The 137874-nt window shown below is 53.2% G+C and overlaps 6 protein-coding genes across 7 annotated transcripts in view; 2 read left to right on the forward strand and 4 right to left on the reverse strand.

The window, feature by feature from the left end:
* The first annotated feature begins 38749 nt into the window (after window positions 1-38749).
* On the forward strand, window positions 38750-45510 carry LOC128945966 (endothelin receptor type B-like). The gene is made up of 7 exons (XM_054289898.1): window positions 38750-39229; window positions 40213-40325; window positions 40775-40979; window positions 41770-41919; window positions 42528-42661; window positions 43815-43923; window positions 44535-45510. Exons 1-7 carry the CDS (start codon window positions 38750-38752, stop codon window positions 44682-44684), a joined length of 1341 nt encoding a protein of 446 aa, XP_054145873.1. The 3' UTR covers window positions 44685-45510.
* A 330-nt stretch (window positions 45511-45840) lies between these two features.
* Window positions 45841-49223, reverse strand: LOC128945686 (DNA-directed RNA polymerases I and III subunit RPAC2-like). The gene is made up of 5 exons (XM_054289491.1): window positions 49168-49223; window positions 48363-48460; window positions 47353-47429; window positions 46920-47002; window positions 45841-46076 (listed from the first exon to the last, which is right to left on the reverse strand). The coding sequence occupies exons 1-5, from the start codon at window positions 49201-49203 to the stop codon at window positions 46029-46031; spliced, it is 342 nt and encodes a 113-aa protein (XP_054145466.1). The 5' UTR covers window positions 49204-49223; the 3' UTR covers window positions 45841-46028.
* Window positions 49224-49256: 33 nt separating this feature from the next.
* On the forward strand, window positions 49257-64654 carry VAMP7 (vesicle associated membrane protein 7). 2 transcript variants are annotated; one of them, XM_054289490.1, is made up of 8 exons: window positions 49257-49302; window positions 53972-54130; window positions 56055-56112; window positions 57153-57290; window positions 60174-60264; window positions 60541-60608; window positions 62000-62092; window positions 62915-64654. In XM_054289490.1, exons 2-8 carry the CDS (start codon window positions 53985-53987, stop codon window positions 62981-62983), a joined length of 663 nt encoding a protein of 220 aa, XP_054145465.1. In that variant the 5' UTR covers window positions 49257-49302; window positions 53972-53984; the 3' UTR covers window positions 62984-64654. The 2 variants fall into 2 exon arrangements, with proteins under 2 accessions (XP_054145465.1, XP_054145463.1); XM_054289488.1 differs by having other exon boundaries at window positions 49258-49302; window positions 53975-54130.
* A 1283-nt stretch (window positions 64655-65937) lies between these two features.
* LOC128945674 (SLAIN motif-containing protein-like) lies at window positions 65938-88006 on the reverse strand. Its single transcript, XM_054289474.1, has 9 exons — window positions 87882-88006; window positions 84192-84880; window positions 75358-75491; window positions 72489-72638; window positions 70122-70262; window positions 69196-69513; window positions 68315-68452; window positions 67539-67836; window positions 65938-66948 (listed from the first exon to the last, which is right to left on the reverse strand). The coding sequence occupies exons 2-9, from the start codon at window positions 84857-84859 to the stop codon at window positions 66882-66884; spliced, it is 1914 nt and encodes a 637-aa protein (XP_054145449.1). The 5' UTR covers window positions 84860-84880; window positions 87882-88006; the 3' UTR covers window positions 65938-66881.
* A 3712-nt stretch (window positions 88007-91718) lies between these two features.
* Window positions 91719-119231, reverse strand: ZNF185 (zinc finger protein 185 with LIM domain). Its single transcript, XM_054289900.1, is given in 29 exon segments — window positions 91719-91817; window positions 92370-92472; window positions 93643-93723; window positions 94846-94914; window positions 96207-96284; window positions 97250-97345; window positions 97592-97699; window positions 98501-98650; window positions 99432-99512; window positions 100869-100976; window positions 101377-101460; window positions 101859-101942; window positions 103027-103107; window positions 103443-103487; window positions 103687-103770; window positions 104258-104326; window positions 105112-105192; window positions 106314-106397; window positions 107502-107540; window positions 108329-108412; window positions 109811-109891; window positions 110345-110413; window positions 110582-110656; window positions 110843-110881; window positions 111781-111840; window positions 113032-113167; window positions 113424-113498; window positions 116504-116626; window positions 119222-119231. Coding segments are annotated over 29 exon segments (2376 nt in total).
* A 9339-nt stretch (window positions 119232-128570) lies between these two features.
* The window catches only part of NSDHL (NAD(P) dependent steroid dehydrogenase-like), a 9922-nt gene continuing 618 nt past the window's right edge, over window positions 128571-137874 (reverse strand). The window contains exons 2-8 of the mRNA XM_054289478.1: window positions 137800-137850; window positions 134914-135075; window positions 133710-133856; window positions 132573-132701; window positions 130558-130700; window positions 129975-130077; window positions 128571-128986 (exon numbers count right to left, since the gene is read on the reverse strand). Of these exons, the coding sequence (XP_054145453.1) occupies window positions 128651-128986; window positions 129975-130077; window positions 130558-130700; window positions 132573-132701; window positions 133710-133856; window positions 134914-135075; window positions 137800-137820 (1041 nt within the window). The 5' untranslated portion in view covers window positions 137821-137850 and the 3' untranslated portion in view covers window positions 128571-128650. The remainder of the gene's footprint in view (window positions 128987-129974; window positions 130078-130557; window positions 130701-132572; window positions 132702-133709; window positions 133857-134913; window positions 135076-137799; window positions 137851-137874) is intronic.

The raw sequence follows: 137874 nt of genomic DNA on the forward strand, positions 1-137874 counted from the left end.
AGCTGAGGCTTTGGAGAGCGTGAGGGAGAGGCTCCAGCTCTTTCCAGGGAAGGCAGCCCCAGGAACAGATTGTTGGTGTCTCACAAGAGCATCTTCCAGGACTGTTTTGGCACAACCCAGCTGCTGCTGTGGGCACTGCTGACCCCACGTGTCCCCAAAGCCCATTTTGGTGGCCATGGCTTCCCACGCACATGGCCAAGCCCTGGAGACCTGCTTTCACTCAGCTCAGCCCAAGCACAGAGCTCTGAGGTGACTCCTCAGATCCCCCTCTGCCTCCAGCTCCCCCAGAGCTGCGCAGAGAGGTCCCCTGGCCAAGTAAAATGTGTAAAAATCAAGCAAATGAGTAAAAACACCATAAAAACCAACTTTTAAGATGTATTGTTTCATTTACAGGTGACTCGAGGAGAAACATTAAAGGAGGAAATGAATAAAGCACCTGGCTGAGTCCCGGTGAGCAGTGACCCTCTGAGGGGTCCTGGAGGCACCTGGGGGTCCTGCAGGGCTCTGGGAGACTCCACCACCCTGGCAGGACCAGTCCATACAACAGTGGCCAACCCAGAGCACCCCTCCCCCAGAGGTGTCCCTGCAGCCAGGGAGGGGGCAGGAGGGCTGAGTTTGGGTTGTGGAATGGTCCCACGGAAAGCGGAGAGGGAAAAGCCCCTTCAGACAGCGAGTGAGTGTTTAACGAGTTCTGGGGAAGACCCCACTTCTCCTAAAGCTGCTTTGAGAGAGCCAAACTCTTCTCTGCTGTGAATTTTCATTTCCTGACATGCTGTATCCCCTTCCACTGCAGCATCTCCCTTCAGTGCCAGCAGGAGGTGGGTAAAGGTGATCCAAGATTAAAAAAAGCCTCACAAGGAAGTGTGATGTGATGCTAGAAAAATATGCCTGAAGGAATATTTCCCCTCTCTTGCACCAGCAGAGTTTGAAAGGAAGCTCCTCTCCTTTTCTCTGCTGTGGGGTGCCTGGGGAGAGTACCAGGAGGCAGAGGGGGACAGCAGATGGTGACACCACGAGCAGGGACAGGACTGAGGAGGGGAAGGAGCTTCCTCTGAGGCTCTGGGTCTACCCAGACATTTGACCTGAGAGAGAGCAGAAAGAGCCCCAGGGGTGGCTGCCACCCCTCAGGTGCCATCTCCAGATGAGTCCCCTGCCCACAGAGCAGCTTGTCAAAGTGACCTGTGAAGCTTGGGACAGCAACACTGATGGGGAGGAGGGTGGATGGATGGATGGATGATGGATGGATGGATGGATGGATGGATGGATGGATGTATGGATGGATGGATGGATGATGGAGGGAGGGATGGATGGATGGATGGATGATGGAGGGATGGATGCATGGATGGATGGATGGATGATGGAGGGATGGATGGATGGATGGATGGATGGAGAAAGAGCTGAGCTGTGTCTCCACCCAGGAGTGTGTGGGTGGTGAGAAGGAAGACGAGCTACAGCTCCTTGGTGGTTCACCTAAGAAGAACAATGTCTTCTGTGCAAATGGGGTCTAAGAAGAAGTCCAAAGGCCATTGTGGTGTGGGAGGGCTTGGGGTCCATCCAAGGGTCCATGCAGAAGCCAACTGGAACTTCCTCCTGCCTGGGAGAAATGCAGCTCTGTGTCCTCAGCTTGCTTGGCCCCAGGGTCTGTCACCTTTTCCATGAGTTGGCCTTGTCCAAATCCTCAAGTCAGGCAAGTTTTACCCCAAATCATGGATTTTTTTTTTACTGACAGGAAGCGAAACTGGTTCTGGATATCAGCAGAAAAGCATTTTATGTGTGGAGTTTGGACCGTGCCGTAAACCTGCTCTGAAGGTCTCATGGGCTGTGCTCTGTAGGGTGACAGCACCGAGGACACCAAGTGCTGCCAGCTCTGATCTCACTGCAGGCTGACCCCACTGCCCAGCATTCCCACTGTCCCACTCTTGGACATGGTGAGGAAGCCCAGGAGGCAGGAGAGGGGCTGGTGAGCCCATGGAAACCACGGAAATGCAAGCACATCCTGCCCTGGAGCAGCTGTGTAAGCTCCTTTTGGGAAGGATTTTCCTAATGCAGGGGATTAGGCCAGGAGCCCTCCTCCACGGCACTGCTTTGCTCGGGATGTTGGACAAGCAAATCAATCAGCCTCAATCCAGCCCTGAGGAGGGGAGAAATGTTCCTTGCCTTTATCAAGGAGACTGGGAAACTGAGGCACAGAGGGATTTAAGTGGCTTTAAAGGAGAAAAAGAGGAAATCAAGAAGGTAATCCCAGAACAAGGCAGGCACAGGGAGAGGGAGGGAATGCGAAGCTATTGGCTCCCAAGGTGTTCCTCTGGTGGTGGAGTGTCCCTGGTTCTGTCACTGCTGCAGAGCACTCAGTGTGGGATGAGAGAGGGTCCAGCCTCTGCATCCCCTCAGGAATGGGCTGAACCAGAGGGCTCCTGGCCAAGGACACACGGCCAGGAATGACAGACAGACAGATGGACAGAGCTGAGCTCCAGGCAGGGATGGGGAGCGGGGGGAGAAGACAAGGTTTTGTTGAGACAGTGGCTGCACCCTCAGGACTGAGAGCTCATCCATATTTCAAACACCAGTTAGACAAACAAAACAAGAACCAGAGAGCCAAGCAAGGAGCCCGTTTGTCATATCAAAAGGGGTTTCAGTGGTACCTTCCTTGCCCTCCTGTCCCCTTGAAGTTTGTAGCTGGGGGGGAGAAGGGACAGCTCCCTCTCCAGCCGAACGGCTCCGTGCCACAGCCGAGCCGGGCTGTGTGTAATTAACCCCGGAGCCAATCCCCCAGTGGGGGCTGCCAGGCAGATCAAAGAACTCACACATCTTTGTCTGCAGCCAAGGGGAGCTGGGAGGAAAGCAGAGCAGGGGTGGGAGAGAGCCAGGGAGCCGCGTGTGTGCTCCTAATTGATAAAAAGGGAAGAGCATCTTCCTCTGAGAGATCTCCAGGCCCATCAAAATGCAGCAGGAGGAGAAGAAGGGGAAAGAAAAAGGCTTTGCTTTCCCTTGCAGGAACCAAAATCCAGCTGCTTCCAGCAGGAGAGGTGGTCAGTGCCCCGGGCAGGCTGGGGGGAGAGGGCACCTCTGGTGTGGGGGCACATGCCCAGGGTCAGGGGCTCTCCAGGGTTTGCCATGGGAGCCCTGGGCAAGGTGAGGCATTCCAGGAGCATCCAGAGGCCTGAGGGAGCCCTGTGCCTCACCTCGTCCTGCAGCACCAGGAGAAAGAAGGGTGAAACCAGCACATCCCACACCTGCCCTGACCCAGCACATCCCACACCTGACCCAGCACATCCCACACCTGCCCTGACCCAGCACATCCCACATCTTTAACCAGCACATCCCACACCTGCCCCAGCACGAGCCCTGGTCCATCTGTTTGCCACCAGCCTGTGCTTTTTGCAGAGTGGCCCAGCCAGGTGAGCAGAGCATGGATGAGCACCTGGCTGGAGCTCATACTGCTGGTGGGGACAGGAGGAGTCACCAGGTGTGACAGATGTGCCAGGAGATGATGGAAGGAAAGCATCATGGGGGCCAGGGGGTTTCACTGGTGGCTAAATGGAGTTGAGGTGAGAAATGGGCAAACTCCACAGACAGTCAAAGGGAAGGAAGGGCTGAGGACATCCTGGGTCTGACAGTGACCTCAACCTCTTGTTGTGAGCATGGCACAGGTGCCTCAGCTGCTTCTCAGGATGGCCAGGTGGCTTCACCTGCTGGGACAGGTCAGGATCCTGGTGTCACCAAGCATCTTCCCAATTGATTCCAACACTGAGGCTGCAGGACAGAGCCCTTCCCTGAGGCCTCCCACAGCTCCACCCACCCAAAACTGAGGTATCTGAGCCCAAGCACCCCTTTGTCCCATGGAGAGGGACAGCAATTCTGCCCAGAGCTGATTTACTCACCCTGGACTGAAGTGTGAGACAGATGGGAAAAACACCTGCCAGAAGGGTTGTTCTTCCAGGAAGTGCAACAAAAGCCTGGATTTCCCAGGAACTGGGAGATACCCCAGGCTTTTCTGCCCCACAGACCATAGGGCTGCCCCTGAGCAGACCCACAGTTAGAGTTTGGCTGAAGCACAATTTCAATGAATTGCACATTCCCTGATCCACAGTGGGGTTGGTCCTGTTCTGACAAAATGCCAAAGGCTCCGTCCACAGCAGGGTGTGGGGGTGGAAATGCAGGAATCTCCTGATGCGCCCTCCTCATGTTCTGCAGCCACCCCAGGGCAGAGCACATCCTTATCCCGATCACCCCAATCACCCCTCACATCCTCACCCCGATCTCCCCTCACATCCTTATTTACATTTGGTTTTTGCTGCCTCACTGGAGAGATGTCTTGGTTCGGAAAGCCAGGAGTCTGCTAAGGAAGGCAGGAGCCTCCCCTGAAATGGAGAATGTAAACCCTCCCCATCCCTCCGAATTGCTATAAATTTTAAATTAAGGGACTCTCAGGCAAAAATATGGGAGCAGGAAATAACAGTTCTTTAATAGGGAAGGGAAAAAAATGAAAGGATAAAATAAACAATGCAGTACACTGGAACAACACTGACAGAGTTAGAACCCAACCTGACACCCTGTGGGTCAGGGTGTTGGCGGCAGTCCCATTGGAATTGTGGCTCAGCCCTCCTGCAGTGTCAGGGGTGGTTCTGCTGGAGCAGGATCCTGTAGAGAAGGATGGATTCTTCCTCTGAAGATCCAGGGGAAGGAGAGGCAGCTGCTGTTCCTCTGGGGAATCCAGTGGAGAAGCCGTGCTGGTGTCTCAAAACCTCTGGATTATATCTGGGTAGGAATGCTTGGCTCCTCCCTCTGGGCTCACATCTCCCAATGGGATGCTGTAGTTCTTATCAGCCATGCAGTGACATTCAATAGCTGTTATCAGCAATGTCCCCTCCCAAGGGAGGTGTGAATGTGGTCACTCAAAGAGAGAGATAAGGCAAACTGCCCACTTGACAAAGGTAATCTGCCATACAGATGGTAATAGAATAGATCTTGCCTTGCAATCTGGAACAGGAGCCCAGCAACCTGATTTGGTTAATTTTTAAGTTGATATTTTTAAAAATGCACAAAACAAAAGAGAAGGAGCAAAAATGTCAATTATTGACCAGAATTCAAATTGGGGTGAGCACCATCCCAGCATCAACTGGTTTCAGGAAAGGAAGAGTTTATGGTTTGGTTGGTGGTGGTTTCCAGGGCAGGAGTCTCATTGCAGGAACCTCTTGGTTTGCTTTTAATCCAAGAACACACAAATAGAAAGGCAAACGTGCTGGGGACTAGGTGATGGAACATTTGGATTGTGGGTGAGAGTGAGAAGGGAGAAAATGGGAATTGTTTGTAGATATTCAGCTCTAGAAACAACCAAAGGGACTTCAAAGGGATGGGGTGGCCTGATAAAAGAGCAGATTAAAAATGGGCAAAGGGTCAATGGGAATTCCCACTGCCAGGCAATCCAGCAATTTCCAGCCAATAGTGAGGAATGGGATGCCAACACAGCTCAGCCCTGTGCTCTGGAAGTCATGCAGCCCCTGCCACTTGGGTCAGGAAAGAAATGGAAAAGAAAGAGTTGAAACCCAAACAGAAGCCCACAATGGCTGGTTTGGAAGGGACCTTAAAGCTCATCCCATCCCACCCCTGCCATGGCAGGGACACCTTCCACCATCCCAGGCTGCTCCAAGCCCAAACATCCAACCTGGTCTTGGACACTGCCAGAGATCCAGGGGAATGGCACTCAGTGGCTTGGGGGCATCCAGGAGCTCACGTCAGCTGGTTGTGATTTGACAAGTTCAAACTCCTGGACTGGTCAGAAAGAAAAGGCATTTACTGGGTCAGAGCCTGGGCTTGGGGATAGTGCAGCTTTTCCAGTGAGATCCCTGTCCCTGCCAAGGGCAAACCAGGAAACAGCATCCAGTCCTTGGTTAAAATAAGTAATTTATCCATTGTAGTTTCTGGACATAAATCTCTGGGGTAACAAAACCAAAAAGAGCTTAGTTGGGGTTTTTGTAACTCCCCAAGCCCTGACAAGGAAGAACCAGATTCCCAAGAGGAAAGGCAGAGCAGTTGGATATTTCACCTGGTTTCACATGGTCCTGCTGGTTTTCCCTCTCCTGTGTTGGGATCCTAGCCCCTCCTCAGTCACACTGCAGGAAAATCAGCCTCTCCCAACTCCGACATCCCCCAGGCAGGATTTGCAGGGAATCCATTTAAAATTATATTAATGAAACAACTTTGACTTAATTAAAGCCAATTATTGACAAACCCATATCCTCACCCACTGACCAGTGTCAAATGATTGGATTTCCTCCTTCACCACCTGATCTGAGCACAGATTGCTGATATTCCCTGGATTTCTGGAAATCACTGTGCTGCTCATGGCAGGCAGCCAGGCTTGTGGAGAGCCAGAGGCTCCATGGGTCTGTCAGGATGGAATTTCTGTCTGTGAGGGTGGGCAGGCCCTGGCACAGGTGCTCACAGCAGCTGGGGCTGCCCCTGGATCTTGGCAGTGCCCAAGGCCAGGCTGGACAGGGATTGGAGCAGCCTGGGATGGTGGGAGGTGTCCCTGCCCAACCATCCTGGAATTCCACGATCTGTGATTCCACCAATAAGATCAAAACTTGCTCCTCTTCCTTCTCCCAAGACGTTGTGTGTCGCTCCCTCAGGAGAAACCATGAGAGCAAACTGTGACACCAACACTGAGCTGGCAGAACTCCTGGAGGGAAAAGGAGAATGCCCCCGGTCCAGTGGCACAGCAGGGCTGTCACTCGAGCAGAGGAGGAGGAAGCTTGGTGTCACAGCCTGGTGTCACGGCCCGGTGTCACGGCCTGGTGTCACATCCTGGTGTCTCAGCCTGGTGTCATGGCATGGTGTCTCAGCCCTGTGTCACAGCCCTGTGTCACAGCCCGGTGTCTCAGCCCCGTGTCACAGCCCAGTGTCACAGCCTGGTGTCACGGCCTGGTGTCACAGCCCGGTGTCTCAGCCCCGTGTCACAGCCCTGTGTCACAGCCCAGTGTCCCAGCCCGGTGTCTCAGCCCAGTGTCACAGCCCAGTGTCACAGCCCTGTGTCACAGCCCTGTGTCACAGCCCGGTGTCTCAGCCCTGTGTCACAGCCTGGTGTCACGGCCTGGTGTCACAGCCCGGTGTCTCAGCCCCGTGTCACAGCCCAGTGTCACAGCCTGGTGTCACGGCCTGGTGTCACAGCCCAGTGTCACAGCCCTGTGTCACAGCCCAGTGTCCCAGCCCGGTGTCTCAGCCCAGTGTCACGGCTTGGCATCACAGCCTGGTGTCCCAGCCCGGTGTCACAGCTCAGTGTCAAGGCCCAGTGTCACAGCAGCAAGGGCGGGTGTGGCCCCTCCTGTGGGGAGGAATGTCATTATCAGAATCAATATCTCGGGCTCTGAGGAGGGGCAGTGATCTGAGCAGGGAGCTGGGCTCCCCTCACAGCTGGGAGTGCTTGGGGCAGTCCCTCACTGATCCTTGGCTGCCAGGCCCGGCACTCGGAGCTGGCCTTGGTGTAACAGCTCCTCTGCTGCCCCCAAATATTCCCTGGTGTCATGGCCAGGGAGGTTAAACTGGGCCTTTCTGTCAGGCTTTGCCTGGGGCTTCTCCCCATGAAGGTCTCCAAGAAGCCTGATTCAAGGAGTGCTGATAAAATCTGGGCACGAGGATTCCAAACCAAGACTCACCTGCTCCCTCTGGGGCTGCAGCTCACCCCAGGCAGGAGGGGAACCCCACGAGCAGAATTTTGGGTTTTTTTCCACAGCCACTGAACAGTCTTCAAGGGAATCGATGGCATTATAAACAGGGAATCTGAACAAAAGGTCTCAGGATGCAATCAAAAGGAAGGATGAGGAATTTGGGTGAGGTAATGGTTGAGGAGTTCTGATGCTGTTTAGACCCAGCTCACCTGCCCTGACACCAAATATTTCTGTGGCTTTGAGGCAGATGGGTGAAACTCTCTTATATTATTTATTCCATCAGATTTCTCCTGCACATCTCCAAAGAACATCTCAAATTTTCCAGGAACAGCTGTGTCACAGCATGGAAGAACTCCAAACTAAAATCCCAAACCCAGATCCATCCCCAGGCCAGGGCCTGCTGCTCAAGCCTGGTTTTGCTATGGAGCAGCCCCAATAAACCTGAGCTCTAAGAAAAGGTCTCTCAATCTGAGTTCAGAAAGAGAAGAGAGAACCTCAAAAAAGCTCTTGACTTTAAATAATTAATAGAATCAGTCAATAGTGTAAGGAACTCTTCATCCTGAAGCCTGAACCACAGTGCCAGGGTGTGCAGGGTCTGGTACCCAGCTGGGCACCAGCCCTGAGCTGAGCTGGGCACAGAGGTGGGGAAGGGGGGACATCCCAAAGAACAGATCTTTAGCTGGCTGTGGTTTAGGTTTGATCCAGCTTCACAAGAAAGGAGGAACTTCCTGAGGTCATCAGCATCATTCACCAGGATTTCACTGAGTTAGGAAGTTCTCCCTCTACAGAAGTTGTGGACAAATCCCACGTCAACCAGCATTTCAGGCTTTATGCTGAGCCCTCTTTAGGAATTGATGACTGAGCTCTGCCTAAAGAATCCATGTGGGGTGGGGGGACAATCTGAAGGGAGAAACCGACAAAGCCCCCAATTTCCATGGAGAAGTGCAGAACAGAGCTGGGAGTAAATTCCAGCCAACTCTTTGAGCAGACTCTCCCTTCTCCAGAGGAGCTGGTCACTTCCCCTACAGCTGTGCTCAGAAATCTGCTCTTATCAATAGCTGAATATGCTCAGGGCAGCATTTAAATGCCTCACACCGGTGTCCCTGTCCCCTGTACCATGTCACCAGGTCACCTCCTGCACATGTTAATGACCCCCAGGGTGAGGGGCTGCTTTCTGCTGCCTCACCCACACTCCTCTTTATTCAGTCCCTGTGCATGCCCCAGGTTTGTGCCCTTGTCACTTATTTTATTCTGAATCCAAACACTGCCACACAATGCACTTGACCTTTGTCCTGCAGGGAAGGCTCCTGGGAGGAAGGAAGAATTCACTCTTTATTCCTTTCTAATCTGAGTTGTTCCTCCACCATCCTGGACAAATCCCCGCTTACACAATGGAAATCCAGGCGTCTGCTCTGCCCAGACTGGGGCTCTGCAAAGGGCTCCTCCTGCTGCCTTTGCCCACCTCAGCTTCAGGAGCTGCCTCTGCCCTGAGTGACCCCGGTCCCAGCGGGGCAGCAGCTCCAGGAGGGGTGGCTGGGATGGGCTCTGTGCCCCTGCCAGGCTGGGTGGGCACAACAGGAACACACCAGGGCAGGGAGAATCCCAGAGCCATGCAATGGTTTGGGTTGGAAGGACCTCAAAGTGCCACCCCGGCCCTGGCAGGGACACCTCCCACTGTCCCAGGCTGCTCCAGCCCCAGTGTCCAGCCTGGCCTTGGGCACTGCCAGGGATCCAGGGGCGGCCACAGATGCTCTGGGCACCCTGCCCACCCTGCCAGGGAACAGTTCCCAATTCCCAATATCCCATCCAGCCCTGCCCTCTGGCAGTGGGAGCCATTCCCTGCATCCTGTCCCTCCATTCCTTGTACAAAGTCTCTCTCCATTTTTCTTGGAGCCCTTTAAACCCCTGGAAGGCCATGATGAGGTCACCCCAAAGCTTCTTGTTTCCAAGAAGTCAAGCACTGAGCTTCTTCTGAGGATGCTTATGGTGAGCTCCTCCATCTGCTGGGACCCACCTGTCTCCTCACCAGAAGGGTGGAAATGTCCCAAACACCACACCTGGGCCAAACATTCCACCTGCACCGAACCAGCTGATGGAGAGCCTCACATTCCCTGACTCCTTAACTCCCATCCTCTACGTGGGACACCTATGGGAGGCTCATCCAGAGCCAAAACACTTAACTGCTGAAAGCCCAGGCCCCTTTTCCCAGAGAAGCCAGGAACAGCCTTCTTCAGCTCCAAGCATTTATTCATCCCCTTTTCTTTTTTTCCTTCCTGTTGTGTTAACAGAGCATCTAATGTGACTAAATAGGACAACCTGCTCTCCCATCCCCATGAAAAATAAATTATGTGCTTTCCCTCGGCTCCCTCCCCCCTCCTGCTGGTGCCTTTCCCACCAGGCCACTCTGGGACCTGGTGTCCCTTGGGCAGAGCTCATGGAGGGGCCAGGAACCTCCCCAGCCGTGGTGGGAGCCATCAGCTGGAGCCAGGGCAGGGGTGGAGGCAGAGTTTGGGGGAGCAGAGGAGGGTGGGGAGGAGGAGGAAGGGGTGTGTGTGCATGTGGGGGTGGAATCTGTGTGCAGAAAGCAGCCAAGTGGCAGCTTACCCTGTGAAATATTAATCATCCCTGCTTCTGCAATTTCGGCAATGCGTTCAGGCCCACCACTGCTGAATATTTCATTAACACCACTCACTTCCCACTGCACTTCTCCCACTTTTCTCCCTCCCATGGACCCCTCTCCCATTGCTGCCCCCAGGCCTTGCCACCAGCAGCAGCCATGGCCAGGAGCTCCGTGCTCCATCCCCATCCTGGACATGCCAGAGGTGAGCCCAGCCCTGCTCCAGCCACCGTTCCCCGTGGTGGGGAGGGAGCAGAGGCCGTTCTGAGGCAGGAAGATCATCAGCTCCACTGGGAGCAGAATGTAAGTGTGCATCAACAAGTCCCCTGCTGAATAATCCATGAGGCAGGGCAGGGCAGAAATGCTGACTCTGGGCTGGGAGCTTTTTAAACCACGGAGTCTCTGGTTCCTCATCCCTGGCTTGCTCAGTGGGAGCACTTTGGGAGTGCAGGCAAACGTGCCAGGGTGGGCTTTGTTGGGGCTGAGCAATCTCCACCTCAGGTTCCCAATTGCAGCTTTTCCTGCCTGCTTCCAGCCAGGATGGCAGGAGCCACGAGGAGAGGGGAGGAACAGCCAGGGCTGGAGGAAGACCATGGAGGATCTGCCAGGAGACCAAAGCATGGCGTGGTGTTGGCGCTGTGATCCACACCTGGGCTCCTGTTAACACCCACAGTGAATCTCCACCTCTCCCATCCCAAACCCTCCTTTCCCATCCCTTCTCTCCTTCTGTTCCTCCCTTCCTCTCCCCTCCACTCCCAGCCTTGCTCTTTCTCCTGTCCATACAAGCTTACACCAAACCAATGTTTGAGGAAGATGAGGAGGCTCAGGCTGACCCATGGATGCTGAACAGCAGATCCAGGGTAAAGGTTTGTGGGATCCCAGGGGATTGTGAGGAGCTGGAGGAAACAATGGGATCAGATCAGCCCTGGATGCTCTGGGGTCAGATGCTCTCTCCTCATGGTGCTCCTCCCTCCCTGGGGGAGATTTCTTGTGCTGATGGGGAGACCTGAGGAGCTGTGGACTCTCTCTGCAAGAGGAGATGGACGTGGTGGGAAAGAATCCTACAGGGAAGATGGAGAATTTACAGGAGCATGGAGTGACAGGACAGGGGAGAGTGGCTGCAAGAGGGCAGGGTTGGATGGGAGCTCTGGGCTGTGAGTTCTGACACCATCTCTGCTTCTCAACAACCTGCGCAAAGACACACAGGGTCCTCTTCCGACACACAAAGTGAAAAATCCCAGCCAGGCTTCAGTGCTGTTATCTGAGAATGAAAAACTGGGGTTTTGATCAGTAACAGAGGGAGTGCCTCCAGCCAAGGGCCCGTTTGGGTTTGCTCTGCAAATCTCACTGGAGGACCAAGACGTTCCTTTTGTGCAACACATGAAATAAAATGTGTGCTGGAGAAGCCACTTGAAAATATTGAATGAGATAACTTTGTCTGATTAATGTAGTGTGCTTCCTTCCCCCTTTTTATTAAAAATTCACAAGGCTTCCCAGCCCTTCTCTCAATTAAGCAACTTGTTTGTCAGGATTATTTGTTACGCATTTTCATAAACATTTGATGAATTATATGCAAACATCTCACTAATGTATTAACAAGGCTGAGGTTTTAATTACACAACACTCAAGGAAAGTGGGCTTAAGGCTCCTCCAGTGGAGTTAATTGTGTTTTCTGCTGTCTCTGGGCATTGCAGGGGGAATTTTCCTCTGGGGGAAATCCCATTACAATGGCAACACCCCTGCCCAGCTCCCAGCTGGAGCCCCGTGGAATTCAACCACTTCCACAGCTTCCCTTCCCTCTGATAAAAGTCTGTGGCTTCACCCAGACTCTGGTAATGAGGAGCTGGGAGTTGATAAAATGGGTTTTCCATCAGTCCTTGGCCATTGTTTGTCACATGGAGATGAGATTTTGAAGGGACTTCTGACAAAACAGAAGTGCTGTGCTTGATCCCCCTCCTGGCATTTCCAGCTTACGAGGGCGTGGAATGTTTCATGGAATGGGTTGGATTGGGAAAGCCTACCCAAGTCTTTAGAATATTGCACTTCCCAAAAATAAGTTAGAAATCCCTGAAAGTCCACCTTGTTATTAATTAAATATTAGCTGTGGTCGAATATTTGTAATGGAATTATTTGTTCAATACGATTTCTTTCTATTTTGTTCAGAGCTATACATATACACTACTTGTGACTTCTGATGACGTCTTGACATATTCTGACATGACAGAATGGACAACTGTGCTCTTTTTTTAACTTTATTTTCAAGCCTCTGATTTTATTTTCTGTTCTTTTCATTCCCAAATTGGGAGATTTGCAGTGTTTGATACCCTTATTTCAGTCAAGCAATAATTTAAGATGTTTCTTCTAAAATCAGCTTCTCCTCTAATTAGTCCTGAGATCTTTTCTTTTTTTCCTTTTTCAGAAATATTAAAACATCAAACTCTTTCATTAGGCCAGTGAATGGCATGGCCTTTGATTAATAAAATAGACTGAATTGCTAATTAGCCATTCATCATTGGGCCATTTACTTTGTGACACAGGAGCAATAATGGGTCTTGCAGGACTCGTGAATGTCACTTGTCCCTCTCTCAGATTTATCTTAGTGCACAGGTGCTCAGTTCAATGGCAACAGGAGGAGCAGGAACCAAATGGCTCTCTGGACGAAATTAAAAAGAAATTTATTGTTTCAAGACTTGAATCCCATGGACAAGGAAGTCATAGAGTTGTGGAATAATGGAATGGTTTGGCTTGGAAGTGATGCTAAAGCTGATCCAGTGCCACCCCTGCCATGGCAGGGACACCTCCCACTGTCCCAGGTGCTCCAGCCCCAGTGTCCAGCCTGGCCTTGGGCACTGCCAGGGATGCAGGGGCAGCCACAGCTGCTCTGGGCACCTGTGCCAGACCTGCCCACCCTCCCAGCCAGGAATTCCATCCCAAATCCCATCTAACCCCCCTTTAATTCCTAACTACCACCTTCTCTAAACCTGGCCTCCGACTCCCCTTGAATGAACCCAAAATGCTGCTTCAAAATGCCTGAATTTCCCTGGGAAGGGATATTGAGTTCTGACCATGCTGGTGGTGACAGCACCAGTTCCACCAGCCCAGGGATGGCTCTGGAAGTGCCCACCCCATTCCATGAGATGGGAGAGGCAGGGCTGGTCCCTCCATCTCCCACAGCCCTGCCCAGGGTGGCAGCTCCAGCCTGGAGTGAGCTGTGCCTCCCTCCCCGCTGCCCAGCCTGCCTGGGGTGGCCGGTGAATACAAATCAAGGCAGCACTGTTAATATTCTCATTACATTGAAATCCAGCGGCCTTTTTTAATATTCAGAATCAAAGGCACCTCACCACCAGTAGTTTCTTTTATAATTTTTTTTTTAAATGGAGCCCTGCATCTCATTCCACACTTCCTCCTCCTCTAATATATATATATAAGTATTTTCTTTTTAAAATTATTTTAAGCCAGGCTAAATCACCAGGGAAGGGCCATGTCTATAAACAGATGCCACTCACAGAGGGGCTGGGAGGCCTTCCCATCATTAGATGATGCTGAACTTTGAACCTGTGATTTGGAGGCTGCTTTTTCCGGAGAGGAGGAGGAGGAGGAGGAGGAGGCAGCCGGGATGAGGCCGGGGCGGAGGGAGCTTGATGGGGCCTCTCTGGTGAATTGCTGCTCTGCCCAGCCCAGGAACGCTCAGCACTTCAAATCCTCTCCAGTCACTTTGAAGCTCCTCTCTCTTAATCTCTCTCTCTCTCTCTTTCTCTCCCTCTCTCCGCCTTTTTCCCCCCTCACACCGATGAATCATTCATGCCTTTTTTTTTTCTTCCCCCCCCCACCTCAGAGGTTCCTTTAGGGGAAAAAAAAAAGGGAAAAGAAGAAAAAAAAAAGGAGGAAAAAAAACTTCTCCACACAAAGCCCTGCCTGTGTTTATGTTCTTATGGCTTATTATCACCAATGTAGAACAAATTACTGACATGATGCTGCCGAGGCTCCGCGGCCCTCGGAGGGAGGCTCCTGATGGAGCTTCCAGCCTTGTTTTAAATGGAAATGCTCTGTGGGGCTCTGCATTCCATGGAAATGTGCCAGGAAGAGTTTGCAGGAGCAGGGAAGGAGCCTGGACAGGCGCTGGAGCTGCCAGAGGAACGGCAGGGTCTGCACACGTGGTGGAGCAGCCGGTGATGGTGGGACCATGGGAAGGTGGGGAATGGGGTTTGTGATGGGATCACAGAACATTTCAGGTTGGAAAAGCCCTGTTCAGCTGTTCTCCCAGTGCTGGTGATGGTGGGACCATGGGTGGGTGGGAAATGGGGTTCTTGATGGGATCACAGAACATTTCAGGTTGGAAAAACCCTCTGAGACCATCCAGTCCAACTGTTCTCCCAATGCTGGTGATGGTGGGACCACAGGCAGGTGGGAAATGGGTTTTTTGATGGGATCACAGAACATTTCAGGTTGGAAAAGCTCTCTGAGACCATCCAGTCCAACTGTTCTCACAGTGCTGGTGATGGTGGGACCACGGGCGGGTGGGAAATGGGGTTTTGATGGGATCACAGAACATTTCAGGTTGGAAAAGCCCTCCAGGACCATTGAGTCCAACCGTTCTCCCAGCTCTGCCAAAGCCACCAGTAACCCCTGTCCCCAAGTGCCACATCCACAGGTCTGGTATTGCCCCAGGGATGGGGAATCCACACTGCCCAGGGCTGGTCATGAACACCTTTCCATGCTTCCCACAGCTCTTTCCATGAAAATCTTTTCCCTAAGACCCCAAATCCACTCTAAACCTCCCCTGGCACAACTTGAGGCCATTTTCTCTGGTCCTAACGGAAGGGTTTGACAGTCTCTGGGAAAGCTCTTGAGTGCCTCCAATGACCCTGAAAATGAAATATTTGGGCTTTTGGAAGACATTTCTGCTCCCAAAGCAGCCCAGGAATTGGTCAATCCCACGTTTGTGGTTGCAGCCACATTCACTCCTGCTCTCTCAGAGTGAGGATGGCTGGCCCTGCTGTCCCTGCTCTGGGCCACCCCAGGTGCTGCTGTCCCCACCCTCCAGGAAGGAATTCCTTCCCCAGTTTTGTAGGGGTGGCTCCACACGCCCAGCTGTGGGGAAGGGCAGAGCCTGCTGCTGTATCCACGTCCAGGTCTGGAATTAGGGGCTGCACTGCACTTGCAAGGAAATTCCATGGGGGTGCCCAGCTTTTCCCAGCTCCTGGGAGGCCTGGGGAGATTGATGTGGGGTTAATGCCATTGGAAGGGGGATGAAATGATGGGGGGTTGTGCAACACACTCATTTCCCCCCCGACACCTGGACCTGGCAGCAATTAAGTCCTGATGCACTTAAGCATCCAGCAAACTTCAGGAATTCAGGCTCTGGAGCTCGGGAAGGTTCGTGGATATTTGCTTAATGATGTCTCAGAAGGGGAGAAAGAGCTTTTGCTGTCACCATGTGCCTCCCAGTCACTCGGGGGATCCCAAAGGTGCAATCCCATTTCCAGACTCCAGCCCCGTCTGGGGTTTAAGTGGTTTATCCATCCTGACACAGGGAATCCCTGGATGGGCTGGACCTGTATCCACACCTCTTGGTCACATTTCTAGCCCACGTCCTGGGAGATGCCAGGAGCAGCCATGCACTTACCCAGGCAGGAATCTTCCCGCAAATCCAAAGGCTGGAACTCGGGTTGTGATCCCAGCTTGTCCAGCCCAAGCAGGAGCTCCTGCATTCCCTCTTTCTGCTCACACCACAAAGCAAAATCCTTCTCCCAGAGAGCAGAGCCAGCCCTGAGGTTTTATTAGATGAGATATGACCTATTTAATATGTAAAAAATAAACAGCTTTGCTATTAATAATAAATATTTAGGGCTCATTCCAGCTGTTCTTGTGCAGCTCTGTGATAGAGTGTTTACCATGGATTTGGGTCCTCAGGAAAATGTTTTTACTGATACAATGCTCTGTAAACCCCCTGGGTCTCTATTATTATTAATAATATTGTTAATATCATTGTTATTATTATTGTTGCTGTTGTTACTGTCATTATTTTTACATATCACCTAATTATTTCCCCAGTAAATTCAGGGCAATAAGGGTTATCAGGAAGCACATGAAGGGCACCCACTTCCCCTTCCAGGTGTGCTGGGTGATTTCTCCCCATCCCTGGATGATTTTAACCCCAAACTCCAAGTACAAGCTCCAAGTTCACCACCCAGAGAAGCCAAAATGGGATGGATGGGGGTGACTTGCCTGGCAGCAGGCTTAATTAAACCTGCTTTAATTAGGCTCTGCCTTCCCACTCCCAAAGATGCTGGCTGGGAGTTGTCATGGGATGTGAGGATCACCAGAAAAGGACACACATTTGGAGCAGAGATCCAGAATTCCCACTGCTGGAGCCATAAAAACATGGAAGCATTTTCTCTAAACACTTTTCTTTCACTCTTCTTTTCATGGCTGTGATCCACAGTGGGAATGGGAGACCTGCAGGTCCCTCAGGGACATCCAGCAGGGATGCAGCAGAAAAGGAAAGGAAAGAGGAAGGGAAAGAGGAAAGGGAAAGGGAAAGGGAAAGGGAAAGGGAAAGGGAAGGGAAGGAAAGGAAAGGAAAGGAAAGGAAAGGAAAGGAAAGGAAAGGAAAGGAAAGGAAAGGAAAGGAAAGGAAAGGAAAGGAAAGGAAAGGAAAGGAAAGGAAAGGAAGCAGGCTGCAGGGAGAGCAGGATGGAGGGAGTGAGGCAGGAATGGCCAGACACTCCAAGGGCACCAGCCACAGACAGAGCCACGTGGGGGCAGGGACCACAAAATGCTGTTTGTGCTCACCCCAAAATCAGTAGGAGAGAGTTTTCCCAAGAGATTGCAAGGAAAGGTGTATTTGGGTACAGTGCTGCCAACATCAGGGAATTATCACCCCTCCCAGCCCTTTGCTCTCCCAGTCTCTAGCCCAGAAGTGAATTTTGTGACAATGGGACTAAGAAAAACTAATTTTCTTAGACTTCCCTCTCTGCAAGAGAGCCAGCACACACCTCCACCTCTTTTTTGGGAGAAAAGGTGATGCTGTGGGAGGGTGGCACTGTGGGAATCTCACCTTGGGAGGGAAAACTGGGCTGGAGGGGAAAACACACAAGGGTTAAACACCAGACTTTAGGGGAGGCTCCTAAGACTTCCCTGCTTTCTGCAAAGAGCTGGGAAATACATGAAGGGCTTGTGGAAAAGCATCAGATCTTCCCAGGCTATTGATTCCTGACCTTCATTGCACAGCCCTCTCCTGGCTCATTAGCCCAGAGCAGGCTGAGCTGAGCTGGTTCTGTGATCTTCACTGACCAGGCTAAAGGAAAATTCCCCTTCCCAGCCCTAAACCCGAGCCTAAAGGGCCACCTGCCCCCTCCTGGAAGCATCAGGAGCTCATTAGGGCCCGGCAAGGGCAGCAGCATCCGTGGGTTCCCCAGACTGGGAGCAGCTTCCCCCAAGCCCCTGCAGCCAGGCACGAGTTTGGGTCGAGGTTAAAGATGGGTTTGGAGCTCAAACTCCAAGTTCAGGTGGAGAGGGGCTCTGTGAGGCTGCTCTGCTTTCCAGGAGCCACAGGCTAGGGTCAAACCCCAAAACACCCAGGGGCACTGGTGAGCCCAGGCTCTGGCAGCAGCTGGGAGAGGAGCAGGAGCCACAACCCTGCAGTGTACAGGTGCATTTAATTTCAGGTAGAACCAGACCAGACTGGTGGATTTTTTGGCAATTTGGTCAAAAAAAGAGAGAAGCAATTAGGCTGAAAGGACCTTTGGTGTATGAAAGGCGAACAACATTGCTTTAGATAAGTTTGAGCTGCCCATCCCAGCTTGAACTTCCAGGTAAACAACAGAACCCACCTGCCCTTTTCCCAGAAGTTTGTTTCCACCCTGCATGTCTCAGCTTCCCCACCCACCTCACAGAGTTTGCCCTGGGTTTTCTTTTGCTCTGAGACCTTCACAAACACCTTGAGGCTTTCACTGTGAGTTTTCAGATGGTGCCTTTGGGGCTCCAGCTCTGTCCTGCCCAGCTAGGGAACATCACCGTGGGCTCCAGCCTTCCTCACACCCTCTGCCAGGCTGGGAAAGTGCCCTGATTGCCTGGAGTGTGCCAGAGGCAGGGAGTGGGGAAGAGGAGCAGTCAGTGTGGCCAAGGCAGCCACGTCCCACCAGGACATGGAGGGCACAGGGTCCCCTGTCCCACCTGGGTCAGATCTTTTGCCCCATTGGCCAGCTGTGCCATCCCTGGGGCATCCATCAATCCCTGGATCACGTTCTGACCCTGCATGGAACAAGAGGAAGATTTTCCTCAATCCTTTTAAAGCTGCACCCGTGCGGCCGATGCAGGCGAACCGAAACACTTCTGGATCAGGAGAAACTCTGGTCCTCTCCCTCCATCCAGAGCTCTCTCCTTCCCTTCCCCACAGCTTTCAATTATTTAATTTCCCCTCCCCCTGGCAGCATCTGAAAGCCAAGTGCCTTAAATACAAATCACCCGCAATCATTACGAGCAGGACCTTTCAGCCCCGCTCAGAGCAGCGGCCCGGAGTAATGAGCTCTGCTGAGAGTTTGCTGCATTTCACATCCTGCAGATGGAGAGGATGGCACTGGGGAAGGGGGAGGGAGGTCGGAAGGAGGCCAGATCCAGCTGGGGAGGGGAAATATTCACCACTCCCATTCTCCTCCCTCTGCAGGGGGAAGTTCAGGTCCTCGGGATGCTCGGGCTCCTGAGCTGGGGTCAGGGCACAAACAGGGAGGTTGCAGCTGGAAATGGAAGCTCTGAGGTGCTCAGACATCCTTCTGGTGGGGTCCCACCCTGGACCTTGCCCCAGCAGACCCTGAGCAATCCCTCATTCCCAGGAGCTGTCCTTCCTTCCTTCACTCAGCTCCGTCCCTTGAAGGGACTGTCACGGACCCCAGGGTGCCTCTCCCACATCTCCATCCTCAGTCCCTCTGGTGTAGGCACCAGCTCTCCACATCCATCCTGCCTTCCCACCCTGGAATGCTCTTTGCAGGTGGGTGTCCCTCCCTGCAGGACACCAGGGGTGTCGCCCTGGGGGTCACCCACAATTAGGATGATCCAGACTCAGATCCTGGAGGCATCCAATGACTCCTGGAGTGCCTGGAAAGAGCAGCACAGGAAAACCAGCAGAGACCTCCCTGGCATGAAAGCTGCCCTCAGCTCCCAGGGCACCAGCAGGACCAGGGCAAGGCCTTCACTGCCCCTTCTCCTTGAGCAGCCACGTCCAGGCAGCTGCTGAGCTCTGCCCAGAGTCCACCCTGGTCCCTGGGATCAGCACCCAGAGCTTTCCTCCTGCTCCAGCAGCACCATGGAGCTCCCACACAGGGACCAACACACCCTCAGGCCAGATCCCATCCCTGGGACAGACAGACAGACCCAGCCAGAGCTGCCCTGCCCTCCCTCCTGCCTGGGAAAAGGTGTGGAAGGAGGGGATGGAGCAGGGAGGGAATGAGAGCAAAGCCTCGCACCGCAGACTTCAAAGTCCTCGTCAGCAGGAGCCTTCGGAACAGTTTAAGTACAAAATGAATTGTTTTAATATTTAATCAGCCTATAATAGGCCCGGGGATCCCAGTGGAGATGGTTTGCAGCTGAAAGGATGTCCAGAGTGAGGACCCCCCCTCCAGAAGGGACAGTGGTCCTGCAGGTGCCCTGAGACACAGGGAGGGACAATCCCCTCCCTGCTGCTGCCCTGGGCGTCACACAACACCTGGGACCCACTCACCTGCCCAGTGTGAGGGCTTGGAGAGCCACAGCCATCAATCCTCACCCTGCAGGAGGATGATTTCATCCTCTGACAAGCTCAGAATAAATTCCAGCCTGCTCCCACCCACTCTGTAACACTCATCCCAAAGAGTCAGCGCCCCTCAGCCCCTGCTCTCCCCCTTCTGTGGGAGTTTGGGGGCAACCAGCCACGGGAAGGGCACAGCCCCAAGTGCTGGCACTGCCCAGGCTGGGGAGAAGCCCTTGGGAATTGGGGTTTTTGGATATGCAGGGAACAAACCAGCTTTGGCTCAGCTCAGCTTTTCCCCTCCAGCATCCCTGCTTGGCTCCACAGGTCAGGAGCTGGGGGCTGTGGAGGTCCCAGAGCTCCAAAACCACTTTCAGACCCCAAAGCCACTTTCCCATGATCCTGGGGCACATCCCAGCCCCAGTCCCACTCCCACCTCGGGGACAGAGTGATGATTTTAAACTAAAAGAGGGCCAGATTTTATTAAATATGAGGAAAAAATATTCTTACTATGAGGGTGGGCAGGCCTTGGCACAGAGCAGCTGTGTCTGCCCCTGGATCCCTGGCAGTGCCCAAGGCCAGGCTGGACAGGGCTTGGAGCAGCCTGGGACAGTGGGAGGTGTCCCTGCCATGGCACTGGATGATCTCTAATGTCATTCCCAACCAAACCATTCCACAGTTTCTGCTGCCAAGCCCAGCTCAGCAGGAGCATGTGGGGAGGAGGGAAGGAGCTGCCCTGGGGTGGTTGATGGCTTTGGGGCCTTTTCCCTTGGCACTGGGGCAGCTTATCCCCCTCCAGTGGGAACGGGGATCCCTGTGGCATTGCCAGGCTCTGCGGGCAGGGGAATCAGGGAGCAGCCAAGGGAGCAGCTCCGGAGGCACCAGAGATGCTCCAGAGGCACCAGAGATGCCCCTGTGGCTCCAGGGGGGGTTTGCCCCAGGACAGACCTGTGCCTGTCCCATTCTGCTGTGAAAGGGAGAGTTAGGATGGATCCTTTTTGATGGATTGCTCAGATGAAAATAAACGCAAACATGGCAATATTATATCTGAGAACTGCGTATTGATAAAAAAGGGAAAGCGTTCCTGCTAAAGGGGGATGGGAAAAAAGAGCAGAGAGGGGAAAATGAGACACAGAGAAAGAAACAGCAGGCAGGGACAGGCTCCCAGAAGAGGCCTGTCTGTGTGTCTGTCTGTCTGTCTGTCTGTCAGATGGACGGTATGTCCGTGTGGGTCCGTGCTGGGCTGGGCACCATTTCCACACAGCACCAGCCTGCTGTTCCTTCCATCAGGAAAATCACAAACCAGAGGTTTATGTCCAAAAAAGGACACAGAGGAGTCCTGCAACTTTATTGGGCAGAGGGAGAGAGTCCATTGGGGCACACACCTGTGGGGTTTTCTCTCTCTGAGTTTGGAAGGGCTCAGCCTCCTTTTATCCCGAACTCCTGGCCATTTGTTGTCCTCTTCCTTCCCCCACTGGGAGGTACCAGGAAGGTGCAGCCTTTCCAGCTGCTTACCCCATATTCACCCCTTGAACCCGCTGTTTCACCCCAAAGTTCAGAAGATCAGACTTGTGCAGACCCTTGACTCTGTCAGGAGCCAGACTGCGTGGGCTCTGCACCAAACCTGCTGCCCAAAGCTTCTAGAGACATCCAGACCCATTCCAAAGGTTAATACCCATTCAGTTGTCTGTTACACACAAGCTCACATCTTCCCTCAGGTGCAGGCAGGGACACGGGACCACAGGGAGGAGAACCCAAGGGGTGGAGGGGCTGAGCAGCCCCCACAGGTGATCCCTGCTCGTGCCCAGAGATAAAACAGCTCCCACTGTGTGTCCGTGGGCTGTGTTTGAGTGCCGAGGCTGCTCCCACACCCATGCCCATGGCAGCAGAGCTCCTGTGCAGGAGCCCACAAAGCTCCCCAGACACCAACATTTCATAAAATGGGATATTGGAGGTGTTTTCATAATGAAATCCCCTAAAAAAATCCTCTAAAAAAGTGCTTCGTGGGCACTTCTGGCCAGATTTTATTGGCAGATGTTTTCAGAGGGCTTTTCTTGGAGGGTTTTTTTGGGGGGATATTTTTGGTTGGCTTTTTTTGGCAGATGTTTTTGGCGAGCTTTTATTGGCAGGTGTTTTTGGCGGGCTTTTTTTTATGGTGCTCATTTCTTGGCACACATTTTTGGTGGACATTTTTGGCAGGAATTTTAGGTAGGCTTTTTGCTGCACGTTTTTGGTGGGCTTTTTTTTGGTGCACATTTTTGGCAGACTTTTTTGGCAGGAATTTTCAGCAGGCTTTTCGGCACACTTTTAAAGCAGACTTTTTTGATGGGAATTTTTGGTGGGCTTTTTTAGCAGACTGTTTTGGCAGGAATTTTTGGCACACTTTTTAAGCACATTTTTTTGGTGGGAATTTTTGGTGGTTTTTTTTGGCAGATATCCAGGAATTTGCATCACCAACCTGTGGCAGGTGCTGCTCACAGCCCAGTCTTGTAGGATTTCTCTGCCCTGGTTGGCTGCCAGGCAAAGCCTTCCTTGGGACAGCCCCTATAAGAACATAACATATATTGAGTCATAAATAAAAAGAAGATTGGTCCCTCTCAGTGCTCCAAACTGCAGCAGGATAAACCAAGCCCTGCATTTCACAGCCTTTGCCAAAAGGGCAAACCTTTAAACCCCCCAAAAGCCCTTCCCCAGGGTGAGGTGTCCCCCTGTGCTGCTTTTGGGGGAAATCCCCAGAGTTTCCCCACTGTGGGGCAGCCTGGCCCGGCCCAGCCTGACAGGAGGATGTTCTGAGAAGGATCCTGGGGAAAAATAAATCAGCTTAAAACCATTATCCATCAGGGCTGTGCTTCCATTAGAGAGCCGTCTGCCCAGAAGCTGCCGGAGCCTCCAGGCTCGGGTTACTGCAGCGGAGCTCTCAGGACCCCGCTGGATGCAATAAATAACCCGGTGGGTGCTGTGGGGTGGGACTGGGACCATTAAATGTGCCCAGTTATTTTCACAGGGATTCCTCGAGGAAGAAGGAGGGGAAGAAAAGGAAAGGTCTGAGCTCTCCTCTGCTGGCAGGAGCGGAGTGGAGCAAAGGCTTCATCCCCTTCCTTCCAGCACCATCTTCTGGCCAACAGCAGCCCCATGGCCAGAGGCTGCAGCCCTGGGACCCCAGAATGTTTTAGGGTTGGGAAAAGAACTTCAAAATCAGCAAGTCCAACCATTCCCCCAGTGTCACAGACATCTTTTATGAAAAATCCTTTCCTTAGGATTTTTCCTCCTGAGAAGCTGGGAGGCCTCAGGAACAAAATGTAAACATTGATTATCTGCTGCTGTGGAATGCAACAGGTGCATCTGTGATTGGTCTCATGTGGTTGTTTCTGATTAATGGCCAATCACAGTCAGCTGGCTCAGACTCTGTCCCAGACACAAGCCTTTGTTATCATTCTTTTTTTGCTATTCTTAGCCAGCCTTCTGATGAAATCCTTTCTTCTATTCTTTTAGTATAGTTTTAATATAATATATATCATAAAATAATAAATCAGCCTTCTGAAACATGGAGTCAGATCCTCATCTCTTCCCTCATCCTCACACCCCTGTGAACACCGTCACACCCCAGCAGTGCCAGAGCCATGTCCCCGAGTGTCACATCCCCACGGCTTTGGAAGCACTCCAGGGGATCCCTCAGTTTATCCATGGCAAGGGCAGGGCTGGGATTGACTGTTCCCTTTGGAGCTGCTGGCAGCCCCTGCTCTGGGTTTGGGGCAGGACCTGCAGCGTTTCTGTCTCTGCAGCCCTGGCCGTGCCTGGTCCTGCTTTGGAGAGTCCAGGGAATTGTCTTTGGAGAAATGAAGGAGGGGATGAGATCCATCCCACCTGGGACAGGCTGGGGGCACTGGGAATGAGCTGCAGGTGGGATTGGGTGGCTCACCTTAGCAGGAGTACAGGGAAAGGAAGGAATTCCTCCCTGAGAGGCTGGGGAGACCCTGGCACTGCCCAGAGCAGCTGTGGCTGCCCCTGGATCCCTGGAAGTGTCCAAGACTGGGTTGGACAAGGCTTGGAGCAGCCTGGGATGATGCAATGGGATGGGCTTTAAGGTCCCTTGCAATCTAAACCATTCTAAAAATCCTCAATGCCTAAAGAAAGGGAATAAATGGACACAAGTTATGAACAAACCCTGTAGATGTGTGATGGTTTGGCAGTTTGGGACCCACATCTCCAAAAGGCCCCCCTAGATGGTTGTCAGGACACCCCACAGCCCCACTGTCCCCCCAGCCTGCTGCCACCACCCCAAGAATCAGACCCAGGATTCATTTTCTCCTTGCCCAGCAGCACCAACCCCAAAGTTTGCAAGGAGGGGGAGAGGGGGAGGAGAGCAGGAGGGGCTGAGCTGCTGCCCCAGCTCCCCAGGGAGCTGCAGCAGGGTCAGGCTGTGCCAATGGCCCCGGTGTCCCACGGGCTGGGGCTGTGACAGCCCGGACACTGCTCATGGCCTGGGGGGTGAATTCCACACGGGCCCTGCTTCTGCACAGTTCAGTGACACATCAAAGCCCAGATAAGCCTTGCAGACCATTGCACTTTCCATTGCTTGGGGTGATTTATCTCCCTCCAGCTCTGGCCTCTGCATTTCTGGCCCATCATATGGCTGGGGCCCATGGAAACGCTTCTGCTCCTGCTCCTTTTCCCTGCTCCTGCTCCTTTTCCCTGCTCCTGATCCTTTCCTCTGCCCCTGCTCCTTTCCTCTGCCCCTGCTCCTTTTCCCTGCTCCTGCTCCTTTTCTCTGCTCCTGCTCCTTTCCTTGCTCCTGCTCCTTTTCTCTGCTCCTGCTCCTTTTCCCTGCTCCTGCTCCTTTTCTCTGCTCCTGCTCCTTTTCCCTGCTCCTGCTCCTTTTCTCTGTTGCCCATCCTTGGCCCCAGGTCTTCCATGGGTGCCCAGCTGCTCCCAGAAGTGCAGCAGGATGTTCAGCATTCCCACTGGACACTGTGGCCATGGCATCTGTGCTCCTTATCCACGCTTGGCACTCATGGACTTGCTCCAGGCAGTGACACCAAGAAATTAAACTGCAATTCCTGTAATAAATTCCAGACCTGCACCAGCTGTGCTCATGTTGGTGGTTCAGCTCTCACAGGTGACAGAACTGTCCCATCTCAGAGGCAGGGCCAGGTCCCACCAAGCACTGGCAGCTCCCACCAGCTCTGTTGGAAGGGTGGGTCATGGAATCATGGAATGGTTTGGGTTGGAAGGGACCTTAAAGCCAACCCAGTGCCACCCCCTGCCATGGCAGGGACACCTCCCACCATCCCAGGCTGCTCCAGCCCTGTCCAACCTGGCCTTGGGCACTGCCAGGGATCCAGGGGCAGCCCCAGCTGCTCTGGGCACCTGTGCCAGGGCCTGCCCACCCTGCCAAGGAACAATTCCTTTCCAATACCTAGTTCTCAGTCAGCTTAAGGCATTCCCCCTTGTCCTATCCCTCCATGCCCTCAGGGGAAATCCCTGTCCAGCCTCCTGCAGGTGAAATCACAGGGGCAGTCCTTGATTTCACCTGCACCAATATTTGAGGTAACAGGAAAAACAGGAGCTGATCCAGCAAAGAGAACACATAACACCTTTCCCTATTAACTGGGACAGATTCCTGTTCCATGCAGGACCATCCCAAGCACCTGGAGTGGTATTGCAGATGCTGGCCCTGCTGGAGCAGGGAGGTTGGATCACAGAGGATCCACTGTGGTCCCTTCCAACCTGCCCCATTCTGTGACCCTGCTGTAGCTGCCAGGAGGGTGCAGTCTGTCCAGGCCTGTGCTCCTAAACCCCCTTCCAGAGCCTCACACAGCCCTGCAGCATCCTTGCCATGACCAGCTGGAGTCTTCCTGGCCCACTGGGTGCCTGGTGCCACCTCTCTCCCTGGGAGCCACCCTGCTGCCAGCGATCCCATTGGGATGATGGGCAGAGAGACCCCCAAAATCCAACCCCACGGATCCCAGCACTGCCCCTCTCTGTGTCCCAGGAGTGAGCTGGAATCCCGGCAGGATTTGAGCCTGGCATGGCTGGAGGTGTCTCCTGTAGCCCTGGGGGTGCTGGCAGAGGGGTTCCTGGGCAGGGAGCTCTTTCTCAGCCTCTCTGCGCTCAGGGCAGGAGGTTAATTAGGTAGCAGGGTAATGAGAAGCCATTAAATCTGCCTGCACCGTGCTGGCAGCGGAACAAGGGCAGCCCAGCAAGGTTAAAGCTGGGATTCTCCTTTTCCCTTTGCCTTCAATTAACCTTTCCATGGTTTTGCAACACTCCAGGCCCCAGAGACGGGCTCTGGGTGTTCTGGTAATTAGCAGAACACAGAAACAAACTTTTCTTTGAAGTCGCCAGCAGGAGCCTCTTGGCTTCCAGCTTAAAATAAACAGGAGGGCCCAGCTTTGCCTTCAAACATCCACTGTCCCATCCTGTCCGGGTGAGGGGACTGGGGTTCATTTGGAGTTGTTATTCCAATTTTGCTGTCTCCTCCTCAAGTGGGAAGCACTGGGGCTCATCTCAGCCCCCAGCAGTGAAACATCTCCTTCACTTCCCTGCTCTCAGGTGGGGCTCCTTCCTCCTTTTGAACTTCCAGATGGGTGGTGAGGCTCTCAGGACATCCCAGCTCCCTGAAGGAGGTCCTGCCTTCCTTCCTGGGTGTCCCAGGAGTGTTTTCAGGGCGCTTTCATTGGTGGAGAGACCCCTCAGGAGCCTCCCAGGCCTGGTGGAGGCATCCCGTGGTGGGGATGGAGCTGAGTGACCCTCGGGGTTCTCCCAACCCAAACCATTCTGTGATGTGGTCAGCAGGTGACAGAGGGCACCAGCTCCTGCCCACATGCTGCTTTCCCTTCCTGACTCCCAGAGGAGATCTGGGGATGACAAATGAGGAGTTTCCACAAGGAATCCTTGTCCTCATCCACCCATGGCAGGAGAGCTCCTGTGCAGGAGCCCACAAAGCTCCCCAGGAACCAACATTTCATAAAATGGGATATTGGAGGTGTTTTCATAATGAAATCCTCTAAAAAACCACTCATTTCCATTCCCTCTCTGCCTCTCCAGCTTAATTCACAGATCAGGGAGGGGCTCCCCAAAGCCCTGTCCTTAACTGCAGGGTGCAGTCACATGTGGTGCTTGTGACCAGCGGCCCTGTGGGGACGTGCAGCCCTCACAGAGGGCCCAGTGTCCCCTCACAGAGCCCCATTGAGGCTCCTCACATGGCCCAGTCAGGCCTGGCACGCGTGACTCTGCTGTCCCCAGGCCATCCTTGGTGTACAAGGCAGCTCCTCTTCCCCATGGTGTTTTCTGCCCTCCCTCAGTGTCACTCCAGCCCCACTCAGCAGGATGGAAACCCCTCTGAGCCCCTCTGTCCCCCGTGGCTCCAGGCCCAGCCCCACACTGTCCCCAGCACAGCACAGCCCCTCCTGCAGAGCATCCTGGAATATCCTGAGCTGGGAGGGACCCCAAGGGTTGTGGGTCCAGCCCCAGCCCTGCCCAGACCCCACAAAATCCCAGCCTGGCCATCCCTGGAGCGCTGTCCAAAGGCTCCTGGAGCTCTGGCAGCCTCGGGGCTGTGCCCATTCCCTGGGCAGTGCCAGCACCCTCTGGGGGCAGACCCTTTCCTGATCTCCCACCTATCCCTCCCTGGCACAGCTCCAGCCATTCCCTAATTCCCGCTCCTGCTCATGGGGAACAGAGACTGGAGCTGCCCCTCAGGAGGAGGCTCCAGACCCCAATGAGGTCTGACATCCTCAAGTCACCTCAGCCACAGCTCCTGGGCTGCCCCTCCATCCTTCACCACCTCTTGGGCCTCCTTGGAATGCTCCCCAACACATTTCTGAAGGGAGATTTGCCCGCTCTGGTTGGAATGCCCCTCCCCATCAGGAGGCAGGATGGAAGATTGGAGGTTCATGGCAATAAATCCTGGACTGGAGCTGCTGAGGGCAGGAAGATCTCCCTGGGGCACTGAGATGGGATGATTCCTGTGCAGGGATGGGTTTTTAGCTGATGATTCCTCGCTAAAGCCAGCTCTGCACACGTGCACTACATGCTCTTCCCACCTCTCGTTCCAGGATCCCCTTGAAGCTGCAGGGAATTACAGATGGGACACTTCTTGTCTTCCTCAAACGTTTTTGGGGGACACTGATCTCAACAGGCAGTGCCTGACCCAGAGGCAACTGTGGTGGGGCTGCCAAACTTCAGGGCTGTCACCTTCAGCAGGAGACATCCCCTGGCAGGATTCCAACACTCCTAAAGCAACTCCCACCCTTCCTATTATTGTCTCTCTGGGGTTGCTCCAATGGGCAGAGCTCTAAAACTCGGCTGGTTCATTCTGAGCCTCCCCCAGGTCCCTGCTGGAGGTGCCACTGCAAAACTCATCAAAAAGGCTGAGATCCTCAATAGGCAGTGGGAATTCCCAGGGATTCTCCCTTTCCTTGGATGGCATCCATGTTCTTCTCTTCCTGCATGGAATCCATGTTCTTCTCTTCCCATAGGGAATCCATGTTCTTCTCTTCCCATAGGGAATCCATGTTTTTCCCTTCCCACAGGGAATCCATGTTTTTCTCTTCCTGCATGGAATCCTTGTTTTTCCCTTCCTGCAGGGTCCAGGCTCAGGGGTGAGTCTGAACTCAGCAGTGCCCAGTTGTGATTTTGCCACCACCTCTATTAAATTCTGGTTTTTCCTGGCTCATCCCTTAGCTGGCCACCAGTGTGTGGAAGTGATCTGGCAAATCCCAGAGCGAGGGGAGCCCGGAATTCCTGGCTGTTCCACCCTCCTTCCCCAGGGATAACCAAAGCCCAGACCATGGAAGGACGGGGCCTCTCCCAGATGCCAGGGAGGGGATCCCCACTGGTGTTTTCCTCTCCTTTCTCTCATTCCCAAGGCGTTTTCCCACTGCCAAAGAGGCATTTTCCCCTTCCCCATTGCCAGCTTTCTCTGGTGAGCACTGAGGGGGTTCCATGGGCTGAATATGGGGAATCTCAGCAGTCCTGCCCTCCCCAGAACTTTGGAGCTTCTAAATTCCACCCTGTTTATCCAGCCCGTTTCCTGCTGCCTTTCCTCATTCCTGTTTCCTGGAAAGGTCAACAGCACTTGAAGGCGTCGGTGGCTCTTGGAGGAGAGGCCATTAATCTCTCTCTAATTATCTGCAATCGTTTCAGGAGCAATAACCCATTTGTCCAAGCTTTTCTCAGAAGCTTGTTAAGCAGGAGGAGGGGATGGAAGGTGGGAGACACTGGGAAATAATCCAGGGAATGTCCACTGAGCTTCTGGCTCGTTGTGGCTGTGGGAGCTCCGGTGCTGCCAAAGCCACTGAGGATCTGCCCCAGCCCTTCAGCCACTGGAAAGGTCTGGAGATCTCCCCAGATCTTCGTGGCTTTCACATGAAGGGTCCAGATCCACTCCAGTACTGACAGGGCTTGGATTTACTTCAATTGGAATTGTTTAGGAAGTTTGGCCCTGAATTCAAAATATTCACAGCTCTGGAGCTGAACTACTCAAATGAAGTAGATTTACCAAAATGAATGAAGATAATAAATAGCACTCAGAAATTAAAAAGCCCAAATCCACTCCCATTTTCTATCAATTGATAACAATATTTCTTACATACATAGGTGTGTGTAAGCAAAGGATTAATTAAAGGTTAGAACAATTACTCAGGGCAGGGGAGTTTGCTCAGGTTTAAAGCCCACAGCATTTAGGATTCAGTCAAAGATCTTCTAAAGAGAAATTAATGTAATAATTACATCCCACTCTGCTGCAGGAGCCAGTAGCCCATCTTTAATCAAGCCCATTAGCAAATGGCATCAGTGCTTCCAACAGAGGGAGGTTTGTGGGAGACATCCCCAAAACACCTCAGGGAAATGTGACACACAAAACCCGGGCAGAAATCCCATTTCTGTGTCCATGGGCCTCACTCCCATGTCCAGCCTGGCCCCAGATCAGCTGTGAAACCACCTATGGGTCCTGAGGAGCCCCAGTTCCACACCCAGGAGAGCAGGGACCTTCTTGGGAGCCATGGCAGAGCTTGGGGTGAGGAGGGACAATTCCACCAGCACTTTGGGGGGATCCCCTGCAGTCACCAACCACCTTGAGAGCAGCAATCCCGACCCTGTGAACACCTGGGAGGTGCCTCCCCTCTGCCTCTGGAGAGCCCTCAGGAGTTGTGGGGCTCCTGGAGAAACCGGGAGGGAGCAGCCAGGGGGGATCGGGCTCTGCTCCCAGGGAACAGGGACAGGATGGGAGGGAATGGCCTCAGGCTGGGCCAGGGGGTGTGGGAGTGTCGGGGGTAGGACAGACAGAGACGAGAGATCTCTGCAGCCAGGTCGTGGAATTTGTGGTTTATTGCAAAGGGCCTGGGTGCAGGGACCTGCTGGGAGCTGCCAAACACAGCTCAGAGCAGCCTGAGAGAACAGAGGGGGAGAGAGGATGAGGGGGTGAGAGAGTAAAAGGGGTAAGACCATAAAAGCATAAGAGAGTAAAAGGGGTACCGGGGTGAAGTTCCCATTACAATACAATAAATCTTCTTCTGTGTTGAATATTCTGATTCTCACTACCCAGTCTAGTACAAGATACAAATCCCATAGCATTTACATACAGCCTATAAGAATCATTACATTACCGTACTGTGTTACATGTTAAACCTTAAAAACTCCTTTTTGGGCCCCTTCTGCCAAGCTGGCAGGGTCTGCTCTGACCCTTGGCCCTGTCTGCAGGCAGAGGGTGTTGTTCCATCAAAAGGGGATCACCTTCAGCTGGCCACACCATTGTTTTCCAGTTGTTCAGTAACTGAGGTATCTCAAAGCTTGCTTTCACTTCAATCTTGCTTATAGTTTCTATATTCTCAAAATCTTTTGCCAGACAATCATATTTATAAGGCTTTCCTGTGTCATCTTCCCCAACAGGGGAGGCTCAGATTGGAAACTGGGGAAAGATTCTTCACAGGAAGGGTTGCCCAGGCCTGGCACAGCTGCCCAGGGCAGTGGTGGAATTCCCATCCCTGGAAGTGGGTTAAAACCACATGGATGTGGCACTAGGGGACAAGGCTTAGTGGTGGCTGATGGTTGGACTTGGTGGCCAAAAGGTCTTTTCCATTTCAACAGCTCCGTGATTCTGTGATGTTAATCCCTCTTCCCACCAGGCCAGGACCAACATCCTCCCACCGCTGGTTTCCACATCTTTGGGACACAGAGCTGTCCCAGAGCTGTTCCCATCTTTGGGACACAGAGCTGTCCCCAGAGCTGTTCCCATCTTTGGGACACAGAGCTGTCCCAAACCCCTGTGACTTCCTTAGGGCTCCTGTGCCCCGAGGGACAGACACAGCTCAGCCTGTGATCCTTGTCACCAGGGCCAGCTGCACATCCCCGGTGTGCCCGATGTCCCAGCAGGGCCACCCCCAAGCGGGGACACGGGGACAGGAGATGCCACAGCAGCAGCAGCAGCGGCTGTCCCGTGTCGTGTCCCCCTCTGTCCCGTGTCCCCCCGCTGTCCCGTGTCCCTCCCGTGTCCCACCCCGCTGTCCTGTGTCCCCCCGGCTGTCCCGTGTCCCCCCCCACTGTCCCGTGTCCCTCTCGCTGTCCCGTGTCCCTCCGTCTGTCCCGTGTCCCTCCGTCTGTCCCGTGTCCCTCTGTCTGTCCCGGCCGGGCTGCAAACGCCCCGATCCCTCCAACAGCTCCAAGAACTCGACTCCTCTCGGCCCCGGCTGATAAGAAAGTTATGAGCAAAAAAAAAAACTTCAATAGCGGGGTCAGCGCGGGCTCGTGGGAACAGCGGGGATGTGGCGGCGCTTGCCGAGGCATCCCCTCCCTGTCCCGGGAAGGGAAAATCCCGTGGGATGAACGATCCCGTCCTGCACCCACAGAGACACCCACCCATCCCGCTGCACACACTGCAATAATCCCGGTTTTCCAGCTCTTTGAACATTCCCGGGTTGGGGGATCCAGCCCGGAGTTGCTGGATGTTCCGGTGTTAAATCCAGGGGGAATTTCCTGGAGTTCCCCCTGGGCTGGTAGGGCAGGATGGGCAGCAGGAACAGGGGATAAATGGAGGTTTGCTTCCCAAGCCACTGGGACATTTCTCCTGGCTCTGAGGCTTCAGGCTCAGCTTTCCATAAAATGGGAAAAGGAAGGAGCAGAGGGCAGGGCAGGAATTGGCACCACCGCTTGTTCTTCTCACTCTTCACTGCTGCGTTCCTCCAGGGGTTAAAACCGGGGAATATCAGCCTGGAATGGGGAAGGAGAAGGGGAAATTCAGAGAGCAGAACTTGATGTGAGTGAAAATATTTGCAGCAGAAAAGCACTGCTGGAAAGATGCCAGAGCTGTTCTCCAGCTCTCCTCTGGCATAAGAGCAGGGCAAAGGGAATGCTGGCAGCAGGACTTGAGGAGTTTGACCAGAAATGCAGGCACAATCTTCTGTTTATTTATTTTAATGATGCCAGTGGAGGTGTTGGGCTGGGAGGCAGATCCTGAGCTTTCCACTTCAGCATTCCCAGTGCCCCAGCACTAAATCCCAGCCTTCCCAGAGGATGCCTGAGCAGAAATACACTCAGCATCTCAGTCAGATGACACCAGGACTCCCAAAAGCAGAATTTGCCAGCTGACAGCCCTGGAAAAACGTTTTCCTGAAGGATTTGTCCCTGCAGGTCCCCAGCAGTCGCTTCTCTGTGATGTTTTACCTGCCTGAATTCCCCAGGGAAAGTCTCTGAGCTCTCCTGCTCAGCTCCCAGAGGACAGGCTCTGTTTGTGGTGCCTCCAGGGATGTTCCCTCCTGTCAGGCATCCCTGATTTCCCACAGCATCTGGGATAACACAGACCCACACTGGGCATGGGGCTCCTCCAGCTGGACTGAAATGGGGTCTGGGCTGGGCTGTGGAGAGCAATCAGTGCCCTAATTAGTGCCATAATTAGAGCAGTTAGTGGGGTGTCTGGGAGCACCTCCATCCCCTCCTATGCACATCCCAGGGCACATCCCTGGGCACACAGCTGCATTCCCCTGCCACGAGGGGAGCGCCCAGATGTTGGGAGGGGAAAGGAGAACCTCCCAAATGATTCTCCAGATGTTTCTCTGCTCCATGGCCTCACCTGTAAATCAGATTCCTCTCAATCTCCTCACCCCAAAGCAGAGCCCAGCTGAGCCTCTGTGGGCAGCTCCCACCTGTCCCCTGCAGGTCAAGCCCTGTGATTCCAGCTGGGAGCAGCAGCCATCCCCCTCACCAACCCCTGCCTGGCAAAGCTGCTCCCGTGGCTTGGACAAAGCCATTGGCACATTCCCAGAGCTGGCACAGCCATGAGGGATGTGGCCTCAGGGATCCCTGCAGGCTGTGCTGCTTTCCTGCTGGGACACACAGCACGGCATGTGGCCTGGCTTTGGGGTTTCACTCTCACCATTTTGGGGTTTCACTCTCACCATTGATGGGACTCAGCAGCAGCCCCGGACCCCAGGCTGTGTCAGGGCCCCCTGGCTGGGCAAGGCTGGGCTTTCCTGGGGTCTCCAGGGCTTGGAGCCATCCTTTGTCCCCAGCAGAACAGAGGGGGCCATTCATGGCCTGTCCCGTGCAGGAACGTGACTGGCCCAGAATAGGCAGGGAGGGGGGCCCTGCACGCCCCAAACTGCTCTGCTTGGGGAAGAGAGCCCAGGAAAAGCTGCAGCTCCTCACAGAGGCCAAAGGGTTAAAGGGTGGTTAAATCCATGGATTGTGCCCCGGGCAGAGGAGCCTTTGAGGGGCTCTCCCTGCTCTGCCTGGGATGGAGAGGGCACAGGGGACAGGGACAGGGACAGGGCACCTCCTGCTGCCCTTAAGAGCCTCCAGCTGGCAATGGACTTGTTTGCTTCTAGACCAAAAGTCCAGCCCCAGAGTGCCAGGGATGCACTAAGGTGCAGGAATGACCCACTGAGCTCCAGAGTCAGCTCTGGGACACAAAAGGTGGAAACATCTCTGGGTGTTACTGGACAAAATGGGACAGAGCTGAGTGCTCCAGGCAAGGCCAGGGGTGGGCCCAGCCCAGCAAACCTGGCTTTTCCTACTGTCCTGCCCACTAAACCTGGCTTTGTTTCTATGTCCTTCCCACTAAACCTGGCTCTACCTCCATGTCCTTCCCACTTAAACCTGGCTTTATTTCCATGTCCTTCCTACTAAACCTGGCTTTTCCTGCTGTCCTTCCCACTAAACCTGGCTTTACCTCCATATTCTTCCCACTAAACCTGGCTTTATTTCCATGTCCTTCCCACTAAACCTGGCTCTACCTCTGTGCCCTTCCCACTAAACCTGGCTTTATTTCCATGTCCTTCCCACTAAACCTGGCTTTTCCTGCATACACAGATGATTTCTGCCCTATTTACAAACCCTGACACTGACAAGAGCCAGTGTCTCATCAGGAACTTTGCACAAACCCTGAGCCGAGGATCATGGAGCAGGCAGTGGCAGCCCCGTGCAGCTTTATTTGTTTGTTATTGTCACTCCTCCCCAGAGCTGTCCCGTGTTTCTCCCGCCTTTCCCTCCTCCATCCCCATCCCCATCAGCCATTGGCGCAGGGGCTGAGCTGGGGGAGCCCTGGGATGTTCTATAAAACCACCCACGGCAGCAAGGAGCACTTTCCACAGCTCCAGCCCCTCTCAAAAGCCAAGCCCAGCATCCAGAGCAGTGCAGCTCCCCCAGGACATGCCCAGCCGGGGGAAGGAGCCCTGAGGAGCAGCTCCCACACTCCAGGGGCAGCGGGAAGGTAATGACTCCAAGGAAAGCTTTGCTCTCCTGTGCATTAACCTGCAGACAAAATGATTCCTTGTGTCTGGGGGGATTTTTGCAGCCTCCCTCTGGGGAAGGTGCTGGCGGCACCACGGTGGCTGGACAAGGTGCAGGATGTGGCAGGAGAGGAGGAATCAGCACACCTGGGTGGGAGCTCCTCCAGCTGCCGGGCTGGGCTCGGGGCAGGGAGCCCCGGGGGTGGGATGTGCTGCTGTCACCTCTCCTCCATCCACAGAGGTTGTGCTGCAATATTTACCCGCAGAAAAGCTGTGCTTGGTGTCTGCAGAGATGAGCCTGGAGAGGTGGAACTGCTCTGAAGGGAGGGAGAGGAGGAGGAGGAGGATGGAAGGGGAGGCTGCTGGGTGTGGGGATGGAGGTGCTGGGCTCTCCTGGGCTCCCAGGGAAGAGGGATTCCAATCCCCTTCCAATGGCACCTTCCAAGCAGAATCAGGCTCTGGAGGGTTGAGGTGACAGTTTTCGGTCTGAGTTTCTCTCTGGGAGTCTCCCCCTGATTCCCTGAATCCATGTCAGCATTCCAGTGGCTTCAGCTGCCATCTGGGCTCAGCACAGTTAAAATTCCCACTGGGATGGGTGAAAGCAGTTCTGGATCTGGGGTTTAACCGTGCTGGTGTTGGTTTCCCATCTGAACAAGGTTCTTGATGTTCCTGTGCCTCAGTTTCCCTCAGCTGAGGAAGGGCTGTGCTTCCAAGCACTCCAAGATGGGAAGAGCAAGGAGTAAATGGGCAGCTGGACAGGAGCAAACATTTTTTTTTTTGCCTGAATTTTGGGTTTAATAAGATTTGATTGAGTTTAGGGCGAGCTGGGGAGGAAGTGTTTTCCTCTGCAGTGCTTTGCGGTTGCGTCCTGGAGGGGCTGGGCAGGAGCTGTGTCCTGTGATCCTCCCTCACATGAGCTCCTCTCCAAGCCCCAGGGGGTTTGTGCTTCTGCATTTTTCTTTACCAGAGCTCAGAGGCCGGGCTGGGCTCATGAAACAGCTGAGGGGGGCTGTGGGCACATTCCCTGTCCCAGGGGTGCTCTGGCACTTTCTGCCAGTGCCGCCTCTGTCCCCCATCCAGAGCTGTCCCTGGGAGCCCTCAGGGAGCTCGGGCAGGAATTCTGAGCGGGGTCTGCCTCTCCTGAGAGCTGCAATCCCGTGGGCACGGTGGGGAGCAGAGCTGGGCACTCCCCCAGTGGGCAGCGGTGCCAGGCTTGGCTGGGGGAGCTCAGTGAGGCTGAAATCCCTGGAACAGCTCAGAGCAGGGATTGTGCCCAGGTTTGTGATCCTTTGGGGTGTTTATCCATCTCTCCCTTGCTTCCTTCGCCCTTCCCAGCCCAGCCCAGGCATTCCCACAAATCCTGAGCCCCTGGGGAGGCACAGCTGTGCCCACAGGAGCTGTGGGCAGTCCTGGGGCTCCTGCCTGGCCTGGCCACCTCCTCCAGGGTGGGAGCTGTGCTGGGGCCGGGATTGCCCTGGCCATGGGCAGGGAGAGAGAGCCCTGCTGCAGCTGGAGTGCCTTGGCTGTCACTGCCAGCTGTACAGAACTGGGATATGGAGCAGTTACAGAGCTGGGAGCAGCTCCCGGGGTGCAGCGGGTTTGGGATCAGACCCCAGCTCTGCCTGGAGGAGTCAGAGCAGAGCTTGAGCCCCTGCTCTGAGCCCAGTCAGGCTCCCTGGTCCCTGATCCCTGCCTCATTGTTCCCTGGAGCAGGGAAATCCCAGGGACTCTCACAAAGGCTGCAGCCCCCAGCCCAGCCACAGCCATTTCTTCTTCCTCCAGAGCTGGGGAGTTTCACAGTTTGACAAAAGTGTTCCTTATTCACTCCAACCAGGAGTCCCAGATAAATCCCTGTTACAGGAACAGGCTGGAGTTTGCTCCTTCTCTGGGCTCATTTCCCAGCCCGGCTCTCCCAGAGCCCCCTCCTCAATCCCACCCCTGGGATGGAGCCACCCCCAGCTCCCCCCTGTGTTTATGGGGCAGCCCCTGGGCTCCTCCTGCCTGCTCAGAGCTGAGCAGAGCAAAACCACCCTGGGGACATTCCAGCCATGGAGACCTTTCCCTGTGCCAGCAGCCAGGGCTGGAGGGAGCCCAGGGAGAGTCACAGCCCCGGGCAGGGCAGCAGGGGCTGGGCAGGAAGGGCAGGGAGGGGCTGGGCAGCTCCTCATTGATGGGGTTCAGGTGATGGGGTGGGGAAGGGCAGGGAGGGGCTGTGCTGCTGCACATCCGTGGGTCAGGGCTCAGCAGTCAGGGTGGCACTGCTGCAAAAGCCCTGCAGCGTTTCCCCAGCAGGGCTGTGCTGAGCCCTCCCTCTGCAGGGGCAGCCCTGGGACCACCTGGGCAGGGGGATGGTGGTGAGGCTTCAGTTTCCCCCTGGAACGAGCTGGAAAGTTCTGCTGGGTCTCTGGAGCCTGAGGTGGGGCTGCAGAGCTGCCCAGGTGGGCAGGGATTGACAGAGGTGCCCCAAAACTGCAGCCTCAACCTGTCAGGAGCTAAATGGCCCAAAATGAAACCCTACAGCTCCCTGAGAGGGCAGTCGGGCTCTGCTCCAGGGAACAGGGACAGGAGGAGAGGGAACAGCCCTAGGATGGGCCAGGGCAGGTCGGAGTGGGCACCAGGAGGAATTTCCCCATGGGAAGGGTGCTCAGGCCTTGGCAGGGGCTGCCCAGGGAGGTTTGGAATGCCCATCCCTGGAGGTGCCCAAGGAACACCTGGACTCAGCTCTGGGCTGGTGAGGAGGTGGGGATTGGGCACAGCTTGGACTCGATGATCCTGGGGGGCTTTTCCAGTGTCAGTGATTTCTGGGATTCTAATGAGGAGTGGGATGGGCACAGGAGGGATTGGGACTGCCCAGGAGCAGCACTGCAGGAGGTGCAGCCCCTGCTGACACAGTCCCTGAGCACAGACAGGTGTCCCAGCCCCTGCAGGGCCATGTCACAGGCACAAGGGACAGTTTGTTCTCCTTCCACTTTGTTCTACTGCACTGTTTAAATTTAGCAGCACAAACCCCACCCTCAGGGTCAGCAGCTCTGACCTGGTGGGATCCGATCTGGCATCGTTTGCTTGCTAGGATGATGGAGCTCTCCAGCAACTCATAAATAGAATTGAATCATAAAATAGAATATCCCAGCTTGGAAGGGACCCCCAGGGATCACCCAGCCCAGCCCCTCTTCCTGCATGGACCCCCCAAAATCCCACCCTGGGCATCCCTGGAGCACTGTCCAAACCCTCCTGGAGCTCTGGCAGCCTCGGGGCTGTGCCCATTCTCTGGGCAGCCTGGGCAGTGCCAGCACCCTCTGGGGGAAGAACCTTTCCCTGAAATCCAACCTAACCCTCCCTGGCACATCTCCAGCTGTTCCCTGGGTCTGTCCCTGCTCACAGAGAGCAGAGATCAGGGCTGCCTCTTGTGAGGAGCTTTGAGACTCCAGTGAGGTCTGACCTCCTCCTCTGCAGGCTGGACAACTTTCCTCTCTCCAATATCTCATCTCTCCATCCATTCTCTGCTAAGCAATTTCTCTCCCTGCTCCCTTTCTCCCCTGGCAGATCCCACAGGATCCCCAGGACACCCCACAAGCACCATTGGCACTCCTGCAGTCCCCAGCCTGGCTGTGCCCCCCTCAGCAGGACCCATCCCCTTCCCTGCTGCCCTGGCCATTGTCCTGAGCTGCCTCTCCTTGTTCTTCACAAGAACAAGTGCATGAGGAACGGCCCCAACGTGCTCATGGCCCCTGGGCGACCTGCTCTACATCCCCTGCAAAGCACTGGAGAGGAAACACTTCCTCCCCAGCTCACCTTAAACTGAATCAAATCTGTTGTTAAACCCAAATCTGTTGTTAAACACAAATCTGTTGTTAAACACAAATCTGTTGTAAAACCAGTGAGGTCCGACCTCAGCCTCCTCCTCTGCAGGCTGGACAACTCTCCTCTCTCTCTCCATCCTCTGCTAAGCAATTTCTCTCCCTGCTCCCTTTGTCCCCTGGCAGATCCCAGGAGACCCCCAGGACACCCCTCAAGCACCATGAGCACTCCTGCAGCCCCCAGCCTGGCTGTGCCCCCCTCAGCAGGACCCATCCCCTTCCCTGCCCTGGCCATTGTGCTGAGCTGCCTGCTCTCGGGGGCGCACAGCCAGACCCCCGGCCCCCTCCAGGAGAGCGCGGTGCCCCTGGGGGAGCTGGGCCAGGAGCAGCCCCAGGGCCTGGTGCATGTTGGGCTGCCAGGGGCCGTGCCCAACGCGTCGGGCGCCGCCGGGAGCCGTCCGTCGGAGGCGCCGCTGCTGCCCGTGTGCGCCCGGCGCGCCGACATCCGCCACGCCTTCAAGTACATCAACACCATCGTGTCCTGCACCATCTTCGTGGTGGGCATCATCGGCAACTCCACGCTGCTGCGCATCATCTACAAGAACAAGTGCATGAGGAACGGCCCCAACGTGCTCATCGCCAGCCTGGCCCTGGGGGATCTGCTCTACATCCTCATCGCGCTGCCCATCAACGTCTACAAGGTCAGCTCTGCCTGGCACGGCGAGCACGGGGCTGCTCTGCATCCCTGGGGGCTGGGAGGGGCTCCTGAACGGGCTGTGCCTGCCCCTGGATCCCTGGAAGTGTCCAAGGCCAGCCTGGATGGGGCTGGGAGCAGCCTGGGGTGGTGGAGGTGTCCCTGCCCATGCCAAGGGTGGGATGGGGATGGGGATTGGGATGGGATGGAGATTGGGATGGGGATGGGGATGGGATGGGATGGGATGGGGATTGGGATGAGATGGGATGGGGATGGGGATGGGATGGGGATGGGGATTGGGATGCGATGGGATGGGATGGGATGGGATGGGATGGGATGGGATGGGCTTTGAGGTGCCTCAGAAACCCTTCTGGGGTTCCATGGTTTGTGTTGCTGCTGAGGCCCAAGGAGAGCTGGAATGGGTTCTGGGGTAGGCTCAGGAAGGGCTCCAGGGACAAGGGGGACAGAAGGGTTGTGAACTCAGCCTCAGTCTCCTCTGGAATAAGTGGCCTGGATTTCTCCAGCTGTCAGGGCACATCGTCCCCACCTCTGCTTGTCCCAGCTGAGCGTGGGGCCACAGAGCCCATCCTGTGTGCTCGGGGGTCAGAGTCTGCAAAAGGCTCAGGACACACGGCTCTGGAGCTGGCCAGGCTGGATTCTGGCTGTGTCAGAGTTTGACTTTGATTCTCACTTTGAAAACAATCCAAAGCAGCCTGGTGTGGAGTTTAGGACTCAGATCCTTTCAAAACCCCCCAGGCTCTGGAGCCAGGAACTGGTGTTTGGACCATCCTTCATCTCTGTGTCCAGTCAGGGAAATGAAAGTTTCCCCGTGCCAGTAAACCGTGGGAAAGTGCCCCCATTCCCAGTGGTAGGAAGCTCTGGGAGCTCTCCCTGCTCTCTGTGGGCTCCCCACAGCCCTGGGTGCACCCCCAGAGAGGAAGCTGGGAGCACATTCCCAAGGCAGCCTGCTAACCTGTGGATCCTCCCCAGCTCCTGGCCGAGGACTGGCCCTTCGGCGTGCAGGTCTGCAAGCTGGTGCCCTTCATCCAGAAAGCCTCCGTGGGCATCACAGTGCTCAGCCTGTGTGCCCTCAGCATCGACAGGTGAGACACAACAGCCACCCCTGCCCTGCCTGCCTGCCCTGTCCCTTGGTGGGAGCCAGAGGCAGAACCAGGAGCTCCTTCCCAGGCCAGTGCCAAGATGGGCACAGACTGCTCTCATGTGGAGCTGTGATCCAGGAGCTCTGGTGACAGAGCTGAAATCCTGCTGGGAAAGGCTGAGGGGAGCATCATGGTGTGGGTGGGGTGGTGAGGAAGGGTGGCCAAGGACAGTCCCCATCCCCATGCCATGCCATCCCATGCCATCCCATCCCATGCCTTCTGGTCCCATCCCATCCCACCCTCTGAGCCCCTGCTGCCCATTCCCACACCTGGGAAGGTTCAGAGTGGAGGGAAAGGACCTTTGGGGACAATTCTAACCCGCACCCTCTGCTCCCCTCCCTGGCTGCTTTTCTCTCCCCCATCTGCTCCTGTGCCGTTCCCACCCTGGGCAGGTACCGAGCCGTGGCGTCCTGGAGCCGGATCCAGGGCATTGGGATCCCCATGTGGAAGGCCGTGGAGGTCCTGCTGATCTGGGCAGTGGCCATCGTGCTGGCCGTGCCCGAGGCCATTGCCTTCGACATGGTGGAGCTGAGCTACTGGGAGCAGCACCTGTGGGTGTGCATGCTGGCCTCGGAGCAGAAATCCCGCTTCATGAGGGTACCTGTGCATCCCAATCCCAATCCAAATCCCAACCCCAATCCCGCTTCATGAGGGTACCTCTGCATCCCCACCCCAACCCCAACCCCAACCCCAACCCCAATCCCAATCCCAAACCCAGTCCCAATCCCAATCCAAATCCTGCTTCATGAGGGTACCTGTGCATCCCTATCCCAACCCCAATCCCAATCCCAATCCCAATCCCAACCCTGTGACGGTGTTCACAGGGGTCTGAGGATGAGGGAAGAGATGAGGATCTGACTCCATGTTTCAGAAGGCTGATTTATAATTTTATAAGATATATTATATTAAAACTATACTAAAAGAATAGAAGAAAGGATTTCATCAGAAGGCCAGCTAAGAATAGAATAATAAAGAATGATAACAAAGGTTTGTGGCTCGGCTCTCTGTCCAAGCCAGCTGACTGTGATTGGCCATAAATTAGAAACAACCACATGAGACCAATCACAGATGCACCTGTTGCATTCCACAGCAGCAGATAACCATTGTTTACATTTTGTTCCTGGGGCCTCCCAGCTTCTCAGGAGGAAAAATCCCAAGGAAAAGATTTTTCATAAATGATGTCTGTGACACAACCCCAATCCCAATCCTGCTTCAAGAGAGTACCTGTGCATCCCCATCCCAACTCCAATCCCTACCCTAATCCCAATCCCAACCCCAATCCCAATCCCAATCCCAATCCCGCTCCAGGAGGGTACATGTGCACCTCCCAAGTCCCCTCTGCTGCCCTGGCCCCATTTCCAGCTGCCCTCTCTCCCTTTCCCCACAGTTCTACCGGGATGTGAAGGACTGGTGGCTTTTTGGCTTCTATTTCTGCCTGCCCTTGGTGTGCACGGGCATCTTCTACACCCTCATGTCCTGTGAGATGCTGAGCAAGAGGAACGGGATGAGGATCGCTCTGAATGACCACATGAAACGGGTGAGAGAGCAGGGAGGAATGCTGGCACCCCAAAGAGAGGGAGTGCTCTCAGAGGGGGGACACTTCCCACCCCTCTGAAGGACAGGATGAGCTGGCAAAGCCTCACAGAGGATCTTGGCACGTTGGTGCAGGGATACACCAGCCTTAAGGATGACCCCAAACCCTTCTGGCTTCATTGGAGCTCTCCTGGTCATTTATCCCAGCCCACACCACACTGGACCAAAGACTGGATGTGCCAAACCCCAGCCAAGGGGTGCAGGGAAGAGTTCACTGTCCCTCCCACGCTTTGGGAATGATTCCCTGAGGAGTTCCAGCTGGTTGTCACCTTAGCAGTGTGCTGGGTGGATGGAGGCGGCTCCATGTCCCAGGGAACACCATCCCAGCAGAGCCACCCAGCAGTGGTGGGGAGGGGTCTGTCCAGGTGGAGCTGTGCTGCCCTGCCCCTTTCTGCAGCCTGGAGCTGGTGCAGGGCTCCAGGAGCAACCTGGGCTGGTGGGAAATGTTCCTGCCCATGGTGAGACGAGCTGTAAGGTTCCTCCCGATCCAAACCATTCCACAATTTGGGATCTGCTCCCCCGTGCTCATCCTGCCCCTGCCCTGTCTGGCAGCGCCGGGAGGTGGCCAAGACCGTGTTCTGCCTGGTGGTGATCTTTGCTCTCTGCTGGCTGCCCCTGCACCTCAGCCGCATCCTCAAGAAAACCATCTACGACCAGACGGACCCCAACCGCTGCGAGCTGCTCAGGTATGGTGTGGGATCCCAGGACATCCCTCTGCTGGCCAGGATGGCCAGGACCCCTGCCAGGGGGCTCAGAGACCCTGGCACAGAGCCCAGAACACCTGTGGGTTTGATTATGACCCAAATTACCAACCTTAGATGAAGATCAGCAAGCCACAACAGTTTAGGTAGAATATTAGTGAAGTTATCACAGGGTGGAAAAGTAGATTTTGGGGTTTTTGGTATGGGGGTTCAGGAGGCAAGATGGAGGGATCTGTGTGTCCAGCCTTTCTCCTTCTTCTTCTTCTTGGCCTCCATCTTCTGCTGTGATGTTGGCACTCACAGATTGGTTTAGAGCAGAAGCTCACTGTCTAACATAGGTGATAGGTATTGGAAAGTAACTGTAAACATTGTACACGTGGTTTTTAGTATAAAGACATAACACTGCCCTGGGGGCAGGCAGAGTGCCTGGAACTGTCCTGCTGGATGGACCTCAGCAGGGCAGGAGGAATAATTTTATAGATAAGAGGCAATAAACAACCTTGAGAGCGAGAAATGAAGATCCCTGACTCCTTCTTCATGTACAAGTCTTTTCTAACTCTTCTCAGGGTCACTCTGAGCAGCAAGAGATCCCAGCAGTAGGGCCCCTGCAGGGGACACCGGCCTGGGATCCCCCTGGCACAAGCACAGGCCCTGCTGGGTGGGACCAGGCTGGAGGAGTTGTCTTCCACCTCCTGCTTTCAGTAATTCCTTGCCCAGACTGATGGGCACAGAGGGGGCAGGGGGATGTGAGAAGGGTTAAATTAAATTTTGGAATGTCTCTGTGAGGCTGAGGTCTCCTGGGCACAGGAACATTCCCAGCAGGGCTGAGGGCTTTGGTGCCTGTCTCCCTCCCCTTCCACCCATCAGCCAAAACCCAGCCCAGGCCAGGGGCTGCAGCTGTGCTGGGGTTTGGGAACATCAGGAGCACCAGGAGAAATCACAGCTCCTGCTCTTGGCTTCCTCAGGGAATGCTCCATGCAAGGAAAAGTGTTTTTTCTCAGGGAAGGATGGATATGTGCTCAGCTCTGCTATCAGTCACTGCTCCTCCACAGAAGCAGGATCCTGGACAGGCAGTTTGGAAATTCCCTCTGTTCTCCATGAGCTTCTGACCTATGTGTTCTCTCCCTTCCCATCCCAGCTTCCTCCTGGTGATGGATTATTTTGGGATCAACATGGCCTCCCTCAACTCCTGCATCAACCCCGTGGCTCTGTACTTTGTCAGCCGCAAATTCAAGAACTGCTTCCAGGTAGGAATGACCCAGGGGCACAAGCTGATCTTATTCCTCATCCCAAATTTTCCCTGTTAGATCCCTCTCTTCTCCAAGTACACCAGAGCTCAGTGTCCTGCTGGGGGAGGCTTTTGCCAGAGCAGGATTTAGGACAATCCCAAAAATTCCCTGTCACTCTGGGACAGGAACATCCCCACAAACCATCAGACCAGGGGCTGGGGCTGCTGCAGACTTTGAACCCAAGATTTTGGGAGATAATTGTCAGGAATAGTGAAGCCCTGAGAAAGAAAGGAAAGGAGATTGGGATGGGATGGGATGGGATGGGATGGGATGGGATGGGATGGGAGTTGAGCCCACCTGTTGGGATGGGAGCTAAGCATCACCTGTAATTTCTGTCCCCTAATGATAAGAACACATAATTACAAAAAATGCCCCAAATTTCAGTATCCTTATTTCCCACTCTCACCACCATCCTGGAAAACCCACTCCCAGCAGAGCTGCAGGACAGCAAGGCTCAGCAGTTCCCAGCCTGGCTCTGTGCAGGGACACCTGCTGGCACATTATGGGAATATTCCCTCCTCTTACCCCATATCCCACACGTGTGACCTCTCCCCCTTGTGTCTCCCCAGTCCTGCCTGTGCTGCTGGTGCCAGAGGCCGGCCCTGAGCATCACCCCCACGGATGAGAAGGGCTCAGTTGGCAAGTGGAAAGCCACGGGGCAGGAGCTGGGGCTGGACAGGAGCAGCTCCCGCCTGAGCAACAAGTACAGCTCCTCCTAAAGCCGTGTCACTGTCCAGGACAAGGCACAGGGACAGCGGGACCCCTCCGATCCTCCCCCGGGCTCTCCCTCGCTGGGCCTGGATCTACTTTGCCGTCGTGTCCTCACCCAGCTGGAAGGAGCTGGAGCGCTCCCCAGGACCTGCTCCAAGCCCTGACCACAGAGGTCCCCTCTGCAGGAGAGGGAAGGGCATTCACATCCTCACAGGATTTTTCATTTCCTCCCAGGAAAACCAAGGGACTTCTGGCCATTGCCTTGGGGTGGAACGTGGGGTTGGGGGATGTGTGTGGGAAGAGAAGGAATGGTGGGGTGGTCACTCTGTGGGGTGAGGAGGAGAGGGAGTGACAATTCCCAGCTGTAAAAGCCAAGCAAAGCCTGGATAAATCCCTGTGAGGCACAGACATGTCCTTGTGGTCATGTGGAGGTGGGAAAGGCAGTGGAGAAGGTCCAGTCTCAGCTGGAAGAGCCACTAGAGCAAAGTACAATACGGGAAAGGGCTCTCTCGAATTGATTATTGGCAATAATTCATCCCCCAGGTGATCTGCCAGCGATTCTCAAGGCCAGGTTGGACAGGGCTTGGAGCACCCTGGGATAGGGGAAGGAGTCCCTGCCCATGGCAGGGGTGGGAGGAGAGGGAGTGGAGGTCCCTCCCAACACAAACCAGTCTGTGACTGCAATCCATGTGATTCCATGTGACTGAGAATCCATGTGATCCCATTCCAAAGTTCTTGCCAAAACTTCCAGAAAAACTACATCAAAAAGTTGTATGTATGAGGTTTTTGATGATTCTTTGCTGGTTTTCCCATATCTCTCTTTTCCCTCTCTCTCTTTTCCTTCTTTCCCCCTTCTACCTTGTCATAGAAAAAAATGGAGAGAGGAAAAGGGGAGAAGAGACGAGACCTGCAATTAAAACATTCTCCAGGTGTTGGGGTGGGCTTTTAGCTTAACTTTCACTGAAATGTAAATGTTTTACAAATAAATCATAAAAGACAAATGGGTTTCAAGGAAAACAGAGACTGAGGAATATCAAGACCAGCCCATTTTCCCAATGGGCTGAAATGGAGCAGAAATTTTCCCAAATTTCCCAATGTCTGGGAAACTTTCCCAAATTTGGAAAATTTTCCCAAATTTCCCAATCTGTGGAGCAGTCTGTCTCCACGTTTTATGACTTTCCATCCCTGTGCTGAGCAGAACACATCATGAGCTCTGCAGCATCTAAATGAATAAACTTTATTATTAAAGAAAATACATTTTGCAGCAAAGTAATAAAAACAACAACAACAAAAAAAACCTCGTTTGGACAGAGGGAATTCAACAGAGATTACATCCATGCCATTCCCAAAGGCTACTGCATCTCCTCCTCCTTCTGTGCCCTGAACTCCTTCATGCTCCTCTGAAACAGAAGCAAAGCACAAATGTCACCAACGTGTCCCTGGGGTGGCACAGAGCCACCACCCTGCTGTGCTGGCATTACTCTGATCAGAGCCTGGAAAGGCTGGGAAGCTCTGACAGAGCTCCAGGTGCTTTTGGAAGTGACTGAGCTTTACAGTCACTCAAGGGACAGGGAGCCAGGCCATGCCATGGATCAGGCAGAGCCTGGCCAAAAAAACCTCCCAGGTTCTCCTGCCAAAGGTGTCTCCAACACAGGAGTCAGCCTCCCACGCTGGGATCAAGGGACAGAAGTGACCTGGAATGGCCCAAGGGACAGAACTGACCCTGAGCTCCCCAGGAATGGCCCAAGGGACAGAACTGACCCTGAGCTCCCCAGGAATGGCCCAAGGGATGGAAATGACCTGGAATGGCCCAGGGGAGAGAACTGACCCTGAGCTCCCCAGGAATGGCCCAAGGGACAGAACTGGCCCTGAGCTCCCCAGGAATGGCCCAAGGGACAGAACTGGCCCTGAGCTCCCCAGGAATGGCCCAGGGGAGAGAACTGACCCTGAGCTCCCCAGGAATGGCCCAAGGGACAGAACTGACCCTGAGCTCCCCAGGAATGGCCCAAGGGACAGAACTGGCCCTGAGCTCCCCAGGAATGGCCCAAGGGACAGAACTGGCCCTGAGCTCCCCAGGAATGGCCCAGGGGAGAGAACTGACCCTGAGCTCCCCAGGAATGGCCCAAGGGACAGAACTGACCCTGAGCTCCCCAGGAATGGCCCAAGGGACAGAACTGGCCCTGAGCTCCCCAGGAATGGCCCAAGGGATGGAACTAACCCTGAGCTCCCCAGGAATGTCTCACCTCAAAGGTGTTGAGCACATGTTGGCAAACGCCCATCAGGTCATTCAGCCCTTTCCGGAATGGCTCCACAGCAGGAAGGGCCCCTTTGGGAAAAGATGGGAAAAGATGGGAAAAAATGGATTAGGGACATGGGAGGTGGCTTCCCAAGGGTAGTCCTTACCTCCCCAGGGGTGTGCCCCCTGCCCAGCCCCACAGCTTGGGGTGCCAGGGCTGCTCCCAGCTAGACGAGGTGCCTGGAGCCAGGAATGCTGCTTCCCTCTGCAGCTGGAGCAGAATTCTGGGAGCAGCCTCTGAGGCTCAGCACTGCAGTGCCTGGCAGAGGGCAGGGAGAAAGGGCTTTTCTTTATTTAACAGACTCCTGGGAAGCTGGCATGAGCAGGGGGAATTCCATGAGAACAGGGCCCCAGCAATAGAAGGACAGCTCCAGGCTCACCTCTGGTCTGGATCCTGAAGTTGATCTTGCTTTCTGAGGGGTGTGTGATGCAGTAGCCACAGAACTCCACGTCAGGGCTGCAGGAGGGCAGAGAGGACAGGGAGCAGTGAGACCCAGGCCAGTCCACAGCAAATCCCAGGGAAGTCAGAGGCTTAGGGCATGCCAGGCCCGCTGGGGCTCTGGATGTTTCCAGGGGAGGAATGTGCTGAGGGGAAACTCCATATGTGATCTTGTTCCCTCACACCCATCTCTCTCTGAGCTGAGCTGGAGCTCTGCAGGGCAAAGACAGGGCTGGCACCACAGCCAGAGCAGTGCCAGCTCTGCAGATCCAAACATGGGATCCTGGATGCTTGCAATTCTCTCTGTAACCAAATCTGCTGCTGCTCTGCTGCTGCCAGTCTGAGTGGTCCAGGGCACTGGAGGAGCTCCCAAAATGTTGCAGGGCCTCTCCCTCCAGCTGAGCTGAGTGCTGGAGCTTTGCCCCCAGCTTTGGCCAGCAGCTTCTTTTGTGTTGTCACAGGGATTTATCAAAGGGACCTTAAAGGCCACCCAGTCCCAGCCCCTGCCATGGGCAGGGACACCTTCCACTGCCCCAGGGTGCTCCAAGCCCCATCCAACCTGGCCTGGGACAGTTCCAGGGATGGGAAATCCACAGGCTCTCTGGGCAGCACACAGAGCCCAGGACCGAGTTACTGCTCCAGCTGTTCAGGAGGGATGAAAGCCCTGGGCTGGGCTTAACTTGTGTTCCTGGGCAGGGAGGGTGTGGGGGCAGGCTCAGGAGAGGCTGGTCAGGCCCTTTAAGGGCTGTTGGTGCTCTCAGAGTCCTGACACAGCCCAAGGAAAAGGAGGAGCAGCAGGTGGGAGCAGGGCTCCATGGCTGACAGAAAGGCTGGAGGGTGTGCCCAGAAGGGATTTGGGATAGTTTGTCTGATCCCAGGGACAGCTGAGGTGTGGGTCAGGGAGGAGAATGCCAGGGCAGGGCATGGGGGTCCCTCAGAGGCCCCACTCACTTCTTCATGACCATGTAGCGCAGGGAGTTGCCCAGGGTGTGATCCTCGTCGTGCAGCACAAACGTGACGCAGTTCCCGTCCGTCCCATCCGCCTGGATCTGTCACCAGAGGGAGAGGAGAGGAGCTGTCACCTCCCCGAGGCCGGGGACACCTGAAGGGTGAGGGTCAGCTCCGTGCTCAGCTTCCCAGAGTAGCTGGGAGGGCTGCAGGTCTCCCTGGGCCACCTCTGGTGCTGCTGCGGGGCCAAAACACCTTCAGAGGGGAGGGAAAGCTCCAAAATCCCACCTGGCTTTAAACCAGGTTAGTCCAGCCCTCCAGCTGCTGCTGTTCACCACGGGATGACAGGGTGTCCCTTGGAGCTACCCTGACATGATTTGTCCTAATGCTGATGGCACCCCACCATATGAGAGGGTGCCCTACCACTAAGCCAGGCTTGTGAATGACAGAACCATGGAATCAGGGAATCATTTGGGCTGGAAAAGCCCTGCAAGAGCACCATGTCCAGCCATCCCCCAGCACTGCCAAGGCCACACAACCCGTGTCCCCAAGTGCCACATCCACACGGCTTTTAATCCCTCCAGGGACGGGCACTCCACCACTGCTCTGGGCAGCTGTGCCAGGCTGGACAGCCCTGTCCACGAGGAATTTCCCTAATATCCATCCTGACCCTCCCTGGCACAACGTGAGGCTGCTTTTCCTCGGGAGCATGGCCCGGCCCCCGCTCCACCTCAGGGAAGGGACCAAGCGGAGCCCCCCGATCCCGACCCCGGTCCCGATCCCAGCCCGGCTCCCGGTGCCCCCTCACGGTTTCCAGCGCGGGCCCGCTGCCGCTGCCGGCCATGGCGGTTCCGGGCTCCCGGCGGCCCCGCGGCCGGAAACGCGTCGGGGCCGGGCCGGGCCGGGCGGGGCCGAGCGGGGCCGGCGGGGCCCGGGAGCGCCGGTGAGCGCAGGGGGCCGGGGCGGCCTGGAGCCCCAGCTGGGCCGGGTCGGGCCGTGCCGTGCCGTGCCGTGCCGTGCCGTGCCGTGCTGGGCCGGGCCGGGCCGGGCCGGGCCGGGCCGGGGGTTCGGGTGCGGGGGTTCCGGCCGAGCACAGCCCCGGCCCCGCGGGCCTCAGGCGCTGCCGGCGGGAGGAGGCCGCGCTCGGCACCGGGAGCGGGGCACGGGCACGGGCACGGGGGGTACGGCGGGTGACCGGGGAATACCGGGGTGTGACTGGTGTGTCACGGGACAGCGGCGGGCCTGGTACTGGTGTGCTGTTGGTGTGGTACTGGGGTGTTACTGATGTGTTACTGGCATGTTATTGGTGTGGTACTGGCCTGTTACCGGGAGCGTTACCGGCACGTTACTGGGGAGTTATTGGTGTGTTACTGGAGTATTATTGGTGTGGTATAGGCCTCTTAGCGGGGGCGTTACCGGCACGTTACTGGGTTGTTTTTGGTGTGTTACTGGGGTGTTAGTGGTGTATTACTGGCCTGTTACCGGGGGTGTCGCTGGCATGTTATTGGGGTGTTACATCGCTGTGTTACTGGTGGGTTATTGCTGCGTTACTGGGATGTTACTGGTGGGTTATTGCCTTGTTACTGGTGGGTTATTGCCTTGTTACTGGGATGTTACCAGTGGGTTATTGCCGTGTTATTGGGATATTATTAATGCTACTGATGTGTTATTTGTGTACTAGTGGCCTGTTACCGGGGGTGTTATATCTCTCTGTTACTGGGGTATTACAGGGCTCTTATATCTCTGTGTTACTGGGGTGTTATTGCCATGTTACCAGCCTGTTACCGGGGCTGTTACCAGTACGTTGTTGGGATGTTATTGGTGTGTTGCTGGCCTGTTACTGGGGTATTATTAGTGTGTTACTCGCTTGTTACTGGGGTGTTACCCGTGTATTACTGGTATGTTATTGTGGTGTTACTGTTGTGTTACTGGTGTGTCTGGGGGTGGACGGCGTTGCAGATGTAGCACTGCATGGGTTAATTAGTTAATTAATTAATTAACCACAGGTGTGCTGGCGGGGGGTGCAGGGAGCTGGAGGGAGTCAGGCCCTGCTCCTATGGAACAGCCACAGCATGACAGGATGTGGCTGTGCCAGGGAGGGTCAGGTTGGATATTAGGGGAAATTCCTCATGGACAGGGCTGTCCAGCCTGGCACAGCTGCCCAGGGCAGTGGTGGAGTGCCCATCTCTGGAGGGATTTCAAAGCCATATGGATGTGGCACTTGGGGACACGGGTTGTGTGGCTTTGGCAGTGCTGGGGGATGGTTGGACTTGGTGCTCTTGCAGGGCTTTTCCAACCTAAACAATTCCGTAATTCCATGCTTTGGGCTGCATGTGTTCCCCTTTTAGAGAGCTGCTTACTCAACCACTGTGGTATTGTGTGTCCTTACCCCACTCCAACCCCTGCAGTGCTGCCTCCAGGAAAGGTGATGGGGCTGGAAGAGCACGGGGATTGATTTCCTTGGTGATTTGTTCCATAGTGATGCACTGGGGGCACCTGAAGTAAATTCTGTGTGCAGAAGGGAGGCTGAACTTGGGATAAGTTGGAGCACAAATGTTGCAATTCTCGGTTTCAAAATGAGCAGGAGAGCCGCAGGACTTCACGGAGCAATATTCTGTAATGAAATAATGATTTTTCCAGCTGCCCAGCAGAGGTTAAAGGGAAGCTGGGGCTGCTTTCTGCTGAGCTCACCCTGCTCAAACGATCTCTTTATTGCAGCAGTTTGCAACTGGCTGGGTTGCAACACCTCCCCTTGTTCCCTTGTTCTGTGCTTGAATGGCGTGGTGCCCTTTGCTTTCTGGTAAGAGGATTTCTGCAAGTGCAGGCAGGGACCTCCCATGGCTCACTGGCACTAAGCTGGGAATCTTCTAGGCCAGAAGAGAAAATTTACTAGAAAATAGTAAATCATCCTTACAGAAGTTCTAAACATCATGCTGGGACTGAGCCTGTGTTTCTGATGTTCCTTAAGAGGGTTTTCTGTGCCTTTTTTCTGTGCCCTTGTATTGGGGAGGAATTGTTCCCTGTGAGGGTGGGCAGCCCCTGGCACAGGTGCCCAGAGCAGCTGTGGCTGCCCCTGGATCCCTGGCAGTGCCCAAGGCCAGGCTGGACATTGGTGCTGGAGCAGCCTGGGACAGTGGGATGTGTCCCTGCCATGGCAGGGGTGGCACTGGGTGGGCTTTGAGGTCCCTTCCAACCCAATCCATTCTGGGTTTCTAGGATCCCTCAGTTCAGTCCCCTGAGGCAGCAGCTTGTGCATCTTTCAGGGTCTTTTTGGAAGGTTTGGTCTTGGCTGCTTCCAGCTGTGTAATGTTGTAAGTTTAGACAGGAAAAAGCTCTGCAGAGGGGTTGATTGGAAGGGATTTCATTCCTGACTGCTGTAACTGCTGAGGAAGGACCTTCTGTGGCAGTTTAACAGATTTGTGTCACTAACAGCAGTAACACACGGCTGGTACGGGCTGCTCAGGGAGGGAAATGCTCCTGGTTAATCTCTTCTACTTCATGTAACCCCTTCTGCTCAGAGCTGCGCTGGTGTTCCTGCCAGGCACAGAGCTCCTGTGCCCTGAGCATGATGGGGGCCAGGAATTTGGGGAGTCAGGGCTGTGAACCCAGGGAGGGAGAGCCAGGAACCCAGGGAATTGAGAACTGTGGGATCCTACAGTGCCACTGAGTGCCACCTCACCGCTGCTGCTGCTGAGGTGTCACCTCAGGTTCCACCAATATCCACTGTTAAAAGAGCAGGGATTTGCAGGAATTGTCTAAACACTTCCCAATCCTCAGCTGGGGCTGCATTTATTCTGCTCAGGGCACTGAGGGGTCTGTGTGGGCTCTGTACCCTCAGTCTCAGTGTCCTTGCAGGGTTTGGGGTGTGTTTTGTGCCACAGCTGCTCCTTCCTGTGGCTCCTGGGTGGCTGCAGGAGCAGGCAGTGGTTTCCTGGTGCCGGACACTCAGCTGATTGCTCAAGAGGTGTTTGTGATTCCAGCCTGTGCCCTGGTGTTGCTCCACCTTGGGCTGGCCAAAGCCTCTGTGTCCAGTGGCTCTGCAGGGACAGGAGGCTGCAGTGAGCTCCCTGAGCTGAGTTACCTCACAATCTTATTTAAGACAGGAGCATTTTGACCTGAAAATGAGCCAAAGTGGAGATCACTCAGAGCTGAAACATAAAGGAGTAAGCAATTGCTTGGAAGCTTCCTGCAGGAGCCAGCAACTCTGCCTGAAGAGCAGCCAAGGCAGAAACCTGACCCTACCAGTTTATGAGGACGAAAGAAAACTAAACCTTGGATAAATCACGTGAAATGCTGCTCACAGCAGAGGGAAGGGCAAATCCCACAGCCAGAGCAGCTGTGGCTGCCCCTCCATCCTGGCAGTGCCCAAGGCCAGGCTGGATGAAGCCTGGAGCAGCCTGGGACAGTGGGAGGTGTCCCTGCCATGGGGATGATCTTGAAGGCCCTTCCAGCCCCAGCCATTCCATGGTTCTGGTTCTGTTCCCCTTGGCAGCGCTCCCAGGTGGTTGTGTGGAGTTTGGCCTGTGAGTAAATCCATGATTTTATCCTTTTTCCCTCCAGTGCTGGGTTCAGACTGTGGGAGAAGCTCTGGTTGGTGCTGGCCAAGCCTGGATCTGTGGGCTCAGCCTGTCCAGGTGAGCCCTGCTGGGTTGGATCTCCCTTCATGGCCTTGTTAATCCAGAAGAGATCCCTAATTCTCACCAGGCAGTGCCAGGGGGATGGAGAATCTGGCTCCAGAAGCTCAGGCAGCCCTGCTGCTCTGTGGCTGTTCCCAGAGAGCTCTCCTGGGCCTTCAGGAGAGCTCTGTGATCGTGCACAGAACAGAGCAGGTCATAAGCAGGGCCTAAGTACAAAGTGAAAAATGAGATTTTTGGGTTTTGCAGGGTCCAAAGTCGTCCTAAGTCCCTCCTGAGCAGAAAAGAGGCTTATGGATGTGCAGGATGAGCAGGGCAGCTGTGCCAGCTGGGCTCTGCCATGTGCTCCATGTGTTAGATCTGGCTCTGGCCCTAGATTAATGTGCTGATACTTGAGCTGATTAAGAGTGTCCCTTTCAGTGGCAGCAGGGATGTTTTTCCAGCTCTGGAGACTCAGGGAATCCCACAATGGTTTGGGTTGGAATGAAGCTTGAAGTTCATCCAGTTCCAACTCCCAGCACCTTCTGCTACCCCAGGTGGCTCCAAGCCTGATCCAGCCTGGCCTTGGCCACTTCCAGGGATGCAGGGGCAGCCCCAGCTGCTCTGGCTGTGGGATTTGCCCTTCCCTCTGCTGTGAGCAGCATTGAATGTGACTTTTCCAAGGTTTAGTTTGCTTTCATCCTCACAAACTGGTAGGATCTGGTTTCTGCCTTGGTTTCTCTTCAGGCAGAGATGCTGGCTCCACAGCTTCTCTGGACAGCCTCAGCTTTGCCACCCTCACAGGGCACAGAGGTGATAAAACCCTTTTTCTAGGGGGTTTTGTGTCATTGGGAGAAGAGCTAAAAGGGGAAATGAGAGAACTTTGTGGTGTCATGGCTGGGTCCTGCCCATGCCCTGCTCCCTGTGCCAGGGGACACTGGGCAGGTCCCTGTGCCACCCTGCAGGTGCCCCAGTGCTGATGTCCCTGTTTGTCCCCAGCAGGACAGCAGCCATGGCCATCCTGTTTGCAGTGGTGGCGAGGGGCACCACCATCCTGGCCAAGCACGCCTGGTGCGGGGGCAACTTCCTGGAGGTCACCGAGCAGATCCTGGCCAAAATCCCATCTGAGAACAACAAACTGACCTATTCCCATGGCAGGTGAGTGACCCCCATCCCTGGCTCTGGGGGATTTGTGGGGATGCATGAGGGCAGGGAGAAGCTGGGTGTGTTTGGGGGTTTTTCTGTGATTCTGCGTCCAAATTCCCATTTGGTGGAATGTGCCACCAGCTCAGTAGCTACTTCTGTCCCCCAGAACTCTGCAGCATAACCAGGATTTGAGTTGAGCTCCAGCAGCAGCACAAAGCAGTTGATACAAAATCAAATTTTCCATTTTATAATATTTTCCATTTTTATAATCCAAAGTGAGCTGGAGGGTGCCCTGCTTTGGAATCTTTGGAGTTTGGCTTCTGGAAGCTTCCCCTGGATTTTCTGAGGCTTGAACGTGGCTTTAGGTGAAACTGTCACCCTTCCTGGGGTGTCTGTAGATCCTGTGCTCACAGATCTCATCTTGAGCTGCCCCCAATCCAGTCTGCAGGACAGAGAGGTTATTCCCAGGATTTTTCCAGCTCTCTGAGCCTTGGTCAGTGTTGGTAGGACTGGGAGGAGATGCTTCATCACCTGTGTCTTCCTGCACGTGGGAAGTGGGCGAGTCAATAGGAGCAAACTAGAACAACTGTGGAAAAAAACAGATTTAGAGGCGTTGGAGCCCATTCCAGCTCTTTTTTTGGAAATGACAGCATGGCTGGATCCTCTCTGGTGCCCAAGCTGTTGTGTCAGAGCTGTTCTGAGGATGCAGAGCTGGGCTGGGCTTCCCACATGCTCAGGAGCGCAGCCAGTCCCTGTGGGAGATGTTTTGGGGGCAGTGCCTGCTCTGGAGTCTGACACACCTTGGGTGCTGCAGCTCTTCTCTCATGCTGGAATTTTAAGGATAAATTTGAATATTTTAAGTTATTCTTTTAAAATAACTTTGCCTTGAGTGCTGTTCAGCCAAATGGAAAGCTGAGTTTCAGGAGTGCTGTGGTGCATTTTGGGCAGAATGTGGGAGCTGTGAAGCTCAGTGAGCACTTGGAGTTTTTCCTCCTGTCTGGAGCCTCTCAGGGATGCTCTGCCTCCCATGCTGTAGGCTGAAAAACTCCCTGGGTTCTGTCCAACACAGTTCATCCTGTTCTGAAACAGGAAAAACTTGAGTTTCTTTGAACTCCTTAAATTCATTTAATGAGTTCTTTTTGTTTTTAAGGACTTCTGTGTCTTTTGTATAAATCTCCAAGGAAAAGCAGCCCTCTTGTGACCGTGTTCACAGGGGTTTTCGGATTGGGGAAGAGATGAGGATCTGACTCCATGTTTCAGAGGCTGATTTATTATTTTATGATATGTATTACATTAAAACTATACTAAAAGAATAGAAGAAAAGCTTTCATCAGAAGGCTGGCTAAGAAAAGAATAGGAAAGAAGAATAACAAAGGTTTGTGGCTCAGGCTCTCTGTCCAAGCCAGCTGACTGTGATTGGCCATTAATTAGAAACAACCACATGAGACCAATCACAGATGCACCTGTTGCATCCCACAGCAGCAGATAACCATTGTTTGCATTTTGTTGCTGAGGCCTCCCGGCTTCTCAGGAGGAAAAATCCTAAGGAAAGGGTTTTTCATAAAAGCTGTCTGTGACACCCTCTGGCATCAGGAATTCTTGGGTTTCTCTCTCTCTGCTCTTGGCCTCTCTGAGGAATCTACAGGGTGGTACAAGATAGGTTCACCTCATTCTTTCCAGGAGAGTTGTGGATGTGCAAGGATTTTGGAACTTTTTTATAGGAGCAGACCTTCAGGGCAGAGACCTCTGCCCCAGCCTCACTTCCCTGGACATTTACCTTGGACATGTTTATCTGTGCCAGCTCCATAGAATAACCTGGATTTTCTCTTGCCAGCCCCCAAAGGCCCCACAGGCAGCAGTGGCTTCTGGAAAATGAAATTCTGGAAATGTGGCAGCTTCCAATGACATTTTGTTTGTTCCTTTCCATTCCCTGCAGTTACCTGTTCCATTACATCTGCCAGGACAGGATCATTTACCTGTGCATCACAGATGATGTGAGTATTGGGGATACAGCTACAGCCCTGGGAAATTGGGGAATTTTGGTTTTGGTGTGGCAGTTATTAGTGAGGGCTGCTCTGAGGTGCCTTTTCTCCCACTGGAGCTGCTGTAACCTCAGTTACAGCTTGGAGCTCAGCCTGGAGCTCAGATTGGAGTTGTGGGATGCTTTGGGTTGGGAGTGACCTTCAAAACCATCCATTCCATGGGAGGGAGCTTCCATTCGTGTGGGTTGGGAGTTGTGGGGTGAAGTTCTTGGCTGTGCCCAGTTTGTCTCAGTGCAGTGGGTTGGTTGTTGCGGTGTGATGCCATTTCCTGCTTCACCTATCCCAACCTCCCAGGTGTGCCAACCTCTCCTTTCCCCTCCCCCTTTGCCCTCCTGCTAAGGGCTGTCTGTCAAGCTGAACATTCCAGCAGGGATGTTGTCTGGTTGGTGCAGTTCAAAAGATGCCCCTCAGCTCTGGGGTCATTGGCCTAGCCAAGTGTCACTTGTCCCCTGAACCTTCCCCTCCTCCCACCTGGTTGGTGCCTCACCTGTCCCTTCCCTCCCCCTCCCCCTGAGCTTAAAAAGTCACTGAGCCCATGCGGCCGGGATTCTGTGTGTAGCTGTTACAAGATCCAGAGCTCTGTCATCCTGGAATAAAACTCTGGATTAAACTCCATGACAGAATCCTCTCCTTTTCCTCTTCACCTAGCTTAAGGACTTTCACCTGGGGTAAACCTGAGTTCCTACTAGGCTGGACTTGTTCCAGTGCCTAGCTGCAACATCCAGCCAGCCACAGGTGTCTTTGTGGTGAAATACCACAGCTGCCAACTCTGGTCAGCAGCAAGGGGCAGACGAGCCCGGGCACGTTCCACCTGGCAATATTGGGATATTATTCCATAGTTGGTGGTGCAAAGACCACTCCAGCTGCCAGTGGAACTTGCCTGGTGCTCCTGAATTCTGGGAGTGCTGCAGGAAATGCTCCCACTGAGTGCAGGATGGAGCTGGCCCAGCCCTGCAACTGCTGTTGCTGACTCTGTGTGTCTCTGCTGGCAGGACTTTGAGCGCTCCCGAGCCTTCACGTTCCTGAACGAGATCAAGAAGCGCTTCCAGACCACGTACGGCTCGCGGGCACAGACCGCCCTGCCCTACGCCATGAACAGCGAGTTCTCCTCTGTGCTGGCTGCACAGCTGGTGAGGCCCTGAGCTCCTGCAGCCCAGCCTCCCCACAGAGCCCCCTCGGGTGGGCTTTTGGGGTGTCTTGGCTTGGAAAGCCAGGTGAATGCTAAGGAGGGCAGGAGCCTCCCCTGACATGGAAAATGTGAACCCCCTCCCTTCCAATTGCTATCAATATTAAATTAAGGAGCTCTCAGGCAAAAAATAAGGGAGCAGGAATAATAGTTCTTTAATAGGGAAGAAAATAAAAGGATAAAATAAACAATGCAGTCAGTACACTAGAACAACACTGACAGAGTCAGAACCCAACCTGACACCCTGTGGGTCAGGCTGTTGGCAGCAGTCCCATTGGAATTGTGGCTCAGCCCTCCTGCAGTGTCAGGGGTGGTTCTGCTGGAGCAGGATCCTGTAGAGAAGGATGGATTCTTCCTCTGAAGATCCAGGGGAAGGAGAGGCAGCTGCTGTTCCTCTGGGGAATCCAGTGGAGAAGCCGTGCTGGTGTCTCAAAACCTCTGGATTATATCTGGGTAGGAATGCTTGGCTCCTCCCTCTGGGCTCACATCTCCCAATGGGATGCTGTAGTTCTTATCAGCCATGCAGTGACATTCAGTAGCTGTTATCAGCAGATGTCTCCCCAGATGGAGGAGTGGGTGTGGGGGAGATAAGGAAAACTGCCCACTGAACAGAAGACAACTTCCACACAGATGGCAAATAGATACAATTTGCTTGACAGTCCAGGACAGGGGGGTTTGAGGTGTCCCTTGGATTAAAGATGAGGTGTCCTGGGAATGGTGGCTTTAGGGCTGTCCCCAGCCTGTGGTCTGTGTCCCCAGGCCCTCAGAGCCCTGCTGGGGCTGTTCTCCAGGGAGGGCTTGGCTCTGTTGCTGTTTATCCCATGGCAGGGCCCGGTTTGGGGGTGTCACAGCTGCAGGAGGAGGGGCCCTTGGTGGGCACAGCTGAACCCTCCCCAGTGCAGGAGTTGTGGAGCAGTCCCAGCTGTGCCAGGTGTGTGGTGGCTGCAGGGTGAGGCCAGGGCTCTGAGGGAGGATTTGCACCTGTGCTGCTCCTGCCTGAGCTTTGCACTGGGATTTGGGGCTGTGCAGGTGGTTTGGAGCAGGGAGAGTCACAGGAGCTCATTCCAGGAGCAGCTCCTTGCCTTCCACAGCAGGGGGAGAGCAAGGAATGGCAGTGCCAGTGCATAATGAACAGGATTAACTTCCTGTGCCTGAGAAAGGAGCTTTTCCTCCAGGCTTTGCTGTGTGGGGACTGAAAATACCCAAAGTGCTGACTCATCACTTTATAAGCTCTTCAGGGCTGGAATAAGCTGGAATTGCCTTATCAGAAAAGCCAGGCTGTCTTTGGAGCCATGGGACTGATATTCCTCTGAAATCCCAACCTTTCCATCTCCCTGAGCACAGGAGGAGCTCCTGCCTGAGCTTTCCCACATTGCTGGGATGCAGGATCAGCTGAGGGGAGCTCAGTGCTGGCAGAGCCCTTCCCTCCCTGGTCCCATGGGATGTGAGGGCTGACATTCCCTGCTGGGATGTTCTGCAGGAGGTTCCTGTGTGAGGCAGAGATCCAGCCCCAGCTCCAGTGCAGCACTCAGATAATCCTGGAGAGGGAGGCCATGCTTCCGGTAAAACCAGTGCTCAGCTTTGGCAATGGCCAGTCTGAAACTTCCTGGGAATCTCCCCCTGAGGAGAAGGTGGAGGTGGAGCTGCTGGATTTGGTGCTGTCACCACGAGTTGTGGCTGCCCAGGTGGGGGTGGCAGTGTCAGACTGGCTCCCTGTGCTGTCAGAAATGGAACTCCTAACCAGAAAAAAATCAGGATTTCAGCAGCTACGTGGGTGATGATGGAGCAGAGCTCAGTTCTGTGAACAGTGACTGAAATCCCTGCAGGAATAGCAGAGCTCAGTTCCCTGGTGCTGGCTGGGGCTGACTGATCCTGCAAGCACTCAGGCTCCTTTATCCTGGGGTTGGCTCGTGCTGCTCTCACCCACCCCGAGCTGTGCAGTCACCAGGGGACCCCTGGGATCCCCAAACTGGGGAACAGGCTGAGAGAAGGGAATGGAGGGGGAGGGATGGCAGGAATGGTGCTCAGGACAAACACCAGAGGGGCTGGCAGCAGCAGGGCTGTCACTGAGGGCTCAGCTGTACCCAGGAGGTGACAGGGGAGGCCCTATGGGGTGGCTCTGGGACATGGGATGGCTCCTGGCTCTCCATTCCTTTGGGGAGAGCAGTCAGGCCACTCAGACTGGCCACCTTCAATATCTGATGTGCTGCTCCCAAACTGCTGGCTTCTTGAGGCTCCTGGTTTCCCTGGCTCCTGGTTTTTGAGGCTCCTGTGTTCCCTGCCTGTTCTTGTAGGAATGTGCCCCCTGTTGACAGAGTGACCAAATTATTCTTTGTCTGCTTAAAAAGGCAAAAAGCCCAAAAGTTTCTCTCCTCAATTTAGTAAAAAGACACCTCATAAGACCTTTGAGACTTCACCTCAGACCTAGAGCTACCCAATTAGAAGCCAAGAGGTCCTCCTCAGTAATTCACTAAAAAAAAAGAAAATAAAAGAAATAATCACTTTTATAGAGTGTTTTAACAAGCGTACAAATATCTTACCCCTAACTCAGGTTTTTCTCTGTAAGAAAAACTTGTTTATTTTGCCTTTTGTTATTTTGCCTTTTGTTATTTTGTTATTTTGCCTTTTATTACACTTCATTAAACTATTTACTATCTTTGTTATTTTGCCTTTTATTAAACCATTTTCTGTTTCCAACGCAACCTCAAAAACCATCCTACTCATTTTATACCGTTCCAAGTAGCAGAGCTATCTCAAGTGTAACAAATTCCTCTCAGAGCTCATAGGTCCTTGCTCAAGGAGTACAACATGATGTTCTCTGTTGCAGAAATACCACTCAGAGAGCAAGGGCCCAGACCAGGTGGCAGAGACACAAGCCCAGATCGATGAACTCAAAGGGATCATGGTGCGGAACATAGGTACTGCTTCCCTGGGAAAGGCTCCCTGCTCCTGCTCTCACTTGGGGTTTGGCTGCTGCCAGGTCTGCCCACCCAAAACAGAGGGTGAGATGTGGAACTGAGCAGAATTCAGTCCCAAAGTGCAGCCTGTGTGATGTCAGGCTGTTCCCTAAGGCCCTGGGTATCCCAGGAGGGCTGGAAGCGGCAGCCAGGAGCTCTGGCTTGGGTTTGGGTGTTGGGAGCAGCTTTTTGTTCTGGGATTTCACCTTCAGAGCTGGATTTGTCTCTTTTCTCCAGACCTTGTGGCACAAAGAGGAGAGAAGCTGGAGCTGCTGATTGATAAAACAGAGAATCTTGTGGATTCGGTGAGTCTGGGGAAGTGCTGGAAGGGGGGAAGTTGTGTCACTGCACCAGGGATGTGGGGACAGCTCCTGGAGACACTTAAGGGACACAGAGGAATCGAGGCCTGCAGGGAATCCTTTCCCCTCCAAGCTGCTTCCCAGATTTGGGAAAGCTCCAGCTCCCCCTGCTCCCTGTGCCACAGCCAGGCAAGGGTGACACATCCCTGTCCTCATCCCTGTGCCCAAGGTGGGGACAACCCTCTCTGCAGTGATAGGAGAGATAAAATCACAATTTACACTTCCCTGGCAGCTGGCTGCAAATAAACTGGAAAATGTGCATCTGTGGAGTTGTTCTGGTACCAGCAGGGAAAGTGTGGCTGATTTAAAATTAAAAAAAACTGAGTTGTTGCATCTAAATAATCTTTAAAGACTCTGGAGCTTCTTGGAGTGTTTCTGAGGAAGTGAAGACTAAAAAAACCCCAAATTAATGTAATTATGAAGCACAGTTATCTAGCAAAGTGCTGTGCACTCTGGAAGCTTTTTCTCTTTCCTTTGGGAATCCCTGGCCCTGGCTCAGCATCCTCCTCTGCAGCATCCTGGCTTAGTGCCCAGCTCCTGTGGCATCCAATCCTCGGGCTGGGAGAGTGCCAGGAGCTCCTGTGTGTGGCTGTGGGGATGCAAACATCCCTGAGCTGTCCCAAAGCCCTCCTGCTTTGGAGGAGAGCAGAGCAGGGAGCAGTCCTGGAGCTCCCAGGTGTTCAAAGCTCAGGTAAAGCTTTAGGGAAAGGGACTGGAATTCCTTCAGCAGCTGGGCTGAGCTCATGGAGGAGCTGGCCCAGGGAGTGCAGGCTTTTGGAAAGCTCAGGGAGATGGAGGGATGGAACATCCTTCAGTGGGAATGTCCCACAGCCCAGGAGGAGGCATCCCTGGAGATCCAGGGCTGGTGTTCCCCACCTTGGGAATGGGCCCCAAGGCAGAGCTGCAGCTCCCAGGATGGGGTTCCCGCCTGCTGCAGCCTCAGGAGGGTTTGTGGGAAAAGCTGGCACTGCCAGTGGGGTGAGCTGCTGGAGTGGCTGCTCCCAGGGGCAGGTGCATCCTGCCTGGCTGTGGGAATGGCTGCACTGACCCAGCCTGGGGGAGTTGGGATCATTTAGTGCCCAAACCCTGTTTTGAATGCATGGAATTGCAGGTACAGAGAGGACACTTGGGATGGAACAAGCTTTCCATGACAGGTGCCCAGAGCAGCTGTGGCTGCCCCTGGATCCCTGGCAGTGCCCAAGCCAGGCTGGGCATTGGGGTTTGGAGCAGCCTGGGACAGTGGGAGGTGTCCCTGCCATGGCTGGGGTGGCACTGGATGAGCTTTAGATCCCTTCCAACCCAATCCATGCTGGGATTTCCCTTGTTTTCCCTTGCAGTCAGTCACTTTCAAAACCACCAGCAGGAACCTTGCCCGAGCCATGTGTATGAAGAACCTCAAGCTCACCATCGTCATCATCATCGTGTCCATTGTGAGTGTGGGGCCTGGAGCTGCTGTGCCAGGCTGAGCCCCTGCAAATCCAAACCCCTGGCACTGTGTGTGCCCAGCTCTGCCTGGGAGGGCAGAACCAGGGCAGGGCCTCCTGTATGAGGAGGGTGAAGGGCCTGGGCAGTCAGAACTGCAGGGAGTGCCTGGGGGGCTCAGCCTGGAGGAGGCTCAGGGGGAACCTTCTGGCTCTGGAAGGAGGTTGTGATGGGGTGGGATTGGCCTCTTCTCCCAGGCAAGTGGGGAAATGGCCTCAGGTTGCATTGGGGGGTTCAGGTTGGATATTAGGAAAAATTCCTTCCCTGACAAATCAGGGCAGTGCTGGGGTCACCATGGAGGGGTTCAGAACACGAGTGGATGTGGCACTTGGTGACATGGTTTAGTGGATGTGAGGGGATTTGATCAGAGGTTGGACTCTGTGATTGTGGAGGTCTTTTCCAACCTTTGTGACCCTCTGAGAGGAGATGGGGACACCTGTCCAGGAGCTGCCCCTGCTTGCCCCAGGAGCAGCTGAGGTGCCCTGCTTGAGCTGGGGTGGCTTTTGAGCTCTCAGTGCTGGTGGGACCTTGTTCTGTCACTCTGAGGTGGCTTTTTTGGTGTGACAGTTCCCCTCCAGAGGACTGTGGATGGAGCAGCTGCAGGGGCAGGGTGGGAAGCACGTTGTCACCTCCACGGGGACTTCTCAGCTGCAGGGGTGTGGAGGGACAGGAGTGTATTAGACAGGTTCTTCAAGGCTTTGACCATCAGAGGTTTCCAGGTCATGCTGTGGCAGTCAGTGGATGCTGGGAATCCCTCATTCCCTCCCCAGGTGATCCTGTACATCATCCTGTCAGCTGTGTGTGGAGGGCTGGCCTGGCCCAGCTGTGTGCAGAAGTAACTGGAGCTGGAGCTGCTCACCAGGAGATGAGGCATAGTGTGAAGAAGGAACCTCCAGAGTGACTCCTGCCTGTCACCACTGCCACCTTCCACCTCCCATCCCTCCAGGACTTCAGACTGTTTGCCTTATCACCCAGACAGACCCAGCTGGTCGCTGCTCTGCAGCTGTGGCCTCAAGAGTGGGCTGGGTTAATTACTTGAAAGGATTTTTGTGTTCCTTTTGCTGTCCCAATGCCACCCCTGGGAGGGTTCTGTGCATGCTGGCCCCGTGTCCCTGTGGTGCCCTGGCTGGGGACAGGAGTGGCTGCAGCTCTGCCCCTGGGATGGAGCTGTCCCACAGAGGAGGTTCAGGGTGGGCTGAGCCAAACTAAGGGGGACAGGTGGGTTTGGGGTCTCACAGAGCCTCTCCTGCACATCTGGCCACAGCTGGTGGCTCCCAGTGCTGCACCATGGGGAGGTCACGGTGTCACCCTGGTGGGAACAAAAGGGGTCTGGGCTTTGTGCACTCACAGGTGGAGGTGCTGCTGCTGGGGACACCTCCCTGCTCTGCAGTGATCCTGCAGGCAGGAGGAGGCTGTGGGGTCACCTCAGGGTGTGCAGTGGCTGCCTCTTCATCCTCACTTCTTCCTCATCTCCCCCTGGGCTGGAGCTGAACAGACACAGCAACGGGGCTGGTTGTACACGGTTCAGGATCTGCTTCCTCACAGATGATTTCTCCTGCTCTTCTTTGGAGGCTGGACTGCAATGAGAATAATTCTGGCACTGGCTACGGTGAATTTGGGGCCAAGCTGGTTTGCTGAGGTGCCAGGGAGCTGCTGCTTGTGCTTCTCCTGGAAGGTGTGCACTGAAACTGGAGGATGAGTGGTGGAGTTGGTGGCTGGTGACTTTCCCCAAGGTCTGAGGGAGAAAGGCTCTGCCAGAGGATGCACGTTCTCCTGTGGGAGGATTTCAAACCAAACCCAAGGCTGGTAACCAAATGCAGGCTCAGGGCTGCTGTTTCTGTGCCAGCTGCACATCTCCATCCCAAGCCAGGCCTGGCTGAGGAGCTGGAGCTGCTGGGGCCTGGGAAAGGGCTGGGGGCACCTCTGTCCTGGAGCTGAGGGGCTCCTTTCCCAGGGAAGAAATGGAAACACTTCAGGGTGAAGGAATCTGCTTTTGGCCCAGGGAAGGCGAGGGACAGAAGGGAAGGCTTCTTGTGGTGCCTGAGCTGGAGCATGGAGTTGCTGCCATGAGGTCCTGGTGACACTGGCAGGGTGGGGAGGTGGCTCTGCTGCTCCTTCCCGTGTGGCACTGGCCATGGAGCTTCCCAGCAGGGCCCAGGTAGAGTTAGAGTCTCCTAGGAACAGTGCCTCCTTTGGATTGGTCACTGCTAGGCTGCAGTTTCACCAAGGCTGACTGGATCTTGATATCCACAAAGTGCCAGTGGCCACTGGCACCTGCTTCTTTCTGTTCTGAATGTGAAGTTGGAGCCCCTTCCCTGCAGCTCCTGCTCCTGCAGCCCCAGGTCCAGCTGTGCATGTTTTAGGGATTGTGCTGTACCATGTTCATTTGGATGATTTCTTGTCTTCTGTACAAACAATTTTTAAAGAAAATCCTTCCTTTTCTTCTCGAGGATGCACTGAGGCATTAGTGTAAAAAACCATTACTTTGATTTCAATAAAATTCCTGTACAGAAAGCAGAGTTCCATGGTTCTGTGGAACACCCACCTTAGGAATGCTCTGTGCTGATGCAGGGGGGTTTGGAAGCAGGCTCATGCTTGGGGATGAGGGAGGTGGATTTCCTCTTGGACTTGCAGAAGTTGTTGGGAGTTGTTGATTGTTATCTCAGTTTGAGGCAAAGCTGCATTTTCATGGTATCAGCCAGGGCTTGGGATGATGGAGAATATTGGGAGCTGAAGTGAGATCACTTGGTGTGAGAACAGCTCAGAAAAACAAAAGGATAAAATTAAATTAACAGCTCCTGAGTGTGATGGTTCTGCCAGAGCTGTGCTTGTTCCCTCCTGAAGTGGGACAGCCTCTCCCAAGTGCCTGTCAGCAGCAGGGCTGTACTGGAAACACCTGGGAATCCAAACAAAATTCCAAACAAAATCCAGCCTCAGCACCTTCCTGCTGCTCTGCTCAGCCTGGAACTGCAGCCAGGTCTGCATCTCCACAGCAGCCAGGCTGGAAAACATGGAGACAATCCCACCTGCCTGAGAGGCTTCAACTGGGATGCAGCCTTCAACCAGTTAATATCTGACTCCTTCAGGAAGTTTCTGCTCTTCACCTACTGTCACATGTCCATGGAAGAGCAGCAGGCAGTGCCTGGAAAATCCCCTTTGGAACACAGGGCACAGAAAAGGCAGCAGGAGAAGCCTCCAGTAACAGAAATCAGTCAGATGTTGCTGCTCTTTTACCTTTCTGTGCCCTGGGAAGATCAGGGTGAGCAGGGTCCAGCTGTGCCAGCAGGGAGAGGTCTCAGAAAAGAATGTTCTGGATGAGGGGAGAGCCTCAGCAGGGCAGTGCTGGCACCCCATGGAGCTTTATCAGGGTGGGAGGGACAGCGAGGGACAGAGCAGCAGCTCCAGCTGAGCCTCCTGGGCCCCCTCTCTGGCCTGTGAGTGCTGCTGTGCCAGCCCTGGCCTGGCAGGGGCTGGGTGGTGGCACAGGAACCCTCCTGGGCCCCTCAGCACTGGGGGCACAACTGTCCCTTCCTCTTTTCCTGCAGTGCAGAACTTCCCCTGTGCTGCTTCCTGCCTTTGCTTCTGCTCAGGCCAGGTGTGGAGGTTTCAGAAATGGCACACACTGAGTGCCTTGTCCTGATCTCTGAGGAATTAAAGGTAAATCTCGCTCCTTGCATCCTACCAGGTTTTATTGGAGCCCTGTTTATCCTTGCAGCGCTCTTTTCTGTCAGGAGAGGCCTCGTTTGTGGCACAGAACTCAGTGTTGGAATAAAGCAGATCTAGTTCAGCACCATAACATTTTATTAAACTACACTATCAAAGTCACATTGATGGCAGGGAGAACATTGCTATCAGTGCATATTTCCTGGACTAAGACTGTATTTGTAGCATCCAGCACTTGCTGAGGAAAAGGACACTGGAACAGAATCCTTAAGAGACAGTAGAAAACTTCTACAAAAGTCAGGGCAGTTGGGAACCAGCTGAGATCTCCAACGCTTCAAGACAAAGTTGTGAGGGAAGGGGATTTTTAAAAATTTACTTTTAAGTGGTGTTGAGCTGACTCAGCTGAGGTAAGGTGCTGGTGCCCAGCAGTTTTTAACTGGCATCCCTGTCCCTGCCTGTTCACACCCCACACAAATATTGTGTACTGCTCCTCGTGACCTGTGCTGATACCTGGATACAACAGCTCAGTGTTCTACAGTTATAAAAACCTGCTGCAGCTCTAGACCAAACAATAAAAAGTAGCAGAAATACATTCTATACAGAAGTAAAAAAAAAAAAAAAAAAACCAACAAACCAAACCCAGTTGAATTCCAGACAAATATTAGAGTACATCAGGTTGGGTTTAAAAAGTCTCAAATCTAACACCTATGTCACTATTTCTACTCCCCACGAGCTCTGCCACAGCACCAGCTCAGAGCTGCTTCTGGCACTGAGGACACCCCAGCTCTGCAGCACCCCTGGGAGGGGATGGTGGCACACCTTCCCCAGGGCTGCAGCTGGGGTGTGGATGAAATAAGGCTTTTCCAGTCTTCCTGGGAAGACTCAGGGTTCAGTGAAGGGTGGGAGCTGTGTGTCCCAGCCCCGGCTCCTGGCAGAGCAGAGGGAGGTGGGAGGTGTGGAGAGCACAGAATGAGGGATATGTACAGCAGTCTGCAGGGACAGGGGCTCAGGGCCTCTCCCAGTGAGGTCATGCCCAGCCAGCTGGGATCTGCTCCACAGAGGTGTTCTGGGCTCTCAGTAGCACCCATCCTTCCAGGAGTCATCCTCGGGGGCCTGGGGGGTCTGTGCTGCCTGGAGGAACCTGGGGGGACAAGACAACACATCAGGGACAGCTCCAGGAAAAGCCCTGTAGTGGACACAGGTTTGGGTTACCAACATCCCCTTGCCATGGGTGAAATGCTGCTGTCACACCCTGAGCATCAGCAAACACCAACTTTAGGCACTTTAAGAAATTCAGTGGCTGTTACTGGATTCTTAATCACTGATATCTGCTACATTAACACTGTTGTGACTTCAGCCCATGACTGAGTCCAAGAGAAATATTTTTCCATGCAAATACAACTGAACACATGAAAAATAATCAGTATGTGGAGTACTGACATAAATTAGCAGATTAAAATTTCCCTTTTTCACGTTTTTAAAGATTTCAATGTAATGCTCTAATGGGACATTAAAGATCAACAAGCACTGGTTGCTTATTAGTCTGGCATCAGTCATATCATAATAACTCAATCAATTTAATTTCCCTCAATAATGAATTGTAGCATAACAGCTGTTAAAAAACCAACAGCAAGAACAAAAACTCTAAGTGTTGTTACACCACTCCCCATGTTGCTTTCACCCATGAACTTCATGGCATGCAGTTACCAAAGAGCTCTGCACCCCTCTCACCTCCTGGACGGGGGCGGTGCCTTTCCCTTGGGCACGGCCACCCCTGCCACGGCCGGCCGCGCTTTCAGGGCAGAGCCTTTGGCCACAGTGACCACGGTGGAGCTTCTGGAAGTGCAACTGCTGCTGGGAGAGCCCGTGTGGAGCTGTGCCTTGCGCACCGGGGGGACGGGAGCCGTGTAGCTGCAGGGCTTCCCCACCTGCCGGCCGGGCAGCAGGGAGCCGGCCGCCTTGGGCTGGCGCCCCGTGAGCGGGGACTGCGCGGCCCCCGAGGAATACCTGAGCTTGCTGGGAGTCAGACCTGCAGGGACACAAGAGCACCTCTGAGGGCTGGCTAAGGGAGAAGGGAGAGGAGGGGTGTGGGAGGTGTTGTTAGCGTTCAAAAACACATAATCATGGGGGATTATATGCGGTGCTTTTTATTAAGAGCTCTGGGAATCGGGGTATATTCAACCCAAATCTGACTCCGACCATACATCCGAAATGATCATGTTTTATACTCTATCGTTACATAACTTTCACGTTAATTATTAAACTTATATTGTTCTATTGTATACATAAATTTAGCCCCTCTCTGAATTTCCAACATAGTTTCTCACTATTCTTCTTATGGTTATATAATAATAACATTTAATTACTAAACAATTATCACATCTAACAATTATATAATTTATCATACTGCTTACGCAGGTGCAGTTGATCTGGGAAAGCACAAAGCCTAACATTTTAGATTCTATCTTTAACTTTTTCCAGAGTTCCACTATCAGTGTGGCACTGACCTGCTGACCGCTGCTGAGTCCTGGGGATGCGGCTGCTGGGCACCTGCAGGTCGGACTCCAGGCTGCGGCTGCTGCGCACGGCCTCGAGCGCGCGCAGGCTGCTGCGGGCCAGGTTGGGCATGCTGTGCCTCAGCTCCTCTGAAACAAACACAGCCTCAGCCCCCTGCTGCTGCTGCTCTGAGGCTCTGCAGAAACCCATGCACTCCAAAGCAGAGCAGTCTGTACCTAGTTCTTAGCTCCCAGTACACAGCAGTGATTTTGAGAGCACAGGATAAGGTTGGAAGAGACCTTCAAGATCATCCCATCAACCCAGCACCACCATGATCACCCCTAAGCCACATCCAGAGATGGTGACTCCACCACCTCCCAGAGCAACTCACTCCAAGGCCTGACCACTTCTGTAGAGAAACAATTGTTTCTAACACCTAACCTGGACCTCCCCTGGTGCAACTTGAGGCATTTCCTCTTGTCCTTTCACTTGGGACATGGCAGAATAGACCAACCCCACCCAGCTGCATCCTCCTGTCAGGAGCTGTAGAGAGCAGTAATGTCTCCTCCGAGCTTGCTCCTCTCCAGACTGCACAACTGCAGCTCCCTCAGCCACTCCTGGTGCTCCAGCCCCATTCCCTTCTCTGGCCAAATTCCAGCCCCTCAATGTCCTTTTTGGAGTGAGGAGCTCAGAACTGCACACAGCACTCGAGGTACGCCCAGCAGAGGGGGCAATCCTTGCCCTGGTGCCGTGGCCATCCTACTCTCGATCCAGCCCCTGTGTCTCTGTGCACCTCACACCCAGCACGGCCAGCTCCCTTCCTGCCCGGAGCCCTGCAGGGGGATGATCCGTGTGTGCCAGAAGCCCCGTCCCTGGCTCAGGTCGCGCTCACCTTCGCTGTTGGCGTACTTGAGGCGCTCCTGCATGGGGCTCTGCACCGCCCTGCGCGGGGCGCGCAGCCGCGAGGCCGCGGCCCGGCCCAGCTCGGCGCCCGAGGAGGGCGATTGGCAGCGCGGGGAGCTCAGCGGGGACGGCGAGTAGCGGTGGGCGCTGCGCAGGGACAGCGAGCAGTCGCAGTCGTCCTCGTCCTCCAGGCTGTAGGTGTCGAATTCCTGGTCGCTGTAGGTGCCGCGGCGCAGCGAGTGCAGGGAGGCGCTGGAGCTGCGGCGGGACACGGAGGCGGAGCTGGAGGCGCAGTCCTGCCGCAGGCCTGGGGACACGGGGGACATCATTGGGGACACGGGCAGCACCAATCCCAACAACACACCCCCAACTCCAAAGCAATGCTTGGGTAGTGATTTGTTTCACTCTGGAAGGAGAGTCAGGTTAACACCTGTCCTCGCCAGAATCCATCAGCAGGAACAGCGTCACCTGCATCAGCACTGCTTAATTACAGCAGTGCTTAATTACAGCAGTGCTTAACATTCAGGGGGCCTGCAGTGCTCCCTAATCCCACCCGAGACTGCGGACATTGCCAACAAGATCCAGCAGGTTAAGTAAGTACAGGAGTGTAATCCACAGGTACGGCAGTCTCATTTAGAGGTTAAATCTTTTAGTTTAATTCATTCTGCACCCACCAGCATTTCAAAGGTGGAAACAATGATTTCAAGTCTGCCTCCCGTGAAAACACACCTGCCTGGGTGGCACCTGGGTTATTTACAGCTTCTCACCAGATTATGCCTTTATTCACGTTTTCCTGCCTGACAATATAGAAGCAACTTAAAAAAAAAAAAACAAAAACAAAAACCACAAAACACCAAAGTCAAATAAACCCCCCCAAAAAAGCCCACCCACCCAAACCAACCAACCAAAACTTACTCTCTTCCTGCAGCCGCGCCATGACCTGGACATCAGTGAGGTCCTGCAGTTTGTAGCCCATGGAGATGGAGTCATCCGAGGTGCTGAGCTCGCTGTCCACCGAGGACTGGGAGCTCAGGGCCGAGTGCATGCTCAGGTACCCTGGGGAGAGGGACACAAACCCAGTCACACACTCACAGACCCAGCAGCAGCAGCAGGATCTATCCCAGGAATGCAGCAGTGCAGCTGGGAGCTGCAGGTCCAGCTGTGAGAAACAAGAATTTAGGAATTCCAACGCTCAGTGTTTAACCTGCAGTTTTCAGGTGCTTTTCAAACCAGGAATGTGAGGCTGACTGGCAGGAAGCAGCTTGGTCAGTGCCCATGTAAGAAATTCATTTTACACCTGAACTTCACACCTGTGTCTTCCATGTCAGCACTTAGATCTGTTCCAAGCTGGTTGAAGAAATCATGTTGGGAACCTGCTGCTTTCCCTGCCTGCTGCATTTGAGCACAGTTGGAAAGGGCTGCTCAGCTTTGCTGGCAAATGGTTTATTTGAACATCAGGAGGTGCCCTGCCTTCAAATCTTCTCAGAACATGGCAGGAAAGCTGTGAGCTTCAGGATGCTGCAATAATACAGTGACACAAGTGTGGCTGTACCTTAAAGGTGCATCTGGGTGTGTGCTGCACAAATACACACTCCAGGTCAAGATATTGCACTATAAAATCCCATTTCTTTCCTCCTGGTGTCAGGAAAAGACTGTAAGAGCTGAAATAAATCCATCCTCAGCTGGGCTTGCACCTGTAGGATGTGGTGGAAGGAACAAGCACATGTTTCCTGCTGTAATTAACAGCACATTCAACACTGATTAAAAATCCAGCTGGACCTTGAGACCAGCTTTCTAAAAGGCAAAACTCCCAATCCAACTTTGTTTAGTTTGGCTGTTGCATTTCAAATTGAAGGTCTAGTTAAAAATAGCCAAGGAGGGGAAAAATCTGCTCCTTCTTCCATCAGTAAAGCTGAGCTGCTGATGGTTTTCAAACAGAAACCACATCTGGGCTTTGTCAAAGGGGCTGGTTTGGTTTTCAAGGGAAGTCAGTTAAACATTTCCCATTTGAAGGGTAGAAAAGCTGGTTTTTCTTGGAAATAAAATAAGATTTGGGTCATTCAGGTTGACAGGAAACTTTAAACTCATCTTAGCACCTGCACAAGGCACAGGGAAGAGGCACCTGAGATAAAGTGAACTCATCATGCTCTGAAAGGACAGAGCCTGTCCTGGCCCTGCACATCTGCAGAAGCCAAAGACACTTTGGTTTTACTCATCAGGAGCTGCTTCTGGGTGAAAAGGTGCTCAGAGACCTGGATTGCCCCCCAGCCTCATATGAAAAACAAGAAATTGCCTTAGAGATGTTTCCCTGCAGAACTCAGCTGGCAAAAATCCTCAGTCCTACGTGCATCCTTTTGTTTGCAAAACAGAGGTAAGTGTTAATTTCTATTTATAGCAGAAAATCAGAGCTCAAAAATAAACCTGCACCTGTGAAAACAGCCGCAGGCAACCCTCTTCTTTTTTCAGAGGGAAAAAAAGTTCATTTAACATCAAGTTTAGAGGCAGAGACTGTTAAACATGCTTTGTGTTTTGAAACATGCAAAGTAGGGTTTAGCAATTTCCACACAAAACAAACAAACAAGGACGAGTCCTTTGATAGCAGAGCCAGGAGGCAAAGCCTTTGTGCAGGGAACAGCAGGAACTGCACCAAGGATGACAAATGGAGCTCCTGAAGGGTGTTCCTGCCTCCTCAGGCACAGGGAGGCTGCAGGCCACAGCATTTTGGAGGAGCTGCATTATCAGGCTCTAACAGGAGTCGTGGCTGAGCTGCCTCTAAGGTAGGGAATCTTCTCCACACACAATTAAGGCTGAAGGAAAACTTTTGGTATTTTGTTTTAGCTTCCCACTCAGGCAATTGAAGGCTTTACCCTGGAGGCTTTGCAGCCTTTTGTTCCCTGCATTAATCAATATTCCCAAGAGAAACCTTCCCCAGAAAACTGAATCCAAGTGACTCTATAAAAGATCACATCTATACTCTACAACTTTATTCAAGAGCAATATATTTTTGCCCCAACAGCTGCTTTCTATTTTAAGCCACTTAAAATTAGTACAATTTATAAATATATATATATAGGGAGAGAAAGTAGAGAAAGCCAAACCAAGAAATAACTATAGGACATTTAGAATGCAAGGAGGTTTTCTCCCACACAATGAAACCTGGGTGAGGAAGGGAGCAAACAAAAAGGGGAAAACACCACGAGTGGCCATGAGAACTTTTCCCTGTGCCAATCCCTACCCCTCCTTGCATTTTAAAGAGCCCAGTGCTGCAGTGCCATGCCATACCTGAGCTGCCACAGGTTAGTAGTGCTTTGTTAGTCGATTTGAGGTGCCCAGGAGAGTTTAGTGCATTGCTACAGGAGCCTGCCTCGGAATTCAGGTTATGTGCGCTGGGAGATGCCAGGGGGCTGCAATACAGGTTTTTCCATCTACTGGCTAGAAGGAAAAATACAAAAAAGCCACAAAGGTTAGCAAATTATTTTGGAAACAGAGAGCAAGATCAAGAACAGGATTAAATTCTGCAGCAGAGGTATTTGCTGCTCCTTGCCATGCTGCAGGGAGCACAGCAGTGCCCAGTCCCCACTCGTGTCCTTTAACTGCTTTTGTCCCCTCTGAAGAACTCCCAGAGGAACTCCTGACAAACCTGGCTTTGAAAAAAGCCAAACATTTCAACATTTCACAAAGTTCCAGTGCTGGATGGATGACCAGTTCCACCAATATCTGCCACCTCTACACCCCACTGTCACAGACACATTTTATGAAAAATCCTTTCCTTAGGATTTTTCCTCCTGAGAAGCTGGGAGGCCTCAGCAACAAAATGTAAACAATGGTTATCTGCTGCTGTGGAATGCAACAGGTGCATCTGGGATTGGCTCATGTGGTTGTTTCTAATTAATGGCCAATCACAGTCAGCTGGCTTGGACAGAGAGCTGAACCACAAACCTCTGTTATCATTCTTTCTTTTTCTATTCTTAGCCAGCCTTCTGATGAAACCTTTTCTTCTATTCTTTTAGTATAGTTTTAATGTAATATATATCATAAAATAATAAATCAGCCTTCTGAAACATGGAGTCAGATCCTCATCTCTTCCCTCATCCTCAGACCCCTGTGAACACGGTCACACCCCCTCATTTTAGAGAGCTCACTGAACTTTATGTTACAAGAGTGTTATTCTGAATTTTTGTGATGGAACCAAGACAGTGTTAAACCACAGAAATGATGCCAAGCCAATATAATAAAATAAATAAAAACCAGTTCTTTGAATTAAACTCCTTCAGCTCACACACACTCACATGTTCACAAACCAACCAAAATAAGGCAGGTGGCAAAACCAAGTTCCCCTATCCTTACTGGAGGTGGAAATAAGGAGCTACAACTCTGAGGAAATTACTCACACCATGATCTGGAGATACTCAAGGTGCTGCTCAACAGCACACAGAACTCCGTTCTCCCTACTGTGAGAGTATCAGCTAAGAATATAATGAAGATTTTAAGAATATAATGAAGATTCATCATATTAAATTTTCTTTTTTTATTTCTCCCACAAATATTACCAGGTCAGACTAAGCACAACTGAAGCCTGATACATTTCAGAGAGGAAAGAGGTAATCAAAGAGATTTCATTCAAATTTCTAAGCACAGATGGTTTATGAAAGCAAATGAAGTTTGTTCTCAAAGTCTATTCTGTTATCTCCAATCAGGAATGCCAAGGTTAAACTCAAGAGCAGCCTGAGATCTCAAGCAGTGCCAAACACTGTTAGAATGAAAACTAAAATAACCCAAACCAACCCCCAAAGCAGCAACCTCAGACTCCAAACCACAGGGCTGGAATTGTTGGTTCAAGTGAAATCAGAATTTCTGCATTCCCATGGAGACAAACCCTGAGACAGCAACGTGGGGACCCAGCTGGGGCTGGATTCCAGAGCTCAGGGACATCCCTGAGCTTCCAAACAGTGATTCTGTCACAAGTGTCACTCTCCACACACAGCTCCTGTGTCTGAACGTTCCTGAGTCCAGCTGGACAGAGGAGAGTGCAGCCCATGTCTGCAACAAACCTGCACCCATGTCTGCAGTAAACCTGCACCCATGTCTGCAGCAAACCTGCACCCATGTCTGCAGCAAACCTGCACCCATGTCTGCAGCAAACCTGCACCCATGTCTGCAGCAAACCTGCACCCATGTCTGCAGCAAACCTGCACCCGTGTCTGCAACAAACCTGCACCCGTGTCTGCAATAAACCTGCACACATGTCTGCAGTAAACCTGCACAAATGTCTGCAGTAAACCTGCACCTGTGTCTGCAACAAACCTGCACCCGTGTCTGCAGCAAACCTGCAGCCAAGTCCTGGCCAGGGGAGCTGCATGAGAGGGAGTCTAGAGAAGGTAAAAGACAGTTCCTGATTCCTTTCCAGCCCCTCAGGGTCCAGGCTGTCAGGAGCTCAGTGTCCAGCCCATTTTACACAAACCTGAGGCCATTTAGACTGACACAGGCAGGATATGCACCAGGTGCACTGCAGGTGATGCAGGACAGAGGTAGAGCAGAATAAATTAATTTTTGTCCTGTGAACTGTATCTGCTGTGAGAGCTGTCCCACCACTGAAAGCCCAGGTGGAAAAGCAAAGCCCCAAAGCCAGGCCCAGAACACTGCCTGTGGTCAGAGATGTCCCCACTGCACACAACATTCCAGGTTTTCAGTTCAGGCAGATGAAATCAGGGATTTCCCCTCAGGATTAACACAGCCCACAGCTGGAAATGCTTTTAGGAGATGATAAACTGGAGGAAAAACTTGATTTCCAAGTGACACCATTTCTTCAAGTTTAATATTTCATTGTTGTAAGCTTTGAGCAGCAGCAATCTCTTCAGCCAGGTAAGAGCAGCTGGGAAGATCCAGCAGGAATATCCAGTAGGATATCCAGAGGAGGAACCATCACCACTAGGAACACTCAGCACCAGAAAGAAGCTGCAAGAACAGTTTTGCCATGGTTCCCACTCCCCAGCAGCACCATTTGTTCCTCTACACATTTCTTACATTTAAAAATGTTTAAATATTAACAGAACTTAAAAATTCAAGAGCCTGACAACACTAAGCTCAATTTTCCTGCTCAGAATGAGCTCTGCAAGGGAGCCCAGAGCAGCAGAGGCTGCAGCTGCCCTACCTTGGTCCAGCCTGTTGATGAGGGTTCTGCAGGCAGCCTCAATCTCGGGGCTGGGGTTATCCAGCACCTGCCGGCACCACTTCAGAGGAGAGGCTGTTTTCTCATCCATGGATTTCCTTGGAGACACATAGAGCCTTTGCAAGCATTCAAAGGAGAAGGAAGAAATGCTGGTTAATTCAAAGCACACACCTACCAAAGTGCCATTTGCTAGAGTGCAGCCATGAGGAACCAAATAAAAAAATTTAGTTACCCGAATTTAAAAATTCCCCAAATTACCAATTACCAGTTACCCAAATTTAAAAATTCCCCAAATTACCAATTACCAGTTACCCAAATTTAAAAATTCCCCAAATTACCAATTACCAGCCACCCAAATTAAAAAAAATTCAGGGTTAAATAGCATATTGACTCAGAAAGAAAATTTACTGCCACAAAAGAAAAATCAATGGCTTTACAGAGAAACCCACAGGCTCTGCAAGGCAAGGTACAATCCTAGGCTGTTGTAACAATTGTTGGAATACTCACCTGTCTCTCCCTCCACTCCCCTCTTCCAAAACATCCCCTCTCAGAGGCAGTGAGGGTGTGAGGTGCTCCTAACTTGAGCTGCAGGGTGATGTCCTTCCAGGAGTTGTGGTTTTGGTTTAAAAGCCTCTGGATGTGCCCTCCCAGGCAGCCAAAGGTGCATTCCCAGATTCCAGGGATAAACCCCTGCTCTGGAGGGTTCAGACATTCCCAGACAGGCAGAAGTGTGGCTGTGCTTTATCTTCCCTGCAATGTCAGATCAATTCTCCTCCAGCCTGAGTGTCTGCCACATCTCTGACACCTCCACTGCTCTGCATGGACACCCAGGATCAGCCTTATGGACAGACAGATTTATTCACCCTAAACTCCTGGATTATTTACAAGGGATTGGGTGGAAAGCAGCATCTTCACCAGATTTCCAAAGCAGAATATTCCTCTGAGGAAAGGTCAAAGCTGGAAGAGCCTTTGTTATAAAAGCAACTCAAGTATTTTATTTACACATCCCACATTTGTATTTTTAAAAGCAAAAAGCAGTTCCCTGTTTTTTAATGTTTTTGCTGCTCAGCAACACATTCAAAACTTGTAAGGGGAAAAAATCAGTGCTCTGTACCTCCAAAGGTGAAGCTGTTTTTAATTCTTGCAGATCACTTGGAGAACACCCTGGTGCAGAGGGCAGTGAGACCTCAACCCAGATCTGGAGCCTGATGGTCCTCAAGGTCCCAGGCAGCCCAAATCCTTCTGGGATTCTGTGATTTGTGCACATCAGGTTTGGCTCTCAGGCTCCCCCTCTCCTGAGGCTCTGAGGAGCTGCTGGCAGAGCCCTCAGCTGCTCCCTCTGCACTGGAAAATGCCCAGCAGCAGCTCCAGGAGCTTTCCCATGCGCACAATGCCACAACTGCTGCTTTCCCAGCAGCACCTCCCTCTCCTGGAGCTCCTTCACCTCAGCAACTGCTCCCAGGTGACACAGAAAACACCCACAGCCACACCTGAGCATTTATGGTGCTCCCAAAGCTGGCCCCACTGATACATCCAGAGGATTTCCCCTTCCTCAGGCCAAATTCCAGTATTTAAGCATAAAGTAACCCTGGGGGTGGAGTTAAGATTTCAAGAGGTGTCTGCCTCTGCTTCAGTTTCCTCCTCCTTTCTCTCCCAGCTTTTGCCACTCCTGCAGCAAGGTACACAGAGCATTTTTGCTCCCATTATTCACTCTCTCACAGCCAGCTCAGATCCAACCCACAGAACACTGATTTCCACAACAAAACTGCTGTAAATCAGCAGGCATGTCAGTCATTATCCCACTCATTCCTGAAAATCTAGGTTTAAAATAGGAGAAACACTGTGGGACTCTCAGCTGTCAGGTGTCCTGGCTGTAACACCAACACCTGGCCAAGATAGAATATAAACAGGTAGGATATTTAAAATATTGTACAGGTCTGCCTGACCTACTGCCCTGGCTCCTGTCCTGACCCTGACCCTGATCCAGGCAGGGATAACAGGGAATGCAGAAAGCAAACCTGGCAGGTTTTGGGGTTATGAAATGGAGCACCACTGCATGCAACAGCTCTCAAAACACTGTTTGTTACCTGCAGAGGACATTATTCCCTATTTTTTGACACACCACTCCTGCCTCTGGCCAGAGCCATCTTTTCCAGGGAACAGACTCAGCCTCTTCAGTCACAACTCACACAGGAGCTCTTCCCCACCAAGGTTTACACAAACCCAAATGCAAATAAAAAAATCCAAAGGTTGATTTGTTATTGATAAAATAAACACTGAGGAATGAATGCAAATATTCCTGAGTCTCCAAAGGTACCTCTCAGGGCAGATCCCCCCAGCCAATCCTGCTGCATTTGTGCATGGGTAAATGAGCATTACAAGCACTCAAATCCAATCAAAGCCAGGAAGCAAAGTGCTCCCTCTCCCTGGATTTACTGCACAGCTCAGACCACAAAAGGAGCAGTAAAACCATCAGACAAAAAAGAGGCCAACAGCCTCCTCAGGGCAGGTCAGGCTGCTCTGCTCATACTCCAGGTTCAGGGAGAGAATCCTGCCCTGCTCCCATCCCAGCTGAGGATGGCAGCCCTTGTTTGCCTGGCAGAGCCATTCCCACGTGGAGCAAAGCTCTGGAATCCTCTGGGCTCTGCCAGGGGACTCTGATTTTTCCTGCTGACAAATCCACTGGCAAGAGAAGCTCTCACAATTTCCCCAAACCCAATTAAGTGAACACAGCTCAATTCTTCAGAGCACTGAGATTCAATTTAGTTTAAAACAAAAGGAATTCTGGTTTGATTTCACAGCACCAGGGTTCCCATTTTCCTTCTGCAGGAGCTTTGGGAAGGACTCAGCACCCTGACTCCTCCAAAGGTGCAGGCACAGCACTAAGCTAAAAGCACCAGCCCCTCAAATATGTGAATATGAATATTCCTCTGGCATATTAAGAGCCAGAAGTCACCTTTTTTTATGCTCAGCAAAGTCCAGTGACCAGTGTCACCCACCAGAGGCTGACCTAACCCAGCCTCACATCCAGGCAGCTAAAACCTTGGAAAAGGGGGGTGTGAAAAGCTAAAAACTCTAGGCTTTGTTTAAAAACACTCAGAATTTTTCTTTCTGGTACTTTCAGCCTGCAGGCTGTTTGATTTGCCAGGTGAACACTGAATCCCAGAGCACTGGAAAAGCAGGAGGCAGCCCAGAGTCAGAGCCCTGCTCAGAACCAAACCTTACCCTGCAGTCTGCTCCTCAGCTCAGCACTTTGGGTGTTCTCTCTAAATGTCTCTCAATGTTTTCTTTTGTCAAATTGCAAATGAAAATTGGTTATTTAGATACTTACAAGGCCTCATGCAAAATGCACAAAGTAAACATTTGGGCAAATATTCCCAGTTTGATGTATTGGGGGTTTGTTGTATAAATTATTAAGTACAAATGAGATTTTCTTCAACTTCTGAGAGGAAACCCTGCAATAATAAAGATTCTTTACTTTCTGCTTACTAATGTTTGTGTTTACCCTGGAAAACAGAGTATCTTGTGACAAACATCTCTGGTAAGGACCCAGTGCCACAAGGATTTTTCTTTCATTAAGTTGCAGCCATTCACAAATAAATTTGTGATACACTCTTCACTTTATTCTGACATAATCCAGAACACTAAAACCAAGGAATATTCCAGAAATATTACTTCCCTTATGGAATCAATGTCACAGAAGGATTTACAGGAGTTAATGGCCACTATTGCTGGATTTTGAAATTCCTGCTTTAAAAAACCCAAACCCCAAGAATGCAAACACAACAATTTTCTCAACTTGCACAATGCACAGAGAAAAAGCACCCTCACATTGAAAAACTGATCAGAGCAGCTCTAAGAGTGAAATCCTGGGAATTTTAGCTCCTGCTGATGCAGAGGATCTGCAGCAGAAATGTATCAATTGTAAGAGCAGAATTGAGGCTGCAGAAGGCTCTAGAAGCAGTGCATTAGGAAATGGAACTGAGCATGAAGCAAAGGCCTTTTCTGAAGGCACAGCCTGGGTTATTATCCATCTTCCAAAGCACTTGGCACCAGTGGCTGCAGCAGCTCCAAAAATGGCAATCACTGCACTGATCTGCAGACCTGTGAGTTACACACAACACTGCAAGGAGGAGACCTCAAACAGCTGAAAGGGTTTAGAACAATCCAGGTGTATGAGATACACCTCCTCCAAGTGCTGAAAGGCAGCTGAATTCCTCTCCAATCATGGATTTCAAACAGGCAATACATTCATTTTCCTTTCCTTTGCATATCAGACTTCAGAGAGTTGATTTTCAGATTTAGTACTCTGCTTATGCTGTGCTAATCTCAAATCTAAACACTCCTGCTGAACAGAAATCCTAACACAGACAAGACTGGAGTAGAAAGCCACAGTGAAACAATAATATCCAGGTTCTGAAATGAGAGAAACATAAAGGGAAAAAATCCTGTGGAGAACACTCCACACAAAAACACTCTGCTGTTAGCCCAAGGAGAGGACTGAGCTTTATTCCTAAGAAATTGCAAAGAGAGGAAAAAATGACACTGCAAAGACACTTTCTCATGTCTATTTAGGGACTAATCCTGCTGAACAAAACACCAAAAATCAGTTCCCATGTCAGAGCAGCTCCAAAGTTAAATTAATCTCCTGACCCAATGTGGTGGTTTGACCAGGAAGAAGTGGGAATTCTGGGATGCTGTGGTCAAACCAATGGAGAGGTACAACGGACTGTTAAAAACCACACTGAAAGCATCAGGTGGGGGCACTGGCTCTGTGCCAGCAGCCCATAGTGATGACAAGGCAGCTCCAGAGTGCAGCTGTGAATGAACAGAGACAGACAGACACACAGAGACACAGACTGACACACAGACACCCCTGCTCCCCACCCCTCTGGCACTGCCACTGAGGATCTCCCTGCCCACCCCACGTTTCACAGGGATGTGAGGAGCAGGAGGCACAGCCTGGAGCACTCCCAGCCTCAGCCAGGCTCTGTCCCTGCCAGGCCGAGCTCTGCACCGATGTCACCACCAGCAGGTTCTGCCTTTCAGCTCTGCCCCCAGGGACGGGCTGGGGACACTCCCACAGAGCTGCACTGTGGGCTCTGAGGCAGCTCCTGTACCCAGACATGTCCCAGCAGGGCAGGTGTCACCCAGCACAAGTAACACTCACCACAAAGAGGAAAGGTTTGGAGAAGTCACTTGTGCATTATTTAATGCAACAGGGATAAAAACACCTGATAAAATGATCAGTCTGAGAGAACAGGACCTTGCAAAGTGCTGTTTCTAAGTGGTGTAGATCTTGTCAGCAGCACCCTGTGGCCAGGAGAGATCCCAGGGAAGCTACAGCACAGCTGTGAAGGGTGTAAATGGATTACACAGAGACATTCTGTAAATAACCTTCTCCCCCAGGCTGGAGGCACCGGGAGAACTCCTGGATTTTGTGCAGCATCACATCCTCACTTGGATATGAAACTTTCCCTCACTTCCCCAGAATTTCTCTCCCTATCTCTGATGTACAAGCAGCAATTATTTCCTCCAGTACACAGAATTAAAGACTTAAACATGGATGTAGAAGAAGGTGACTGGACATAGAGCTAAGGCTGAGAGCTGCACACCCAGGAAAGTCCTGCAGTGGCATTTCTGAGAGCACAGCACACCCCTGCTCCTGCAAACACCAATGCAAGGACACCCCACTTGCTGTGCTGAGCACGGATCCAGGCAGAGACAACTCAACACTGAGGAGAAGACAGCATGACCCAGTTTCAGCTGAGAGAGACTTTTGGAATGAGAGCAGCAACTCAGGGATTCACCTGAGTGCCAGGGATTCCTTCCTGTCTCAGCCCATGGAAAAAGCCCAGAATGACAAACACTGGGGAACACAAGCGGTGTAAGGCTATCAGCAGCAGATCTGTTTGTTCCCTGGGTAAGAGGGAATTTGGATAAAACCTTCCCAGAACAGCTCAGGAGCTGCCCTGTGCTGGAGTCCATCACTGAGCTGCTCAGGGCCAGGGCCCAGCTCCATGGCACTGCTCTCCAGGATATTTACAATTTTGAGCAGCTATTTGAGAAAGGGAGCTGAGGGAGCAGCCAAGGCCAGGCAAGCCAGGGCAGAGTTACAGCAGCTGGGAGTGGGCTCTGCCTCGGGTTTCACACAGCTCCAAACACACCCTCAGAGCTGCTGAACAGGAGAGCTGCACAGACACTGCTGACACTTCCAGCTGAATAAAGAGAACAATTTCAAAATATAGAAGGGACTGAGACTCCATCTGCACAGCAAGAAACCCTCTGACCAGTCCATCCTCCTTCCAGGGAAGAAGGATGTACAATATTTTTAAAAGTATGGCAAATACACAATCCTGCCTGGGGTTTCACATAGCTCCAAAACACAACCTCAGAGCTGCTGAACAGGAGAGCTGCACAGACACTGCTGACACTTCCAGCTGAATAAAGAGAACAATTCAAAACAGAGACAGGACTGAGACTCCATCTGCACCTGCAGAGAACAGCAAGAAGGATGTACAATATTTTAAAAAGGATTGCAAATACACAATCCTGCCTGGGGTTTCACACAGCTCCAAAACACACCCTCAGAGCTGCTGAACCAGGAGAGCTGCACACACACTTCTGACACTTCCAGCTGAATAAAGAGAACAATTTCAAAATAGAGAAGGGAACAAGACTCCATCTGCACCTGCAGAGAACAGCAAGAAATCCTCCTCCAGTCCATCCTCCTTCCAGGGAAGAAGGATGTACAATATTTTAAAAAGGATGGCAAATACACAATCCTGCCTTGAGTTTCACACAGCTCCAAACACACCCTCAGAGCTGCTGAACCAGGAGAGCTACACAGACACTTCTGACACTTCCAGCTGAATAAAGAGAACAATTCCAAAACAGAGAAGGGACTGAGACTCCATCTGCACAGCAAGAAACCCTCTGACCAGTCCATCTTCCTTCCAGGGAAGGAGGATGTACAATATTTTTAAAAGGATTGCAAATACACAATCCACTCAGCTATTCCCTCTGGATTTGCTCAATCCAGGCAGCACTAAATTCCCCCCATCAGCAAAGCCACCTTGTTAGAGCTGATCCTAAATTCACAGAGAATTAAAGGCATTTGTTGGGTTTTCTTGTTTGCTTTAAGAAAACCTTCCCTCCCCTCCAAGCAGTTTACTGGTTCTGGCTGTGGGAAAGCACAAACACCTGCAGGGGCTGAGTGTGGGATGTGTTTATGGAGACAGTTTGGGATGTCTGGCAGTGAGCACAGGCACTATTGATTGTACACAGCATTCATTCCCCACTTTCAGAACGAGCTCCAGAACAAGAAGCCACCACCAAAAGCAGCTTCCTGTTTCAGCAGGTTTGCTTGACAAGGGGAAAAGGGAACAGATGGAAGTGATGCAGCACAATCAAAGATAATTTATGGAAACAGCACTTGCACAAGTGCTCTGGATCACCACCCTTACCCAGCTCCTCAGGGGCCTCTTTGTCACATTTACCCTGTTCCAGCCAAATCTGGCATAAAACAGAGCTAACAAAGCACAAAGATCCTGCAAGGTGCAGAGTGAAGGGTACCTGGGGAAGAAGGGCCTCGCCAGCCACCAACTGAAGGAAAGGTCAAAGAACAGAACTCCTGAGCACAGAATCTCTCCTGATTCACTGGGCAGCATCCCCTGCCTGGGTAAATCCCAGCCTCTGAGACTCAACAGAATTTGAAGACTCTCCCTGTCACAGGCTCTGTAAATGTGAATATAAATCTGGCTGCTCCCGTTAGCATGGAAATAATAAAGCCAGTCTTCCATATGTAACCTGTTAAATATGTTCACTTATTTATTTATAAAAAATCTACTCAAAATGCTATTTGGGTATATTGAAGAGTTCCAGTGATCAAGCATTTGGGTTTTAAAAGTACACTTGCAAAGAAAAAAAAATCCTGTTTTAAATGTAACCTCAAATTCAGGCTGGAGCTGATGCCATGACCTCATTGAGCTCCACTCCATTAACAAAAACTTCACCTTCCCTTCTAACAGCTAATGAATGTTTGGAGCTGAAGGTTTGGTTTGTGTTCAGCAGCCCTGTCCCTGCTGCCAGATTAATCTGGCTACACAAATTTGAAGCCCAATTTGCAGAGCCCTGAGGCTCTTCTTTCCTTGCAAATTAACAACTCTGGGTAAAATCTCAAGTCCCAGCTACTGCAGGAGCTGGAATCAGCCCTAAATTTTACATTTCCCTTGCCCTTCCAAAGGTTGTTCATGTACTGATTCATAAAACAAGTTCTAAACAAGGCTGGGGGTGGAGGGGAGAGTCCCAGAGTCGGGTCAGTTAAGGATTACATCACTGATCTGGTTCAGTTCATGTCTCTGAACAAAAGAGGGGCTTAACTGGAAAGAAACAGCCTCCAGGAGCTGGGAATGGTTTGTCTCCTCAGGTCCTAGCAAAAGCCACCAATTCCAGATGGTCTAAGGATTCTTATTGACAAAATTGTTATTAAAATATGGTACTTGACAGTTGTGTACAAGGTTTAAAAGCTCCATTATTCATTTATCTGCATGTGCTATATATAACTAAACTTACAGGGAAAGGAAGCTGCAGCAGTGGCTGGAAGGAAGGGGGAAAAACCAGCACCTACAGGTAAACTTATTTTTTAAAACATAATGGTCTGGCACAATGGACATAAGAATAAGAACAGTCACTAATGAGAACTGCATTCTTGCTGCTAAAAATCCAAGTCCTGTACAGAAATCAGTTTATAGCTTTAAAGGAGCTGATCACCTAACCACAGCACATCCCTCTCCCCCAGGCCTGGGGGTACCTACCAGCAATCCTCCTCTTCGGGGCCATTTTCCAGTTCTAACACTTTGACTTCGTCCAGATCCGTGTGACCGGGGAGCCCCTCTAGATCTGCACCCTTCTCAGTGGGGTTCTGTTCATGGATGGCAGCTGGGGGGTGGATCCCTGCCATGAGCAGGCTGCCCAGCAGCTCGGCGCTGTCACTCGTGTCCACAGGCGAGGGACACCGGCCATTGCTGTGGCTCTGCCCGTTGGCAGACACCTCCTCGGGGGCACTGTTGTATTGCACTGGGGCATCCAGGGCTCTTCTGAACTTGTTCCCCCCTTCCTCCTGCCTCATCTTGCTCAGCTGGCTGTGCAGATCCGCCATCAGCTGCAGCTCCTGCTGCTCGGCCATGGCGTTGATGCTGTTGTTGATCTCCATCCCGTTGAGGCCGGGCTCGCGGTTATCCACCCCGGCACGGATGTCCCCGGGCACGTTTGTCCCCAGCAGGGTCCTGCCGCTCCTGCTCCTGCCGTGCTGACTGTCCAGCTCCAGCCTGCGCACCAGCTCGCGCAGCTTGCGCACCTCGGGGCCCACCGGCTCCTCGGGGGGCTCCGGGCCCATGGCCGAGTGCTCGGGGCCGTCCCTGCCCAGGGCCGGCTCCAGCGCGGGGTCCTGCTGGATCAGGGGGGCGTTCCCGGGCACCACCATCCTCCAGGGCACGGGGATCCACTGCAAGGCACCAAACACAGCTCAGCCACGAGAGATTTAGGCAATGGAATTCACACCGAGAATTCTGGCTTTTCTAACTACACTGGGGTGCACCAAACACAGCACAGAGCCATGAGAGCTTTAGGAAGGAGAAATCACACACTGAAAATTCTGGCTTTTCTCATTACACTGGTGTGCACCAAACACAGCACAGCCACGAGAGATTTAGGCAATGGAATTCACACTGAAAATTCTGACTTTTCTAACTACACTGCAAGGCATCAAACACAGCACAGAGCCATGAGAGCTTTAGTCAAATGAAATTCACACTGAGAATTCTGGCTTTTCTAAATACACTGGGGTGCACCAAACACAGCACAGAGCCTCGAGAGATTTAGGAAAGTGGAAATCACACTGAAAATTCTGGTTTTTCTAATTACACTGAGGTGTACCAAACACAGCACAGAGCCACCAGAGCTTTGGGCAAACAGAATTACACACCGAAAATTCTGGTTTTTCTAATTACACTGCAAGGCACCAAACACAGCTCAGAGCCACAAGAGATTTAGGCAAACTGAATTACACACCAAAAATTCTGGTTTTTCTAATTACACTGGGGTGGAAGGTGTCTGAATTTCATCCAAACCCAAAAAGAATGATTGAAATTAGGGTGGAACATTGAAAAGCCCACAAATTCCTCTTTCTGAACTGCACCTGTTCTGCTACCAATGAGTTTAATAGAAGGAAGCTGATTTAATCCCCCACAATAGTTTAGTTTCCATCTGTTTACCAACAAAATACTTGATGGAGCAAAGTCAGGAAACATCATTAGCGAGGTGCTGACGTCAGACAACAACAGTGTCAAGAAAATGGTGAAAACATCCTTTGTTCATTACCAGGCTTATCCTGGAAAAGCAGAAAAAACTTGGAAAAAAATCTGTATCACCTTATGCCAAAGTAACAACAGGAACTGCAGTTACTGTGGTACATGAAAATAAGCTTAAATAATGATTTTACTGGTGTGTTTTCCTGTTAAAATTGAAAAGAGAGGCGTGAAAACAGGGAAAAATTAAAAAAAAAAAACAACTTAAGATTACACACTCCACTAAGCCAAAAAACCATAAAGTGCATTTCATACTGGTTTTACAACATGGACAAACACTGCTTTTCCCCTGCACTTGATTTATGTGAGTTCTCAGTTTCACTGGGCACATTCATTTCCAAACTGACTCTTCACTGAAAACCTCTAATACTGAAAATCCCTTAATTAACGGTCCATGGAGCAGTAAAACAAAAAAAAAAAAAGGTTAAAAGTAAAAAAAAAAAGAGTTAAAAGTCAGAAATCCTCTCTGTTTTGCAGAAGGAGGGTAAACTGAGTGAGAGAAGAGGGAGTGAGACAACACAGCCAATTCAAAGTTGAAAAATTGACGCACTTGTTACAACTGCAATCAAACCCTGGCTTTTTGTGGCTGTGGATGTTCTTCCCCCTCTCTGCTGCCTGAAAATGTCATCTGTTTTTCAGTGACAGCAAGCAAAGGAAACCACAAAAACTCAGTGTCACACAAAGCAAGGTTACAAACAGAAAGCCCCAAAGGTACCTCAGCATCTCTCGATTATTTAGGCACTTGTAACAGCAACAGATGGGTACATTTCTTTTAAAATACATTTTGTTTTGTTGGGTTTTTTTTATTTGATTTTTTGTTATTTTGGTCCTCTATCTGCAAGATGTAAATTTTCAACTTTCATTTGAGTTAATAAAAAAATACAAACAGCTCTTAGGAAGAGCTGTGAGGAACAGAGCACACTTTCCACCCATATTCCAAACCTGTGCCTGCAAGCAGCACTGCTGAAGGCATTTTGCTTTGGGGAAAGGAAATTTACTGTGGAGTTACCAAGCAATCCCATTCCCACCCCTGTGCCAGCTTCAAAAAGCTCCTCACATGGATTCCCACTCCTCCAAACACACAGGATCCCCTCGGGTGCGATTTCCAAGGAGATCTCCGAGGAAGGGGCAGTGTGATTCCCGGAGATATCCCAAAGCTCAGCAGCTCTGAGGATGCACCAGTGGAGCGTTCCAGGAGTTCCACTGTCCAAGCAAAACAGTGGCTCAAGGAGGGAATTAAGGAGATGGGTCACCCAAAAAATCCGTTTCCTTTCAAGAGTCAGGAGCTGGTAAAAACCTCACGTGAGGGAAAAAACACACGTTGAGGGGGAAGAGCAGCTGAAAAGCGTTCAGTCTTTCCCCACAACCACTAAGACTAAAACCCGTCCAAAAAAAATCCCCCAGCAAAGACATGCGGGGGAAGAGATACAAACCTGTGAAAGTTAATTTCATCGTGTAACGGGGGGAGGAAATAAAACACGTTTGGAAGAAGGCAAAAAGGCGGCAGCCGTGAGCGGGTCGGAGACAATAATTCGGAGTTTGCCGAGCAGACATCCGGGTGTCTCACCGAGGGTAACGGTCCCCTCACCCCGCGGCTGCCAGGCCGGGGCTCGCAGGGTTCCAGGGGCTGGGAAGGGACTGTGGAGGGGCTGCCATGGGGTTTAGGGGGTCTTGGGGGAATGATGGCCATAGGGCTTATGGGGGGTGCAGGCTCTGGGGAGGCTCTCGGGGGCTCTGAGAAGCAGGAGGAGGCTGTGAGGGGGCTCTGATGGCCATGGGACTGCACGGAGGGTTCTGGGGGGCAGTGATGGCCGTGGGGCTGGAAGAGCTGGAGGGGAGGCTGTGAGGGGGCCATAGGGCTGTGATGGCCATGAGCGCTGTGAGAGGGCTCTGAGAGGCCGGGGGGTTGTGATGGCCGGGGGGCTGTGGGAGCTCCGTGCAGCTCCGAGAGCCGGGGGGTGAGGCAAGGGACGGGCTGAGGCTCTGGGGAGGGCTCTGAGCGCGCTCCCATGGCCGCGATGGGGGAGCGCGCTGTGCGGCACCGGCGGACGCGACCCCCGCGGGGGGCACGGGCGCGGCCGGTCCGCACCGAGCGCGGCAGAGCCGAGCGCGACGGGCACCTCCCCCCTCGCACGGTACCTGGATGGATGGATGGACAGACGGCCGGACAGGCGGATGGCGGTCGGTCGGAGGGCGGGCGCCCGCCCGGTCGGTGCCGGTGCCGCCTTTCTCCGGCGGCTCAGCCCGGCCCGCGAACGGCGGGAGGCACCGCCCCCGCCCCTGTGTGGGGAACGGGGGATGGGGGCGCTGCGCCTGCGCGGGGCCGCCTCAGGCGGCGGCGGGCGGGGGGCGGCACCGGGAGCGAGCGCGGGCAGCCCCCGTGAGGGGAACGGGAGTGAGGGGAGAGGGCGGGCCGGGGCACGGGGGCAAAGGAAGTGAGGGGGAATGGCGGTGAGAAGGGGAAAAAGGGGATGGGTGAGGGGGAAAGCGGGGAGTGATGATGGGAATGAGGTGAGCGGAGTGAAGGGGATGTGGACGTGAGTGAGGAGGAAAAGGGATGGATGAGGGAAATGGGGATTAATGAGGGGGAAAGGGGGGAGTGGCAGGAAAAGGGTTAAAAGGGGAAAAGGGAGTGAGAGGGAAAGGGGTGAGTGATGGCAGAAAGGGGGCAAGTGAGGGGGAAAGAGACGAGTGAGGGTGAAAGGAGAATGGAATGGGTGAAAGAGGAAAGGGAATCAGAGCAGGTGAGGGAAGAAAGGGAGTGTGTGAGGGGGAAAGGGGGTGAGAGGAGGAAAAGGGGATGAATGAGGAGAAAATGACGGAGTGATGGTGGGAAGGAGGTGAGTGAGTGAGGAGGAAGAGGAGTGAGGGTCAATGAGGGGAAAAGGTTTAAAAGGGGGAAAAGGCAGTGAGAGTGAATGGGGTGAGTGAGGGGCTATGAGAGTGAGGGGGAGGAAAGGGATGGAGGCAAAAAGGTGAAGTGAGGGAAGAGGGGAAGGGAGCGAGGAAGAGGAGTGAATGAGGGGAAAAGGGCTGAGTAGGGAAGGGATGAGTGAAAGGGGAAAGGGTCTCTCCCTGTGCATGTGATCCAGAAAAATGCACAAAACGCAGCTTAGCTGGGATCTCCCAAAGCTTTGGTGCGTGTAATGTCTCTTCAGGACAGTTTTATCAAGGAACAATAAAACTAGCACCATTCTTTGGCATCCTCCTCCCAGATGTGCCTGTTGGACCCACACACAGCCTCTGGCACCTCCTGATAAGAAGTGTTGGATGTTTAGCAGTCACCAAGGCCATGTGCTACGAGCAGAATCTCGTTTTTGTACCACTTGGCCTGTACACCACATCCAGCACTGACACTGCTCAAGGTCTGTCCTGCTGTCAGCTGGGCTAGTGTTAATTTTAATTTTGTCACTGTTAATTTTCAGATGCTCTGGAGATGTTTGGTCTGTGCAGAAGATGGGATTTCCAAAAGCAGAGGTGCCTGTGCCACCATGGGAGCTGTAGTGTCGGAATGGGTTTGCCTCCACCTCTGCTCAGTCTCCACCAGCACATTTCATGCCCTTTATTTATTTCATTTCATGTGAAATAATCTGGTCAAGATTTGTCCCCACAAGCAGAAGAATCCCAAGAGAAGTAAGATCTTTTTGTTAAAAGAAAATGCACCTCATCCGTCATGTAGGAAAAATCTGTGTGCAGGTGACCCTTCTCCACAAATACCAGGAAGATTCACCTCTCTGAATAATTCATTTGTTTTTTATTCATGGGGTCAGCAATTCTTCAAAGCTCAGACCAATACAAATTATAAAGCATAACATTTTTATAATAGCTGCAGGTTCCCTTTAGGTGATGCATGTCTTTAAGGGGGAAAAACCCCTCCTGTCAAGGAGTTGTGCAGAGCCAGAGGGTCCCTTCTTAGCCTCCTTTTCTTCAGGCTGAGCCCCTTTCCCATCTCCCTCAGCTGCTCTCAAACAAACAAAAATTCACATAGGGGATCGGTGTTCGTTTTTCCCCAGGTAATCACAGGATTTTAGGAGAAGTTTGGGTTTCAGCAATTCCTGGCTGTGAGCATGGGGAACACCCTGGCTGCCCCTGGACCCCTGGAAGTGTCCAAGGCCAGGCTGGACGGAGCTTGGAGCACCCTGGGATGGTGGAAGGTGTCCCTGGGCATGAACTTTAAAATAGATGAACTTTAACTCCTTCCAGCCCAAAGCATTCTGGGGTTCTACAGTTCCATGATTCCTGATGCTTCCCATGAGGAAACAGTAAGTCTTGAGGAAACAATAAGTCTGGACACTTTTAGGACACTTGAGCTTCAGGTTTCAGTATTCAGCATTCCCAACCTCTCAGCTCTGAGTTAAGGGCTAAAAGGACACAATTCTGACTTTACTGAGTGCAGAGTGCTGGAAGTTCAGTGTTGTTAGTGAGCATTAGGGCTGTGAGTAACCTACAGCAATGAGAGGTCTGGGCAAAGCCCTGGTGAGGGGGAAAGTGGGATTTCAGCTGAGCAGAGCTCTTTGTCAGGAGAGGGAGCTGAGGTGGCCCTGCTGTGGCACAGGACACCTGCCCCCAGAGCCCAGGGAAGGACACTGTTATCTCCCCAAGCAGGCAGCAGCCACAAGTGCTGCTGCAGCATCCTCAGGGAAGAGGCAGGAAGGGGAATTAAAGCTGACACACCATTAGAATAGAGTTTGCAAGTGCTCCTGGAATCCTGGAGAAAGCAAATGGAAATCAGGCAGAAGCTATTTCTAGGCTGAATTTGGGGGTGAAAGACGCAGAAATAGGCTTTTGCTAAGGACTAAATTCAAACCCTCCCAAGAATCCACATTTAGTGTTTAAGGCTCCCAGTGTCTGCGTGCCAGCTCGCACAGCCTGGCTGCACAGGGGAAAGCAATACAAATATCATCAGGAGAGATCGTGGCAATTAGCTGGGATAAACCTGAGGAGCTGATTCCGGGAGCACTCGGGATCTTCATGCAGCTAAAGCCAGGCTGGGAGGGGCTCAGCACCTCTGGAAAACCTTATCTCTGACGAGGAGGCTGCCTTATCTCGTTCCCATCACTCCTGGTGCAGGTGACAGCATCAACCAGCAGGTGCTGAACTCATCCACGGCCACGGGGCAGCGAGAGGGAGGAGAACCCGAGGGAAGCGGGAGCTGTGCAATCTCAGCCGGTCAGAGCTGCGGTATTCCCGGCCGTGCCGCCGGGCTCGGGCTGCGTTCCCAGCTCCGCAGGGCCCTGCAAGCACACAAAGAGCGGCTGGGCACGGGCTGATCCCGCCGGGAATGCGGCCCTGGAGGGCGGTGGGGCACCTCAGCAGTCACATCCCGTTAGCAGGTACGGGGAGCAGCGAGGCAGGAGCCCCGTTCCCCGCTCCTCCTGCTGCTCTGTGCCGGGAGGCATCGGGAGCACACGAGGTCTCCCAGCCCCACACAGCAGCTCCGGTCGCTGCCGTGGCACCTCCTGCTCCTTCCAGATAATCTGACAAAACCAAACCGTGTCCAACCCGCTCCTGTCGATGTGTTGGAATGTACAACTCTACCCGAAGGTTTTCCCCGCAAAGGATCTTTACTAAAGGAGGAGCTGTGTCCCTGTCAGGGGAGTGTCACAGCTCCGAGCCGCCCGCAGTCCCTGCGCGGGGTCAGCCCGGGACACAGCGAGGAACCTTTAGCTGCCTTCCGTGGGGACGCTCCACCTCTGAGGGGCATTTCTGTCATCACTCAAGCCAGCTCTGCCTGTCAGCCCCGGGAAGCCACCACAGCCTGTTTGTCACCGACATTCGGGCTCCAACCAACACCCCCGGGACAGCGCGAGTGAGTTCCCAGCTAATGCTGCAGCAAGGTCACTGCTTCCCACTGAACAGCCCAGGAGCGTCCCTGCCTGGCCACCCTGGCAATGCGAGGGTTAAATGCCCTTCCCCAGTGAACCCTGAGCTCTCACCCAGGGGTGTGCTGTCTGGAAAGGGGCCCTGGAAACGCACCTAGAACAGCTTCTCATAGCACTTGTCACAGTGCACAATGTCCCGGTGGATGAATATTTTATCCAGGAGATCTCCCATTGCTTTGTGGCAAATTCCACACTGCCAAAGGGAAAACAAGGAGGTTGGACAATGGGCAAAACCCCACTCAGGAACAGCAGAAGGGAGGGGCAGAGGGCTCAGCATTATTTATTAAAAGGTGAGGATGCAACCTTTGAGGCTGCACTCTCCTGCAACAGCCAAATGTCCCTGCAGGCCTCTTCCTCCCACACTCCCCATCCCTCCTCCTCCCACCCTCCCCACATCCCCACACACTTTCCTTGGAAACCCTGCAGGGTTTGAGGATTCAGCCACCTCCACTGGAGCACAAAGAGCACAAAGCAGCGAGTCTGCCCCAAGGACAGCGGGGCAAGGACATGAGGGTGTTCTGAGGATGCTGCCAATAATAAAGAATTCTCCTTGTTCTAACATTTATTCAAGGACCTGACAACCTCCCGGGGACACCTGTGACTGCCTGACTGTTTTTGTCCCAGTGTGAGGCAAGGATTTGGCACACCCCATGTGTATCCCTCTGAAAGGCTGGGGATGGAATTGCAGGAAGATCCCTGCTCCCAGCCCTACCATGCCCAGCAGGCAGGCAGGGCTGGGACTTACCCTGAAGCAGTACTCGTGGCAGTGGATGTTCAGGTGCTCGATGATGATCTTGGGGCAGTCTCGGATCTCCCGGCTGCAATAGCTGCACAGGGGCTCGCTGGACCTGGCAAGAACAGGGCAGGGGATGCCTCTGGGATGCTCTGTGCCAGCACTGGTGCCAGGGGTTCATCCCAGCCATCAGCACTGCTGTCCATGAGCAGCCAGCTCCCACAGGAGTGACAGAACAGGGACTGTGCTGCCCCAGGGGTGCCCCACAGCAGTGGAGCAGAACAGATCTCAGAGTCCTACAGTTGTGGAATCATGGGATGGTTTGGGTTGGAAGGAACCTTAAAGCTCATCCAGTTTCACCCCCAGCCATGGGCAGGGACACCATCCACTGTCCCAGGCTGCTCCAAGCCCCAGTGTCCAACCTGGCCTTGGGCACTGCCAGGGATCCAGGGGCAGCCACAGCTGCTCTGAGCACCCTGTGCCAGGGCCTCCCCACCCTCCCAAAGGAGAATTTCTTCCCAATATCCCATCTAACCCTTCCTTTAATCAGTGAGAAGGCATTCCCTTTTGTCCTGTGTCACAGACATCTTTTGTGAAAAATCCTTTCTTTAGGATTTTTCCCTCTTCTGGAAGGCTGAGGCCCCAGAAAGAGAATGTAAACAATGGTTATCTGCTGCTGTGGAATGCAACAGGTGCACCTGTGATTGGCCCATGTTGCATGCTTACAATTAAGGGCCAATCAGGGGCCAAGCTCTCTGGGACAGAATCAGAGAGAGCTCCTTTGTTGATTCATTCTTTTTCTATTCTTAGCATAGCAAGCTTCTGAACTTTTCTCTCTATTCCTTTTAGTGTAGTCTTAATGTAATATATATCTTGAAATAATAAATCCAGCCTTCTGATCATGGAGTCAAGATTCTCGTCTATCTCTTCACCCCTGAGGAACCCTTGCAAGCCCGGCAACAGTCCTGTCCCTCCAGGCCCTTGGAAATAATCCCTTTCCATTTTTCTTGCAGGCTCCCTTCAGGCACTGGAAGGCCACAATTAGGTTACCACAAAGCCTCTCAGCTCCGGGCTGCACAAGCCCAGTTCTCTCAGCCTTTCCTCACAGGAGAGGTGCTCCATCCCTCTGGTCACCTTGGTGGCCTTGTTGTCCATGTTACTGTATTTCCATTTACTGTGCTGCTGTTCCACGAACACACCCCAGTGGCCTCAAAAAGCAAACCTTGCAATCATTTTTGATTGAGAATTTGATGAACCTGCCCAGGGCAGCCCCACCCTGTCCTACCTGTGCAGGGGAGCACTGGACAGGTAACTGTGGTGGCTGTAGCTGCTTCTCTCCAGGTCACTCAGATCCACAAGGCTGCCACTGGGGAAGGAAGGAGGGAAAGATCAGCACTTGGCAGTGATATGTGGGAAGAGAATTTTGGATAGAATCATAATCCAATGGCTTGGAATATCCTGGCTGCCTGTTCCCTGGGGAGAACGTCCTCCAAGTGCCTTCCCAGAGAGGACAAAACTCCCCTGGCCTCACAAGGGCCCTCATGTTTTCATCTGGCCCCAAAAATAGCAGCTTTTCAGTGCCAAAACTCCAAATCCTGCACTATTGTGCAGGAAAAGGCACAGAGCACATCCCTGGTTCACCCCTCATCCAGCTGAGTGTTCCCTTCCCTCCCTGCCTGAGTTTCCTGGATCTTTGGCTTGTCTGTGGCTGCTGCCAGCAGCTTTGCTGAGCTCTGGGGCAGGTAGAGGTGTGGGAGTGTAATCAGCTCCCCCAGGGATGCCAGCAGAGCGCTGAGGGAGGAAAATGCCTGCAGGGAGGCTCAAACTGGTGTGAACTGGTGCCACATCACTGAGAAGATGATGTGCATGGGGCCAAATCCTGCTCTTGTCACCTGGGGCCAGTCTGGAGCAGCTTCACTTGAGAAGAGCTCAAAGGACTGAAGAATTAAGCTTGAAAATGGTACAATTTAACTTTTTAAACACATATTATGAAGTTTTACCAGTGAGAGCCCTCAGGCTTCCACATTCTCCTCGTGCATTCCAGTCATTGTTTACAGGTGCAGTGCAAAGCTGCAGTGTGGTGTTTTCACCCACCTCAGAGACCAAGCACCCCAGGAGGAGCTGGCCTGTCCCCTGGGAGCAGTGGGACACGGGTCCTGCTGTCACCAGCACAGCGGGAGGAGAGGGCAGGACCCCCAGAGCAGAACCTCCCCTCGGAGTAACCCCCGGGCTGGTCAGCTCCAGCTGCTGCTCCGGTGGGACGTGCGGGGCGGCAAAGCCCGTGCTCTGCACGCCTGTGTGACACATGGGAGTGACACACGGCTGTGACACCGGGCAGTGACACCCGGCAGTGACACATGGCAGTCACACCTGGCAGTGACACCGGGCAGTGACACCCGGCTGTGACACCAGGCAGTGACACCCGGCAGTGACACCCGGCAGTGACACCTGGCAGTGACTGTCCCCAGCTGTCCCCAGCGCTCCGTACCTGCCGTGGCGCGGCGAGGCTGCAAAGCCGCCGGTGTTCACGTACTCCTTGACAAAGAGGATCCCTCTCCTAGGAAGACGGGAAGCATTTGCATGAGAAAAGCGCGGCTGGGGCTGGGCTGTGTGCCCCGGACACGGAACGCGTGCGGGGAGGCTCGCGGCGAGCAGGACGCTGTTGTTCTGCAGTAAATCCTGCATATCGAGCATTGTTGCTAAATACCAACTCCTCTAATTACCCCACCAAAACAAATCGAGTTAATTGGGAAGAATGGGATGGATAATGTAACCCTTTCATCCAGTTATGCGTTTGAGGGATAAGTCTCTCGCAGCTCCCGTCAGGATTAGGCACACAATGGGCACAATGGGCACAATGGGCACGGGAGAGCTCCCGGGTACCGCCGAGCCCTGTGGCACAGCGCTGCTCCCCGGGGCTGCTCTGCCTCTGCAATAGCTCCAGGGTTTCCAGCCACTGTGAACTGCTGCTCCTTGATTGGGGATGCTTTTATCTCCCTTGCATGTTCCTGCTTTTTCCCATGCCAGCTCCAGAATTCCATGTCCCACCCTGGTGCAGCTCTGTGCAGGCCGAGGGGAGCCCTGTGCCCCCCACCCTCAGCCTGCAACCCTGACAGGAATTAATCAGCCTTTTTCCACGGTGCATTTCCACTGCTGCCTAAAAGCTGGGATTAATTCTCCCTTCTTACACTAAGACCTGTCATGGCTAAGGAAAGAAACCTCTTTTTTTCCCTTAAACTGAGCATGGGCTCTTTCTATGTTATGGAATCATTAATGTTGAAAAAGACTTTTAAGATCATCAAATCAAACAATCAATTAGTGCCACCAAACCACGTTCCCAAGTGTCACATCCACACATTTTCTGGACACTTCCACCACCAGCCTCAACTTCCCCTGGCCCAGCCTGGGGCCATTCCCTCTGCTCCTGTCCTTGTTCCCTGGGAACAGAGCCTGACCCCACCGGCTGTCCCCTCATGTCAGGAGCTGTGCAGAGCCACAAGGTCCCCCCTGAGCCTCCTTTGCTCCAGGCTGAGCCCTTTCCCAGCTCCCTCTCCAAGCTCAGCCCCTTCCCTGCTCCCAGATGCTCCTGGTGCTCTGATCCCCTTCCCCAGCTCTGTTCCCTTCCCTGGACACGCTCCAGCCCCTCAGGGTCTGCATTGTCCTGAGGGGCCCAGAACTGACCCCTGGATTCCATGTGGGACCTCAGCAGCGCCCAGCAGGGGGACAATCACTGCCCTGACCCCGCTGGGCACAGTGGGTGGCACCAGCCAGGTGCCAACGCTGCAATTCCCCCCAGGCAGGATGGCCCCACCCTGCAGTGAGGGGATTGTGCCCCCCTCGGTTGTTTACCCGGCAGAGCTGGAGTCAGGCTGGTACCCAGAGCTGTGGTGGGAGCTGCAGAGCCTCTCACTGGAGCTGGAGAGGAGCCTGTGGAGAGAGGGAAAAGTCTGTGAGCCATGGCAGGATCCAAACTGGCCACCAGCAGAGCGGCTGCCACTGCTGGGAGGGCAGATGGACAGCACAGCCCCTTGCCAGGCCTTGTCATGGACCAAAGCAACCCCTTTCTCCTTCTACATCTGCCACAGGACAGAGATCCTGTCCTGGAGAAGGGATTTGGGGATGTCTCACTTGTAGGGCCATGAGGCAGAGGATGCAATGAGATCTTCCAATAAGGATGGGCTGAGTGAGTGGAGCCTGACTGGGAGCAGCCAGGGGGAGAAATGGCACAGGAGGGACTGCAGGAGGTGGGAACATTCCCAGGGCCAATGGGACTGTCCCCAGCTCAGTAATTTGAAGGAAGAATGCAACAAAACTGTGGAAAACAGCTCTGTCCATCCCCTCAGCAATGAGACTGGAGTGAGGCTGAGCCAACCCAAGGATCTTGTGCCTCCCCTTCACCCCCACAACCCCTCCTTGTGACAGCCTTGCACTGGGGGCTGCATGGAGCCCCTGACAGCACATGGGTGGGCTGGCACTGCCAGGAGGGGCCCAGGATAATGGAATTCCACACTGGATACCCCCTGCCCCTTCCAACAGCCTTGTTCTGGGAGCAGTTCTGGCATTTAACCATTGACATTCTGGGGACAGTGGCCCTCTCTCTTTGCTGTGATCTCTGTTTTCCTGTAGCAAAGGCCAGTTCCTGGTCAGGAACCAGCTCCCCATTCTCCTGTCCCTCTCTTCTGGCCTCCCACACAGTGAAAAATCTCCAGGGATTTTTCTGGATGTATCGCAGACACTCTGCTAGGCAGCTTTAGCTAGGAATGCTTTAAGAGCTGGTCTGATCATACATCCACTCCCTGGAAACCAATCCTCCCTCTCTCAGCTCTTGGCTCTGCCTGCTGGCTCCAATGTCATAAATTCCTGGGGAATTTCCCTCGTGACTCCCCGTTTACCTGGAGCTGTTAGAGTTTAAGCTGTCCATGTAGAACGGCACCCTGTGGCTTCTCTGGGACATGGACATGGTGGGATCTCTGGGAAAGGAGTCATGGCTGGGGAGAGGAAGGGCGACAGTCTCAAGCTCAGTTTGGGCGCCTGAGGGATCCTCACACAGGGTGGGATCTGGGCTGGAATTTCCCTGCTGGGTACTGACCCCTCCCAGGGCACACCCCACCCCTGCTGTCAGCCAGGGAATGAGCAATGGATCGGGACAGGGGGACACTGAGGACACAGGGACACTGAGGGGAGTGGCAGGGGGAGTTCCCTGGCTGGGCAAGGGCTCCCAGCCCTGCACTCACCGTCCTGCAGGGGGGCTGAAGTCCCCGAGCCCCCTGGCACTGTCATACCAGCTGCTCCTGGGGCTGCTGCTCCCATAAACATTCCCTTTGGGATCTGGGCTGGGCCTGCTGGGGGACACAAAGCCCTGAGCACACGGCAGTGGGAACCTCTGGGTCCCACACTGGGCTCACACTCACTGCCTGCCTCTGGCACAGTGGGAATCTCTGGGTCCCCACACTGGGCTCACAGTCTCTGCCAGGTTCTGGCACAGTGGGAACCTCTGGGTCCCACACTGGGCTCAGTCTCTGCCAGGCTCTGGCACAGTGGGAACCTCTGGGTCCCACACTGGGCTCACAGACACTGCCAGGCTCTGGCACAGTGGGAATCTCTGGGTCCCACACTGGGCTCACAGACACTGCCTGCCTCTGGTACTGCCAAGCCCTGGCACAGTGTGCAATCCTCGTCCCTGAAAGTGTCCAGAAAATGCGTGCATGTGGCACTTGAGGCTGTGGCTTGATGGTGACCATGGGACACAGCTGATGATCACAGAGGCCTTTCCCAGCCATGAGAACTCCACGGTTCCATGATGCATTTTCAGCCCATGGGACACAGCTGATGATCACAGAGGCCTTTCCCAGCCATGAGGACTCCACGGTTCCATCATGCACTCCCCCATGCTCTGCCCCTGTGCCAGGTCTGTGCTCCACAGGGACAGCAGGCTCCAAACCCAACACCTGAGCAAAGCCAAAGCATTCCAAAACGGATTGCTTAGAGAAGCTGTGGCTGCCCCATCCCTGGAAGTGTCCAAGGCCAGGCTGGATGGGGCTTGGAGCAGCCTGGGAAGGTGGCAAGTGTCCCATGCCAGCAGCTCTCTCTGTCTCTGCATCCTAAACCCTTCGCCCCCAAAGCCCTCATGCCCAAACCCTCACCTCCTGGTGCTGAACACCTGGCTGTCCACATAGCCTGGGATCCTGTGGCTGGGCACGGAGCCCCCGAAGGACTGGTGCTCCTGGAACAGGGGCACGGGGGGCTGGGGCTCGTGGGCACTGCCAACACCCTCCTGAGAGCTGAATTCTGATCTGCTGGAGAATGAAAACCAGTTTGGCCATAAAGCCAAGGTGGTGTCTTTGCCCTGAGCACCTCCCACGGGTGTTCAGGGTGTGCTGAGGGTGGATCCTGCCACTTCCTAAGGGAACAGGGAGAAATGGGGCACCATGGTGTTAATAGAACCACAGGATCAGGGGATTCCAGAATGGTTTGGGTTAAAAGGGACATTAAATCCCACCCAGTGTCACCCCTGCCATGGCAGGGACACCTCCCACTGTCCCAGGGTGTCCCAGTGTCCAGCCTGGCCTTGGGAACTGCCAGGGATCCAGGGGCAGCCCCAGCTGTGCCAGGGCCTGCCCACCCTGCCAGGGAACAATTCCCAATTCCCAATATCCCATCCATCCCTGCTCTCTGGCACTGGGAGCCATTCCCTGTGTCCTGTCCCTCCATCCTTGTCCCCAGTCCCTCTGCAGCTCTCCTGGAGCCCCTTCAGGCCCTGGCAGGGCTCTGAGCTCTCCCTGGAGCTGCTCCTGTCCAGGTGAGCACCCCCAGCTCTCCCAGCCTGGCTCCAGAGGGGCTCTGTGGCCTCCTCTGGGCTCTCTGCAGCAGCTCCAGGTCCTCCTGATGCTGAATGCAACAATTCCTGTGGGAGGTCCCTGCAGGGCTGTGCTCCTTCCACAGGGAAAGGTGGCACAGAGCCTGCATTGGTTCCTGAATTCCCTAGGCTAGGAAAGGAGCATTTGGATGCCTTGGGCAGGCCAGGAAGGAGAGCTGGAGGTGTGTGAGGGATGCCCCGGTGCTCCAGCTCCTCACCTGTCCCGGCAGGGCTCAGACTCGGTTGCATGTGGAATCTCTGGAGCTGGGATGCTGATTCCTCCAGGAACAGAGCTGGACCTGCCAAGACATGAGACCTTTATGGGCTATGGAAGCACCCTGAGCACAGAATTCCTGTGGGATGGAGATGCAGCCCCTGGAGGATCTCCTGCCTCCAGAGAAAAAAACTGCAATATCCCTGTAGGGAAATGTGCCAGATAGAATCATGGAATCACAGAATTGTTTAGGTTGGAAAAGCCCTCCAAGATCATCAAATGCAACCATCCAGCACTAACCCAAGTCCTCAAATAACCCAAAGTGATGTGAAAAAAAAAAAAAAAAACAGATGGAAAATCCAGACCTCTAAAGAAACAGGGCTGAAAGGAAGGACCTCAACCACAGCACCTTTAGTGCCTCCTCCAGAGCCCCCTGCAGCAAATTCCTCCCACCAGGAAAAGCAGTCCCATTATCACTCTTGCCTTCTTGCTGTGCTCTCCTCACTCTGCACACAGGATGACAGTGCCAGATCCCTGTCCCTGCTCCCAGCAGTGTCCTGGGAGTGCAGCTCAGACCTGGGGAGAAGAACACTCTGCTCACCCTCTGACCCCAGGTGTTCTCACTGACACACCTGGGAGGGAGCCCAGTTTAACCAAGAGCATCAGTTCTTCCAGTTTAGGTGGAAAATATGGACAAAAGAAAGGAAATCACTCCATAAATTCCTCCCATGTGGACACCCAGTCCTGACTGGGGAAGTTCAAAACCAGACCCAGCATTACTATGGAGCTCAATGCCAAATTTTATTGTTTAGTGTCTCTCCCTAGACACCCTCTGCTCCCAAATTTAAACTCTAGGAAGGCACTCCTGGCAGTCCAGCTGGACAGGGTTTGATGGCTCCAGCTAAGGAGGATGTTTTCTCCCAGGTTTTCCTATAAAACCATGGTAAAAGGTTCATCCAGCAGAAGCAGCACTAGAATCAGGCACCAGAAGGCCCCAAGTTGCACTAGAGGAGCTTTAGGCTGGATATTGGGGAAAATTTCTTGATGGAAAGGGCTGTCCTTTCCATTTCTTCATGGAAAGGGTTGTAATTTCCATTTCTTCATGGAAAGGGCTGTCATTTCCATTTCTTCATGGAAAGGGTTGTCATTTTAATTTATTCATGGAAAGGGTTGTTATTTCCATTTCTTCATGGAAAGGGTTGTCATTTCCTGGAAACGTTCAGGAAATGTGTGGGTGTGTCATGGAGGCCATGGGTTAGTGCTGAACATGGTGATGGTGCTGGCTGATGCTTGGCCTTGATCTGAGAGGTCTTTTCCAACCTTAACAATTCCATTGCTCTATGAAAAGGAGAACCTGGGAGGGTATTTATCAGCAGGGGGCAGATGCCCAAGGAATGACCCCTCATCCCACAGAAGGCAGGGGGAATATCCCATTCCTTACCCAGCCCAGCTGGGCTCAGTGGGATTCTTCGGCCTGGGGGGCTCTGGGGGGCTCTCATGGCCAGGAGCTCCTTGGCCCCTCTCAGTGAGGCTGACTGAGTCCAGAAACCTAAACCAGACATCCAGGGTTGGGAAAACCCATGCTGGGATGGGCAGAAACCCATTCCCTGGAGAGGAGCAGGAGCCAGTTTGGCCAGAGCCATTCCAAACATTCCAGATCACCACAGCTAGATACCCCAGATCAGCAACCCCAGACACCCCAAATCACCAACCCCAGACACCCCAAATCACCAACCCCAAACACCCCAGATCACCAAGGCTAGACATCCTGGATCAACAACCCCAGACACCCCAGATCACCAACCCCAAACATCCTAAATCACCAACCCCAAACATCCCAGATCACCAACCCCAAACATCCCAAATCACCATCCCCAGACATCCCAGATCACCAAACCCAAACACTCCAGATCACCAACCCCAGACACCCCAGTCCCCCCAGTCCTCACCTTGTCTCATCCCAGTAGGGCTGGTGGTGGGATGGACCCTCAGGATTCGTGGAGCTGCTCCTCTCCTCATAGCCCAGGGCAGAGCTGGAAACCAGAGCAGCCCCCATCACATCCCTAAACACTGGCTCCTGGCACTGCTCTGCTCACCCAGCCAGCTTTGTGCCAGGTGAAAGGTGGCACTGGCACTGGGGTTGTCTCTAGGAGAGCCCATGTCCCTGTGCTCCAGCTGCTGCTGCAGCATCCCGCATTATCAGGGAACTGAAAGGGAGTGACTGACCCCCACTGAGAGCACAGGAGGAGGAAAAATCTGGAGTGCTCAAAGGAGATGGAGGGGGATACAACACAAAGCTCTTGGTTTATTTAAACCTCAGTTTCCATCCTTGGGAAAAAAGCAGAAGGAGCCTCTTTCTGTGCCTGCCCATTCAGGTTTCCTTTAATGCTCAGGATTGTTCCTACACCCACTAAACTCACCCTACTCTTACCTTTTAAAGGAATATTCTGTGTTCTCGATGTGCACAGGGGTTCTCTCAGTGGGATGAAAAGAGACATCAGGCTGCAAGGATGACCTGGCAAAAAAATGGGGAATTTAGAGCTTCCCAAATTTCCAGGGGATTTGTATGGAACAGCAAAACTGAACTTTGTATCAGCCCAGGAAAGAATTGTCTCAGAGAGCTGATTTGCCCTCAGAAAAACCCATTTTCAATCCTATCCAAGAGGAGGAGAGGCTGGTGGTGGAACTGAGGTGGTTACTGGGATTAAATTCCCACACATGTCTGTACAGGAATCTCCTGGCCTGTCCCAGGATGGAGCATCTGGACAAAGCACAACAGGAGTAACTTTGGGGAACACATTCCTTCATCACCAGCAGCAGCTCCAGGCCGTGGGATCCTCCTCTCCTCAGCTCAGGGGGATGAATTAATTTCACAGAATCCAGGAATCATGGAAAGGTTTGGCTTGGAAGGACCTTAAAGCTCATCCAGTCCCACCCCTGCCATGGGCTGGGACACCTTCCATTATCCCAGGGTGCTCCAAGCCCCAATGTCCAACCTGGCACTGAAACTGGCACACCCCAATGCCTTTGTGGGGCCAGTACAGGGAAATGAATCCCAAAGTAATGGACAAGGGAGGGAAGCAGCTCCAGGGAGATCAGTGCTGCCAACAGCAGCAACTCCTCCCTGACCAAGCACCCCTGGCAATGTCAGGGGAGCAAAGGCTCTAAAATCCTGTGGGATGGAGGCACTAAAGGCAGTGCTAAAGCTGCTGGATCTGCTCCCAGAATCCCAGGGGTGGAAAACCCCTCTGGGAACATCGAGTCCAACCTGTGCCCCATCCACAGAGCACTGAGTGCCACCTCCAGTCCTTCCCTGGACACCTCCAGGGGTGGGGGCTCCAGACCTTCCTGGGCAGCCCCTGCCAAGCCCTGACCACCCTTTCCAGAGGAAATTCCCCCTGAATTCCCAGGCTGCTTCTCTGGGAAGAGGTTGTGTCACAGTGAACAGGAAGATGCTGCTCCCACTGTTTGCCCACACAGGATTTTCCTTTCCCAGTTGCTTTGTTGCCCAGTTTGGATTCTAACTCAGACAAGTTGCTCATTCCCAGCCCAGGTGCCTCTGGAAGCAGGGGGTGCCATTCCCAGGCCCTGTGTCACACCTGGTGTCCCCCTGGGAGGGCTCAGAGGGACGGAGCAGCTCCGGAGCATCCCCAGGAGAGTGCCAGGAACCAGAACTGGACCTGAGAGACAAAGGGGTTGGTTGGTCCAGGAGGAAGCTCAGCAAGAGGAGAACACCAAGAAGTAGAAACCTCCACCACCAGCTTTTCCTGGCTCCAGTGGAGCATCTTTCCCTCCCTCCTGCCTAGCCCTGGGAATGTCCTGAAGGGCTGAGCCCCACATCCAACACACTCATCCTCATGTGAGGAAAGCAGCTGGAAGAGCCCGAGCCTTTTGAGCTGCTGGGTCAGGCCCACCCTCCTCTGCAAGGCTGCTCCCAGAGCTCATCCACAGGGCAGTCACAGGGCAGGAGAACCTCCCCCCAATTCTAAAATGAAGAAGAGAATTTTCCACTTACTCTGGTGGGCAAAACCCATTCTTGGCTTCTGTGTGCTCAGCAAAGCTGGAAAAGAGAGACACAGCTTGAGGAATGTTCTACAGTGGCTTTCCCCTGCTTTTCATAGAGGAGAGAGCAGTTCTACAGAGCCCATATAAATCTGTTTTTCCACCAGGAAATACCCATTCCAAGATTCCAGGGAGCTCCAGAGCAGCAGTTTATGGATTGTGCAGTGCCCAAGTCAGGGATCCCACAGTGACTCTACCTTCCATTCGTGGCAGCCCTGGTGGCTTTGGGAGCCCCTTCATCCCACGGGAACCTCTCAGGCTTTTCCTTCAGAGCTTTGTCACTAGAAAAAAAAAAAGGAAAATTCCAGTGAAAATGGGACTTGTCAGCATTTGTAATGTGTCATCCTAGAGAAATCTGCTGATATTTGGTTGGGGAATGAAATGGGGTTAAATCTCTCCATCAGGATGGGCAGGGCTGCATTCCTGGGGTTAAATCTCTGCATCAGTGGGTCTGACTGCAGATCATGGATCATGGCACCACGGCCCAAGAGCAGCAGGCAGCAAGGACCAGCACAGCCCTGGGAGGGGGAACAGCTCCAGGGAAAGGCAGCAGAGGCAAAGGGAGCAGCAAAATGAAGGGAAATGCAGGGAGGGGAGAACCCCAGAGCAGAGAGGGAAGGGAGGGGATCTCTGCCAGGCTCAGCTTTGCCAGCAGACGCTGCTCTGGGAGTGCAGCCCAGCCCAGGCTGGGGGACACCAGGAGCAGGAGCTGCTGCTCCCCAGCAAACCCAGCTCAGCAGCACAGAGCAGCCCCTGCTCATTCCTTACCCATCTCCAGCCTGGGACACCGTTTCCAAGGAGAATTTCCCACTCAGGGCCTGCCTGTCCTCACCATTCCTGCAGGGAAAACAGCAGGAGCATGAGGCAGGGGGAGCCAGAGGAGCTGCACAGAAAGGGCTGCAGGTCTGGATCCCAATTCCCAGCATTCACACCGTGGCAGGCCCTGGCTTCCATCTGGGAATGGTTCCTTCCAGGTGCTTCTGCCCCTTCCCTGGAGTACCCTGCGTGGTGTTTGCTGGTCTGTGCTGCTCCATGAACACATGGACATGGAAGATGGACAGGTGGACATGGATGGATGGACAGGTGGGATGGAAAGATGGACATTGATGGATGGACAGGGAAAGATAGACATTGATGGATGGACAGGTGTGTTTGAGATGGATGGAGATGGATGGACATGGAGGATGGACAGGTGGACATGGATGGATGGACAGGTGGGACAGAGATGGATGGATGGATGGATGGATGGATGGATGGATGGATGGACGGACAGGTGTGTTGGGTGTGTTGGAGATGGATGGACATGGATGGATGAACAGATGGACACGTGGGATGGATGGACAGGTGGACATGGATGGACAGGTGGACATGGATGGACAGGTGGACATGGATGAACGGACATGTGAGATGGATGGACAGGGGCACATGTGGGATGGATGGACAGGGGGACATGGATGAAAGGACAGGTGGGATGGATGGACAGGTGGACAGGTGGGATGGATGGATGGATGGATGGACAGGTGGACATGTCCTGGAGGATTTTGTGTCTCCAGGGAATCCCCCCCAGGCAGAGCCAAATTCCCCATCCTGCCCTCGGGATCCTGCAGGGCCTCCAGACCCACCTGATTTCAGCAGAAGTGGAGATTGTCCCCACAGTGTCACCCAGGGATGGGGATGTTTGGCTCCTGCTGCCTGGTTTGGGGCTGCAGGACAGGACAAAGGACAAAATTGTCATTCCTGATCAAACCAGCTCCAGCTGCAGCAAATCTACCCTGCACTGCAGTGTTCCTTATGGCAATGAAGAAAATGGGAATGAATCATCACTCTTCTCAATCCATTCACTGGCAAAGTCATCTCCTCAGAAGCAAATTTAAATTAAAAGCATAGATTTTGCCAGGAATTTCCACTTTCTACAGTAAAAGCACCAGGACAAGGGCAGCAGACAAAGTGCTGATTGCAGTGAGAACTATTCCACCTTTTTTATACACCAGGCATGGATTCAGTCAAAAACCTTGGAAAACAGCTAAAAATGATTCCCTTAGACCTGTTTGGCAGGAAAAGGTTCAGCTGGATGGGGCTTGGAGCAGCCTGGGACAGTGGAAGGTGTCCCTGCCCATAGGGGTGGGACTGGATGGGCTTTAAATTCCTTCCAACCCAAACCAGTCCAGGATTCCACATTTGGGTTTTCTCCTTTAGGGTTTTGAGCCCTTCCATCAGGATACTGTCAGATCCTGCCATGGCTTTCAGCCATAAAACCTTTATCAAGAGCTGTGTGCATCCAGGAAAGGCTTGCCATGGAAAGATGGATTTGGCTCCCCTTTGCCAGAGTGGTGCCCACAGAGGTCTCTGACCTTCAATCCCACCCATCCTGGCTGTGCTGGAGCTCCTACCTGGAGGGAGAGGCTGCTGCTGCCTTTGGCTCATCCCAGGAAGACCCAGGGCTGGTTTTTCTTAGCCCATTAGCACTGACCAAAAAAAAGAGAACAAAATAACAAATCAACAAAACATTCACCCAGGTGATTGTTAGGAGCTTTTCCCATGGGAGCACAAATGCTGCTTTGTGCCCACAGCTCCTGTGCTGCTCCCTGAGCAGTGTCCCTGTGCTCTGTGGCACTGCTGTCACTCACATCTGCCTTTCTGCTTGGGTTTAGAAACTGATTTTCCCCATTTATCCCAGCTGGAGCTGTTTCTATCCCCAGTGTTTCCTGGGAGGTTTCCTCTGCAAACTCCCCATGTCTGGTTGTGTTTGGACAGCTGATAAATGCAGTTATCCCCAGAGCTGGCAAAGGCTGGAATCAGAGATGCCACCCTGAGCAATGAGTACCTGCTGCTCTCCGGAGCAACCCTGGATGGACCCGGCACGGTCGGACTCCTCCTCTGCTGGCCTTCCTCCTCTTCTATCTCGATTCTTTCCACAGGGAGAAAGAGACAAATGGCACATCATTCCCTCTTTTCTGCAGCTTTCCAGGCAGTTTATCCCTGTTTTTCCCCAGCCATGATGTTTTTCCCTGTTTCCTGAGCAGGTTTTTGCTGCTGCTCCCTGTGCTCCAGCTGAGCATCCCAAGGGGCAGAATGCAGCCAGGTCAGGGGGATTTTTCCACATCAGCTGAGTTCCCGGATTCCAGAGTGTGGGAATTGGAAAAACAGAAACTTCCACAGACACTGAAGGGTTTGACCTGCAGCTCTGGGAGAAGCTTGGATTGATGTAAAAACACAATACACAGAACAACTATAAGCTTGGATTTATGTAAAAATACAATACACAGAACAGCTAGAAACTTATGTTTTTATAGTTGTAAGTAAGAATATGCCTTAAGTAAGTGAGAAACTGCATTGATAGGATGGTGAAGGGTTTATAGTGTAGGGGTGTAACTGTACAGAGTAAGCTGAGAGTTCAGATGTTATAATAGAAGCATATGTGCATGTGAGACAGAAGCCATTAGGCAAAATTATCTGCAGTGCAGCAAAATTAAATAAAAATGAGAAGTTAGAAAAGCAGACTAACCCTTGTAACGTGTTCATTAGATTAGAAAGTTCTATATTGTCTTGTAACAAGGAACTTGTGACTACTCTCGAGCTGTGACTGACTTTTTTAAAGTCTCCCAACCTCTGAGAATGATGTTTATCTGAGCAATAAGTTGTTCTTAGCTCAAAAACAGTCCCATCCCCTCATTACCAACAGTGGCAGTGATACCAGAGGGAGCCCTGGGCACGTTTCCCTGTCCCACACAGCTCCAGGAGGGAGATGCTGAGGAGCATTGTCCTGGCTGCCTGGAGCAGGGAGGCTGTGCCTGAGTCTCCCCATTTCAGGCTGTCCATAACCCAAAGCACCATCAGGATTGCATTCCCGGTCCTTCCAACACTGTTTATCTCAAAAAAGCAGTGAGATTCAACACCCAGCATCCTTTTTCAAGGAATTGTTTTTCCTCTGCTGTGAAACTGCTGGGATCTGCTGTCCCAGCCTGGTACAAGCACCCAGCCCCAGCAGCGCTCCCCGAGGTGCAGCACCTACCTCTTGGCAAACAGGGGTGGGAATTCCTGGGTTGGGCTGCTGTGGAGGAAGGGTTAAGGAGCAGTTAAAGGATTGGAGGGAAAGACACTCCCTGGGCAGGGGCAGAGCCCCCCAGACCCTGCCCCAGGCGTGCAAGGTCCTGTCACACCTCTGGGCAGAGCTGGTCCCAGCCAGGGGTGTGACACCAATGAAATAATGCAACAAAACTGCAGAGAGCAGCTGAAGGACTGAGCCTGAAAATGGGAATTAGGGACTCCCCTGGATTTTCTTTTCTGGAAGTTTCATCCCTCTCAATAAGGAATACTTGGAAGATTTCCCAGTTCTGCAGAATCCTGCAGATACCATGGAATCATGGAAAGGTTTGGGCGGGAAGAGACCTCAAAGCCCATCCAGCCACACCCCTGCCATGGCAGGGACACCTCCCACTGTCCCAGCGTGTCCCACTGTCCAGCCTGGCCTTGGGCACTGCCAGGGATCCAGGGGCAGCCCCAGCTGTGCCAGGGCCTGCCCACCCTGCCAGGGAACAATTCCCAATTCCCAATCTCCCATCCAGCCCTGCCCTCTGGCACTGGGAGCCATTCCCTGTGTCCTGTCCCTCCATCCTTGTCCCCAGTCCCTCTGCAGCTCTCCTGGAGCCCCTTCAGGCCCTGGAAGAGCACCTGGACCCTTCCCTTGTCCAGGTGAACATTCCCAGCTCTTCCCTTGTAGGGAAGGAGCTCCAGCCCCTGGAGCCCTTGTGGCCTGTGCTTGGCTGCTGTGTTGGAGAGGCTCCCTCAGCTCCAGCTGCCCTTCCCTGGCTCCCGCTCCCCTCCCAGCCCTGCACTCACCCGTTGCTCTTCTTGGCAGCGGACAGGACGTAGGCGCGCTCGCGGCCGGCCGAGCGCCGCAGGACGCTGTTGGCAGCCTCGGTCCTGGAGGGGGACAGAGCAGGGCAGGGCTCAGAGCCTGCTCACCCTGCTGCTCCCGGCTGCCTGGAGCCTTGCAGGGGCAGGGAGCAACCATTCATCCTGCTGCTCCGTGCCTGGAGCCTCGGAGGGGCAGGGAACAACCTCTGCAGGCTGGGCTAACCCTGAGCGAGCTCCTGCGCTCTGGGGAGCAATTTCATGGAATCGTGGAATGGTTAAGGTTGGAAAGAATCATCCAATCATCCTTCAAATTCATCCAGTCCAACCATCAGCCAGCACCACCACCCTGGTCACCACAACCCACGTCCTCAAGTGCCACAGCCACAGGCTTTTTGAACACTGCCAGGGATGGGGACTCCGCCACTGCCCTGGGTTGGACCATCCATTGCAGACCTGGACTGCTGCAATATTGGATTCCACGGACAGACAAACGGACACGGGTTCTGTGCCTGACACTCCATGGAGTTTCTGCAGTGACCTGGGTACTACCACGTGTCCCAAGGGAGAAGGGATCACTGCCAGGGATACAGGGGCAGCCACAGCTGCTCTGGGCACCCTGTGCCAGGGTCTGCCCACCCTCACAGGGAACAATTCCATCCCAATATCCCATCCATCCCTGCCCTCTGGCAGTGGGAAGTCAGAAACTCCCTGTGTCCTGTCTCTCCATCCCTTATCCAAAGTTCCTCTCCAGCTCTTTAGTGGTTGGACCCCAGGGGACAATGACCAAGTTTTCCTTTGTACAAGACTTGTGGCTGAGGAAAAGGGGCATCAGAAACTCCATCAAGAGCAACAAGGCTCAAGCCAGAGAGATCAGACCTGTTCCTGTTACTGTCCTGTGCCCCTGGATCCCTTGCAGTGCCCAAGGCCAGGCTGGACAGGGCTTGGAGCAGCCTGGGACAGTGGGATGTGTCCCTGCCCATGGCAGGGGTGGCACTGGATGGGCTTTGAGGTCTCTTCCACCCAAACCATCCCGGGATGATTCTCTGAGATTCTCTGCTCCTGTTCCTGGTAGGAAGGACAGCCCAGCCTGGAGCTGCCCTGGGTGCCAGTCCTGGAGCGATCCCAGCTCTGGCACACCCGCAGTGTGGGGAGCTGGGCTCCTCCCTCCTGCCTGTTTGTGCCTCTCCATCTCCCCCATGGCCACCAGGCAGCCCAGGGATGCCAGAGCCCTCCCAGCTGCCTGGGTAACTGGGCTGTGCTGTCAGGCTGCATCACGTCAGGATTTAATTATGTTTTGTTGGGAGCGCGGTGGCCCATGGGCAGAGCGGGGCTTGAGCAGGGAGAGCTGGGATTATCCTTGGATTGCACCCAGCCCTGAGCCGTGCCTGGGTCCACCAACCCTCCAGGATGGAACAGAGCTTGTCACTGTCCCTGCAGTAACGTGGGGGCACCTCCAGGCCTCACCTCTTCTTGTGCTCATCCGGAGAGAAAGGCACATCCTCCTCCTCCCCATCCACTGACTTCTGCCGGACGTTGTACGGAGCTCTGGGAGGGAGGGAAGGGAGAGCCAGGGTCAGGGAATTGCTGCTGGGGCTGGGCACAGGCACCAAGAGCCAAACAGAAGTGAATCCAAGGCATTGAGTCAGACACCTGTATTTTCCATAGGGGTGCACAGGTCCCTGAAGGACTTTTGTCCTTAGCCCAGAGGCCTCGACCCCATTTTGTCTCAGAGCCACGCTCCGGGACACAAAAAACTGGGCAGGAAATGCCCAGAGTGCTGCCCTGCCTTTCTCCAGGCTTCAGGAAAGCTCCAAACCCAGTTCCCAGGCTGCACCCTCCATTCCTGCCTGGTGTTAGTTCAAGCAGCAGCTCCTGGCCCACAAAGAGGTGGCCCTGGGAACCACTGGCGTTTCCAGGGGAAGCTCTGGAAGCTCCAGGGGCATTCCTGGGGCTCCCACTGAGCAGGGACAGGAGGAGCTGCTCCCTTTGCCCACTCACAGTTTCTTGTAGTCCTCTGTGGTCATCCTGTATCCGGAGGGGGAGCGGCTCTGTCCCTTCAGGGCAGTGCTGGGGGGACACAAACCACACTGGCAACGTGACCTTCCCATCCCAGCCCACCTCCTTCCCCAGGGGAGCTCCACAGGGAGGGGGACAACAGCAGAGCCCCAAATATCCCACTCTGTTTGCAGGGAATGCCGCTGAATGGAGGGGAGGGCACAGGGGACACCCTCGTACTTTTTCTGCGCTGGGCTGGCAGCTGAAGGATCCGGCGTGGAGGAGCTTTTGTCGATGGTCCTGGTGAACACCCCCCTGCGGAGGGAAGGGACATCTCACATAAAATGGGAAAGCTTTGGAGCCAAGTTCAAAGCAGCAGTGAAACAACAGGGCTGGCTCTTGGCCCTGAGCACTGGGATGCTCCCAGCTGGTGGAACATTTTCTGCTCCTGATCCAGCCCTCCTCCCCCTGCAGCCCAGATCTCTCCCACTCCATACTCACCTGATGAGGTATCCAGACTGGGGCTTGGGGGCAGAGGACCTGTGCAAAGAACAGACATCAGGGAGTAAAAAACACAGGGAAAACAACAGCAGCAGCACCAGGATTGAAGGGAAAAGTCCACATGGAAGTCAAACCAAAAACCCAGCTAAGCAGGCCTGGAGGGATCCCACAGCTGGATTGGCTCTGGAGGGATGTTTTGACATGAATAATCATCAGAACAAGCTTTCTAGAGGAAGCTTTTTTTTATAGGGAAAGTGAATTTTAGAGTGAGCCAATTAATATTAGCCATGCTGGTAGTGTTCTCTGCCCCGGGTTGGTGGCACAGGAGGGGGAATCAGCTGTGATGCAGATCCTGGGTTTTTTATCACTGGAGAGCAACAGCTGCACCCCAACTCCTCCGAGATGCATTCCCAGGAGGGAGCACAGCGTGGCTCCTCTGGAGAGCACCAGCAGTGGGGAGAGCTGCCACAGGGAAAGGGAAGCAGGGAAGTGCTCAGGGGAGAGGGCAGAGCTGTCACACAGGGCCAGGCCCTTCCCAAGAGTTTGGTATTTTGGGGTATTCCTCCAAGCTCCTGAGTTCCTGGAGACCCCTCGTGCTCTGAACCCACCTCAGCCCCAGCCAGGGCTCCCCCTGCCCTGAGGAGCCCCTGCCTGGAGCACTGAGGGGCTGCATCAGCACAGCCCCTGATGTCCCAGCCCAGCCTTGTGCCATCAGTGGCTCAAAGGCTCCGTTCCCCTGAATTAAAGTCACCCCTGCATCCTGCTGCACCTCTGGAGAGCCACTCCCTGCCCTCTCCAAGGTGAGCCATCCCTGTGCCCAGGGCTGTGCCCAGGGCTGTGCTGGCAGCAGCAGGTGAGGGGGGCACACAGTGAGGGTTTGCACCGAGCCCTGCAGGCAGCAGAGCAGGGAATGGATGGGAATGGGGCCCTGGAATTACCTGTCCTGCTGGGGAGCAGTGGGTTTGGGGGCTGGGGGTGCCCCAGCAGCCTGGCCAGACCTGAGGGAACAGCAAACACAAGGATGTGGTTAACTGACTGCTGAGCATGGGTTTGGAGAGAGGGGAAGGGAAGGGGGGTTTGGAATTGGGTCTGCTCCCAAGGGAAGAGGAGCTGGAGCAGACTGGTGTTCCCTGGCACAGGGCACTGTGGGACAGCCAGGGAACTGTCTGATCTCCTGCCTCTCCCATCCTGAACTCCCTGCAGGCCTGCCCTGAGTTTGTCACTCCAAAGCACAATCTGGCTTCACAAAACTTCAGAGCTCTCCTGAGCCTCACAATCTGTCTGTGCTGCTGAATCCCAGCTCCAGCAGAAGACACTTGTCTGAGCTTCTGCCCACCCTGCATTTATCAGAAATAAAGAGGAGCAGCAACTCCTCTGGCAGTTCTTGGGGTCTTTCTGGGTCACTGGGACACTGAGATTGCTAAAAGTCTCTTTTCCCAGCCTGAGCACTTGAAGAAGGAGTCAGAGATCTTAATTTTTCAGTCTCAAGGTTGTTTATTGCATCTTATCTATAATAAATTTTCTCCTGTCCTGCCGAGGTCCCTCCAGCAGGACAGTTCCAGGCACTCTGCCTGCCCCCGGGGCAGTGTGATGTCTTTATACTAAAAGCCACGTGTACAATGTTTGCAATTACTTTCCAATACCTATCACCTATGTTAGACAGTGAGCTGCTACTCTAAACCAATCCAGAAGTGCCACCATCACAGCAGAAAATGGAGGCCAAGGAGAAGAAGGAGAAAGGCTGGGCACGCTCAGTTCCCTCCATCTTGCCATACCAAAACCCCCAAAATCTACTTTTCCACCCCGTGATAACTTCACTGTTATTCTACCTAAACTGTTGTGGCTTTGCTGATCTTTATATAAAGCTGGTAATTTCCTCCACGGGTCATGATCAAACCCACAGGTGTTCTGGGCTCTCTGCCAGGGTCTCTGAGCCCCCTGGCAGGGGTTCTGGACAGCAGAGGGGTGTTTTGGGTTCCCACAGGCAGTGTCAGTGCCTGGCACCAGGGGCACCCCAAAACCACCCCAAAACCACCCCAAAACCTGTCCCAGCACATCCTGTGCAGCCTGGGGAGCCCAGAGCTCCAGACAATGCCCTCGGGCACAGGGTGGGATCAATGGGGCTTGGATCAATGACCCAGCTCAGGGAATTCTGATGGGGAAAGGGAAGGAGAAGGAAATGCTCTTACCGGGGGCTGCTCTTCTCCTCGTCCGAGTCGGAGCTGTGGTGCTGGATCCAGCTCTTGTCGCCCCGCAGGGTGGTGCGAACCTTCATCTGCCGGATGATCCTGCGGCGATCCTCGTCCGTGGGCGGGATCGGCCCTCCTGGAGAGCAGGACAGGGAGGGAAGCGCTCACAGCACCCCGGGGCAGCTGGGATCCAGCCCAGCACGGAGCCCTCCCCTCCCTGGTGGGTGGAAGATGGAGATGTGCCCGTGCAGAGCTCGGGATGAGCATCCTGCTGGATCACAGAGTCTCACACCTCACTGGAACACCTCCCGGTGTCCTGTCCCTGCAGGGACATTCCAGCAGCTCCAGCTGGGCAGGGGAAACAGAGGAAAACCAGCAGAGGAAGGAATTACCTTTAGTGACACCCAGGGACATCATGGTCTCAGCAGCACCTTCCCCTTCTGCCACTGCTCACAGCCAACGAGGCCCTGGAAGACATGGAAAGGGGGATAAGCAAAATATCAGCTGTGGTACAAAAACCTGGCAGGTAAGGGGAGAGGAGAGCACAGGCACAGAGCCACAGCCGTGGTGGCACAGCCAGAGGGTGGGAAGGCTCTGGCCTTGCACTAGAGCTGGGATTCCTCCCCGTCCATGAACCTGCAGAATCAGGGACAGGGAAAATCCAATCCAGCCATGCCAGAGGTGTTTTTCCAGATCTGGGAGGAAAGTGGTGGAGGAGACCTTGCAAAAGTGCCCAGCCGGGCCAGACCTTCTGGAGTCCACAGAACCCCGAGGATCCCTTGGGATTTGTGTCAGGTGGGATGAGAAGCACCCAGGTTAATTCAGCACCTGGCTGTGCTTGTCAGAAATGGTTTCGTTTCTGTCTGCACTCCTAGATTTTCCATGGAAGCTGCAGGACCAGCTTTTGTTTATGGAGGAGAAAATCCCACATTGAATCCCAGAATGGCTTGGGTTGGATAGGACCTTAAATCTCCTCCAGCTCCAAACCCTTCCATGGCAGGGACACCTTCCAGCTTTTACCACCCCCAGTGTTCCCCTGCCAAAACTCTCTCCTGGGTTCTGGAATGACTGTGCCAGTCAGAAATAAGAAGGCCCAGCCCTCTTTGGGAGAATCTCAGAGGAGGTTGTTGCTCCCTGCTGGTGGGCCTGTCCCTGCAGTGTTCCTGGGAAGCCACATGCCCAGGAGGAATGCAGGGTGCTGATCTCATGGCTTTGGGATTGGCACAGCCTCCTCCCCCGGCTTGTCTCAGCCAGGGATCTGCCCACTGTTCATCTCCTGCTCTTCCCATTGGGATCTTGAACAATTCCCCAGGGCTCCTCTCCCTCTGCAAACGTTCCCAAGCATCACACCCACCCGTGTTCCATCCAAATATGCAACAAGCAGCTGATATTCCAGTATTCCTTCTGATATTTGGAATAACCTGTGATTTATGATCCAGCTCATGTCCCCGGTACATTAAATCCCTTATTTTGTGTGCTGGATAAATGCAACAGGTGCTCAGCTTTGGACACCAGCCTCTGGGATGGGGCACTGGGATGTCCCAGGCAGCAGGAGATCCATAAAAATGGTTCATTCCCACTGACAAAACATCCAGCATGAGCCACCCAGCACAGGAGATAAATGTCCTCCCTGCACAGCAGCAAAATCCCATTGAACTGTGTCCCCAGACTGCACACTGCAAACGGGGCTGCTGCTTCAACCCGTGCTAAGTAACACAGAATCCCATTTCCAAAGGCATGGAACACCGCCCAGACAGCACTCACAGGTCTGGAACACCACCAAGACAGCACTCACAGTTTGTTCCCACCTCTGGGAAGTCCTGGGGCTCATGGGCAGCTTTGCTGAGAGCCACAGATCCCCTGTTTGGGGACCAAGCCTGGCTGCAGTGTCCCACTGAGGACACTCTGAAGCCCCTCATCCCACGAGGAAGCCATTCCAAACTATTCAATGAGGAAAGCAACTCCAGGCTATTTAATAAGGAAAAGGGCTGGAACCTTGTTTGGATGCCAATGTTCAGGGGGTCTGGGGCAGAATCCAGTTCAGGGGCAGAGCCCAGCCCAGCTCTCCCTGGGGTCCCTGCCTTGCCTTGGCTCTTTCTGTGCCCCGGAGTTTTGGAGCAGCTCCAGCGCCCCAAACTCCTCTCCCAACCCTGGCAGGGAGTGTTCCCTATGGATCACAGCCCCTGGATGAACCAGGGGGCACCTCCAGCTGTACCCGAGGCTGTGGGGCTGTCCTGCCCCTGTCCAGCCATCCTGTCCCATCCTGTCCTTCAGGAGTGCAGGCACAGCCACACCAACTCTTCCCCAATAAATTCTGCAAGTGCCTGAAATCAGCAGCGCAGTCCTTAATTGGAAAGGATCTGCTTTCCACGGAAAGCACTTGAACAGCTCTAATTACCCTGCAGGAGATGAAACACTCGCTGTTCTTTCAAAGCTGATGGCAGCTCCTCTTCCCTGCTGGCCACCCTCCTTTGGGATGGCTCAGCTGGGATTGTGAAAAGTTAAAAACAAGAGTTCAGCCTGCAGTTTGTGGGCACCTGGGGTAATGGCCCCTTTGAGACTAACAGCACCTTGTGTGCTTTGGGGGTGAGCTGGATCCAGCTCTGGGGACTGAAGGAACACCCTGATGTCTCTATAGGACACAAAACAACACGAGTGCACACGCTGCTGCTCTCAAGGTGAACAAAAGGGCAGTTTATTTCCTGACTCTAACATTTATAGTTTTCTAAAAGTGACAGTGGATTGGAGGGTGACAGTGCCACCTCTCCAATGACACTGGACAAACTAACAGTCTATCAAATTTCTCTTCTTCTATAAAAGAATGCAAAACAATGCGTTGTTTTGAGTGTGTGAGAAAGTTCGTTACAAGAATGTAAACATCAGAAGGCTTAGAAAGTCTTAAAAAATCAGGGTGACACCCTGGGAACAGTGAATGGAGCTGCTTTGATCCCATAAATCCAGCTCTCCTGGGAGCACCCAGGTGCTCTGAGACCCCTGAAGTGTCCCTGTAGCCAGGCCCAGCTTCCAGCAGTCCTGCTCCCTGTATTTGGCTTCCTGGCCCTGGGATGGGATGCCCCAAGCCCCACACTCACCCTCCCATGCTGATCCCAGTTCCTTTTGGGACAGGAACTGTCTCAGCTCCCTTTGGGACAGGAACCCCCAGGTCCCTCTGCTGCCCTCCCTGTCCCTGCGAGGCCTCGGTGGCACTGGAGGACCTTGAAGGGCCCTTCCAGCCTCAGTGGCTCTGGGACTCCTGGACAAGGGGTGAAACTCTGCGTTCCTCACACAAAGGGTATCCACAGATGCCCACCTGTGCCCTCACCAGGGTTATTTCCCCCAACCCAAACCCACGGGGCATCACTGATGGTCCCAGCTCTGGAGTTATCCCGTCCTGCCCACGGTGATCCCGGCTCTGTGGGGACCCAGGTGCCACCCGAGGTGGCCCAGCAGCAGCTCCAGGCCCTGCTCCCACCAGCTGAGCCCGTGCTGGAGCTCTCCAGGGATCCCTGCCGCGCTCCCCCTGCCCCTGGTGCCAGCACAGCCTCATTTCCCCAGGCCTGGGCGCTGATGGAGGCCTTGGCCGCTGAGCCCGAGGCTGCGAGCAGCACCCAGGGCAGTCACGCGGAAAAACCTCCTGCTCTGGGGATAATTGATGCCTGCTCTGACCTTCACAGGCCTCCAATTAAAATGTATTTAAAGCCTGCAAGAGGTTTGAACCTCCTTTCTTTGAGCCTCCTTGAGCCTGCTGAGAGTTTTGGCCTCCAGGCCCAGCTCCAGGCCAGGTCCCTGCTCCATGTGCAAGGGGGGATCTTGTGCTCCTTTTTTATTTTCCTTTTTTTTATTTTTAAGGTTGGGATTAAATGTGTGAGATGGTATTTTTTGTTTGGACTTAGATGTTTATTATTAACTTAGATGTTTACTACTTTATTATTTTAAAGTATTTATATTACTTTTTATATTTATTATGTTTATTATTTATTTTATCATTATATTTATTATTATATTACTTTATTATTTATATTACTTTATTTATATTATTTTATACATACTGTTTATATTATATATATACTACATTTATATACATATATATATTATATCTATAAGTTGTGAGTTTTATAGTACTTTACTCAAAAACTAAAAAAATGGAGTTGCATTTTTCTTTCTCTAAGGCTTTTTAAGGTTAAATTGTCTAATTAAGAAATTACACTACAATTATTTTTATTTTTAACTTAATAGCTAACTACTTGTGATTTGTAATGTGGACTTTTTATCTAATTACACAATGCTACTTAAACTCATGAAGAAGGTGAAGAAGGACAAGCTACTGCTCTAAAATTTCTATTTTGTTACATATATATTATTATATTCTAAAGCATTAGGTTTTCAACTATGTGATTTACACACTTTTATTCAAATTTATAATCTCAATTTTATGAATAAATTTTGGAAGCCTTCTCCACAGCCTCAGGTCGATACAGTGTTCTCCTGGGGGTCAGTGCCTGGCAGCACAGAAATTCTGTCATTCTCAGCCCCCAGGGTTCCAGCACCAATCTGGTGGCCCTCAGCAGCTGGAGCTTGGCTTTTGGACACCCCCGGGAAGGGGAGCAGGGGGAAGAGGCTTTTCCTTTCCCTTTGGCACGGGTTACCTGGCCCAGCAGGCAGGTCCAGCCCCCAGCACTGCCTCCCGAGAGGGCACAGACTCGAATTTCCGTGCACCAGCCGAGCCCACAATGCAAACCCTGTCCCTGCTCTGCCCTGATGTCACCCGACACCTGATGGCTGAGAGGGGACAGCAGGAGCTGGAAGGAGCCCTGTCCACCTTAAACCCTGCCAGACCCACACTAACTCCTGCCAAACCCACCTTCACCCTGGCCAGACCCACCTCAACCCCTTCCAGACCCACCCCAACCCCTTCCAGACCCACCCTAACCCCTGCCAGATCCACCCCAACCCCTTCCAGACCCACCCTAACCCCTGCCAGATCCACCCCAACCCCTGCCAGATCCACCCTAACCCCTGCTAGATCGACCTCGACCCCTGCCAGGCCCACCCCAGCCCCTGCTGGAGCAGCCCCTGGGCCAGTGGCTGTGCCATTTTTAAGGCAGTAATTTAAAGCTGGATTTAGTTCCCCCTGAGCTCAGACTTGAAGCCCATCCCTGGGGGAGGGATGGACACTCGTGTCCTGCTGTCTGCTCCTGGGGCACCAGGGACAATGGGAATTGCACCTCAGGCAGCATTGGGAGCTCACAGCCTGTGCCTGAGGGTCCCAGAGCACCTCCTGCACACAGGGGCTCTGTTTGGAGGGGGAGGTTCTGAGGGAGCCTCTGAAGGCCCAGACCCAGCCTGAGGCCCTGGCACAGGTGCCCAGAGCAGCTGGGGCTGCCCCTGCATCCCTGGCAGTGCCCAAGGCCAGGCTGGAGAGGGTTTGGAGCAGCCTGGGACAGTGGAAGGGCTCCCTGCCATGGCAGGAGTGGCTCTGGATGGGCTCTGAGGTCCCTCCCAACCCAACCCAGTCTGGGATTCCAGGTTTTAGACAATGCTCAGCTGCTCTGAAGGACCAGCTTTTTATTGCTGCCTTTCCCTTTTTCCAGGCAGTGACTGTTTAACACTGATGCTGTTCCATAAACATTGGGGATATTTAAGAAGCACCAGGAGATTTCTGAAGTCAAGCTATAAACAATCAGGAATTCAATAATTGAAACAGTCCAGGCAACCTTCAATCAAACATTAAATCCACCCTTCTGGGATTGTGCAACACAACAGCTCATGCCTGCCTGGTCCATGAGCCAGAAGCACTCCCAATCCCAGAGTTCCTGAGGCTGGAAAAGAGCTCTGGGATCACCAAATCCAACGTGTGCCCCATGCCCACCTCCAGGGATGGGCACTCCAGACCTCCCTGGGCACCCTTTCCATGGGGAAATTCCTGTGGTGTCCATGCTGCATCTCTGTCCTGATCCCCCTGTGGCTGCAGCAGAGCCTGGGGGCTCTGTGGGAGCTCTGAGGAGCCTCATCCCAGCACCACATTCCCTTGGGATCTTCCCTCCATCACCTGAGGAAAGTGAAGGTCTCTTTTCCCCCAAACTTGGGAAAAAGGATGGAAACCTGCAGCTGGAGGGGGGAACCCTGCCCAGACCTCACAATGTGTGAAAAGCTGCAAATGCCCAGTTAGAATTTCCTTTCATTCACTTACAACCACACATCCCACGAAAACATCAGATCCTGCTGAAGCTGGCACAGCGTGGAGCTGCTGAAGGCAGGGAAGGGTGGCACGAACTTCCTGAGCCTTGCCCACAGCAGGACCCTGGCACAGCTCCCCCCTGCCACTGCCAGAAATTCCCGGGTCATTTTCACCATCCTGGGTGTGCAGTTTCATTGCTCTAATTACATGGAATTAATTCCTAATTGCTCAGCTAATTTCTGGGTTTGAAAGGAAGGATGTGCAGGACGTTCGCCACACCCACACGTGGCTGACCTTGAGCCTTGATGTTCAAAGATGAAAGGAAAAAGGGAGGAAAATGGGGTTTGTGTCAGAGGTGGAGCTTTGTGTTTGTGTCACCGACCCACAGACAGAGCAGGACAAAAGCTCCTTGAAGCCACACGACGTCACACAGACACCACAAAGTTTTGCCAAGAAAGCACAACTTTTTTTGTAAAAGAAAGCTAAAATCTGCCACTTGTGGAAATTGGGACTTCCACTTAAGTCCTGGTACATTTTTTTGGGAAGAAATGTACTGAGTCATTGGCTGGATGAATAAAATAAACTGAGTTTATAATAAAAGAAATAAAATATCCTAAACAAAACCTCCAGGTCCAGCTGGGGAGGAAGGACATCCCTGCCCAGGTGAGCACAGCTCATCCTCCTCCGTGGGGTCTGTCCTGAGCAGGGCAGGGACGGGGAAATGGGGATGACATTCCCTGGATGAAGCAAGGGCAGAGGGAGGTGCTCTCTCCTCCGTGCCAGCTCTGCCACTCCTTCCCAGGGTGCTGATTTCACTGATTCGGGCAGAAACAAAACAAGGCAGAGCAGCAGAGAGGCACAAATCTCTGCCTGCAGCCCCTGTGTGCCCCGGGAGCCCTGGCAGGGAGGCAGGAGGAGCTGGGGATCCCCAGAGCTCTGCGGAGGCTCTCGGGGTCACAGGATTGAATTCTCCGGAGTTTCCCGGACCCTGCCCACACCCAGACCCGTCTCAGGGGGGGCACTGCTGTGCCCCACGGAAATCCAGGGGGGAAAGGGCTTTGGGAGCATGTGGAGCCGTGGGCAGCGAGGGAATTTGAGATCAGACAGGTGCAACAAAGCCCCGGGGAGAGCCAAACCTCAGCCCCAGCCCGTCCCTGCAGGAGCCCCATCCATCCCTGCAGAGCCGCGCTTTGGTCCGAGACGCCCCCGAACAGCTCCAGCTCCGCGGGGCAGGAGGGTTTGGGTGTCTGGGTGTCCCTGGCAGGGCAGGGCAGCGCAGCCCTCTGTTCTCCCCCCCTGACCAGCCCCGTTCCCATTCCCGTTCCCGGTCCCATTCCCGGTCCCGGTCCCACCTGCGGTTCCCGGCTCGGAGCTGTCCCTGTCCCTGTCCCTGTCCCGGCGGGCCTGGCACGGCTGTGGCACACCTGAGCCCCCACCTGCCGGGAGGGCCGGCCCCGGGAAGCCAAGCCTTGTTTTGAGGAGGAGACTTGGGTGTGTTTGGCCCTGCAGGGGAATCAAACAGGTTTCTCCGTTCGGCGGCACGGGCTCCCCTCCCTGCAGGCTCCGCTCCGCATTCCTGGCATTCCCCAGCCAATGCCACGGTCCCCGGCCCTGTGGGGCCTGGCACAGCCCCGGGCAGCCCCCCGGCTCTCACCCCACGGAATTTCTGCTCGGGGAGAGCTCTGCCCCAGGCAGGGGGGGCGGGACCCCCGATGCTGCTCGGAGCCGCTTGGGAACGGTGGTGCCCGGGCAGCATCAGGGAGCAGCGGGGCTGTAATTAGCCCTCGACACTGATTGTCTACTTGGAACTCATTACCGAGGCCCACAGGTGTGATAATCCCACAGGAAATTGCTGGGCATTCCGCTCGTCCTCATTTGATTTCCCTTTCTAATTGCTCCGGTCACCGCACGGTCCCCAGGGCCGGCCGTGGGCACAGCCTGGCACAGCCAGAGCCTGGCACAGCCAGAGCCTGGGACTCCCGTTCTGCACATCCCCAAAGCCCGGCAGCTGGGGCTGGGGCTTTGGAGACGTGCTGAGGAGTCAGGACATCAGCCTGGCACTGCCACAGCGTGGGAAGAACCAGAGAATCCCACGATGGTTTGGGTTGGAAGGGACCTTAAAGCCCACCCAGTGCCACCCTTGCCATGGCAGGGACACCTCCCACTGTCCCAGGCTGCTCCAGCCCCAATGTCCAGCCTGGCCTTGGGTCCTGCCAGGGATCCAGGGTGGGCACCTGTGCCAGGGCCTGCCCACCCTGCCAGGGAACAATTCCCAATTCCCAATATCCCATCCATCCCTGCCCTCTGGCACTGGGAGCCATTCCCTGTGTCCTGTCCCTCCATCCTTGTCCCCAGTCCCTCTGCAGCTCTCCTGGAGCCCCTTCAGGCCCTGGCAGGGCTCTGAGCTCTCCCTGGAGCTGCTCCTGTCCAGGTGAGCACCCCCAGCTCTCCCAGCCTGGCTCCAGAGGGGCTCCAGCCCTGGAGGTGATGAAGTCCCAACCAAGCCCCCACCAGGATCCCCTGACCCCAATTCAAGCACAGGTAATGCTGAGCCTGTAGCAGCTGGAAAGGAAAGCTCCTGCTGTGGGATGATGGGCAAATATCCCATCCCATCCCATCCCCATCCCCATCCCCATCCCCATCCCCATCCCCATCCCATCCCATCAGGATGTGCTGGAACAGGGCCGCTGGCCCAGCCCTGGCTCCCAGCAGCACAGTGAGGATGACATCAGGGATTTTCAGGCATTACGGCGTTCCTGCAGCCCCAGATCTTGCCCTGGGATCTGCTGGGGCTCAGCAGCAGCCGGGCTCAGCTGAGCCGGGCTCGGTGGCTGCGCTGATCCCGGCTCAGATAAGCGGGGCTGCTCCCAGGGCCGCGCCCTGAGCTCCCTCGCGGCGGGGCGGGCTCGGGGCCCGGCTCAGGGAACCGGAGCGGTTCAAAGCAGGCTGGAAAACACAGCCCGGACCCTTCCTGGGCAGCATCCCCTGCTCCAGGGCTGCAGCTGACAGAGCAGCTTTATTCTCGGTAGGCCCTGAGTCACGGCAGCGTTTGCTGAAGGTTTGTCCTGGCTCTCCCTGAAACAGCCGTGAGTAACAGCCCAGCCCAGCCCGGCCCGGCCCGGCCCGGCCAGCCCTGCAGGTACACCGGGTCCACAGGCACCACACGGACATCCAGGCTGTGTTTTTCTCGGTGGGAACACACTGTTCTATGCTGAATGCTCAAAAACCAGGCAAAAATGAAAGGTATTTGTGATGAGCACGTCAGCATCAAACACTGAGAGGATGAGGAGCTCCCGGAGCAGCACCCAGGGGTCACTGCTGGCTCAGGAGATGCATCCCCACAGTGTGGGCAGCAGCAAAGGGATTGGGGTTCTGCCCCTCAGTGAGACTCCAGCCCTGGGCCAGCACAGGAGGGACCTGGAGCTGCTCAGAGAGCCCAGAGGAGGCTCCAGATGGGCAGAGGATGGAGCAGCTCTGCTGGGAGGAAAGGCTGGGAGAGCTGGGATTGTTCACCTGGAGAAGAGAAGCTTTGGGGTGAGCTCAGTGTGGTCTTGCAGGGCCTGAAGGAGCCAACAGCTTCTGCCAGAGGCTCAGGGATGGGCTCTGGATTTCTGCTAAGGAGCTGCTCTCAGTGGGATTCATCACTGCCAAATTCAGGATGCTGCAGGAAAAAACACCAGTCTGGTCTCCCCGGCAGGAGCAGCCCCACCTGGAGCAGCACAGGAGCCCTGCACACCTCTGGAGGAAACCTGAGCGTGCTGAAGTCAGCAACACAAAAAGTCCTTTGTACTCACCCGACCTGAGCGGAATCCAAGAGGGGAATTTTTCCATTTTCCCACCGAATCTGATTAAAACCAAGAGGATCTGGCTTGGACCCCCACCCTGCAGGCCTGGCCCCCTCCTCAGCCACGAGCCAAGGTTCAGGTAAAGCTGTGCCTGAGCCCAGCCCAGAGCAGGAGCGAGGTCCTGAATCCCCCCCAGCTTCTCCAGGGACACACACACACTCCTGCAGCATGGGAGAGCAAGAAAACAGAGGCTTTTCCCCAGTTTCAGTTAAAAACATTCTTGTTACCAAGTAAATTTCAGCCTGGAATATCTGACTTCACCAGGAAATGGATTTTCATGAGATCTGCTCTCCCAGGAAAGCACAAAGACCGTTTCTCATGAGGATGCCCCACAGCTGGCACTGACTGATCCTTGTTCTGCCACTTCCAGGGCAGCTGGGTGCCACAGCTGTAACCCCACAGCTCATTCCTGCAGGAGCAGGGATGTCTGCAGGGAACCTGCTCCACCCTGGAAATGCAGGCAGCCAATTCCATGGCAAGGGGGTTTTACCAAATCATTCCTATGGCAAAGGTGAGTCCTGCCCAGAGACAGCCTCAGAGCCCAGCCTGTGTTTGAACAGCCACAGCAACATCCTGTAACATTTTCTGGTATGTATTTTCTGGTGGTGAGGAATCCACCAAGCCCACTCCAGAGCCCAGAGCTGCCCTGGAACATTTCCTGCACTCTGTGCAGCCCCTCCCTGGTGCTGGTGCTGAGGAGGAGGGCAGGGCTGAACCCCACAGTGCCCAGGGCTTTGCAGAGGTGCCACCAGCCCCAAGCCCAGCCGTGATGAGTCGCAGGGTGTAAAACCACTACACCCATTTGTTACAAGGGAATCCAACTGGTTTTTCATGAGGTGTCACTGCAGAGCTCTGCCAGAACGCCAGGCCTCACCTTCCTAATAGCAGGTGGCAGCAGGGCATTGTGTGTCCCAAGGATTCCCTGCAGGAATACAGCAACCTGCCCGTGCTCAGGGACACACCTGCACCCTCCTGGGGCTCAGGAGTGCCAGCACAACACAAAGTGGTGCTGTCAGCAGAGCTGGGGCACGGCAGAGGCAGAGCTGTGGCGGGGACACCGCGGTGCCACCACAACTCCCAAAGCCGCTGTGGCGCAAGCAGGAGATGCTGATTTATCCTCAGCAGCTCGGCCAGCTCCCTGCAGGCTCTGAGGCAAACAAGCTGCTCTTCCCCCTGCCCTGACAGGGCAGGGTTGCACCACTCACCCCGTGGGCCTGGCACCGGCCCGGGGCTTGCACAAGCACAGCGAAACTGGGAGAGAATTCTCCCGGGAAGCAGAGCCAGCCCAGCCTGCCCCGGCTGGGGCTGTGGGAATGTCCTGTGCTCCCTGCCACCAGCACACGGGGGTAACTGGGTGTACTGGGATGGAAGACACCCCTTCCACAGCTCCCCAAAACGCTGAGCTGGAGCCCTGCAGCGTGGCTGGATCCTGTGTCTGGGATCCCCCAGTGCTTGCAGGGTGCACGTGGCACACTGCCCCCAAACCTCACTGAATCATGGAATGCTGTGGCTTGGAAGGGACCTCAAAGCCCCTCCTGTTCCACCCCATGGGCAGGGACACCTCCCACTGTCCCAGCTTGCTCCTTCCACTGTCCCAGCTTGCTCCCAGCCCTGTCCAGCCCGGCCCTGGACACCTCCTGCACACCCTGCAGTGCTCCCTGAGCCTTTTTGCTCCCTGGACATGCATGGTCATTTCTGATCTGCTTTCATCCATTTTTCCTCTTACCTATTTCTGGTAATTACACCCAATCCACCTTTTCCCCTCTCTGGAGGTGTGTCTGGACCAGGGCTTCCCCCACCTTCCAAGGGCAGCACTGAAAGGAATTCCTTGGTCAATCCTCCTGAGCAAGTTCCCTCTGCAATCCCTGTGAGAGGGGAATGGAGGTTTTGGTCACCTTAACCCCACCTAGAGAAGCACTTGTAATCCCTCTCCCTTCCCTCCCTCTCACTTCTCCAGGATAAGCAACAGAAGATCTCTCCTTATCTCTCCCAGAGCCAAAACCAATCTCAGGTCAGCAAAATGAGGAGCTGCAGCAGGAAAAGCCAGGGAAGCAGAGAGAGGGAGATAAGGAGTTTGATGAGAGTGCTCCAGGGAACTCTTTGAAGTCGTGGGGAGCTCCTGTTGAGTGTTCTGACAGGGACAGACTGCACCTGCATTTGATCCTGCATGTTTGGAAGGAAAGTTTGATAATGGCAATTTTGCTTCACAGCCTCTGCTCGCTGACACACACAGAATAGAAACTGAAGCCATAAAAATCCCACAATGGTTTGGGTGGGAAGGGACCTCAAAGCCCACCCAGTGCCACCCCTGCCATGGCAGGGACACATCCCACTGTCCCAAGGTGTCCCAATGTCCAGCCTGGCCTTGGGGCACTGCCAGGGATCCAGGGACAGCCACAACTGCTCTGGGCACCTGGGCCAGGGCCTGCCCACCCTCACAGGGAACAATTCCCAATTCCCAATATCCCACCTAACCCTTCCCTGTGTCCTGTCCCTCCCTCCCTTGTGAATTGTCTCTCTCCATGTTTCCAGTCGGCTCCTTCAGGCCCTGCAAGGCCACACTGAGGTCACCCCAAAGCTTCTCCTGTCCAGGCTGCACCATCCCAATTCCCTCAGCCTTTCCTCCCAGCACAGCTGCTCCATCCCCCTGAGCATCCTGGTGCCTCCTCTGGACTCGCTCCAGCAGCTCCACACCCTCCCAGTGCTGAAGAGGTGGCACAAAAACACATCCAGGCAGGGCACAACAGCGGCATCTCATCACTGCCCCAAAATCCAGGACAGGATTTATGCCTGTTAGAGCTGGAAAACAAGAGGAGGAGCTGGAGCAGGGCTGGAGAGGCTGTGGATGGAGCAAAGCTCTGCTGTGTTGTGGCCAGGGATGGAGGCACAGCCAGGCTCCAGCACTCCCTGTTTACCTGGGCTTGGGAAACAGCAGTGCTCAGAGCCAGAGGAACCTGGCAGCTCCCTGACTGCACTGGGAGAGCTGCCAGCCCAGGTGTGCACAGCCCTGCCCTGGGTGCCACCTTGTCACTGTCCCCAGCCCAGGTGTGCACAGCCTGCCCTGGGTGCCACCTTGTCACTGTCCCCAGCCAGGTGTGCACAGCCCTCAGTGCCACCTTGTCACTGCTCCCCAGCCCAGGTGTGCAATGCCTGCCCTTGTCACTGTCCCCAGCCAGGTGTGCACAGCCTGCCCTAGGTGCTGCTCCCCAGCCCAGCAAAGCTCTGGGTCCCTCCCTGGGATAGGGACCCCCTCTCTGAACCCCTCTCTGGCCCAGCTGAGCTTCCAGGGCCTTCAGCTCCCCCTGCCAGGACAGGGAGAGCAGTGACCCTGCCCTGCCCTGTGTCCAGGCACAGCCACAGCATTTTTGGGGCGGATTGGAGCTGCCGGGCTGGGAAATGCCCCCTAGAGGCCGAAGGTGATGTGTGGGCAATGAATTTGTAGAGAATTTTAAAAGTTTGATAGAAAGTTTCTGATTGTAATAGTATGAATTTGAACATCTGTATTGTCTCACTCTTCACGAGACCGAAAATGGAGTAAAAGTTTTTCAGATGCCTCTCAGCTGCCCCATCTCTAAGTCAGAAAAGGGCATAATCCAACAGGGATGTAGTGATTTACCTCTGGTTTGGCTTTGGGAGATCCTGGATCCTTCCCCTTCCACCAGACCCCATTCCCTGCCCCGGGGCTGGGCCGTGCCCAGCAGGGTGAGGGCAGCTGCCCCAAGCACCTGGATAGGGATTGCTGCAGACCAAGGTTGGTAAAACCAGCTGTTAACCAGCAAATCAAAGTTCCCAGGAAAAAAAGCCCAGTGTGGGTTTTTTCCCCCCCAGAAAACAGCCAGAATTTCAAATAAAACCCATTTAATCAGATATTTAATCAGACTATAGCAGCACATTGAGGTTCAGGAGATTGTTGCTGCCCCTGGATCCCTGGAAGTGTCCAGGCCAGGTTGGATAGGGCTTGGAGCAGCTTGGGACAGTGGAAGGTGTCCCTGGGGGTGGAATGGGATGAGCTTTAAGGTCCCTCCCAACCCAAACCATCCTGGGATTCCATAACTCTGAGATTGAGGCATTTCCCATCCTTCTGAAATTTGAAACACCAGAACTGCCAGGGATCCAGGAATTTGCACAGGGCAAAACTCCAGCTCAAACCTAAACCCCTCATTTAAAACCAAACCAGAACTGAAGTGCTTAGAAAGATTAGAGGGCAAAGAACATTTAACATACAAATCTAAGGAAATAGCTTGGGGACTGTTGCTTTGTATCCATTTCCTTGTGGAAAAAGGGATTTTTCATGGACTAAGTGGTCAGAGCACCAAAAATCCCTGTGAGCAGCACTGGCAGGGCAGGGAGGAGCAGCTTGGGGCTGCAGATCTTCCCAGCACTGCAGATCCGCAGAACAGTGCTGGGGCTGCTCAAAGGCAGCTCCCAAAGATCCCTGCCCCAAAAGCGAATCATTTACATCCTGTTTGTGCTGAGAGTGGGATCTGCCCTCTCAGAGATGGGACACAAAGCTGCAGTGTCAGCTCTGTGTGATTTACTTGGCTTCTTCTGGAACAGAAATAAATCCTGCATGGACAAAGGAATGAAGCCACAAGTGAACACACTCCTTGTGGCTTCCTTCTGCTGCCTCAGGGAGAAGCCAGACCTCCCCCTGATCATGGAGGGAAAACCAGAAGAGCTGCAATGATTTAGGAGATGGTGGCAGAAGTCTTTTCTGGCACTGGACTCTCTTGTGGAGAGCAAAGCCAAAGTGCAGAGGGGAGCCAGCCCCAGGAGGTGTTTGTGCCCCAGCTCTGGGAAGGGGTGGCTGCTGTCACCAGAGCAACAAAACACGGGACAAGGGTGGAGGGAAGGGAGCAGGAATGCTGGTGTGCCTGCTCAGGATTGAAGAGGGCACAGCAGGGTGTTTATTCACAGCCCAGAGAGTTCAGCAGCAGTTTCCAAACGCGAGGTCACATCCAAGAAACAAACTGTCAGCACAGCTCCCACACGGAATGACGAGGAGGAGGAGGAGGAGCAGAGACTTCAGAAAACTCCCCTTTCTGTGGAGAGCCTGGTTCAAGAATGGCTTAAAGAAAGAGGCCATGAAGGTATACAGCTGATGGGAAAGTAAAAGGTAGCTGTAAAGCAGCATTTCCCAGGCTTGATTCTGTAAATAATTAGGTTCCCAAGCAATTTTATAAACAATAAGATTCTCAGACAGTCTTCTCATAACAGGCAAACATTCCGTCCTTGGCTGCTACTAGGAACAGATAGCTGCTCTGGGAACAGATATGAAGGTTTTGAGAACTTTTCATATCACAGTGAGAACACTGATCCTGTTTTCAATAAACAAACCACAGGTATTGTAAACAAAAGGAGGGGTTAGAGTTTTCTCTGTAACCTATCGTGAGCTCAAATTTTGCAATATGCATGAAGTTAATTAACACTGTTATAAAAGGTGGCTGATTTGATCAATAAATTGGAGTCGATGCTCATCAATCAGATGGTCGTCTCCCTTCACTTCAATGCCCTTTCCTGGGAACTGCTGCCCTGTGCTCCATGTTGAGCTGTCAGAAATGGTGGCAGACAGGCTGGAGAGGCTCCAGGCAGGGAGTCAGGCCCTGGCCCGGCGCAGGCTGGGGTAGCTCTGCACAGTCCTGGCGATGGCCTCGTCCAGGCTGACCACGGGGCTGTAGCCCATGGCCCTCTTGGCCCTCTCACAGCTGTAGTAGTGGAAGGTGCCAGCAAGGGCCACCCTCATGGGAGTGAAGGTGGCCTTGATGGTCACCAGGGGCCTGAGCAGGGCCAGCAGCAGGGCCAGCAGCAGGGCCAGGTAATAGGCCAGCCAGTAGGGAATGTGGTACTTGGGAGGGTCGTAGTCCAGGCCGGTCAGGATGCGGGACATGAAGGTCCAGAAGGGAATGGGTTCATCGTTGGTGATGTGAAAGGCCTGGAAGAAAGGAGAGGAGTAACCAGGGGTTAAAATCGTGGTGGATTGTCACAGACATCTTTTCATTAAAATCCTTTCGTTAGGATTTTTCCTGCTGAAGCTGAGAATTTTCAGCAACAAAGTGTAAACAGTGGTTATCTGCTGCTGTGGAATGCAACAGGTGGATCTCCTGTGGATGTTTGGATTTACTGACAACTCATGGCAGAGCTGGGTCTCACTCTGTGCTGAGACACAGACCTTTGTTATTCATTCCTTTTCTATTCCTAGCTTAGCTAGCTTCTGAGAACTTTTCCTTCTATTTCTTTTTAGTATAGTTATAATGTAGTATATATATCATAAAATAATAAATCAAGCCTTCTGAACATGAGGTCAACGTTCTCATCTCTCTCTCACCCTGAAGACCCTTGTGACCACTGTCACAGTGGATTTCCCAGGTTTGGCTCTGTGCTGGCCCCTCTCCTGCTCATGTGAGGACATCACACCCCTGACCTGGGCCAGAGCACACACCATCCTGACAAACTGCTTTGCACTGCACATTTCTGTGTGAAGAGGGGGGAATCCCTGCTCTTCCAAGGAAACCAGCTACTTCCAGCACCCCAGAGGCCAGGATTCCTCATAAATGTCAACCAAACTGGCTGCCACAGCACAGAGCAGACATCTTAAAATACCCCAGTGAGCCCAGAGCACAGCAGGACTAGGAAAAGCTGGAAAAGCTCCTCCTGTTCTGAACTGTGTCCCAAAAGCTGCTGTGTTTCCATGTGTGCCTCCTGGCTGCCCCCAGTTCTGCCTGGATTGCCCTTCCCAAGGAGTTTTAGAGCAGGGAATTCCAGGATATCCATCCAGCTAAGCCCAGCTGGCTGCACTCAATGCTCCCCACAGATGGAAAACCTGGAGCTGCTGGCCTGCAGGATGATGTGCAGGGCCCTGAGGAATCAGCATGGATGCCACAGCAGAGGCTGGAGATCCCTTCCCTCCCCTCCCTTCTCACCTTCCCACACAGGGGGGAGCCTTTGTGCAGCTTTTCTGCAGCCAGGATGTGCCCATGCACCACGTTCTCCACGTAGGTGAAATCCACCAGGTTCTTTCCATCCCTGCACACAGAAAAGGAATTTAGCCCCAAGGCAAGCTGGGCTGAGAATCTGCTTGAGGCAAAAAGGACTTCCAGCAGGATAAATTCATCCCAAGTTTCCTCTTCTCCCACTCTCTGGTGCTGCAATTGCAGGCCATACTTTTAGTGTTTCATATTTAATAAGGATTTTAATTGCCAGAACCTCAAAGACCACAAGTGGTATAAATTACCAGCAAGTAATCTGAGCTGTCTCATATGAATGGCACAGCTCTTTAACAGCTCAATCCATACCAGCTTTTCTCATGGATATTCCTCTGGCATGATGGACACTCACCATGGCAGGGAGTGAGCCCCTGCCACAGGATTTTTAAGGAAAAAAAAACCTGGAAAGTAAAAAATAACAGAAACAACACAATTGATTTCCTTTTGTTTCCTTCCAAAAGGGCTTTGTAGAGCCAGCATTGATTTTGCCCCAGCTCTGAAATGCCTGGGCCTTGCTCACCCAATGATGAACTTCATTTTGCCACTCCGAGCTGCCTGGATGAGGATGGGCACCAGCTGAGGGTCCCTGGGACCAAAGATTCCATGGGGACGGATTGCAGTGGTGAGGAAATTCTTGTCTGGGTCGTTTGCACTGAGCACCTCCTGCAGGGAAACAGGAGAAGGAAATCAAGAAGGAAAACAGAGCTCAGCAATGCATCCCATGGTAGAGCCTTAACTTCTTTTCTGCCAGGGTTGGGATTAAATTGGGAGATGGTATTTCTTGTTGGGACTCGGATATTTATTTATGTTACAATCTCAAAAAGCCTGAGTTCTACAGCACTTCTCTCTAACAAACTAAAATTGGAGCCCCAGCTCTCTCTCTACAAGGCCTTTTAAGGATAAACTGTCCAGTTAAGAAATGACACCTAAACTATTGTTATTTTTAACCCAATAACCAACCACCCATGGCCTGCAATGGGGACTTTTTTATCCAATTACATAAAACCACCCAAACCCATGGAGAAGAAGGTGGAGAAGAAGGTGGAGAAGAAGGTGGAAAAGAAGGACCAGCCTCTCCTCTAAAACCTCCATCTTGTTTTATATATATTGCTATATTCTAAACCCTTAAACCCTAAGTTTCCCAGCCTGTGATATCACACACTTCTATCCAGACTCCACACCCACAATCCCAGCTCTGTCATTCCATTCTGGAAGCTTCTCCACAGCCTCAGATCAATGCAGGGCTCTCCTGGCAGCACTGAAAGTGTGAAATTCTCAGCACCCAGGGTCCCAACATCCCACAAGCATCACTGAAGGGGCTGGGGGCTCCCCATCTCCCTGGGAAGAACCAGTGGAAGAATTATTATCTCCTCCTGCCTTTCCAAGTGATCCTTCCTTTGTTCCCATCTCTTTTCCCAGCTCTCCTTGATAAGAAAGCAGACACAAACCAGTTTTTATGGTTGAGCACTTAATGAATTGACAAAGGAAGGGAAGGGAAGGCTTTGCTTTTCTATTTGAACACCCCAGAAGCTAGAGGAGCTCTCCAAGCTCCTCCATTCCATGAACCCTGTGCAGGAGCTGGAGCAGAGGACACTCAGGAATTCCATTTCTGTCCCTCCCAGCTGTACCCACCCCAGCCCTCCTGGATCTGCCTCAGGAGGGGGCGATCCCACCTCCCTGGAGCTCCAGCAGCACATTCAGCAGCTCTGGAGCAGATTTCATTCCCTTGGGAGTTCCTAAACAACGTGTTTGCATTTCCAGCAGCTGCTGGGATTTCTATGGAGGAGGCACAGGCAAAATCCTTTGAGTTTCCCCCAAAACAAAGCCACAATCAGCAGCACTGGGGCTGCCCCTGATTGCTGCTCCTCAGCTTCCCCTTTATCAGCTACTGCAAAGTTCTGGGGAAGGAACAGATGTTTGCACAATTCAAATTAATGAAGCTCCAGTGGAGGAAATTCCTTCCAGCCTCTCACACTGTCAGCATCAGCATGGAAGGGAATCTCAATTCTCCTGGCATCAAAAGCACAGATTCTTCCCCAGCTGAGTGCAAGCCATGGAAAAAGGATCCAGAAAAGGTCTGCTGCCTTTGATTGAAAACATTGTTATCCCACATTTAAACCACAGATGCTGCAGCAGTAAGAGCAGGGGAAGAGCAGATACTGGTGCTGTGCAAGTGGCCAAAGCAGTGAACTCTCAGATGTTTGGAGATCTTTTTTTAACATGAATATTTTCAGTAATGGCTGTGCCCCTCAGCTCAGGCCATGTTCCCACCTCCTCTCCTCCTCACTCAGTGCCTTTTTCACATTCCCAATTCCAAATTCAGCATAAAAATCAGGAAAAGCAGCAGAGAGGACAAAAACCTCCCCGAGTGCTGTGAAACCAAAGCTGTGGCAGAGAACTGGGATTATCCTGTGGCTCCTCCATGGCAGTGACACCCCTGGAAGTGTCACACAGCATTTCATGCCACAGCTTAATTTTGTTCTCTTTTTATTAAGTGAATACACCCAAAATAACAATTTAACCATTGGCAAATACCTTCTCCTGCAGGATCTTGGTCTCTGTGTAGTAATCAATAGGTTTTTGTGCATAGGGCAGATCTTCTGAGCCATTTTTTATGTCTGTGCCCTCAAAAACTACACTGGCACTGCTGGTTAACACCAATTTCTGCAAGAGATAGGGGAGAAAAGAGTTGTTTAAAGCCTAAAATAAAAAGGTCATTATTGACAAAGGCTGAGTAAAGATAACAATGGTAATAATGATAATAATGATAATATTTAACCAACTGATCCTATAGAAAATAACCTGAGTCTAACAGAAGATGAATAGAAACTGCAGGTGAGAGAATTCCCCCTTTTTAATTCATTCTGTCCCATCATTTAATGCTACCTAAAGGAGATTAAAACATTCCAACAAACCCCCAAGGCAGTCAGTGCAGGGGAAACATCTCCAGGAAAATCAGAGGCTTGGAACACTTAACACACCCCCAGTGTTTTAAACAAAGATTTGCTCATCTTGGCAATAGCAGATCACAGTGGATTTAACAAAAAAAAGAAACCTTGGATGTTTTTGTTTGGTGACTTAAATGAAATTAAAATAAATTAAATGAATATAATAAATTTAAAATAAATGAAATAAATTAATTTAAATGAAAACTCATGGGATATCAAGGTAATTTAGGGAGAAAATTCAGTCTCCAGTTCCAAGCTGGCTTCCTCAGACTCTTCCTTTTGTGGGCAATTGACTTTCTAAACTAAAAGGCACTGAGATTGTGGCACAAGTGAGTTCCTCCTCATTCCATGGTGAGGAATTCAGGGAGGGAGTTGATGCCATGAATATTCCCTCTGCTGGAAAAGCCATCTCTGGGCTGTCCCCTTATGAGAGCAGGCAAGAAGCCACTTGTGAGGTGTTGTTCTCCCAGGGTGACTCTCCCAGGCCAGATTTTAATTGAAGCTTTTCCATTCCAATCACAATGTGGTTTTCTGTGGCAAGCAGGGATTGCATTTACACTAAGCAGGAGACCCAGAGTCTCTCTCCACTGGTTTACATGGGCCAAGTGGGAATTCAGTATCACAGGGCCCTTTGTCCCCTCTCAGACAAGGCTGACCCTGGCCTGTGCTGCAATGTCACAAAGTCCATCAGCCCCTCCTGCTCTCAGGGCTTTTCCAGCTTTACCTGCACTCCAGCTTCTTTGCAGGCTTCAATGACTGCCTTGGTTCCCATAAAATTCACCTTGTAGAACAGCTCCCTGTTGTCACTGGAAGGGGCTGGTGAGGCACAGTGGAACACCACAGACACCCCTTGCAGGGCTGGCAGCAGAGCCTGCAGGAAACACGGGGGAGAAGGGAATGGAGCAACAGCCATCAGGAAAAAATAACAGCAGGGAAATAAACCAGCTTTTTTCATGGAAACAGCTGCATTTCAAACCATGTTCCTCCATAAAGGTGGGCAGCTGGATGGGATTAGCATCCAGGATCTTCACAATGTCCTCAGCACACACCACATCCTCTCTTCTTCCCAGGGAAATCCTGGCAGCTTCCCCAGAGCTGGAGGCTGGCCAGGCTGCACTCCCTGCAATCCCCAGGTGCAGGTACAAGGCTCAGGACTCCCTGGAGTTGGGTCCCTGAGGAAGCAGCAGGTTTAAAGCTCCCCATGGCACTGGCTGAGTGCAGGTGACTGTCCCAAAGTCACCTCTCACATGGCTCACACAGGTCATGGCCAAGGCTCCCTCTCATCCTGCCCTGACTGTTGGGAATATGAGCTGTGTCCTCTCATGGAGCTGGGAGAGCCTCCTGCAATTAGCCCAGGGGCTGTAATTACCCTGTAAATCTCAGTTCACAGTAATGTCATGTAAAATCTCAGCTCACAGTAATGCAAGGCACCAGGCACAAAGCAGTCCTGTGTCACAGACACATTTTATGAAAACGCCTTTCCTTAGGATTTTTCCTCCTGAGAAGCTGGGAGGCCTCAGGAACAAAATGCAAACATTGATTATCTGCTGCTGTGGAATGCAACAGGTGCATCTGGGATTGGTCTCATGTGGTTGTTTCTAATTAATGGCCAATCACAGTCAGCTGGCTCAGACTCTCTGTCCCAGACACAAGCCTTTGTTATCAGTCTTTCCTTCTGATGAAATCCTTTCTTCTATTCTTTTAGTATAGTTTTAATATAATATACATCATAAAATAATAAATCAGCCTTCTGAAACATGGAGTCAGATCCTCATCTCTTCCCTCATCCTCAGACCCCTGTGAGCACTGTCACAGTCCTGCTCTTTCCAGCTGGCAGCAGGATCCAGATATCAGACACCAGATGTGTTTCCTTCAGAGGCTTCCAAGGAAAAGTGCAAGGCCTGCATGTGCCCCTGTTCCTTGCTCACCTCCTTGTCACACAGGTCTCCCAGGAAGAAGGTCACCTGCTCACTCTGGAAGCTCTGCTGGATGTCGAAGACGTTGACGCTGTAGCCCCTGGCCAGCAGCTGCTCCACCATGTGCTGCCCCAGGAACCCCGAGCCCCCGATCACGGTGCAGCTCCTGCCAGCCTGCAGGGATGGGACAGGGACAGGTGTGGAGAGCCTGGTTCAAGAATGGCTTAAAGAAAGAGGCCATGAAGGTATACAGCTGATGGGAAAGTAAAAGGTAGCTGTAAAGCAGCATTTCCCAGGCTTGATTCTGTAAATAATTAGGTTCTCAAGCAATTCTATAAACAATAAGATTCTCAGACAGTCTTCTCATAACAGGCACACATTCTGTCCTTGGCTGCTACTGGAACAGATAGCTGCTCTGGGAACAGATATGAAGGTTTTGAGAATTTTTCATAACACGGTGAGAACACTGATTCTGGTTTCAATAAACAAACCACAGGTATTGTAAACAAAAGGAGGGGTTAGAGTTTTCTCTGTAGCCTATCGTGAGCTCAAATTTTGCAATATGCATGAAGTCAATTAACACTGTTATAAAAGGTGGCTGATTTGATCAATAAATTGGAGTTGATGCTGATCAACAAAGATGGGTTGGCTCCCTTCGCTTTCAACAGACAGGGACAGGTCAGGACAGGGCAGGGAGAGCCTCCCTGACACACAAAGCAACCAGCCTGAGCTTCCCTGGGGCTCAGTGAGCTGCAGTTCTGCTTAGCAGCTCCACCAGAGGAATCTGAACTCGGACATCAAAGCTCTGTGCTGTCCCAGGGAGTTATGGGTGCAGACACTCCGATTTTGGGGTTCTGGAAGGACTCTGCCTCCTGCTCACAACCAGGAGGTTCAGGGAGGATAGAAGGAAAAGAAGATTGGTCCCCATGAACTTTGCTTGGGTAGCAAAGCAAACAGAATGTGAAGGGAGCCTGCAAGATGGAGAGAGATGGTTTACAAGAGCACAGAGAGGCAGGACACAGGGAATGGCTCCCACTGCCAGGGGGCAGGGATGGGTGGGATATTGGGATATTGGGAAGGAGTTGTTCCCTGGGAGGGGGGCAGGCCCTGGCACAGTGCTCAGAGCGGCTGTGGCTGCCCCTGGATCCCTGGCAGTGCCCAAGGCCAGGCTGGATCACCCTGGGACAGTGGGAGCTGTCCCTGCCAGGGCAGGGGTGGCACTGGAGGAGTTTTATGTCCCTCCCACCCCAGAGCAGCCTGGGAGTCTGGGTAATTCTGTGATTCGCCTCAGCCTCCTGCCACAGCTACCTCAGAGCATAAAACCATCACCATGATCAGACCCTGTGACACTCAGGGCCAAGCAAGCAGCCAGGTAAAGGCAGGGGCTGTCCTTTTGGGCCATCAGTCCTTCCTTTCTCTTTCTTTAGGCTTTGTAAATCAGTGATTGGAGTCACTAATTAACAGAGTTCAGTCTGGCCACTCGTCTGACTGGACTGAGCCCAAGGACCTCACTGGCAGCACAGAACATCCAGGCCCTGAGACCCAGGGAGCTGTTACACAAAGAATGCTCTGTGCTGCCTGGAGAGAGTTTTACTCCTGGTTGTAACACAACCCCCACCTCTGCACAGAGCTCTGAGGGAGCCACACAAAGACAGGGATTGTTCACAACTCTTGAAAGGCCACATCCTCAAATAAAGGTTCTGCTGCCAAGTGTTGGGTGATCCACAAGAGAAATGTGAGGAGCTCCCTGAGTTACGTCAAAGCTGCTGCAGGTATTTGGGATGGGCCTTGCAGAGGAGAGTCTGGTCAGGGTCTGGAGCTCCTGTGAGGAGCAGCTGGGAAGGGGCTGAGGCTGGAGAGGAGCTGGGAAGGGACTGAGGGAGCTGGGAAGGGGCTGAGGCTGGAGAGGAGCTGGGAAGGGGCTGAGCCTGGAGCAAAGGAGGCTCAGGGGGCCCTTGTGGCTCTGCACAGCTCCTGACAGGAGGGGACAGCCAGGAGGGTCAGACTGTGCTCCAGGGAACAGGGACAGGAGCAGAGGGAACGGCCTCAAGCTGGGCCAGGGGAGGGCAGGGTGGCATTGGGGACATTCCTCCCCTGAAAGAGTGGCCCAGCCCTGGCACAGCTGCCCAGGGAGGTCTGGAGTCCCCAGCCCTGGAAGTGTTCAGCCAATGAACAGATGTGGCATTGGAGAAGATGAGGGGATTCAGTCAGAGGTGGGGATGGCTGCTGAGGGGACTGACAGAAACATGTTTCAGCCTCTCCTCAAAGGCAGACACTCCCTTCATGGACATTTCCCTTCCCCCTGCACCCCTTCCCATGAGGTCCCTTCCACCCCACACCGTTTTGGCATTCCCTGATTGCCGTGCACTCTCCAGGAGCCAAGAGCACCCAAACTGCTCTGAGATGTGCCTGAAGTGAAGTTTTACTGCAGCAGAATGCTGCCCTCTGCCTCTGAGCCCCAGGGCACTGCAGAGGCTGCAAAGGAATCCCAGGATCCCAGATTGGTTTGGCTCAGGAAGGATTTTAAAGCTCATTTTATTCCACCTTCCATAAGGACACTTCCACTACCCCAGGCTGCTCCAAGCCCCATCCAACCTGGCCTTGGACACTTCCAGGGATCCAGGGACAGCCACAATTATATATAATTTTATTATGAACTCTCTATAATTTGATATTGCACAGCATAATATTTATGGCAAGCCAAGCTACATGTCAATATTGATTTTAAGGTATGAATTCAACCTACCCAAATTATACCTTGGAAATTCATGTTTTCTCCCAAAAATTAACTTTAATGCAGGATCAGCCTCATGTCTTTCCTAGTGATGTGCAGAATATTTATGAATTTGTTTCTGCAAGACAAAACTTCCCCAAGCACCATTTGAGGCCCCAACTCACCGATCTGAGGCGTGTGGCCATGGCTTGGGTGAGGCACTGTCCACCAAAATCCTTGAAAAAAGGGAGAATATTTTT

The sequence above is a fragment of the Melozone crissalis genome, unplaced genomic scaffold (genome assembly GCF_028551555.1).
Source record: "Melozone crissalis strain CALT ecotype California unplaced genomic scaffold, PUWL_Pcris_2 ptg000068l_1, whole genome shotgun sequence".
NCBI classification, from domain to species: domain Eukaryota; kingdom Metazoa; phylum Chordata; class Aves; order Passeriformes; family Passerellidae; genus Melozone; species Melozone crissalis.

Excerpts from the sequence above, each read along its gene's own strand:
- LOC128945966 (XM_054289898.1), top strand. The coding sequence starts at position 38,750 with ATGAGCACTCCTGCAGCCCCCAGCCTGGCTGTGCCCCCCTCAGCAGGA. Across the intron at positions 39,230-40,212 it reads TGCCCATCAACGTCTACAAG|CTCCTGGCCGAGGACTGGCC; the intron begins GTCAGCTCTGCC and ends GATCCTCCCCAG. Across the intron at positions 43,924-44,534 it reads AATTCAAGAACTGCTTCCAG|TCCTGCCTGTGCTGCTGGTG; the intron begins GTAGGAATGACC and ends GTGTCTCCCCAG.
- LOC128945686 (XM_054289491.1), bottom strand. The coding sequence starts at position 49,203 with ATGGCCGGCAGCGGCAGCGGGCCCGCGCTGGAAACC. Across the intron at positions 47,430-48,362 it reads CGCTACATGGTCATGAAGAA|CCCTGACGTGGAGTTCTGTG; the intron begins GTGAGTGGGGCC and ends GCCCTCCTGCAG. Across the intron at positions 46,077-46,919 it reads ATGTGCTCAACACCTTTGAG|AGGAGCATGAAGGAGTTCAG; the intron begins GTGAGACATTCC and ends CTTCTGTTTCAG.
- VAMP7 (XM_054289490.1), top strand. The coding sequence starts at position 53,985 with ATGGCCATCCTGTTTGCAGTGGTGGCGAGGGGCACCACCATCCTGGCC. Across the intron at positions 57,291-60,173 it reads CTGTGCTGGCTGCACAGCTG|AAATACCACTCAGAGAGCAA; the intron begins GTGAGGCCCTGA and ends TCTCTGTTGCAG. Across the intron at positions 60,265-60,540 it reads GATCATGGTGCGGAACATAG|ACCTTGTGGCACAAAGAGGA; the intron begins GTACTGCTTCCC and ends TCTTTTCTCCAG.
- LOC128945674 (XM_054289474.1), bottom strand. The coding sequence starts at position 84,859 with ATGGTGGTGCCCGGGAACGCCCCCCTGATCCAGCAGGACCCCGCGCTG. Across the intron at positions 70,263-72,488 it reads ACTAACCTGTGGCAGCTCAG|GGTACCTGAGCATGCACTCG; the intron begins GTATGGCATGGC and ends CCCTCTCCCCAG. Across the intron at positions 66,949-67,538 it reads GCACCGCCCCCGTCCAGGAG|GTTCCTCCAGGCAGCACAGA; the intron begins GTGAGAGGGGTG and ends TTGTCCCCCCAG.